The sequence below is a fragment of the Microplitis demolitor genome, chromosome 5, assembly GCF_026212275.2.
Source record: "Microplitis demolitor isolate Queensland-Clemson2020A chromosome 5, iyMicDemo2.1a, whole genome shotgun sequence".
Taxonomy (NCBI): Eukaryota; Metazoa; Arthropoda; class Insecta; order Hymenoptera; family Braconidae; genus Microplitis; species Microplitis demolitor.
Window position 1 is genome coordinate 3,929,557 of NC_068549.1, and position 144,179 is coordinate 4,073,735.

The 144,179-nt window shown below is 29.4% G+C and overlaps 8 protein-coding genes across 9 annotated transcripts in view; 1 reads left to right on the forward strand and 7 right to left on the reverse strand.

Annotated features, from left to right (window-relative positions):
• The first annotated feature begins 7,818 nt into the window (after positions 1-7,818).
• Positions 7,819-29,627, forward strand: LOC103569017 (pair-rule protein odd-paired). Its single transcript, XM_008546088.2, has 3 exons — positions 7,819-9,201; positions 27,211-27,380; positions 27,790-29,627. The coding sequence occupies exons 1-3, from the start codon at positions 8,244-8,246 to the stop codon at positions 28,132-28,134; spliced, it is 1,473 nt and encodes a 490-aa protein (XP_008544310.1). The 5' UTR covers positions 7,819-8,243; the 3' UTR covers positions 28,135-29,627.
• Positions 29,628-43,955: 14,328 nt separating this feature from the next.
• On the reverse strand, positions 43,956-56,096 carry LOC106693825 (mucin-2-like). The gene is made up of 4 exons (XM_014443141.2): positions 56,088-56,096; positions 51,289-51,456; positions 51,093-51,191; positions 43,956-51,008 (listed from the first exon to the last, which is right to left on the reverse strand). Exons 1-4 carry the CDS (start codon positions 56,094-56,096, stop codon positions 43,956-43,958), a joined length of 7,329 nt encoding a protein of 2,442 aa, XP_014298627.2.
• Positions 56,097-68,121: 12,025 nt separating this feature from the next.
• LOC103569018 (microtubule-associated protein futsch) lies at positions 68,122-75,258 on the reverse strand. Its single transcript, XM_053739409.1, has 2 exons — positions 75,073-75,258; positions 68,122-73,922 (listed from the first exon to the last, which is right to left on the reverse strand). Exons 1-2 carry the CDS (start codon positions 75,121-75,123, stop codon positions 68,409-68,411), a joined length of 5,565 nt encoding a protein of 1,854 aa, XP_053595384.1. The 5' UTR covers positions 75,124-75,258; the 3' UTR covers positions 68,122-68,408.
• Positions 75,259-77,607: 2,349 nt separating this feature from the next.
• On the reverse strand, positions 77,608-81,177 carry LOC103569019 (centrosomal protein of 112 kDa). The gene is made up of 2 exons (XM_008546091.3): positions 81,049-81,177; positions 77,608-80,012 (listed from the first exon to the last, which is right to left on the reverse strand). The coding sequence occupies exons 1-2, from the start codon at positions 81,097-81,099 to the stop codon at positions 78,234-78,236; spliced, it is 1,830 nt and encodes a 609-aa protein (XP_008544313.3). The 5' UTR covers positions 81,100-81,177; the 3' UTR covers positions 77,608-78,233.
• Positions 81,178-82,572: 1,395 nt separating this feature from the next.
• LOC103569020 (putative uncharacterized protein DDB_G0289263) lies at positions 82,573-85,411 on the reverse strand. Its single transcript, XM_053739094.1, has 2 exons — positions 85,229-85,411; positions 82,573-84,538 (listed from the first exon to the last, which is right to left on the reverse strand). Exons 1-2 carry the CDS (start codon positions 85,277-85,279, stop codon positions 82,769-82,771), a joined length of 1,821 nt encoding a protein of 606 aa, XP_053595069.1. The 5' UTR covers positions 85,280-85,411; the 3' UTR covers positions 82,573-82,768.
• A 2,930-nt stretch (positions 85,412-88,341) lies between these two features.
• On the reverse strand, positions 88,342-90,054 carry LOC103569023 (myb-like protein D). Its single transcript, XM_008546096.2, has 2 exons — positions 89,900-90,054; positions 88,342-89,371 (listed from the first exon to the last, which is right to left on the reverse strand). The coding sequence occupies exons 1-2, from the start codon at positions 89,948-89,950 to the stop codon at positions 88,529-88,531; spliced, it is 894 nt and encodes a 297-aa protein (XP_008544318.1). The 5' UTR covers positions 89,951-90,054; the 3' UTR covers positions 88,342-88,528.
• A 632-nt stretch (positions 90,055-90,686) lies between these two features.
• On the reverse strand, positions 90,687-92,701 carry LOC103569024 (uncharacterized). The gene is made up of 2 exons (XM_008546097.3): positions 92,375-92,701; positions 90,687-91,523 (listed from the first exon to the last, which is right to left on the reverse strand). The coding sequence occupies exons 1-2, from the start codon at positions 92,426-92,428 to the stop codon at positions 90,873-90,875; spliced, it is 705 nt and encodes a 234-aa protein (XP_008544319.1). The 5' UTR covers positions 92,429-92,701; the 3' UTR covers positions 90,687-90,872.
• A 7,879-nt stretch (positions 92,702-100,580) lies between these two features.
• LOC103569025 (regulating synaptic membrane exocytosis protein 2) overlaps positions 100,581-144,179 on the reverse strand; it is a 66,183-nt gene continuing 22,584 nt past the window's right edge. The window contains exons 6-24 of one of the 2 annotated variants that reach the window (XM_053738986.1): positions 140,123-140,336; positions 136,980-137,166; positions 133,774-133,963; positions 131,874-132,146; positions 129,658-129,922; positions 127,453-127,701; positions 126,000-126,188; positions 122,522-122,551; positions 120,923-121,079; positions 120,640-120,809; positions 120,369-120,541; positions 119,528-119,765; positions 116,241-119,065; positions 114,707-114,889; positions 110,282-110,489; positions 105,392-105,606; positions 104,659-104,798; positions 104,246-104,380; positions 100,581-100,869 (exon numbers count right to left, since the gene is read on the reverse strand). In XM_053738986.1, coding sequence (XP_053594961.1) covers positions 100,867-100,869; positions 104,246-104,380; positions 104,659-104,798; positions 105,392-105,606; positions 110,282-110,489; positions 114,707-114,889; positions 116,241-119,065; positions 119,528-119,765; positions 120,369-120,541; positions 120,640-120,809; positions 120,923-121,079; positions 122,522-122,551; positions 126,000-126,188; positions 127,453-127,701; positions 129,658-129,922; positions 131,874-132,146; positions 133,774-133,963; positions 136,980-137,166; positions 140,123-140,336 — 6,044 coding nt within the window. In that variant the 3' untranslated portion in view covers positions 100,581-100,866. Of the gene's footprint in view, positions 100,870-103,965; positions 104,381-104,658; positions 104,799-105,391; positions 105,607-110,281; positions 110,490-114,706; positions 114,890-116,240; positions 119,066-119,527; positions 119,766-120,368; positions 120,542-120,639; positions 120,810-120,922; positions 121,080-122,521; positions 122,552-125,999; positions 126,189-127,452; positions 127,702-129,657; positions 129,923-131,873; positions 132,147-133,773; positions 133,964-136,979; positions 137,167-140,122; positions 140,337-144,179 lie in introns of those variants that run through there. The other variant, XM_053738985.1, reaches the window with a different exon arrangement.

The window sequence follows — 144,179 nt, forward strand, 5'->3', positions numbered from 1 at the left end:
TGATACAAAATTTTTAGTCGGTAGACTTTTTGAATTTATTTTCTAACTTTAGAAATTTTTCAAAAAATAAAAATTAAATATTTCAAGCTTGTAACCGTATTTATTTTTTTGTGTTATCATAATTTGTCAAGACGTCACAATATTTTTTGATAGTTATAATTAACTCTACTATATTCAAAATTGTATGAGTGCCAGTTTCGTTCACTGCAATTTATTTATTTGTTCAAAAAATTTTATTCACAGGCTCTAAAGAAAGACGGGGCAATTCAATCACCTCGACGATGCGGCCGTTAAATAATTTTGAGCCGAGAAAATTTTTTTCCAAAGGCTCGCATTACATATGTAAAAATTTTGACAATAAAAAATATATGTGGGCTAAGTTTAGTATAAATAATAAAATTTGAACAAATGCGGGATTTATCTAAGACAAAAGATCAGTTAGATGTTAGAATATATTATATTTGTACAAATGAAAATTTATTAAGACAAGAAAAAATGAAAAAAATTAGTATAGATGTAAACAACCCCTACAATATCCTACAATTCGTAGATACTCCTCGCTTATTACAGTTTTTTTGATACTGATGAGAATGCGATAGGATGAGTAGGGTGAAAAGTTGCATCTGTTACACCGCAGGGGTTATCCGATCATTTTTTAAGAGGGTTACTATTTTAGTTTACTATAAAAACGCTTTGTCCTAAAAAGTACTTTTTTATACTTAATTATTTTTCATTTTTTATTTCGAAAAAAAAAATTGGTAACATCAATCTTCAAAATAAAATATTTGTATAATGGAAAATAAATATTTTGCCAAGTATTTTTTTTTGTTTATTGTCAGAATAGAGATTTTGAATTTTTAAAATAAGATAACAGTTTAGAGATCGGTATCTGTTAAGTTTTTAGAGCCGACAAAATTATTAAAAGTAATACATATAATATGAGACGCGCGTGTGTGTGTGTGTGTGTGTGTGTGTGTGTGTGTGTGTGCGTTGTAGTTTGTGTATAGTCATCACTTATTAATAAAAAATCTATATTGTATTTTATTTATTTTTAAGACATCCCCAAAAAATAAAATGGAGAATTGAAAAATTCAGGGAATATGATAATGTAAATTATTTATAAGTTTTAGTGAGTTGTGGATATATATAGATATAGTTAGTGAGGTTTTAATGGTGTGGTCGTTCCAATTTGAATAGAGAGAGGATATGGGTGACAATGAAATATCGGTTAGTAGAAACTATATAGTTTTTATTTTTTAAAATAATAAAAAAAGGTCAGGGAAATAAAAAATTTATGATTTATAAAACTTGTGATGATACTTTTTATTTTTTGGGTACTATAAAAATTCGATTAACTTATTTTTATTTCTCGAGCTTCTAAACAACCTTGTTTGAATACAAAAGATTTTTAAAAACAATTATATTATTTATTTATATGGCTCTAGTGACTATGAGAATGAGATTAATTTTACTAGAATGGGATTTGTTTTTTTTTTCCACAGAATAGCATAGAACGAAAAATTTGAGCATTGATAAAGTGCATAATAAAAATACAATAAGTATATATGTACGATTTGTCTTTAAAAACGAGATAAAAAAAATGTCATGTGATCTTCTGACACTGATTTTCGTTTCTCTAATGACTGCGATAAAATCTCTACACCACAAAAGATCACATCATCTTTACCGATCTCTGTATGACAAATCTACTAAAGTTTTTCGTGTCACTTTAAAAAGCGGTAGCTTTTTATGTATTTTTTTTTCAACATCAAATATATTCAAAATATTTGTTATTTTCAGAAATAACAAGAAAATAATCTGTCAAAAAAAAAATTTTTGTCATTTAGTGACTTTTTGAAATTTAATTATATATTACGTAAAAAAAAAAATTCTACTGAACAAAATTGATTGAAAAGAAAATTACTAGAAATTTTTTCAAACCCAAGAGCAAAGGACTGTATTTTTTTTGGAAAAAAAAAAATTTCGATTTTAGATTTGTCCAATTTTACTACTAGGAGATTTTTTCCAATCGATCACGGAGAGAAAAAAATAGCTCTGATTCCTATGCTAGCATAGTAAACCTTACTATGTTACATAGAAACGAAGATTTTGTGAAAATTCTGAATAAACTTGCTGGGAAAAATCTTTAGAATTGTGGCAAAAATATAAATGATAGCTCATTCGATGCGGAATGAAATTTTGAGCAAAATGTGTTTTTTATTTTTTTTATTTATCAAAATTTCAATTTTTCATTAACAAAAAACATAAACAAAATACAGCATCTTAGCTTTTGGCTAATAACTCAATAACTATAAGCAATATCAAAAATCTAAAAAAAGATTCTTGAAGAGGAGAAAATTTCTGAAAAAAATTTTCGACTCCCTGAATTCTAGCTCCATAAATAATAATTTTTATTTAATGTTGAAAATGGGGATCCGCGCGGCTGCTGTCACATGGCGTGTCGAGGTCAGAGTATGACAGCAGCCGCGCGGATCCCCATTTTCAACATTAAATAAAAATTATTATTTATGGAGCTAGAATTCAGGGAGTCGAAATTTTTTTTTAGAAATTTTCTCCTCTTCAAGAATCTTTTTTTAGATTTTCGATATTGCTTATAGTTATTGAGTTATTAGCCAAAAGCTAAGATGCTGTATTTTGTTTATGTTTTTTGTTAATAAAAAATTGAAATTTTGATAAATAAAAAAATAAAAAACACATTTTGCTCGAAATTTCATTCCGCATCGAATGAGCTATCATTTATATTTTTGCCACAATTCTAAAGATTTTTCCCAGCAAGTTCATTCAGGATTTTCACTAAAATCTTCGTTTCTATGTAACATAGTAATGGTTACTATGCTAGCATAGGAATCATAGCTATTTTTTTCTCTCCGTGATTGATCTAAACAATATTGAACATAGGGTAAAGGTACTGTTTTGGGCCAGGTTTGGATACTTGAAAAATTTAATTAAAGCAATTTGTACAAGACGCAGTGACATAATTAATTTTCAAAATATGTACAAAGATATACTTTTATCACATTGTTATAATAGAAATTTGAATTCATACTTTTTCATTAATTAAAATAAAGTATTAAATGTCAAAAAATAAAACAGTAGCCGTAACTGGTACTTCTACCCTGTATCTTTGGATAAAATTCAAAATACTACTGTTGAATTGAAATCTGTAATATATTTTTGAAAAACAAATTTGAGAATAAAAACTACATATATAATTATATAAAAAATAATTTGAATTAAATTATTAAAAATATAATAAGTAACAAATAAATTACAGTTAAGACAAAATAATTCTGTCATATAAAGTCACATTATTTAACAGTTTGCCCTCTCTTATATTTAATGAGTAAAATAAAAAAGTTTTATTCCTCAATAATAATTTACAGTATTTACATTAATATCTCTGCAGGGACTCAATAAATCACAAAAACAATATTTCGATCACGAAAAATAAAAATAAAATATGAAGTGTATATGGTTGCTTTAAAATATATATACTAGAGTACACAAAAAAAATAATAACAATAACGAAATATGTCACAAAGTAATAATAAATATACTGAATGATATTAATCATCCAACAATCGTTAGTAAAAACTATAAACTGCAATGTGTTGCATTGTAGGGTACTCTCGTAACGATAAATGAATAAGAAGGCTGTCGTTTACAAATTAAAAGCACTTCCGATGAGTAATAGCGATTGCTCAAAGTGTAATGACCATAGATTTATATAAGTGATCAAAAGGAGAGAGAATTATTCTTCAGAATATGATGAAGAAAGAACCAAATAAATAAATAATGAGCTAGTACATACTTAAATATATTCATATATATATACATATAAATACAACTGGTAATGCTTCTGAATCTAAGTATCACGATAAATTTTTTTTTTACTTATTTGCAACATCTGACGAGTAATTACGGGCTAATGTACTGGTTGATAAATTGACAGTACTTGCTGGTTATTATTTGTTATTTATGTTTTAAAAAAATTAACTTTAATAATATATTTGATTTCTGGACAAAATTTTTTCATGTTAATAAAACTACCACAGAAATATATCAAATTAAATTACGACCATATATATGTGTGCAATTTATGTATACGTTTATATAAATTTTGTGATGAATACAATTCATGTGATGGAGTACGGAATAAATCGGGCCTTTTTTCTGATGATGCTTTTATGATTAATTAAATGTAATGACAATGCTCCTGGTGAGCAATGACTGGGTTGAGACAATGAACCACCTCCTGTGTCTTGCACCCGAAATATAACCACACAAATATCTTTTGTATCTCTTTTATCTCGTTTGTATTTAAAAATAATGATAATGATAAATATTATTGGCTGCATTTTTAATGATTTATAAATATATAAGTAATGATGTCAATTAATTTTTGAAAAAAAATTTAATTTGAAAAAAAAAAAGCATAGGTCATTTTTTTAAAAATAGTTTTTTAATACATATAAATGCTTATGTTAAAAATTAATATGTTAATGTGTGTAGATCTATGGGTGTATGAAATAGATATATGTATGGCAATATAATCATGATGTTTTACAAAATAAGTGACAATTATAAAAATTTATACAAGCACACTTAATTGATAAGTTTGTCTATCAATAAAATTAGTTATCGAGATTGAATCTTGTCGAATTAGCTTTTAAACCTATGTCCGTTCAACTAAAACCCCGATTCCGATTAGAGATTACACCTCTTACAATATTATACGATGCTTGTTTACAGGTATATGGAATTCGTGGAATCCGGTTCGTTATTCGATGTAGTCATAAAAAGAGTAATGCATCTGTATTAAATGGAATCTGGAGAAATTTAAAACACTTAACTTTAGTTATAAGTTATGATAAAAAAATTATAATGAGCACCTATATCTAAAGTAATAGTCATGTGCCTAATAATCATTAATTTCAATTTTTGATAATTCGAAATTAGATGGAACTGATCATAGAAAATTTGAACTTGAAAATAAATTATTACTATTTTTTACTCTATAATGCCACGTGGAAAAAGTATATGTGTTACATATATATAACATATATGTGTAAAACACAAATATGTTCGATAACTTTCGTGTATATATTCACATTTATGTCAACAAGTGTCCAGGATTCAAATTATCAAAAACTGATATTTACAACCAAAGTCCAAATTTATAGTAAAAAAATTTTAAAGTTTATTTTTCAAAGTATCATTAAGTCGGCCAGAAAGTAACGACGTTCTTGTAACCCCCTACTTTTTTTGTCCTCGTAAAACAGGTGCTTGAGTCCTGAAAAATAATCCTCAGAGATTATGTTAAGATTATCCTGTTAATATTTATAAAAAATCAGTCGAGCAAATTACAATTATTTAAGATTTGAGCTTTAGCTGACGGTTTTAAAATCTTTCGGGTGTGTATACTAAGGTAATGATTAATGTAACCGTAATCTCGGATAAGACAATTAAATCCGTTGGCTTGCTTCGTCATCGCGTACAAATGTATACTACTCTACGTTACAAGTTACAAGTTAAACTCAGCTTTTGAATATATATATTATCAAAACTAATCCTTTTTGACCCAACCGAAAGACGATCGTCGACACTAAACTACTACTTGAAGATATACTAAACTTGTGTACTCATCTTGTTCTAAAAAGATTATATTATTATCCTTTATTATTATTCCTTTAAATTCTTAGACTTACAGAGATGGAATTTGAAAAATTGATTTATTTTATTATTTTTACATTTCAAATTATATTCACTGGAAAAATTTTTTGGAGTAAATGCAGTGATTTTGTTTCAACTCTGAAACTCTGAATGACGGAATGAATTCGGTTTGAAACAAAATCCATATTCACTCCCGATTTTTTACAGTTTACATATACGTTATACCCGCACTGTAAAACCAAGTGTGTAGTCAAAATTTACACAATTACTAAATAACATTGAAATGCCATGAGCAATCTACAGATATTTAATACACCGTGAAACGTGTTTTAAATGACTACAAAAAACTATAGTTTCGCTTATGGCCTTAAACATAGAACACATTTAATATGTGTTAAAATAATACGTTTTTAACACACTTGGTTTTAAGGTGCGTGTAAAAAAAATTATTCAAAAAGAGTTGACTGCTCCAAACTTCAAAATTTTACACAATGACGATCTTTTTTTTAAAGTTCTGGAAATACAAAAAGAAAAAAATAATAATCAACTTAATACTTTATAAATTAACGTTTTTGACTTCTTTATACATTTTTTTTGACTCTGTATTAAAAGCTCTGAATTTTATCATTTTTTTTTTTCAGACAAAATATGTTCAGAAAAAAGTGATTTTAAGATATTTGTGAAATTTTTTTCAATAGTATTTACTCGACCACTGGTTTTTCCCTTTGAAATTTCAAAAATTCAAAAAACTCAAAAAAAGTTCGTTGTTCTGTCAAATGTTTTGAAATTTAGAATAGTAAACATATTTTGAATCTTCTGTCAATGATTTTTTTTTTTATTTTACAGAGATCATGATAATGGAAAATTTTTCCATTTTCTTGATTATTTCTGCTTGAATCAAATATGCATTTAATTAAGGAAGTATTCTATTAAGTCAAAAAACTGTCCTTAAAACAAATGATTTATTTTTCAAAATTTCAAGTAATTTTTTTCCATGCATTTTTAAGAACGTCGGGCTGTAATAATTTTGAATTTGACATTAGTAGATAGAAAAATTTATTTAACAATCCAAATTACGTAATGAAACTTAAGTGTTATTATATTCAATTATTAATTACTAACACTTTACCTAATTATCAAAGAATCTATTGACGTCATAATTTAAAAATGATGGAAACTAAATGTGTTTCACATTCACATAATGCAAACGAGCTTAAATTTAAAATTAAATCTTTAAACATATTACTCCTTAATATGAACTTAAATGTACAGAAATGACTGTTCCATTCGCTAAAATCTATATATATATATATATATATATATATATATATATATATATATACATAGGTATATTGATAAATAATAAGTATGAAGCCTTGTCTAGACACTATTAACTCATGATGCCAAAGTTAGATATAGGAACTTAAGCATAAACAATATATTTGACGAAATAAAAGATTTTAAATCGTAAATAACTTCTAAGAATAATTAACAAATCAAAGCAAAAGTAATCGGCTCAACGGCGTAACCTATTGTTAGTAACAACTTGCAGTATAATCTACAGAACCTTAAGACTAAAAGACTTTACGCACGTAAATTAAAAGACATCTACTATTCGGTCCCATTAAATCTGAGCCTCGTGAAAATTTGTAAGCCTTCGATAAATACCTGCTAAATCATCAAACTGGTTAAAAAATCTCACAAATAATAAATCAATTCATATAAAAAATTATAGAGTCAACAGTATCAAAAATAATTAAAAACCAAAAATTGAATACCAAAAATAACATTGAAAAAATTGTACAACAGTTATGAAATGTACGAAGTTACACATAATTTTATAATTCCAACTTAAAAATAGGTATGTTTCAAAGATAGACACGCCAGTAGGTGGAGTAGTGTCATGCGCGTTAATACAAGATCCGCCTTCAATAAAATAATTCCACCGTGAAAACACGTTCCCCAGGAATCTCCAGCATCAATAGGCTACCAGCAAACCAATCGGTTGCTGGTACCAGCTGCACTTGCCCGCGATAGGTCTGTTTTTTATTGAAGAGTGGGGAGTGGTGGGGGAAACAGTAATTGTTTGCGAAGCTTCCAGCGCCTAGTACAAACTGAATCGAGTCCCCCTGCAGGGCAAGCTCAGAGAGTCTCTTCAGTCCCGCTGTGAACTCAGCAAGGAACGCTACGGATTTTCTACCTGTCGTTGTTACAACCCAGTGTCACTAACTTTTAAGCTTAAACTCTCTTGGATTTTATTATTGACACAACAGTTTAACTAGAGTTAGAAATAACCTCTAACTTATATTTTAAAACTCGTATTGATAGCTTGCGCCAAATGTTATCAATGAATAAAATAAAAACGTAGCCAGTGAAAATTTATGATAAACTCAGTGCTTAATTTAAGAATCTTTAGAACTTATGTAATAGCAGTGAAGTGTTAAAAGTGATTAATTGTGTTGAAAGAATGCCAGTGTATCAATAAGTAAAATAAAAAAAGTAAATAAACAAATAGATTAAAAAATAGTGTTAAGAAATATCTTGTCAAGATGATGAATACATTTTTGGACACAGTATCATCGCATCCGCATCATCTAGCAAATTTAGGAATAAAGTTGTCACCGGGTGGAACGACGACAGACTCTGGTCTAGGTGATTCTAATAATGGAGTAGTTCAGCCATCGCCAGGTGATGCGCCTTCATCGCAGCAGCATCACCACTTCCATCCACAGAGCTATGCAGCACATCACCCACCGCATCCAGCGAGCCACATGGCTCCACACATGGGACACCATATGAGCCACCATCCTGGTTACACAGCACGTGATTTTATCCTAAGACGCGAGCACGACTTCAACGCGACGGCCAATCCAACTACTCCAGAAAGTGGACTAGGGTTGTTTACACCACTGCACCATGACACGACGGGCACGGGGATGCAGCAGTTCCCACATCATCCTGGTCAGCATCCACTCGCTGCAGCAGGACACTATCCTGGACATTACGGCCAGGATGCCAGATTGCCGCACCATCACCACCAGTACTTAGGACCACCCCATCTAACGCCCGCATCCATCCACCATCAGCAGCACCCAGTCAGTCACCCAAGTCACCATCCGCATGGTGCTTTCCTGAGGTATATGCGGACTGGTGGTGGTGCTGGAGGCTGTGCTGGTGGTATCGGGCAGCGGCATGAAATGTCCTGTATGTGGGTTGATCAGGACACTCCTGGCGCTGGACGTAAACTCTGTGGGAAATTATTTAATACCCTCCAGGATATCGTAACTCATCTTACTGTTGAACACGTGGGTGGACCAGAGTGCACCACGCACGCGTGTTTCTGGCAGGGCTGCTCCAGGAATGGCAGGGCGTTCAAGGCCAAGTACAAACTCGTCAATCATATACGAGTTCACACTGGTGAAAAACCCTTTCCGTGTCCTTTTCCTGGATGCGGAAAAGTCTTTGCCAGGTCGGAAAATCTCAAGATACACAAACGTACACATACTGGTGAGTGATACTATTATTCATCGAATACAAAAAAATATACATATATACTTAACTTTTATTACTGTATTATTTATTGAGGTTTTCTTGGTTTTACACAATAACTTTTTGATATATTTTATACGGGTTTATAATTTTGTTTACCTTGAATCACATTTCATATCGAGTGGAAAAATACGCATTGGAATGTGTTCCATGTGTAATATTAATATATATGAGAAAAAGGTTTTCAGACACGCCTCCGTCGATACCTGAGGCCCGAAATCTGGGAACGGAGGGACTTGTGTATATATTATGTATATATATATTTAACTGAATGCTGGTTCATCAGAGATCGATTTATTTACTCGTACAAGTGTTCATGTGATATTCTTGTGTAATCGATATTAACAATCTCGATTATCTCAAATTGGTTATATTGTATATTTAAAGGATGTATCGCGTTTCAATCGTGTTAACAATCATACATTTATCATCGGTCATTTAGTAATTAGGGATATCTTATAATCTATTCATTATAAAAATTACTCATCATCAAATCGGTTAATCGGTTCTTCTCCTCCGCATTTAGTATTTAATTGATCTAAAGACGGTATTTTTTATTCGGCAAGTTAATTACATACATACAAATTTTTAGTTAATTATTTATCGGCGATTATTATTCAAATATTTGTCAAACATCTGAAGCTCGAGGTTTTAATTTCTTCCGGCGCCAAATATAAATACGTTTAAAGTTAATGTAATAGCGCGTGTTTATGATGACAAGAATTTTGTGGTCACAATTAAGAAATTACCGGATCATATATCGTGTCTCTTTATGTTTCACGTTGGGCTTCACTGAATATTAACATAACGTTTATATACATATACATATATATAAGGCGGATCGTATACAAACTATACAGAATCCGTCGGACCGAATCCTCAGCGTTTTCTCTTTTTTCTATACATAATATTATCATTTCTTTTTTTTCGATCTAATCGTCTGCCAGATTCTTGCGTGGAATTTCTTCATCGAATTCTTGAGATTCTCGTAAAATAAAATAATTTTTACTCCATAATTGTGATTATATAATTTTAATTTCGTAACTAAAGCCACTAAAAAGTATAATTATTATTTTTCTGAATAATCAAAATTTAGAGTTCATTATCGCTTGTGAATTTTATAATAAAATAAAAAAGTGTAATGATAATGTGTGACGGAACAGTTACAAGAGCATATATCATGCGTGATTAAATTTCATTTTCATTTCTAGCGCGCAATTTTAACGCCCACCCTAGATTATAATCCGAAGAACTACATTGAACTAGAGGTCATATATATATATATACATATATATGTTTGTAAAAGAAATAGGAGGGTGATAATTCATCTCCCCTCGGTTTAAACGCTCACACAAATAAACAACCCTTCAATACTCAAAGAAGACTTCCCATTTGTTTTTTAATATTTATATTTTATTTATTTAGTTTTCTTTTCGTTAATTCTATTATTACTTTTTTTTATTATTGTCAAACGTGTCGAGATAAATTGGCATTTTTATAAACACTAGATTTTTTTTTTTTTTTTCATTCATTTGTTCTGTATTTGGCTTTTGTTTCTCCGCTCTGCCTGCCTTTAAAGTTAAGTACTTCTATTTGTACTTGCACACATACATTTAAATATATATGTATGTGTGAGTATATGTACTTCCGATTTATATTATACACGACGGCATTCTCATATGCTTTACATTTATGACCAGCAAAAAGGACAAAGAGGGAATTTGATGTGGAGCAATATAGTTTTTTCTTTTTTTATTTTCATTATACATGCACACGTTTTATATAAATATATATATATATATATATGTATTGTAAGCTAAATATTTATACGCGATTAATATCAATTGTGAAATGGAATTCTAAATATTTAAATGCTATTTTCAGCGATACAAATTTATGTTAATGCCGCATATTACAAATTTTTTATTACAATGACAAAATCAAATCACAGAAGGCCACTAAGTTCTTAAAAAATATAAAATAAAGCGCTAAGTTGTCAATTATAAGTCTCCTGTCTAACCCGTTTCAAGTTAAAGCTAATTGTAGGTAATTACTTGCACAGTTATGTCTCAAATAAACTTTTCAATCATTTTTATCAGATGCCGTGTTAGACAACATGATTTTATATAATTAAATATTATTAAATGTTCAATATTTTCAGCTGATTCGATTTTTTCACCTGATTCTCTGGTGCACTTTATTGAGACGTATTTCAAATTTCGTTTTCTAGATCACTCTGTAGTACCGTCATTGTGATTTGAAGTTCAAAATTACCATTTATTTCAAATGGGGAAAATTTTTTGATAGACAAGTGGCTTATGGACACTGTAACTCTATGGAAATATCACTTCATATTAATTATCTTAAATTTCTGGCTGTTTTTAACGGCTCAAGAACTAAACGTTTGCATCTGAACTTTCTATAATTCCCGGGTCGAAAAATTTGATCTATTTTGAGTCAAATAAAAATTTCCAGCTATTTCTATTTATGTTTTACTTTTTATTTAATTGACAGGTGAAATTTAATTGAGTTTTATCTATACTATTCCTTATTTAGAATATTTTCAAACTTGTTTTCAATAATTTTCAGTCTGATTTTGGTCACTTCTACATCAAAATCAGACTTTTTTCTCATAATATATTGGCTCCTTTTGTTTTGATACAGACTAAGATCAAATTCTTCGACCCGGGTTGCTTATATTAATAAAATGGGTGATACAAATTATAAATACTTAACGTGTGAAGGCAGAAATATATGGGTATTAGCTTTATATTTTCTTTCCAAACACAATGATGATACGGACAGAATTTGAAGGATAGAGAATATCGATACTGCGTGGTAATTATCCTCTAGTCCTTTTAAGAAAATTGTTTCTCACTTTGGTAGACTAAATATTGACCTTTTTGCCTCATCTCTTAATAATGAATATGAAAAATATTGTTCCTAGCATTGTGATCTTTTGGCAATTTGTATTGATACATTTACAATTGATTGGAACCAATCAAATATTTTTTTGCTTCCTTTTTCATGAATTTCAAAAATCAACAAAAATTAAGTCCAGCTTCAATTTTAGTGCCTAATTAGTCACTTTAAAAGTTTTCCCATGGGTTTAAATTAAAATTTAAAAAAAATATTAGCGCTGGTGCTGAGATGGTTAACATAATTATGTTCCATAGAAAATATGATAGATATTATTTATTATTGATTTATCATGGGACTGAGATGAAACTAATCCGCAGATGGGATACAAACGCCGGCCATTAGAAGAGAATTGATATGCGTTATATATAAAGCGTCTGTAGACGTAGTCGTTGTCGTCATACAGCATCCCTTATATTCATGATGATCATCAGCGCAAGCGTGATTGGTGGAGTGTAACAATAGGATTCTCCCTTCAAAGTGTCTCTATTGGTGCCCGAATACTATCTGAGGGGTTATGGGTGTCCATATGTATGTGTAGACGTGTGTGTATATTATTAAAGCATCTAAGAATAGAGAGATGATAGGGGATGCATTTTGGTGTGTCTGTATAGGGTGTCGGAATAAGCGTTAAGTAGGCCAGGGGCTTGTCCACACAACGAAATAAAAAATATACGACAGGGTTATGGTAATGAATATTTTTCACATGTGGGGGACACAATGCCAGAGACAATTTAATTTTTTTTTAAAACTTTTTAATGAATTAAAAAATAATCTCTTTAAAATTTCGAAATTTTTAATGGAAAAAAAAAATTTTTCAGGCTAGAGCTAATGTTTTAAATTGAAATCATCGCAGAAAAAAAAACAGTCAATTTATAACCAAAGACGCATTAATTTCTGAGCGGTGCCATTTTGCCTCACCTGCTTCTTTGTATCAATAATTAAGATTTAATTTATACTTTTTGATAAAAACAAACGCACAAATAAGTCTTGCGTGTGTGCTATTACGTTTCCAATGCTCATTAATTCAACGATAATAATTATGAATAATAAATTCATAATTTTAATTAAAAAAAAAAAAAAAAAATATGGCTCTCATGGAAATAATAACAACAATTTAGTACATAAACGTTTGTTTTTAACGTAATTTATTAAACTCACATTTTCTCGTCAGCCTTCTTCAAAGTTCATGTTTTTATATTATTCCCGTCACGATTACTGAGAATGATTTCTTGTGATTTTTGCGTGGACTCCCCAGTGAGGTTTGCGCGGGTTTACCAACTTAAACACACGCGATATATACGTGCATAACACGACTAGAGAGTAGACGCCATGTTGAATATATCTACAAGCCTGCCACTTCTTTATGTCATTTAAGAGTTGGTATATATTTTCTATAAAGAAGTTCTATCATACCGACTATCTCCCTCTCTCTCTGTCTGTCTATAATACTGGTTTCAGTATATTTATTAACTGGCTGCATTAAATCTTTTAATTGCTGTCTTATTGTCATTACCGACATTCCATACAGACAATTAAAATTACAACATAAAAAATTTAATTCTTGGAGTTAAAGCTACGAAGAAAAACATTTGACGTACACAGAGACACATAGAGATAATTTTTCCTTATATTTATAATTTACAATTTTTGATAATTGCTATATAATACTGAGTCCGTTCTAATAAATTTTTAAAAATTAATTCGTTATATAGAACTTCAAAATTTGAATTTTTGAATTATGGACTTTCGATAATTTGAATCTACAGTACAATAGATTTAGAAATTTTTTCTTTAAAATTTTTGACCTCAGCGCACAAATCAGCTGACCCATGTGGACACTCTAATGAGCCTTGAAATTTTTTGAAGACAATAATTTTGAATTTAACCCGCAGTTACTCTAAAAGTGAAATTTCCTTAGGCTTTAAAGGGTTAAAAAAGTAGAAATTCTTTGGTTAAGGACTAAAATGCTCTATAAATTATTTCTTGTACATCAAATATTGATGGTTATATAATTATGGTATTAAAGAGGGTGATAAAAAAATGCCAGAAGGCAGCAATAACAAGAAACACTCAGCTTAACATATGAAACAAACTGATTTAGACGAGAGATGAGTTTAAAAATAAATAAGATTTGTTGCTAAAATACCGGCGCCCGCGGCACCACCTTTCCCATCACGGCCCAGCTACTTCTTCCTTCCTCTACTCACTTCCATTGCATCCACCATGTAACATATATGCCACATACACTGTAAGCTTGATAAGTAGTATGAAGCTACTAGCTATATACAATATATGTATATATATATATATATATATATATGTACACAATATCTTTGAGAGAAGAGATCTCTTAAGTCAAAGAGAAACCCACACAGAGGATATTAAACTTTGAGAGGGATGAGAAAGTTACGCCCACTAACTGCCAATAGTCTCACTAAAGAGGGTCGTAATTAAAGCCCAATGATTCGTAGCAATTGAGTCGTTTATTATTGAAAAATTATTAGCTCGAAATTTATTTTTATTATCAATAACACTTACACGCGATTACAACAATTTCAATTATATTAATCAACAGTAATAAATCAGATTAAAAACTTCATCATTAATAATTTAATTATTATTTTTTTTATCACAAATTATTTTTTATTTTATCATACAGTCGACTACCCGTTATAAGCCTGGTCTAGAGGACGTAGAGGAAATTTTTCTTGTAATTTCAGTCTTCCCACTACCATGCGATTAGTTTTGTTCTCGACTACCCGTTATAAGCCTGTTTTATTTTATATAATTTTAAACGTCATATTTACATTTTGTTACATACGCGACTATCCCGATTTTCCTGGTGCTTATAGCGCTAAAATAAATACTTATCTTTTTACACTAATAATAATTTAAATGCAAAAAATTGTAATGATAACAGTATTGATTACAGTAATAATTAAAATAATAATTTTATTGATCAACTTAATGCTCAATAAAATTTTTAAATTGTAACAGAAGCTTTTGATGAAATTAATGATTACAATTATGAATAATAAATTATATTTTACTTAATGATGATTAAATTATTATCCGCGAAACATAGATAGTAAATTTTCATCATTAATTTTGATATTTTTTCTTATTGTTAGTTTATAATTTAGAGAATTTTAACGGAGGCTTATAACGGGTTCTCTAGCACAGAACTCTTTAGAGTGGTTAAGTGGGGGCTGTTTGGACTCAACAACTCCTTATTGAGGGGAAGACGCTTATGACGGATAGTCGATTTTTTTATCAAATAGTCGGTGCCAAAATTTTTCTACAGGGAAAAATGAAAAAAAAAAAAAAATTCAAATACAGTTAAATTATTTATAAATTTATCAATTAACCGTATGATAAAAGAAAAAAAAAACAGACATTTAAAAATCAATGTCATTTAATAATTAAAAGTCACATTTATTGGCTTCTATGAAAATAAAGAGCCTGAGATGAGTTAATTGTTAGGCATTTGACATTTCATTGGCTTCTAACAGCTGAAAAAATAATCAAACCACGCGTTCACAGCTCGGTAAATAATCTAAAATAAAATAGGCGTTTAAAATAAAAAATTAACACAATTGCTGTATTTAATTTATAAAATAATTACTCGTCGATTTATTTAGATCTGTTTAAATTCCATGTGTTTTGAAATATTTTAAACGCGGAAATATCTATTGCACGCGGAAACCGTCTGTATTTGCGGATGCGGTTTATTTTAGAATTGGTACGCGAAAAAACTAGTGCCAGTTAAAATGGCTAATAATAATAGACATTTTTTTTAAGCAGACAGTTACGCGTATACAGTAGCTATCTTTTGATATAGATATAAATATAATGAAAAATTTTTTTTTACCGCAAAGTTACTGAACAATAACGATCATAGAGAAAATATCGTGTGTCTTTTGTAACACAATACTTTTTCTAGGACAACGTTTATGTTATATGCCACTTGAGAATTACCCTTATACAAATATCTCACACACCAAAACCACACATCAGATTTAATATATATGTATATATATAAATATATTATTTATAACCTGTAACGAATTTAATATTTTTTATTTTTATCTATTACAAATTTGACAGGAGAAAAATATTTTTAAAAAATGTATATTTATATATTTTTGACAGCTACAATCAATAAAGCTTAAGAACCTGGGGTAAAATAAGTCATTATTTAAAGAAAAAAATTTTTTAAAATTTTGAAGAGTTTTAATGATCGTGATAAAATTATGATAAAAAGTTTATTGAAAATAATTGGAAACTATAAATTAAAAATTTTTACCCCATAAAAAAAATAAATAAATTTATCTTCAAACAATAAGTTCCCATCGAACATACTCTAAACCGTAAAATCCATTTAATAAAAAATAAAAAATCAAAGTACCCGATAAAAGGGGGGCAATAAATAAATAATAATGAAAACTTACTAAAAATAAAGAGTTTAAAAAAAAATGGGTATAAAACAAAACAAAATTGCGGGCTAGTGTAGCGTTGGATGATTTAGGGAGCGAGGGTCGGGGGTCGCGGGTCGAGACCAGGCATCGGAATGTTGGACCTTCTACTTTTCTTTATATATTATCTTTCTTTCTCTTGTTCTCTTCTTTCCTTCTCTACATATATATATATATATATATATATATATATATATATACATATTCGTGAGGTTGAGATGGTCGCAGCTACTTCTCTCAGGGGCGAAAGTCAGGATTAAATGATAAGGATAAACGATTATGAATCAAACAACATTTACAAAGGTCGTTAGTAATGTTTCATGTCGACACAGTTTACTATCCATGTTTATCTATTTTTAAATAAAGTAATTATTTTAAAAATTTATTTTAAAATCATTTAATTCCAAGTATCCTTCCAAATGACTCAAGGCCGAAAATTTAAATATATGCACCGAAAAAAATTATAGGATCGAAAAAAAATAAAACATATCAGCGAACGGGTTAGTTTGTTAATATAGTCAAGAATTCCTGTCAAAATCATCAGATACCAACAGCTTGACACTTTAAAAAAAACCTTACTCCATATCTATACACAACAAACACACAGACCTTAACAGAACTACACTAGTAAAAATTTAAACTTCGACTACTTTATTCATTTCTATACATTGTAATTTAATTTTTGTAACCTGATACTTCTCCAACTTTATATTGTAGCCCACAGGGGCAACATATCAACGAATTATTAGACCAGTCAGAGAATACTGTAATTTACTTGACGGAAATTCTTCTAAACTGAATCGAAAAAAAACACGCCCCACATTTTTGAACTCAAAAAAAAAAAAAAGTAACGAAACTTCATAAATTTGAGTAACGGGATTTTTAAATTTATTTATTAGCACGGAAAAATTTTAATTAAATATCTTATTTTAGTCATTTTTACTCTCTAGATATTTATCAATTTTTATTTTTTTATTTCTTATATATATATGCAATTTTTTCGCAATGCAATTACTGAAGTACGATGATCATTTATTCATGCAAATATATAGTTATTGTAAGCTTAAATGTTATCATTGGTAGTTATCGACTGAGAGTTGTTAAATATGCAATTGCGAATTACTCTGGCGCATACAAATGGTAAAAATATTTAATGCAGTATTGAAAAAAACCACAGTAAGATATTACTGCGTGCGTAGATGTAATATATAGCACACATATATATAAAGAAAGAGATTTTTTTTTTATTTTTTTCAGTACAAGACAAAGTGACTCGTAGACTCTGCGTGTTTATAAGCTTTCATGTAAAATTGAATTTAATGTGACTGTTAGACTGCAGTTTACTCAGGTCATCATAAACTAGTGATATCTATTGAGCAAATTATATTTTTTTCTGAGTAATATAATTGAATAGACAGGAAATGTATGAAAAAATAATAATAATTTTAGTAAAAGAAATATTAATTCTAATATTGTTGATTAAACTGTAAAGTATACTTATGAGTCATATTTCAGTAAATTGAAAAAAAAAAACATTTTTTTATAAGAAATTTTTATAATTAAATTTTTTTTTAAATTTTAATGCTTGTAAAAAATAAAATGATAATTGGAATAAAAAATTAATATGTGATTGAGATAAAAGCAAAAAAAGTATATTAAAATTTATGAAATATGAGGGCTCATTAATAAAAGTATAAAAAAAAATTCTATTCTTTATTCAAACAAAAAATAATTTTTGATAGTCTGAAATTTTTGCTCCCGTTTCTTATGACCAGCGCATTAACTATTCTCTTTCTTATTATATATTTTTTTTGACATATATAATTACAGACGATTAAAATGAGTAATGACAAGGACGACGTGGGTTTTTAAAAGAGCCCGTCGATTCGTCGCGAGACTCAAGAAACACTTTTATTTTATTCCCCCCTACTCCGTCACACATATTCGCCTTCATATATGCATCTCCTGACTACAATCTAACCGAACTGCACCGTCAGAGATACAAACGACTAGCAAAGACACACATATGTCTATAAAGTCGTTTTGCTAAATTCCAATAAATAAAATTGCACCGTGAAACGCGGCCTAAGCACGCCAACGGCATATCAGCGATAAAAAACCTCGGGATCCACATCCACGTTTAGATCTTTCTCCAAATGGATTAAAAAATAATAAAAAAAAAAAAAAAAAAAAACAAATTAATAACAAATAGACTAAACAAAATCATCGAATAAATATAGATAAAAAAAAGTAGATTAAAAAAATGAAGTGTCTGTCCCTTATATTTACGAACCTAGTGGCATCTAATAGTTTGGATGCGCTTGGACTCACACACACGTCCACTAAAATAAATGATAGCATAATAACAAAAAATAAAAAACATTTAGATAAAGTACGAGAGAAATATAAGCGAGTAAAAATTCAGTCTGAGTCTGAGTCCGAGTCTGAATCTGAATATCAGGGACCACAAGATTTCAGTGCCAGAAATTCTCGGGTCGTACTTCTAACCAACCCGTACATCCAACCCTCGATGTGGATACAACACAACCAACATCCAGCAACAACTCTCTCTCTTAACTCCAAGCATTCTATTTCTCTTGTCCCTCAATACATTTTACACCCACATCGTGCGATTCACATTGGCAAACGACTCCATATCCATATCCTTACCAGCGTTCTCTCTTGTGCCCATGTTACTTGTTAGTGGCTTAGCAAAACCAATGCACACCAATGCACACCTTACCAACACAAAATCCTGTGTCGCGTACAGAGTGCAAGTGAGAGCGTGAATTATGTCTTGTGCGAGATGTCAAATTGCTCGGCATATCGTAAAATATACAACTCTCCACGCTGTGGGAAACATATTATATATTATTCTTATTTCTTTTAATATACTGATGTGATGGTATTCTTACTCCTTGTCTTATGAGACTCAATCCCTTATTTTCTACTACTTGTAATCTTTAAACATTCCAGCTAACCATCATACACCAGTATTCAGTGTAGCATATAACACTGTACTACATAACAGTCTTCAGAACCAAAAGAAACTACCAAACAAAAAACAATAAGTTATAAGTTATGATAAACGAGACGAACCACTAACAGATAATAATTAATGACCTGAGAAAAGAATCCAGGTCATTAAACTGATCTAAAATATCACACGGTGTTAAAACTATACGTTTATAAACGAGCAATGATCTAACCATTTGGGTTCAACTTTTTGTTTTTAATTTTTTTTAACCCAGCCCTGATTTAGCAATCTTACTACCACGCCCAGTGTCCAGTCATTAGATGACCCACGAGTTAGTTGTTCATTATTCATTAGTAATAAAGGAAAACTATCTTTATAAATATGTATATATATGCTGACCAAATCAGTCAGACAAACGGCGCACTGACGGACACGCAAAACATTCGACGCATATTTATATTTTCGACGGTTAGAAAATATTTTTAAATTTTTTAAACGGTGAGGGTGTTTGGTGTTGGGTGTGTGTGTGTGTGTGTTTTTTTTTATAAATATGTTTTGAATGCAAGGAAAAAGGGAGGAGATAAATAACTAAATAAAAGATGAGTTATATTTGTTAGAAATTGTCGAATCATTGTAAGTCAATAAATACAGCGATCGATCCTACAAAAGATCTATTAATGATTAAACGTCGGACTAACGAAATTAACTGTGACTAAACTCTATTAAACATTTATAATATTAACAGTTTGTAGCCTATTTTCAGAGGTACACTATGTCTGTAAAAAACTCGTTTTTAAATGTTCCAAAAGTATGAAAATTTCCAAAGCATTCATTTTTCAATTTTTTCCTCATGTAAAAAAAATAAAAGTAACAAATTTCGAATTTTTTTCATTCTGATCTGAACTTTACTGAGTCGGCCATTATTTTTAGTTTGGAATTTTCGTAAGTTCAAAAACAGTTTGATTGAAAATTTTGAATTACGTCAAATTTGAAAGTTCAAGGTAACGAACGTTTGTGAAACGAATTTTCGTTACACGAGATATTGAAAGGTTTCTTCTATTGGAAATCGAGTACAAGTTATTATTGGTGCTCTTGATTCTTTTTGGTGTTGACATGAGACAAAATGGCGGAAGGAAATAGCAATAGAGGAATTTTAAGTATTAAATAAATATAAATCCACTCGACCTATAATTCGTTCCGGCTTTGAGTGAAATATTTGTTGGTATGGTGCTAATCCTAATGTAGCCCGGGTTTTTTTTTCACAAAAGTGAATACTTTCGGAGTATTATATTCCGGTCTCACGGATGAGTTGATGTTGAGCCACGAGATCTAACCACTGTACATAGATTTATGTATGTATGTATATAAATGTGTAGAAGAGAGCGAAACTTGAAAGAGCGTTTTTGGGAAAAAATAGTGTACATCGACAATAGGATACTAACAAGCTGGATCGTGTGGTTCTCGAGGATTTCGTGGCGTTTAACACTGGTTAACAAAGCCAGTTGAAATTTTTCCGGCACGTTCTTCTATAACTTACGGTAGATTTTTTTTCTTTTTCATAAAAAAATCACTCCCTCTATTTTTCACGAGTAGCTCTCGGTTTCTTTCTCTGAAAGGGAGTGCCGTTGACGCTAAACTTTTTAAGAAAATATATATTTTTTTCTTTTAAATGTGTCATCGGCATGGAAAAGTTTAGCAAACTTAAGATTTTTTGACTCAATGCCTCTTGAAGGAAGGAAGCCTTGAAACTTTTATGTCTTTAAGGACATGATGCTCGGCCTGCCCCCATACTTACGGCACGCTTCATGTTTTTTTCAGTATTTAATAAAATGTTCAGTAGTTACGCCAGTCATCCGGTCGTTTCTCGATTTTCACAGATTGAGCCGGAAGTTTTATTTATCTCTCATTTCAACAAAAGACTTTTCCAATAAATTATCGACACGACACCAAATTTCAATCCATCACTACCATCAGACTTCTGAATCACTCCGTACGATTTATGAATTTCTTTGCTTTGACTTTTGCTTTGTAAAAATATATTTTCGTTTAAAATTCTTCATTCGCCTTTTTATTCGCTTGTCGAGATATTCAATTACCACCAGATCGGTGTTAAGATATCGTGCACTCTGACGACTATATACAAGTTCGTATTCTCAAAAAATATTCTACGAATTTCTTTACATATATATATATATATATAGTTTTTAAAAAAAATAGTTCATACACAGTTAGAAATTTTTGTGTATTTGTATTAAAAAATTATTTGGTTAAATTTTTTGTGTTGATTTTCAGCACAGAAATCTATCAATTCAACCCAAACCGTTTGTGTTATTTTACTTTAACTGATTTTTTATGATCAGGTTCAATGATTTTTATATTCTAATTTTACGGGAGGATATTTCATAGCTTTGTTTTCGGAAAAATCACAGAAAATCGAACTAATTGTTTGCTAAATTGACAAAAGTTGTACTAAGGGTAGATCAGTATATTTGAGTTGGTTAGGTTATGTCCTTATATTGATTTGAAAATTTTAACACGAAAAATCTCATAAATTTTCACAAATTTTCTGTCAAAATAACAGATTTTGTGTTCAATTATTTAACATAAAATTTGTGTTAAAGATCAACACAAACGCAATGTGTTGAATTAACACAAAATTTCTTACTGTGTATCAACCATGAGAACTTAATTTAAAGAAGAGACTTTCCATGTATAAAATATTTTTGAAAAACATAAATAAAGTCATGGATTATTTATAGTGAAACAACAAATTCAAAGAATAGCTACATAGTTCCTTGAAGATTTGCTAAGAATGTCGAGAGTCATGGTGAATAGCATTCGTGGTAATTCTAGACGTTGTCCAGGCAGCATCACCCAACATAAGCCTTCTTCTTGGGTCCATACCATGGCGCCCGTATCTCTTTTATACCTACAGTTTCTGAAAATCTCAAAGTTTGATCTCGACTTCTTGTTTTTCTCTTTATCCTTTTTCTCCTACTCTTACTACTCAAACTACTACAACTACTTGTTTCCAGTATTATAGACAATCCAAGAAACAGATACGCATACAATTCGTTTACAGAAACATAAACACGATACATATTTGACTGGAATCCAAGTAAAAGGTTGTTTATATACATATGTATACATATAAATGTTGTAGGTGAAAAAGGTCTATCTCTTTTCTCTCAAACTCATCTTGTTTAAGAATACACATGGGTATCTTGTGGCTCGCGACGGTAGCATCATGAGCTCAGATAACCAGTCAAGAGATACACGACCCTAAATTGCCCCCGCACGTTTACTCGTCTTCGCTACCGAATTTTCAGGAATCAAGATAACGCTTCTTATAATTTTTGGAACCTCAAATTCAACTGACCTTCTCCTTTGCATTTTCTTATTCTTTTTCTATTAAAACAACTATTTTTCATAACTAACAAGAAAATGAAGAGTAAAAAAAAAAAATATGTGAATAAAGAAAGAATTGAAGGGAGCATACAAACACTCGAATTACCACTTAGAAATAGGGGTGGGGAAGGAGACGAGAAAAAAATAAGAGAGAAACATCTGCCCTATGGGCATCCTCCCTTTCATACGCAACATGGCGGAATGATTGGCGCATCAACCGGTAGTTACGTTTACCCACGGATTTGCGGTTCTCTTTTTTTACTTTACCATATATATGTACATTTATACATACATACATACATACATACATACATACATACATATAGTTCTTCTTTATGAACCTCACTCACACTCAACTTTTTGGCGACGGCCACGCGAAAGCCGACTATTTGCTTCACTGAAAGTTACTAGTAAACAAGAGTACGAGTATCCTCGAAAACTACCCGATGATCCTTGAAATCCCAAACGTACTTTTATAACATTTTTCCATCCATTCTCATTTCATCACCGGTGTAAGCGCGAGCATGGAAAAGAAAAAACCCGTGTGATGTTGGTAGATTTTATTTTATTGTCAGTATGTTAAAGTGTCGTGTCAGAGTCACGAAGTTTAAATTTGCAAACTTATCTAAATCCAATATCTCAAACACAGCTAATCCCCATCGATATTATCTATCAGTTCAGTCTTGTCCATTTTTATTGTTATCTCCAGTTCCGATCATTTATCCTTGAGAAGTTATCCCAGAACCCAGATCTTGTGTCAATCCTTGATCGATTTACGCCTGGATCTTCAGAAAAAAGTTTGAAAAAAAAAATGAATGAACAGTGTTTGATCTACCACCTCATGTCCTGATGTTCATCCTTATATATGTATAAATATATATTGGTAATATCAAATGTATAACAGGAAAATTATCCACTTGAGAACGCGCTGAGAATGAGTGGTGGCAAGAGGTGGAACCAAAATTGAGTATCCCAATTCGATAGTCCTTTTTGTTGTCATTATATTTATATTTTTTGGTTCTTTGTAAAGGGGGAGACTCAAGTGAGAAGGTGTGGTAAGAAAGGTAAAGAGGGGTTGTGTTGATCGCAACAATGTCTGCTGCTTTTTTGGTTGTTGTAAACGCAGACTGTAGCAGACTAGGTATAGTAGATACAGCTAGACTGGTGTGTCCTTTACAGAACCAGCTAGCGACAGAGCTGGATGATGTACAATAGACGCGAAAAATCATCTATTATCCTGCTGGGCACAAGGCTACGATTCAGAATTCGTTTGTGTGTCTTACAATAGTCTTAGCCCATATATCACTCCTGAGTATTTTTGAGAAAAACTATTTTTTCCTTCAATGCAAGTGCCTAGACGATAGTTTCCATGGTAAATCCTGGTTTTAGTTTACGATAAACTTTATGAGAATGGGAGAAATAAATAGTTACCGAATGGCCTAGGTGTCTGATGCTAAATGAAACCTTGTTTCTTGATGCTTTCAAAACCTAGATCAGTCTTGCTTTTCAACGAATCAAATAAATGCTCGTTTGACTTTTCTTGTTTTTCTTTTTTTCTTTCATGAGTTTTCATTCAAAAAAATTTTTTTGTCATACTTATTGCCAATTTATTTGTATTTTGCACATCGCCCATATATTAACAGATGTTTTTCACATCTGACAAAAACCTTTTGTTCGAAGTTTTTTTTATTCTTTTCAATTCTATTTATACTAATCATCACATTTATCATTTATCTATTACTAGGAATTACATCTTTTTGAAGTATTTTTTTTTTTTTTTAATTGATTATCTTTTTTTTTTTTTTTTTTTTTCAAATAAATTTTTTACTATAAGTAACGAACAGGGAGAGGGATCAAGACATTTAAGGCTCGTCTAAAATTTTTTTGTTACAACTACAGAGCAGAAAAAAATGAAATGATTCAGTTTATTCGAATGTTGGTCAGTTCGCGGTCTAGCAAAATTAACACAGTTATTTTACAAAAACGTCTACAACCATGACTCATTTAATTGTGTCTGATACCGATCGCCATCATCATCTTTATATTCTTTTATCCACCTTTCCTAATCCTTATATTATAAATCCATCTGTAAGCAATCGTGATTCGATTCCCCATGAATTCACACGCACAGTAGGATCATCTTCAACACCAATAACTCGAGGACGTTTCCTAGCGCTACGTCCTAGCCAAAATACTTGACTCATATTAAAAGATTTGAAGATAGCAATCATAATAATACGATTATGATTACGATTACGATTAAAATTATAATTATGAGGACTATAAAAAAAAAAAGTTTGCACACAAGTTTATTTGAGATCCCTTTTGGTGGTTCCTTTACCGGGACGTTCGAAAACGATTATAATAACTATTTTATCCAGTTTGAGATCTAAAACCATTGTACTGCCCCATTCTGAAAGTCATAACACACGAGCTGATACACCGACTCGAAAAATTTATATCGGGGATTGCCTTTTACTTTAACTTTGGTTTCTCTTTCTCTTTTTCTGCCTACAATCCTGCTATTCTTGATCATCTGTCCCTTCTTGAACTGAATTTTGAGTCTCTTTGGACTCTGGCTATGCGCACGAGCCGACTATTCTATTTTCTTGCTTATACTTTTTTTCTATACATACATACATACACATACATATATATACATATATATGTATGTGTATGTGTGATCAGAGAACAACGTGAGCAATATTTCATAGCATATTGTTGCCATCTGCACTCTATACTGTCTCATATACCATCGCACATTCTCAGCACTAGTATATAAGCAGACCCAGTTATAACCCCGAGTCTGAGACCCACATATATATATATATATATATATATATATATATATAATATGAAATATCATTGAATTTAAAACCTACAGACGCTTATTATTTATCTTGTATTTATTTGCCAACGTGCCGCTACTGAAAGATCGACGACACCCCTCTGCCGGGGACACATTTTAAAAGTTATTAATCGTCCTTTTAGAATAGCTCAATATGTCTACTCCCCCGTTACGTATTTTCTTTTAATTTTATTTACAACGGGCGCCAGAACTCACCATATTCCCGCGTCACCGACAAGTCCTTCCAAGGACTAAACTATCTTTCTTTAATTTTTCACGGATTAGTGTGCATTCACGCGATCATTTTCAGTTTTCTTACGCTACTTATTCTACCTACTTAACTTACTTCTGGGTAAAAGTCCAGGCGCTTATGTATTAGAGAAAGTTTTCGTGGAATTTTGACTTTTTTTTTAAACCGATGCTTTGAATTCCGTCCAAGTACTTGATAAATTTCCAACTGTATTTTTTTTTCTTTAATTTTTGATATTCTAATTAATTTAAGGTATTTGAATGTTATCAGTCACGTATTAAATAAAAGTTATCATATATCTACAGGAAAAAAATAACGTGAAAAAAATTAACAATGCATAGAAAATAAAAAATAAATGGTAACATTAAAATTCTACCTTGACATTTTCTTATCCATCAGACTACTTTGTGTTATACTTATTACAGCGTGATATATTTTTATTGTTATCCAGGAAGTGAGCTTGCCGCTTTTGTCATACAAAATAATAAAAATATGAAAAAAAAAAAAAAAAAAAAAAAAAAACAATTTTATTTTTATATATACATATAAATGTATAGAAAGCATCAGTGGGGTATAATAAAATAAAAAAAGGAAAAAAAAACCGCCAAGTTTGCACTTCCGTCTTCGCGCCTTGGTAGATTCTAAGAGGGTGGCAGTGACGCAAAAAGGGGAAAGGGGTTGGAACTACTCGTCCTGCGACGGCTAAAATATATTCCCCGTCAACTTCCGCTTGAAATAAATAAAGTCACGCTATCTTTTTTTTTTCTCTTCATTCTTCTTTTCCTTCATTTTCTTTTACTTTCTATACTATATATACATTTTACTGCAGTTACAGGGTACTAGAGTGTACATAGTATACATAGTGTATAATACAAGGGCGGCCATTGCCATTCATACTAAAAACTTTATCTTGATATCTAGATAACTTTGTATAAAAGCTATATATTTAGTATTGTCAAATGTTTACTACTTATTTTTAATTTTAATTTATATATATATATATATTTTTTTTTTTTATTTAAATTTGTAGGGATTCTCTTGTCATGTCTTGATATTTTTAATTAAATATTTATTATTTTTATTTCAGGAGAAAAACCATTCAAGTGTGAATACGAGGGTTGCGAGAGGCGGTTCGCTAATAGTAGTGATCGCAAAAAACATAGTCATGTTCACACGTCTGATAAACCGTATAACTGCAGAGTTGCTGGCTGTGACAAATCATACACACATCCAAGCTCGTTGCGCAAACATATGAAGGTAAATTTATACTACCAATTTTTGAAATTCCGAGCATATGAATAGATTATACATATAAGTACATGTGCAGAAATTTTTTTTTGCTCACTATACAAGCCTTGGAGTACAAACTTAGATTTAAAAAAAATATTTGAAGAATAGAAAAAAAAAAATTAGTTATTTTGAATACTGGAATGAACTTGAAATGGATTTTACTCCACTGACAATCGCTTCAAAGTGATAAGAAGACCACTCTTAGTTAGAATTCATGCCACGGTTATGATAAATTTAATCTTTGTCACTTGGACGAAAATATTTTTTTTTAATTTTAGAATTTTACTGCAAAATAAAAAAATTTAACAAATAAATTTTGAACTACTCCTAAAAATCTCTAAATATTTGAAAATAAAAATAAAAAATTTAATTAAAGGTGCACGGAATGACACTGGGAGAAGGAAAACTCAGTAGTGGATATGAAAGTGAAGGTGAAGAAAGCAGCAGCAGTGGCGGTAGTTTATCAGTAACTGGACACACAGAATCCCCTCAACCACCGGCAATAGTATCATCAACGACAGCGTCAACCCCAGCAAATCAATCGGGCAATATAAGTAATCATCATGCGTCATCACTGAGGCCACCAGAAATAAATGATTGGTTTCACTGTCAACCGCCACCGGTCGGACCACAACACAGCCCATTATCAGCGCCACCACCGCCCCATCATCTAGGTCACCACTTTAACCCCATCATGCATCATCAAGCTGCGGCTTACTGAGTAACATAAAAATTAGATGTCAAATTTACTATCATTATTATTTTTCATTTATCGTTATTAGCTTCAAATTTTTTAGTGAACACAAAATTTAAAATTGTTCTTATTTTTAGTCACAATTGTGCCTCAATTTAATTAATAGCCAAATATATCGATATTAAATTTAATCAAATTTAAATAATTCAATGAAATTAAACAAGAAAATTATTTTTATTCCGTAAATCGAGTGCTATTACACTCGATCAATATTTTTTTATTAAAGTGTTTTTAATAAATAATTTGCAATTGATAAATTAATTAGTTAACTATCGGAAAAAGAAAAAAATATTTGAATTACTTATTTAAAAATTTTAAAATAAAAAAATTGAACAATTCTACATAGAAAAAAAGGATTTCTTGGTAGAAAAAATGTTTACTCGTCCCAAGAAAATTTTTACTTACCCGAAAAAATTTATCGCACAGTCGACTACCCGTCATAATCCTGCCCTTCATAAGCCTCTTTCCCTCAATCGGGAGTTACTGAGTCCTACCAGCTTCCCCACTTAATCACTCTAAAGAGTTTCGTACTAGAGAACCCGTTATAAGCCTCCGTTAAAATTCTCTAAATTATAAACTAACAATAAGAAAAAATATAAAAATTAATGATGAAAATTTACTATCTATGTTTCGCGGATAATAATTTAATCATTATTAAGTAAAATATAATTTATTATTCATAATTGCAATCTTAAATTACATCCAAAGTAATTTAAATATGCACGGAAAAAAAAATATTAGTAAATATTACTGAGATTCTCGTCAACTGCACGCCTAGACCAAATCTCAGTAAATATTACTGAGTAGAACGTAAGAAATTAATAACAGATGCATTTTTTTGACAAGTGTCTTGTAGTTTTTTAAGGTTTAAGTAGTGATTTTAAATACTCAAGCAACAGTATACTTCAACGATTAACTGTTAATGATAGCAGTTTAAACATTAAAATCATAATTGTACTGATTAAAACGACGTTAGTTATTGAACATAAAATAAATAATTACAAGTTGAACTACAATTACTGTCAATCATTTTTTTCCGTGTGACGTTTAAAATGATATAAAATATAACAGGCTTATAACGAGTAGTCAAGAACAGAACTGAACGCACGGTAGTGGTAAGACTGAAATTCCAAGGAAAATTTCCTCTACGTCCCCTAGACCAGGCTTATGACGGGTAGTCGACTGTATTCTAAATTTAAATATTTCTTGTGCCAAGAAATTATTTTTTTCTGTGCAATTTAAAAATTATGGTCACAAATTATTAAATGACTGCAATTAAAAAAATTTTTTTTCTTTATTGTAATAAAAATTTAATTTTTTTACGCTTATAAATTTAATTGTTATTTCAAAAGTGCACTCGTTAATTAAAAAAAAAAAAAAAAATAATAATAAAAATAAAAGAAAGAAAACGACGAATGAAAAATTATTTATAAGTAAAAATAAATTAATTTTTTGTAAAAATATTTTTAGACTGTATGATATAGGTAATATAGAATAATAATAAATACTGTAAATAATATTAATATTACGCTTGTTTTTTTTTAAGTTATATGTAATTAAGTAATTATTGAAAGTAAATGTAATAAATTAATTGAAAAAATAATTTTATGTTGTAAAATATGTGTATTACAATTTATTGTGTGATATTTTGTATATAAAAGTATGAGGTTGATTCCTCTGTTAATTATTATAACAATGATAAATAAATGAATAATTACACGATTAATAGTTATTATAAATTACTGATAAATGATAATTAATAACTATAAATATTTTACCTTGTGTATAATGCTTAAAGTAAATTTATAAAACTACTGATATGTAATAGAAAGACTTGATATAATTGAACAAAAAGTGTCGCGATTAAAATTATGTAATATACAATATTATAATATTTGTTTAAAAAAATTAAATATTTAAAAAATACAAAGATTATTAGATATTAAATATATAATCTTTTTATTTATTTACCTAGTTTTTATAAAATATATTAAATTTTGAAACACGTTAGTTTTTTTATTATTATAAAATTTTCAATATTTTCATTAGTTATTTATTTGAAATATTATTCAAAGTTAAATTTAATAGCTTCCCGCTAAAAAAATTTCAAATTTAAAAAAAAGTTATTGGTTTCATCAGATGACGACGTTTTGAGGTCCAGGGAAGATATTCTAATATCAGAAGGTCATTCGGGCCAGTGTGTGCCGTGGGTAAGTGTGCGTACAGTAACATAAGTCAAATAATAATCTATATTTTTAATTAGAACTATTGGTTTCTATCAAAACTTTCTAATGAAAAGTATAACGTTCCTTTATTCATAACCTACAATAAATAATATAGAACAAAGAGAGTAGGCGAGAGTTTTATGAGTTATATTATCAATTAATAATCTTATTGTAGCCATATCTTACAATGACTGTAGACTAAATAAAATTCTGTTATTAGTGCAACACTAAAGCAATTACTATTAAATTCAAAAAATCATTGCTCTAGCTGTTTTTTGAAGATAATATAACATACAAATAGATAGTGACTTTATCGATGATTCGAACATAACCTGCAACTAGTTATTGAAATATTGTTTTATATTTTCTAATATTTGATAAAATTTGTGTTAAGACGTAACGTAAAATTTACGTCAACTCGGCTACCATGTATGAGTTTTTTATGTTAAGCCATCTCACGGTATTTTTATGAATTAAATACAAAGAAATCAAGTTCTACTAGATGGCCGCTAGATGGCCACTGAAAAAAATCTTTTTCCAAGCAGAAATGGCATGTATTAGAAATATTTTCGAAATTTTTAAATAGTATAAACTATGAAATTTTTTATTAGAAATATTAATATATTAATTTTTATACAATATCACTAATGCTTCTAATTAACGCGACAGTCATTACTCTTGGAAGTAAATTCTGATATGATTTTATGTGAGAATAAATTATTGGCATGACTTTTTAACATTTACTCGAATAATTATATTAATTAAAATTTATAACACCAATTATTAATTAAATAAAACGAAGAAGTTTGTATTAATTATTATTATGACGATGAGATATTATTACTGTTCAAGTAATATATTTTTTACAAGCAGTAAAATTGTTATTAAGCTGGTTGGCTGGTTGACTCAAGTCTTGACGTAAAATTTAGTATAGAAATAAAGAATAAGCGACGACGAGTGTGTGTTTATAGTACATATATATATATTAGGAGAAGAGGAAAGCTAAAAAGAAGGGAAATAATATACGAAGCATTGAGAAGTTTGGCGCCAGTATGGTCTAGGGGCTTCCCTTTCTCTCTTTCTTTTGGTTAAACTCTTGTGCTCTATCTTTGTTAAACTTTTTTTAATACATTTTTTATTTTATATCTTATATTTTACTTTTTTTTACCTTCGATCTACCTTTGGGAAGGAAAAGGTTACGATACCATCTGGAAGACTTACTTTTTATTGCTCGATATTTCGATCATTCGATCAGATAAACTCTTTCTATTTTTTAATATTTATTTTTTCTTGCTTTTTATTATTTATTAATTTTTTTTTTTTACCCTTTTTTATTGTATTATTTATTTGGATTGTGAAATCAAGCTCGGACGATTTTATTAGCTAGTTCCAGACGTCGCGGAATTTTTTTGTCGTACCTTATATTCATGTATGTACTTATATAGATATAGATGTATATAAATATGTGCGCATGTAAGAGTGAGGATAAGAATGTGTGCATGTTATATGGAGACATGAAGGGCATATGTGTAATTGTAATATGTGTTTGTGAAAAAGAATGAGAGAGAATGATTGAGATGACACGCCCCCTTGACGAGATCACACGGAGATAAGATACTGCCTTATAAAGGTGTCTTTGGAGATCTTACGATTTGGGTGATCGATTGTTTTCAATAATCCGCGGCATTTCAATCACTTATGTCGTTTGTATAAACATCTAAGGATTATACAAAAAATATAATTGATTTTTTTTTTTTTTTTATTAATTCACTACTATAATTTTGGTACCGTCCAATTATCAATGGAAATATATGAAAATCACAATTTCTAGGGTAATACATTTTTTTTTTTATTTTATATATTAGAAAGATCCATACCTAAGGGTTAAGGAGCTTTTTATATTTTTTTGTTTATGGGAAATAGCTATAAGCGAATTTTTTTGGAAATTTTGATGAAATGGTAAATTTGAGTTTTTGATCATAATTATTCTTCCAAATTTATCTATTGATTGCTATCGTGAATATAAAAAAATTTTCAGATGAAACTGATAGACGATGACATGGAACTGTTGAAAATTGAGAAAATTGAAAATGATTAACAAAATTTTTGATAATTATTTATTACGGGGTTGTATTTTGAAGTAGTGAGAAAATTGGATAATGTTTGAATATATATAAAGTTACACAGAAAAAAAAGATATCTTGAGGCAAGAAATTTGTTTTTACCCCAAAAATTTTTCCTTGTTCCAAGAAAAGTTTTTCTCAAACAGGTTTTCAATTTGTAACGAAAAAATTTCTTGGGTCAAGTAAAACTTTTTTGAGGTGAGCAAAAATTTTTTTCCGTGTAGGAACAAAACATCAAATTTTGTTAAATTTGGAAACAGAATTATTGAAGATTATTTTTTCTGCCCACTACTTTGTAAATTTTAATTAAGTGAAAAACTTCATGTTCAAAAACGTCCACAGTGAAGTTATAAATTTGAGAAGTTAAATTTTTTGGAATATTTTTGAGCTCGTTCAGAAAATATAAAATTTATTAAAAAAGACGATAAAAAAAGTAGCGAAATGAATGTTTTTCTAATAAATGGGATGTATAAATAAAAATTTGAAATAATGTTATCGTTATTTGTTCTTTATTCCTGTTATTCATTTATTTGGCGTTCGACTTGTTTGAAGAAGGACAAGACAGCTCATAAAATCGCAAAAGTTATCGGGACTCGGTCTCACGGTTATTCTCATGGTGTATCTCAGATTCTCGCTGTTGGTAGCCGCAGTATACTGAGAAAAGAATAATGCGAGAGAGAAAGACAAGTAAAGGGAGGTTTTTAGCCAAGACAGGCGCATGAAAAACATAAAAAAAAAGAAAACTCACATGTAATATTAAAGTTTTTGAGGAGTAATAATGTAGTTTGTTGAATGTTGAATTATAATAACCCAAAAATTTTCTTGGACATGTTTGGCGCCACGTGATTCATCGAGTATCCGCTCGTTTGCTCGCGGGAGTGACGGATTATTGGGCATTCATGAAGAGTTGAGAGTATGTCTTAAGGCTAACAAATGAACCGAGTCAAGTTCAACCATTAATTCATTTTCAAACTCTCCTCAATAAATAATATCTTTTTGATGCTTATTATAATTATCAATTGATTCTTTTCTCATATCCAACTTATACCACATATATATATATATATATATATATATATATATATATATATATATTAAATCAATTTTGGTGGTCAATCAATCTAATATCCAGTAAAACAATATTGAATTTATTTGAAATAAAAAAAAATATACGTATATATATTTAATGTCTGACTTTTTTTTTATTATTTAGATAATTTATGATGTAGTAAGTAAATTAATTGATTTAATAATCGATTTATTAATCTTTAATTCTTATGGCAACTATATATAATTAATTCCGGAGACATTATTTCTTCACAGCCCCTATATAGAGTAGAAATTATAACAAATATATATGAAACATATATGAATTACTTCATACATGTATTTATATATTTATAGTCATAGCTCTGTATCATTTTAGAAAGTGTATTTTTTATAATACAGTATCAAGACTAATTTTCAAAAAGCAAATAATTAAATCCACTGTAATGATACTAATAGTCGATGAATTATAAATCAAAATTGACGTGAATTTTCCATAGAAAAACAGTATGATAAAATTTTTTAAATATCAGTAAATTCTAAAACCACACGAATTGAAAAATATTTTATAATTTTTTTAATGTACTTAATTATTTTTAAAAAACATTATAAAGTATTAAATCGGTTGTTATTCAGAAAAAAAAAAATTGTAAATCACAAAGAATAATTTGTATCATGAACTGAAGCAAATGAAAATCGCGGACTTACATGTATACACATTGACCAATACGTAGTGTATATAGTACACAACACTAATATACAAACATATATATGAGTACTCTGGTACGTATGATCTACAGCAGTTATTACAACAGCAGTAAGCTGGCCGCACGACGTAGTGCCGGGACTGCCACAAGAGAAAATGCACACAAGTCCTTTGAGCTCTTTGGCCCGTGAAACGATATATATTCCCTTCTTCGTATCTTATACATATCTTTCGTTCTTGTTTTTTATATATATTTTTTTTTGTTTAAACTTTACGTGTAGTATATGAAAGAAAAAGAAAAGAGACAGAGCATATATATACACATATATATATATATATATATATATATATATATATATATATATATATATATATATATATATATATATATATGCTCACCTTGTCGAGTTTAACCGGTGTGTCTTCTCCCGCGGGGTCAACCGAGTATCGCTCCGGGATACGAGCGAATTCTCATGCATCGATTCATTGTTCTTTTCAAATAGACACTAATTTTTATAACTTAACATTTTTTTTACCGTTTATTTATTTACTTAAACGTTTGTTGACGTTTCAGAAAGAAATCACGTATATATAGAGTACTCATGTTTTTTAATTTACATATTATCTATAAATGATGTATAGATAAAAAAATTACAATTTCAGGCTAATAACGAACTCCGTAAACGAAATCCAATTAATATATGGCTTACATAAAATCTTTTGAAAAATTTAGTTGTCATAAATCTGATCCATGCATCGGTTATATAGAGAATGGAAAAATTCTCACAAACAGTTTTTGAGATATAAGATTCGATCTAATGTCAAGTACTGGATTCGAACGCTAGACCTGCCGCTTTAAAGACTAAAGCCATTAAACCTTCGACCCACTCGTCTATGGCTGACTATGGTGTGCCGTAAACTGATCCCAACAATTTTATACCACAAGTGATCCCTACAAATTGATCCCATTGACATAGGTTAAAAATGGTAAAGATAAAGGTTTTGAAGATGATGATTATGAAAGTTATGGAACTGATGAATCAGAAGATCAGTTGTCAGTTGGATCTAGTCTGTGGGATCAATTGTCGTGTGATTACTTGTCTGGGATTAGTTATTATGGAGGTAATGGTTATATTACTCTATAGTTTGTATAAGCAGTCACATAAAAGCGGCGTGACTCAAACTATAGAGTCCCGGGTCAAAATATCTAGCCTCAATCTAACTTAATCGAATCCAAGTGAGCCTCAATCCAGCATTACTGAGTAAAAAAAGCATTTTGAGCCTCAAATGATGTTCAAAAAGCCTTAATGAGCCTAAAATGGTGATCAAAGAGCCTCAAATAATACTAATCGAATTTAAATTACATTGAGGCTCATTGAGGTTTTTGAACATCATCTGAGATTCAAAATGCTGTTTTTACTCAGTGAGGCTGGATTGAGGCTTACTTGGGTTCGATGAGGCTATATTGCTGCTGCATAGGCATATTTACTTGACATTTCTCTCATTAGAACAAAAAACAGTTATCTGATTTATAATTTTGGCTTGGGCTATATATTGAACAAATTTGACTCATGAGTCAGATATTTACTAGGGTAATTATTGCTAAGCCAAATTTAAGAGGATATGTTTAAAACTCAAAAAATGCAACTGAACGAAAATAATGCTGAGGTAATTTAAATAAAAGAACATAAAATCAAGTGGGAATCGTATAAAAAATTGACGAGGATCCCGGAGTGCTATGGGTTTTATATTCAGTTATACAGGTTGCGAGGTGAGCTGGGCTTGGAAACGAATAAAAAAAAGTAAATAATAATAAAAAGAAAAGGTGAAATGAAAGAGGTAAAGAGAGGGTTGAGAGTAAAATGGAAATAAGAGATAGAAAGGTGAGTGTGAGAGTGTGGTAGTAGGGCGCAGTGACAAATGAAACAGCTACAAATTGCGCTCGCTGGGTTCTCATTCTCATTCACCACTTGTTCGCTATCACGATCTTTAAATCATTTGTTAAATCTAATGCTTCATATATTTTTTTATTTTTATTAATAGAGATTTATAATTTTTACTTTTATTTTTATTCTTTGCAAATAAATTTTTTGTTAATTTTTTTTTTATATGTGGGATTATTTAGTTGAATGAGTGATCGCGAGTGAAATGATTCTCATAAATAATTTTGAGGTAAAAAATTCGAATTAATAAATTATTTTTGGTAATTTTGAGTCGGGGTGTAGGTTATGGAATAGGGACGATAATTATTAATCAGGAAATTTATGGAAGAAAAAATAAAAATATGAAATATACATTAAAAAAAAAAGTATATGTATAATTGGATAATGTCAATATTTACATTTTTATGAATCATGAGAAGAAATGACTCAATAAAAAGTATTATAAAATTCTTGGAAGTTGTCATCGACGATCTAATATAAGCTTAAGGATTAAAAGGAGGAGAATGAGAGAATAGAGAAAGAGGAAACATTAAATTGTGGCATATTAACACGTAACATATCAAGAGACTATAAATATTTTATATGTATTATATATTATACTGAAAAAAATTTGCATGGGTTAATATTTTTTTTCCACTTTATGTTTTATGGTTTTTAAAAAAAAATTTTAAAAAACTTTTGATTTATTTGAGTAAAAAAAAAATAATTCAGATTGCCAATGAGAATGAAATACTGCTTATATATATATTTTATAATTACAACAAACAAAATTTTATTTAATGCACAAATAAATGGAGCCACTCAATTACAAAAATTTTCATTCTTTTAATGACTTGGATATTTTTTAATTAATAATACTTTGATTAATTAATTGAACTATTGATTAACCATATTTTGGGTGAAACCATTGCGTAAATATTTAATGATCTCTTGCTGGAAAAATTTTATAAAACTGTGGCCCGAAATTCAAATATAAAAATTTCGTGCCAATACAGTCAGACATTAGAAAAGGAGAAAAATTATTTAAGTTAATATATTTGCACGCAAGTAGCAAGTTATGAAATTAAAAAAAAAAAAACAATTCATAAAACAAACATCCTTATTTTTGAATTTATGAGTACATAAAATTTGGATACAGCTGCCATTTAATAATGCTCTTATTATTATAATAAATAACTTATTTGTTTTTTTTAAACGATCCTTGAAAAATCATAGTATTATGCTAATGCAGTGATTAATATATATAGGGGGAGGTCCGATGTTAATATTTCAAATTTCTCACTATTCTCTTGGGACCCATCCAAAATATTCCACACTCGCCGGTTTATAAACTCGAGGCGTAAGGTCAGATTTTCGAGACACCCAGGAAAAAAAATTAAATAATTTAATACAAGTAATTTTTTTTTTTTAATTAATTGTCGTAATTTTTTATAAAATTTGCAGCCATTAATTGACAAATACTATTAAACAGGATTTGGATAAAATGTATCACAATGTCAGGGTTGTTAATAAAAAATAAATAATTTCGCGATAGATATATAGGTGATGATAAAATAATAATAAAAAGAAAAGGTTGAAATGGCCGTTGGTTGTAGGCCCTTAGGTAAGACTTAAATGTAATTAGCGTGAGCCTATCATTATGTGGTAGCGAGACCACTCCCCCGTCACATTATATGTTTATAAATCAGCCCCGTGTGGTAATAAAAAACGAGCTAGCCCGAGTAAAAAAAGCAAAAAGAAATGAAGGAACGCAGAAAAAAAAATGATAGAAATGGAAAAAAATAAAAATAAAGTTCCAGGATCAGACTCGCGCGCGCGGTTCCCGTCGAGATGCTTGTTGATCAGGTAGAGGAATTCTTATGCTAATGATTTTATGACTTGGGGAAACGAATACTCTCGTCATATTACTTTTTAATCGTTTGTTGGGATTTTCACATGGATGGATACACAAGAACTAGGCGAGAAGAGACATGGAAATTATTTCCTGGTGAGTTTATTTTACTTATATCTTTAACTATTTTATTACCCCTGTTAGTTATAACTTGTTATCATGATTATAAATGTATCATCCATTTTTATGTTCATTCATTTTTAAATTACATTTTTATAAGATCTAGTAATGATTTAATTTTTTTATTTGCCCAATAAAAATTATTTGAATTATTATTTATTCATGTGGTTTTAGATATTTAATATAAATAAATATATACATATATAACGGGTGTAAGTTACCTTCCCTCAATTATTCGTATATTACTTGTTCCACTAATTTCAATGATTTGGGTAAAAATAGTGCGTATGGCTTCCGCTAGGTGGCCTACGCCCGAAAATTATCTCGCATTTGGTATCAGCTTCGCCTTGGCCTTTATATTACATGCCCCAGGAAATTCAACTTTCTGGCCTCGGGTCGTAATATAATATATTATTCATATATATTGTCCTTCCTTACTTTTCGGCGTGAATTAATAATTATAATAATTGACAGATAATTTCTGGCTATTGTTGAATTTGTAAGAAGAGTAAAGAGGTCAGAAAAATAATAAATAAGCAATAAGACTAAATACAAACAAATATAAATAAGATAGAGGATAAAGTGTAGGTGGTTCTCAGCTGTTGCATATGGAAGATGCACCTGCTCAAACCACATGAAGCATGTATAGACATGTTGCAGAAGCGAGAGAATGTAATGTTACAAACTAAACCCACTAACAACAGAGTATAAGTAACGAAAACAGATTGTGTTAATCCATGATGTAACATTTCATTTACATACTCATATATTTCGCCAAAGTTGCAATAGTTGCCTCATGCACTATAGTTTTCCATTTATTTCTTTTCTACGCCACGACTACTTTCAATTTCAAATATGTCTTTTTAATTCCTATTGTATTGATTTATTGCCTATTAACGGAACAGAATTTCGATTAAAGATCTAGAGTTTCGATGCAAACGTTTATTAATCCGTTTTAAATTATATGGATAATGATATTTGATATATAAATTTATTTAAGAGTTGAAGTAATTTTTATTGAAGGTGTTGATACTCGAGGGAGTTTACAAACCAGCAAGGAAGTGATAACGAAGCGAATCCTGATGGCAGGTGGTCTTACGTTTGATGTTGAACGACGACATGACGTGCTCGGTACACGTGTTACGTACCATGTTAAACTGCATTGCACATGCTCATGTAAAATGTTTTTTTTTTTTAACTTTTTTACTCTTTCTATATATATGTATATATATATATATGGGTCAAAATTAACATAAAACGTTAATTGCGGGTGTAAGTGCGTGCACTCAACTGCAAGTACATATACTAAAAAGTATTATTTGTTAAGTCTTTATAACGCAGTAACAAGTTAATAAAAAATAATATAAAAATTTATTTATATCCAGTGACCTCTGGAGGTTAAATTTTATTTATCAATTATATTTTATTGCCCATTTAATTTTCTCGAATTAAAAAAAAATAACTCATCAATAAAATTTATTATTAATAAGTATTATTTAAAATAATTTTTCTTTTTTTTTTTTTTTTATTAAAAATATATGATGAAATGGTCGCCATTTTGTAAACTGCCTACCTCAGTAGTAGTTTGATATATGATCCCATTGGCTACCAAGCTGTTTAGACACTCACTCAAAGAGTACTGGAGAGACTGGAGACGCTCAAGACTCTCGACCTCAACCCTTGCATTATATTAAACATATATATAAGTATATATATACATATACCGGTAAGCGAACTGAATAAGAGTCTGAGACCTATAACCATATAAGTAAAAATTTTTTTATCTTGTTCTCTGGCAATTAAAATTCTTTACTCCCACGAATCACGCTTCTCTTTCTTCTCATTCTGCATTATATATTTATAAATATATACCTCTTTTATCTCGTATAATGCTTCCTTCATTTATATACTTTGTCTGTGTTGCCAACTATCAAATCTTTTTCTCCTTCATTTCGATGACGTTTACACGGTTCTCGACTCCTGGTGAACTTTGGGGTTAAGCTGATTGACAGACTACTTCGTTTCAGCTTCTCCAGGTGTTATTACACCTTTTTAATTTTTCCTATTTATATTTATTTTGTTTTTAATCATAAAAAAAAAAATTACCATTATTTATTTAATAATTTTTTTATTTTATTGCCGTTGTTTAACTTTTTCGAAGCACTAACTCGAAAAAGCTGTTATGAGAACCAAAGAAGTTCATAAATGTGCAAGTTTATATATATAGATATATGTTGTATGTACGAAAGTATATTCCTCGCGGGATATGGTTCTTATATATTCTCTCTCTCTCTCTTTTTTTTCTCTCTTACTTATGTATCTTTGGTACATAAATAAAAGCGCATCTCGAGAGGTATTAAATCACGTAAAATCGCGTGTATGCATCGTAACAAAAATAATACAAAAAAGTATCATAATAAGGGTATAAAAGAAAAAACTTTTGTTTCCTTGACTGACAAAATATAATTTATATATATAAATGTAATTAATGAATTATTAATCATCATTTATTGGTAATGAAAATTTCAAAAATTATCTCAATGATTCTAAGGACTTCGTTCGACTAGACCTTGATCGAGTAACAGAGCGACAGAGAATACCTAACCTCACATTTAGTGAGTGGTGATATTTTACTATGATAAATATTACTTATAAATATATAGGATAGTAAACATAATAATATTGATATATCGAATAGATTGTGGGTAAGACAAGACATTAATGTAAGAAGCTGGTAGGTGCTCGGGAATGTTGACGTGGAATATCAAAACGGTCAGTGGTGAAGGTTAGTACGCATGCGCCACCCCCCGCAGAGCCAATCACCGCCCGAGAAATGGTAGTAGCCGCGTCCGAGTCAGCTTCAGGAGTATTCAACTGTTTCTCTTCTCTTACTTGCTCTCACTTATTCTGGCTGACGAATAATAAGGACCAGAAAGAGAAGAAACGAGTTGAGCTTCTCAGCTTCTTCTCTTCTACTTTAGTACTCCCTCTGTATGAAATCATCTTCACTGTTGTATAGAGTATGGAGTAATGAAAGATGACGAAGAGAAGACGAGACAAGAGTAATAACCTAAAAAATAATAATGATGATAATAATAAGAGTAAGACGAAAAGAAGGGGTTAAAGACTGTATACGAGGATCCGGTAAAAGAGTAAAGTTGATTGCGTCGAGGCTGCGTAAATCTTGTTGATGGAAATTGTCCGCGTACCTTCAGTTTGTTCGGCAATTACATCCTGCCGTGAATGCGTTGGTCAGTAGCACTATACTCTCTTCCATATACTTATGTATAACCTCTTCCTCCTTTTATTTTTCTCGGTATGTAGTCCGTAGTTCATCGGATGCCTTTTACCTTTAGTACTTATCCAACCCCTGATCGCGCCTTTTATTCCACCCCGTCGAGTCTTCCAGAGATTAATGATCCTCTCTCTTAAAATTTTTTAATTCTAAAGACTGTGCACAAATAACTACCGTCATCTGTCTTGACCATCCAATTACCGTCTCAGTTATGTGCGGAATAACATTTTCATATTATTCATACTTTTTTTTTGGTCATTTATTCGTCATCAGTTATCATCAACCAAATTCACTGTCGAAATAACTAAAACTGCAAAAGTTCCTGGTCTTTTTGCAGAGCTTAACATAATATTGTATGTACATAATAATGGGAGGAGTAATTGTACTGTCCCTTACAAGACGCTTCTGTTAGAAATTTAAATTAACTCTTAATTTAAAATGAACAACTCTTAGTCACTGTAGTGTATCAACATCCAGCAAAGTAGCTGTAAAAAATTAATACTGTCTATCAATAATAAGATATTGATGCTTTTTTAGATGAATGTAGAAGAAATAATTGAAAAAAAAAAAAAAATAATAATACACTGGGATAGAGGACGAATATTGTAACAGTAAAATATATATGTATACATACGACAGACCGTGACAGTAGTAGTGCAGTGTACTAGATGGAGTAGTGTTGAGAAAGAGGGTGCAGAGGTGGGTTGGGTGAAAGCTGTCACAGGCAGAGACGGCCGGGGAGATGGTTCTCATCCCCTTGTACCTCGTCCTCATCTGTAATCGCGGGGGCGGCGACGTCCTGTCCTCGACAGGATCACATTGCCACTGAACTATACTACTGTATACGCAACACAGAACAGACCGACGCGGCTTAAACCCTCCTGGCATCATCCCTCTTCACCTCTCTACACCTAATACCAACGGCAAATCTCTCTCATCATTGCACACTTCTCTCTTCTGTAGGTTGCCAGTCGACACCGTGCCAATTCCATTCGCTTAACACAAAATCAACACTGAAATTGTCGATCAGCTCCATAATATAAACATAACACCAACAATATCGATAACCAATAGCATCCTTATTCCACCATTTTACTTAACAAACCATTAAACAACAAAGTTAATAAACTATTTCATTTTTAAATAATGTACTGTTCAAAAATATTATCACGTTTCTTTTATATACGTCAATCTCCAAGCAAATGCATACATCTATATCTATATATGTATATATAAATTGATTCGATCACCAGTAGCACAACATTTCGTCTCAATACGTCGAGACATTTTTTTGTTAGTATAAGCAGTAGTTTAAAGTTTCATCAAATGACAAGATCCATGGGAGAATTATATAATGAATAAGACAAAGAGAAGAGTCAAGAAAAATAAGGGACCTACACGTGTGTGTCACTCTGTTATGTTCCGTTGGATGTTGGATAGTGATCCCAGAGCTCCAGCTTGGCGGATTGCCACATACATATTGCATGCCCAAGAGCGACGACCACCGAAGACATATTTATTGGCATCTCCACGCATTGCCGCTAAAACCATGCTAAATATGTCCCTATATACCCAAGTCAATACTTGTTTATAATATAACCACATTTATCTTATACTTATATAGATGTTTATTTATTTTTTAAAAGTATTAATAAGGATACATCGATATATATGTGAACAATAAACGTATGAGGTTTTTTTGAGGACGCGTGGATGGATTGATAAAATCGATGATCGATATCGAGATATTTTTATGAGATTTTATTGGCTATTTAATTGGTTGCGAGAATTTTCGATATTCTTATAGGGGTGACGAATGGGGAGTGGAAAACAGTTTAACGTTTATTAGTAATTAGTAGACTGTATTAGTTATTAGTTATTAATTACGTTATTAGTGAAGGTGAGTAAGTGCGATAATGTAGGGTCGATAAAAAAAGGAGATAAATTGTGTAGAACAATGTTGATTGAAAGGAATTGTAAGAATATTTATGTGAGTATGGATGGATGTTAGAAGAAGGAGAAGAAGAAGCGTGGATTAACACAGGAAACGCATCGGGTGGTCGCGGATCGCGAGATGGATAGACGATCGACTCTGATGTGGAGAAGCAAAACATTAAAAAGAATCGATGGATGATTCGATTGAACGTATTAACGATCTCATCAATTAAACTCGCGTCCCCCAGGATATATGTGTATTCTCTGTAGCCATTTGCGATGAGCTCTTGAATGATACAAAGAGCCAGCAGACTAAAATTTATACATTGTTGAATACTGTAATTACGTTATTAATTTTGTTCGTAAAAAAATAATGTTTAATGCATATTTGGTCAACGCTTTTTACTTCATTTATTTACATTTTACATTTATTATTGTTTCTTATAAATTAATGAGATTAATGGATAAGGAAATAAATGGAATCGATGAATAGGATGAAAAAATTAGAGAAGAATGGATACAACTGTAGGATGAAACGATGAATTGTTCGGTGGATTGTGTGCAGAATTTAGTGATAAGTTTTCTGGGGATGTTCCAGATGATGGAAGACAATCTGTTGATAGAGGATCTGTGGAAGCTCCAGAAAGAGCAGGATTCGGTATCATGCAAGGATTAGGTTTTGGAAGATTTTGAGATAAAGTAGGTTTTGAATTGGCTGGTTTGGGGAATAGAATCGTCTCAAGTGGATGGAGAGTAAGATGAATGCCAGAATGAACTGATAAGGGCTTTGATGATGTAGTTAAGGATGGAGTTATTCCAAGAGAATCTGGATTCGAAGCAGGTGGAGGAGCTCGTGAAGGGGTTGTTGCATTAGAAGTGTTTAGGGAATGATTAGAGGAAGAAAAGGATGGAGAGACATGTGGAATTGTAGAGGTTGAATTATTGGATGGATTTATAAGCAAAGGAGGCAACTGAGGAGGCGTCATTGTTGTTGTCGTTGTAAAAGTAGAAGTTATTGATTCATCAGTTGTCGAAAATCCATGAAAGGGTTCTATTGCTGATGGTGTTATCGTATTGGAGATAAGACGCACAGTATTATGTGTTGTTGAAAAAAAACTATCCGTATGAGTCGTCCCAGACAGATCAGTTGGAGATGCTGTTGTTGAAATTACGGGCTCAAAATCAGTAAAGGTTTTATTAGACAGCATTGGAGCGACTGTTCCAGGGTTAGTTAGTGTGGTGAATTCATTTACTGTAGCATTATTTGTATCATCGATCGTATTCACATCCATCGATGGCTCTGGTGGTGATATTTCAGTGACTGGCGAAGGATTCTCGGTATGAGTCATTCCAGATGCATCAACTGGAGTCAATGTAGTTGAGATTACGGGCTTAAATTCGGTATGAGTTTTATTAGATAGTATTGGAGCGACTGTGCCAGGCCCAGTTGTGGTGGTGAATTTATTTACTGTTGCATTATTGGTATCATTGATCGTATTTACATCTATCGATGGCTCTGTTGTTGATACTTCAGTGACTGGCGAAGGATTCTCGGTATGAGTAATTCCAGATGCATCAACTGGAGTCAATGTAGTTGAGATTACGGGCTTAAATTCGGTATGAGTTTTATTAGATAGTATTGAAACAACTGTGCCAGTGCCAGTTGTTGTGGTGGATTTATTTACTGTTGCATTATTGGTATCATTGATCGTATTTACATCTATCGATGGCTCTGTTGTTGATACTTCAGTGACTGGCGAAGGATTCTCGGTATGAGTAATTCCAGATGCATCAACTGGAGTCAATGTAGTTGAGATTACGGGCTTAAATTCGGTATGAGTTTTATTAGATAGTATTGGAGCGACTGTGCCAGGCCCAGTTGTGGTGGTGAATTTATTTACTGTTGCATTATTGGTATCATTGATCGTATTTACATCTATCGATGGCTCTGTTGTTGATACTTCAGTGACTGGCGAAGGATTCTCGGTATGAGTAATTCCAGATGCATCAACTGGAGTCAATGTAGTTGAGATTACGGGCTTAAATTCGGTATGAGTTTTATTAGATAGTATTGGAGCGACTGTGCCAGGCCCAGTTGTGGTGGTGAATTCATTTACTGTTGCATTATTGGTATCATTGATCGTATCTACATCTATCGATGGCTCTGTTGTTGATACTTCAGTGACTGGCGAAGGATTCTCGGTATGAGTCATTCCAGATGCATCAACTGGAGTCAATGTAGTTGAGATTACGGGCTTAAATTCGGTATGGGTTTTATTAGATAGTATTGGAGCGACTGTGCCAGGCCCAGTTGTGGTGGTGAATTTATTTACTGTTGCATTATTGGTATCATTGATCGTATTTACATCTATCGATGGCTCTGTTGTTGATACTTCAGTGACTGGCGAAGGATTCTCGGTATGAGTCGTTCCAGACGCATCAACTGGAGTCAATGTAGTTGAGATTACGGGCTTAAATTCGGTATGAGTTTTATTAGATAGTATTGGAGCGACTGTGCCAGGCCCAGTTGTGGTGGTGAATTTATTTACTGTTGCATTATTGGTATCATTGATCGTATTTACATCTATCGATGGCTCTGTTGTTGATACTTCAGTGACTGGCGAAGGATTCTCGGTATGAGTAATTCCAGATGCATCAACTGGAGTCAATGTAGTTGAGATTACGGGCTTAAATTCGGTATGAGTTTTATTAGATAGTATTGAAACAACTGTGCCAGTGCCAGTTGTTGTGGTGGATTTATTTACTGTTGCATTATTGGTATCATTGATCGTATTTACATCTATCGATGGCTCTGTTGTTGATACTTCAGTGACTGGCGAAGGATTCTCGGTATGAGTAATTCCAGATGCATCAACTGGAGTCAATGTAGTTGAGATTACGGGCTTAAATTCGGTATGAGTTTTATTAGATAGTATTGGAGCGACTGTGCCAGGCCCAGTTGTGGTGGTGAATTCATTTACTGTTGCATTATTGGTATCATTGATCGTATCTACATCTATCGATGGCTCTGTTGTTGATACTTCAGTGACTGGCGAAGGATTCTCGGTATGAGTCATTCCAGATGCATCAACTGGAGTCAATGTAGTTGAGATTACGGGCTTAAATTCGGTATGGGTTTTATTAGATAGTATTGGAGCGACTGTGCCAGGCCCAGTTGTGGTGGTGAATTCATTTACTGTTGCATTATTGGTATCATTGATCGTATCTACATCTATCGATGGCTCTGTTGTTGATACTTCAGTGACTGGCGAAGGATTCTCGGTATGAGTCATTCCAGATGCATCAACTGGAGTCAATGTAGTTGAGATTACGGGCTTAAATTCGGTATGGGTTTTATTAGATAGTATTGGAGCGACTGTGCCAGGCCCAGTTGTGGTGGTGAATTTATTTACTGTTGCATTATTGGTATCATTGATCGTATTTACATCTATCGATGGCTCTGTTGTTGATACTTCAGTGACTGGCGAAGGATTCTCGGTATGAGTCGTTCCAGACGCATCAACTGGAGTCAATGTAGTTGAGATTACGGGCTTAAATTCGGTATGGGTTTTATTAGATAGTATTGGAGCGACTGTGCCAGGCCCAGTTGTGGTGGTGAATTCATTTACTGTTGCATTATTGGTATCATTGATCGTATCTACATCTATCGATGGCTCTGTTGTTGATACTTCAGTGACTGGCGAAGGATTCTCGGTATGAGTCATTCCAGATGCATCAACTGGAGTCAATGTAGTTGAGATTACGGGCTTAAATTCGGTATGGGTTTTATTAGATAGTATTGGAGCGACTGTACCAGGCCCAGTTGTGGTGGTGAATTCATTTACTGTTGCATTATTGGTATTATTGATCGTATCTACATCTATCGATGGCTCTGTTGTTGATACTTCAGTGACCGGCGAAGGATTCTCGGTATGAGTCGTTCCAAACGCATCAACTGGAGTCAATGTAGTTGAGATTACGGGCTTAAATTCGGTATGAGTTTTATTAGATAGTATTGAAACAACTGTGCCAGTGCCAGTTGTTGTGGTGAATTTATGTACTGTTGCATTATTGGTATCATTGATCGTATTTACATCTATCGATGGCTCTGTTGTTGATACTTCAGTGACCGACGAAGGATTCTCGGTATGAGTCGTTCCAAACGCATCAACTGGAGTCAATGTAGTTGAGATTACGGGCTTAAATTCGGTATGAGTTTTATTAGATAGTATTGAAACAACTGTGCCAGTGCCAGTTGTTGTGGTGAATTTATGTACTGTTGCATTATTGGTATCATTGATCGTATCTACATCTATCGATGGCTCTGTTGTTGATACTTCAGTGACCGGCGAAGGATTCTCGGTATGAGTCGTTCCAAACGCATCAACTGGAGTCAATGTAGTTGAGATTACGGGCTTAAATTCGGTATGGGTTTTATTAGATAGTATTGGAGCGACTGTGCCAGGCCCAGTTGTGGTGGTGAATTCATTTACTGTTGCATTATTGGTATCATTGATCGTATCTACATCTATCGATGGCTCTGTTGTTGATACTTCAGTGACTGGCGAAGGATTCTCGGTATGAGTCATTCCAGATGCATCAACTGGAGTCAATGTAGTTGAGATTACGGGCTTAGATTCGGTATGAGTTTTATTAGATAGTATTGAAACAACTGTGCCAGTGCCAGTTGTTGTGGTGAATTTATGTACTGTTGCATTATTGGTATCATTGATCGTATCTACATCTATCGATGGCTCTGTTGTTGATACTTCAGTGACCGGCGAAGGATTCTCGGTATGAGTCGTTCCAAACGCATCAACTGGAGTCAATGTAGTTGAGATTACGGGCTTAAATTCGGTATGGGTTTTATTAGATAGTATTGGAGCGACTGTGCCAGGCCCAGTTGTGGTGGTGAATTCATTTACTGTTGCATTATTGGTATCATTGATCGTATCTACATCTATCGATGGCTCTGTTGTTGATACTTCAGTGACCGACGAAGGATTCTCGGTATGAGTCGTTCCAAACGCATCAACTGGAGTCAATGTAGTTGAGATTACGGGCTTAAATTCGGTATGAGTTTTATTAGATAGTATTGAAACAACTGTGCCAGTGCCAGTTGTTGTGGTGAATTTATGTACTGTTGCATTATTGGTATCATTGATCGTATCTACATCTATCGATGGCTCTGTTGTTGATACTTCAGTTACCGGCGAAGGATTCTCGGTATGAGTCGTTCCAAACGCATCAACTGGAGTCAATGTAGTTGAGATTACGGGCTTAAATTCGGTATGGGTTTTATTAGATAGTATTGGAGCGACTGTGCCAGGCCCAGTTGTGGTGGTGAATTCATTTACTGTTGCATTATTGGTATCATTGATCGTATCTACATCTATCGATGGCTCTGTTGTTGATACTTCAGTGACTGGCGAAGGATTCTCGGTATGAGTCATTCCAGATGCATCAACTGGAGTCAATGTAGTTGAGATTACGGGCTTAGATTCGGTATGAGTTTTATTAGATAGTATTGAAACAACTGTGCCAGTGCCAGTTGTTGTGGTGAATTTATGTACTGTTGCATTATTGGTATCATTGATCGTATCTACATCTATCGATGGCTCTGTTGTTGATACTTCAGTGACCGGCGAAGGATTCTCGGTATGAGTCGTTCCAAACGCATCAACTGGAGTCAATGTAGTTGAGATTACGGGCTTAAATTCGGTATGAGTTTTATTAGATAGTATTGAAACAACTGTGCCAGTGCCAGTTGTTGTGGTGAATTTATGTACTGTTGCATTATTGGTATCATTGATCGTATCTACATCTATCGATGGCTCTGTTGTTGATACTTCAGTGACCGGCGAAGGATTCTCGGTATGAGTCGTTCCAAACGCATCAACTGGAGTCAATGTAGTTGAGATTACGGGCTTAAATTCGGTATGAGTTTTATTAGATAGTATTGAAACAACTGTGCCAGTGCCAGTTGTTGTGGTGAATTTATGTACTGTTGCATTATTGGTATCATTGATCGTATCTACATCTATCGATGGCTCTGTTGTTGATACTTCAGTGACCGGCGAAGGATTCTCGGTATGAGTCGTTCCAAACGCATCAACTGGAGTCAATGTAGTTGAGATTACGGGCTTAAATTCGGTATGAGTTTTATTAGATAGTATTGAAACAACTGTGCCAGTGCCAGTTGTTGTGGTGAATTTATGTACTGTTGCATTATTGGTATCATTGATCGTATCTACATCTATCGATGGCTCTGTTGTTGATACTTCAGTGACCGGCGAAGGATTCTCGGTATGAGTCGTTCCAAACGCATCAACTGGAGTCAATGTAGTTGAGATTACGGGCTTAAATTCGGTATGAGTTTTATTAGATAGTATTGAAACAACTGTGCCAGTGCCAGTTGTTGTGGTGAATTTATGTACTGTTGCATTATTGGTATCATTGATCGTATCTACATCTATCGATGGCTCTGTTGTTGATACTTCAGTGACCGGCGAAGGATTCTCGGTATGAGTCGTTCCAAACGCATCAACTGGAGTCAATGTAGTTGAGATTACGGGCTTAAATTCGGTATGAGTGTTATTAGATAGTATTGAAACAACTGTGCCAGTACCAGTTGTTGTGGTGGATTTATGTACTGTTGCATTATTGGTATCATTGATCGTATCTACATCTATCGATGGCTCTGTTGTTGATACTTCAGTGACAGACGATGGACTTTCGGTATGAGTCGTTTCAAGCCTATAAGGTGTAGTCATTGTTGTTGTAATTATAGGCACAGTTGTTTGATTCGTTCTTAATATTTCAGCATCCATATCAAAATCATCTCTATTTAGATTTAACAGCACATTTATTGGAGACTCGGTTGTCAATAACGAAATAGTTGAAGTTGTATTTTCTGAATTCGTTGTCATCAAAATATCAGTAGAGGATACTGTTGTGGGCATTGGCGAAGTCGATGTAAAATTGTCTGTATCATTAGTCATCGAAATATTAGTAGAAGTTTCGGTCATCGGTACTAATGTTCCAACAGACCCAAGAGTTGAAGACATTGTCAGTAAAATTGAAGTAGTGGTTGTTATTATTTCAGTATTATTATCTACAGGAATTGAATCGGAATTTTCTGTTGTCGATGTAAATACAACTTCGTTCAGAAGTGTTGTTGTTTCCGTCGTTGAATCCGTACCTGGATTCTTCTCCATTTTAGTAAATGTAGAATCAGAAGCTATTGTATCGGTTACAGATTCCATCGATAAAGTTGTCTCCCCTGGAGATGTCGTCAAATCAGTCGTGAAATTCGTAGTCTTCGTTGCTCCAGTAGTTACTGTTGTTAATGTTGATTCAGTCGTAGTAATCATTGAAGACAATGTTGTTAAACTTGGTAGAATAGAATCTTTAGTCGAAACTATTGATGAATCTGTTTCAGTCTCCGAGGACGGTTTTACAAATGAAGTCTGCGAATCATGAGAAATTTTTTCCATTATCTCTTTAAATACTCTATTACAAATTACGATCTTGCTAAATACACTCAAGTTTTCTAACTGCAAATAAAATCATATTACCACTATTATTTCTTTAATATTTATCCAATTGTGGTTTTTATAAATTATTGAACATTTACTTACATTTCTTAGTTTAAAATAAACATTACATAGATAGATCTTAAATTCTTTACTTTTAACGAAATTAGTGGGTGACTCAGTAGATCCAGTTTGACTTGTTTGCTATAAATTAAAATTTTATACACTTATTGATTATTTTAGTCATCAAATAAATGATTCCTTAAATAATTAAAAACTTATTATTCAGCCAATAACTTACATTTTTCCGTTTCGATTCCTTTCTAATGCGAATTCTTTCTAATACCAACTTTATAGTTTGTGGAGATAATTGATTTTTAATTGGAACATCTTTTATCACATTCAATTGTCTTGGCAACGATAGATCATTATTTATTTCCCAGTTCTGTGAATTGTCGTCCTCTAAAACCTGCAGATAAAATCACATATATTTCTGCTTAAACTACAGTTTATAATTTGAATAATTTAATTTTCGAGTGTTTTTTTTCGTTCTTTTGAGAGTTCTGACAGCTTTTTCTCAATACCCATTTTACTTTTAAATTTTAATACATGATTTTACCTCAAAATTTTTTGAAATCATTTTTGTTTATCAAAACTTTCTTACGAAGAATTATAAAATATATATATATGAATAATATAACTGAAAAATTAAGTCGAAAAATGTCAATGAAAAAAATTTTCTTTGTCAAATTTTCTAATGTTAAATTTATCACTGTTATCCTTTATCATTCTTCAAGGCTTGTATACTTTTCAAAATATATTCATTGTAAAAAAAAATGTTTACCTGACAATTTATCCCAGCGAGTAAAATAAATATAAGTATTCTTAATAACATTTTCATAAATTATTTCACACATGTAACGACAACTAGTTTACTATAATTCACTGCCTCAGAAAATACAGTACTGCCTTCGAAAAGGAAATTTCTTGCCCTTATATAACTTCGTTATCTTTACTACGAAATTCGGAGAAACGATTTCTTATGAAAATTTTTTTTATCATTTTCCTTGGCATTGTGAGTTATACAATAACTGAATAAAACTTAATATCAAGAAAAAAGTTTATTGTTTAATAAACAATATTTACTTATTGATATTGCCAAGTGGAACCTCAACTATCACTAGATAAATATATAAAATTTATCTGAAAACAGAACGGGTTATTTTTTATTGCTCATGTACAATTTTATTTTTAGATAACAATATTTTTTTTTTTCGTGTGGATTCAATTTACAATGTTCTATGTAATGTCATTTAAAATAAAAATATTTTTACTAATATATATGAATGAGATAAAACTCTATTAGCAGGAAACTAAAAATGTCTGTGAATGTTTTAAACGAACAAACTAATTGACATTACGCAGATGGAGATGGATAAAGTTGAGGTGTTGGTGGTATCAATTTTAGTTGCGCGTATACTAGGATAAATAAACTATGTTTTCGAGCATTCCCACACGTGGACTCAGATGTTAAAAAAAAAGAAGAAAAATTAGACAGTGTAGAGACAATATTTTTTTATTTTCAATATACATCTATTTTGTAGATCATAAATATTTTTGAATTAGTCATAATATTTATTCTTCAAAAAATAGTGAAATCCTCAATTTTTTCATCAATACTTATTAATATCACTATCTTGGAATTCAAAAAAATTTTGGGAAAAACTTCATAGGGAAATTAATATATATATGTGATAAGTCTATAGATATCAATATATTTTTTTTCTTCAGAAACCATATCCTCTTTATTTATTTTCTTCCACTATTTTTAAAAAACAAATATTTTTATCATTTATGTTTTAAAAAATCCATTAATAAAATTCATAACTCATAACAAAAAAAAACATCATTTTTTTAGATATATATGTACAGCACTTATAATCGAAACTATTAAGTGAGATTTTTGTTAGATAATTTTCTTAACTTTGAGAGTTCAACGACTTTGCTTTTGTTATCAGACATAAAGCTTATCGAAGGTTCAAGTTATTCGGTTGCATATTGTATCAGCTGCACTAAAAGATAAAAAATATGACTATTATTAATTTTTTAAAATTTCAACACTTTTTTCTTTGAGTTGGGAAGTTACTACACGTTAGTTATATAGTATATATAGATATACATATACATATAGTGTATAGTGAATCTCACACCCTCCGGTGATTCCGGTCTGTGCCAACATCCGGAAATCCGTGAATCCCCATAGAGAATCCACCAAGCATGGAACATAAGCGTAGGGTTACCACGATATTTTTTTGTATATATATATATATATATCTTACTCATACTTTACACACCCGATTATGATGAGTATAAAAAATCCCGAGGGTCTGAATTATTATATTGATAGAAAAGTGAGTGTGATAAAGATCAAAACAGTTAAAATGACTATAAAAGAAAAGAGATATTAAATATAAGTATATAATGTATGAGAGCAAAAGACATTAGGCGATGAATTCTAGACGCACGATTATGATTTAGTTCCAAGGGAACATTCGGGGGACGAAATCTTTGTCCTCTCACGCGGTGATTGCTTGCATTATTTATGATAATGTCTTTTTTGTGAATTCGACACCACAGGATTAAAATTAAAAAAATATTTTATTTACGAATTTTAATTAATTTTTTTTTTAAATTTTAAATTTTGTTGAAATAACTATTATTTAGTTAAAATGACAAAATTAAAAGCTAGAGATTTCATTGAGATAGAGAGAGTATTAGTTAAAGTCCACGTGCGTATCACAGGTTATATGGGGCATAGAGAAATATAGGGGATGAACGTGTCACGAGCAGCCCCACGAGCCTAGTTATGAGCTCGGTTGAGGGTGGTTTAGCAATCATTTCCTCTTTATTTCCTATCTCTGTCTCTTTCACTCTCTCTTGTTTTTCAGTCAGTATATAGATATAAACTTGACAAAGTATCAAATCGCCTTGTTGACCCGAGAGTATCATAATCGACTTCTCCCGCCTTTAGTTAATCGACCGAGGAATATATACAACTATAAGACTTTATTGAAATATTATTGGAAGCTACAAAAAATAATTATTTATCATAAAGAATTTAGTAACATATAAAAAATATGTTAAGCAATTAATTACGTACGTACGACAAATCGGTAATTAAAAGATAGAAGATGATAAGCAAATGTTTTTTGAAAATAATATAATTTTTTGTACTTTTGATGACCTCTATGTTGGTCGCCGAAAAATAATAGACACAAATTTCTTTGCGTAAAAATATTAGATGCGAAATTTACGCCGAATATAATTAAAATAATTTTCCTTGAAATTACCTGTAGCATTGAAATAAATTTTTTTTTTTTCGATGTTAATGTCGATGGACACATTAATATTATGCACAGAATGCACAGGATAAAAAAAAATTAGCTAGCAAAAAAAAAGCCATTCGACCCCCATCACGACCCTGAAACGACTTTACGGGAATTATACAGCGAGAAATTGGGGAGATATGTAGCCGCTAAATGCGATGTGGTCATCCGTCACTCGAGTGAGATCTTTGCAGGTGTTTCACCTACACACATTTTTATTCTGCCTTCACATCATTTCTCTACACCTTAATTTCTATAAGTGTGTTGCGAATCCATTAAATATGTGTATCAATAAAGCACCGCCCGCAACATGAAAAAGTCCGCGGAAAAATAATACTTTTTTGAATGATTGTGTGGCTCAAAAAGATATTAATAAAAATAATAAAGATAAAATATATAATGAAATTGAGCAAAAAAAAAAAACCTTGGAATGCATTGTAAAAAAAAACTCATTAAAAGCTCGCAAAGAGGACTACATAAGAATCCCAATGATCCTGATCCTAGTAGACAGGCTGGAGCCGCTTTCACAGAACCTATTCTCAGAAGTGGATCGTTCATTTCAGGCTACGCCTACCTGGACAGGTGCTCTTGCTATTGTAAATGTATATACATGAGATTTTAAAAAAACTCGACAATGTCAAAAATTCATTTGAATTATTGAACTTTTTTTCTTTCGAAAATTTTTACTTACTTTATTACCATTATATTCTTTCGATACCCGAAAATATTATTGTGTTCTTAATGACTTTTTTTTGTTCACCAAATTCCCACGAAATGAAAAATCGAATTTCGGAGTAAAAATATAATAAATCAATTCTCTTATAATTTCAAATCAAAACAAATTTGAAAAAGAAATCAGTATTAATTTATTAATTATTTAAAAAATTGACATTTTATAATTATGCATAAGTAATTTTGGATTATATAAAATTTTGGAAAAATGTTAATGCCATTAATGCTTAAGATGTATAGTTGTGAAAAAATTAGGAATTATTTATGAAGCAGTCTTAATATTTTTTTCTGAGTTCTCACGCCTGATAATTACCGGAAAATTTTTTAGCAGCTCTGGCCACCAGTCATGAGAAAATAAATCTTTTTGTTTTAATTGATTTTTAAACTACACAAATTATCGATATTCTTTTTCAATTATGTTTTTTTATTCTCACGCTCAGTAGCAGATCACTTTTTACCTTAATTATCTTAGGAAAATTATAAAAAATTAATACTTGCAATAATTGATTTTCTTCGTAAATTCTCACGTTCGACCTTATGAAAAAAAAAAAAAATTTTTTTTACTTTAATTTTTATTTTTAAAGCAACTATACTTTTGATTTTTTTGAAAAACGGCAAATTATAAAAAAATAAATATTTTGAAAAATTGCACTTATAGTTTTTTTAATTTTCTACGTGTGCATATTTGTAGTTTTTTTTTGTAATTGATTTGTTGAAATAAAACATTCGTGAATCGTCTGTTAAGTTCAAGATTATACTATGCTATATAGTATTTAAAAATTTTTGTTAAGTCGAGTAGCTTGTGAAACAATAGAATTTTTTTAATGATAAAAAAAGTCAATTAATATATAAAGAAGAAAAAAAGATTGTTAAATATATATATATAGTATAATAGAGCAATGAAACATATAACGATGGACCGTAACGGAAATGATAAACGACCACGGACTTCATAACGTAAACGACCGAATGATACACTCACCGATTTCATTGTCCTGCTAAAGTTTTCCACGCAGTTTTTTCCATTGTCATTGTATCTGTATTATTGTTATTATATATGTAGATATATGTATATGTGAATTTCAAGTGTAGGCGTAGGCGAAATAAGCCGGAGAGAATGTGTATATAAGGCGTGTGTTATATATAACTTTTCATAGTGACATTTCAAATCGAGAGTAAGGTAAAGTGCCTTTTCGCACCTTGTACCGGGGTATTATTCCTGGGGCGTGGATGAGTAGCGTTTAAAATAAAAATCATTTGAGTAGGTTAAGGTCTCTGCATCAAAAGCCAACACACATTTTATTGTATTTCTCATATACTCTCTTTCTCTCTCTTTATTCATCTTGAGTTGCGTGATGTTGTGTGATATTCTTCTTTAATACCAAAACGAATCAAAAAGGCATTCGTAGAACTTTTCCTAAAAATATGACAATGCATTAACTTTTTTTCGATTTTTTACACAATAAATACTTTAATTAATTTTTTATTTCAATTTTAAAATTTTTTTCTTTTCAAATAAAAAACTTATTGAAAAGCAATATTGGAAATCCATTTATCTTTTTTTTTTCAATGAATAAAATTTTTCGTTATTTTTTAAAAATTACCTAAATAAAAATATTTGAACATTTTTCCAATTCCACTAACATCAATACATTTTATTTAAAAAAATATTTATCGACACTTCTTCCCCATGCATACATTAAAAAAAAATATATACTGCGAATTAGATTTAGTCCTCTAACTAAAATTTTAATTTAAAATTTATGTCGATGAATTTGTACCTAGTTTAAAAACTCGTCATTAGATGGCTGACGTAACAAGTCTTCTCATTTACAGAATTACTCAATAATTTGAATATACTTGAATTGAAATATTTTTTAATCAAAATAAGCAATACCACTGGAATTGGAAATTCTCTTTGAATTTCTGATTTCGATACATGTCAAAAATTTTTATTTAAATTTTTCTAGTTTTGTGACCAAAGAATATTTTTTCAAAAATTTGCAATCAATCAAACCTTGAAATTAACCCTAAACAGAGCATATACACTCCATTTTAAGTATAAAAATCGAAGGGTCACAACATAAAATAATTATTTTCTTTAACTAAATTTGAGCATCACAAAAAAATAACGTACGTCATAAAATACATTAAGCAATAATTGATGTTACGAATTGTCTGAGTAACAATATTAAATATAACAACATCTGAATCACTTGATATAATGTCCGTTGTATTGTTGTTTTACCTATATATACATATATAGATTATTTAGCCCGTTGGTGCGTGTCCCACGAGTGTATCGATTGCTCCGCCCCCTGCTGCGTAGTCATGACGACACACCCTGTCCTATCTAACCCCTAGTCTAACCTCCAACTTCGATGTGTCCTTCGTCCTTTTTGCTCATCCTTATATATCTTCCTCTCTTAGTATACACGGTATACACTCTAGTCTATATACTTCATGTACTTTCCACTACCCGACTCTCGCTCTACACTAGTTCATCACGTCAACCAACAGCAACAGTAAAGGTACTGTTGGTTGTATAAAAAAATATACACAACGCGAAAGAAGACATTCACTCTTATGTCATCTCATCACAAGTTCTACACAGAACTGCAATATTACATCTCAAACATAACTTTTCTACTGAGATAAATTTAAAAAATTTTAAGTTTTTTTTTTTTAATTGTATAAAACATCATTAATTTTATATATACATTTTTTTCATATTTTAAACCAATAGTATTACAGTGTAACAAAATGGGGTAAGTCCAGGTGGTGTAGGTGTTAAAATTTTCGGTGTTAAATTTCAACACCGTAAGCAGTATGATAAAGTAACACCGTCGAAGGTGTAAATATCCTTTACCGGTGTTAAAAAAATTTTCCAGTGTTAAAATATTTTTCGGTATTGAAAATATATTACTTTGTATATTTTGGCTTACTCGATCACTACAGTTAGACAGTATTTTAATTAATTAGTTAAATTATTGGTGATTGAAATGCCGGGCGTAAAATTATGTAATTTTTTAATAAATTACGGATACCATAAATAATTATTTGAATAAATATGTAGCAAAAGTGAAATTTTCTCATGATAATATTCATTACATATATTTTTATACTTATAATACATTTTTTTACACCGATTTAACACCGCCAAATTACACCACCTACACCGGTGTTATTTGATTTTAACACCGTTATTTTTACAGTGTAATAATAATAATAATACTAGAAATAATAATAATAATAATAATAATAATAATAATAATAATAATAATAATAATAATAATAATAACTATAGCAACAACAACGAAAACCGATTGGATGATGAGTAAAGGTGAATTAGGAAAGAAAAAATCATCCATCACTATTCGAAGATCATATATGTATATATATATATATACAAAACGATTTGATTTTGATGGACGGATGATGTTTTAGACTTTTAAGCATTCTATAGGTTTCACATCATAGAATTGATGAACGTCTTTGACTAATTTATTATATACCAAAAATAAACGCATGAGATTTATTGTAATGATCCGATATACCTTAAGAAAAGCTTTGTTCTTTATATATAAAATAAAGAATATATATCATAAACATAGATACACAATTTGTCCGTTATAAATGTATCTTAAAAATTCCTAAATCAAATTTACGGCCGAGCATTTTAAAATAAATTATAGAATATAAATATGTGTGCTGTATATATATGTGCGTATACTTATAAGTATTTCATTATAATATTAAATTAATATATATTATATTTTCAAATAAACAATTAGATAGTATCTATAAAATTAATATCTTGTTTTATCATGTGTATTCACTTATTCAAGTTTTAAAAAATTACGTTAATTTTATCTGTCGTATCAGGAATCCGTATCTTCATTTTTTCATATTAAGATTAATATTAATATTTTTTACTTTTTTATTCACTGTCTCTGGTAGTGGCTTTGTAATGTTGTAATGTACACTATTATCACACTGGCTTTTAAATGTCTATCTAAAAATACAACACAATTTATGCTGTATGCACTGTAGTTGTTTCATTGTTGTACGGTATCATATATGTACATACACATTTGTGGACAGGTTACTTAATATATGACGTTTCGCACAATCAGTGACTGAAAAATTTTTTAATTACAAAAGTTTTTGCATTTTTTTTCTACTAGAAATAAATAATAATATACAAAGTTATTATTAAGGCCAGGATGTTTTCTTAATTAAAAAATTGACAATTAATAATTAATGATGTCAAATTTTTGATATTACGGCAAAAATCGGTCGTATAGAAAAATTTTTTAAGTAAAAGTTGTTCAAAATTTAATTTTCTAAAAACAATGTCTCATATAATTTTTCCTTAGGATTAATAAGGAAGCCGTAATTTCAAAATTAAGATTTTCATAATTAACAAAAATTTGAATCATTCATTATGAATCTCAATTTTGGAATTACGGTGAAAATATCAGTCGTATAAGAAAATTATAAGAGACATTTTTTTTACAAAATTAAATTTTGAACAACTTTTACTTCAAAAATTTTTTTATAAGACCAATGCTTTCACCGTAATTTCAAAATTAAGATTTTCATAATTAACAAAAATTTGAATCATTCATTATGACTCTTAATTTTGGAATTACGATGAAAATATTGGTCGTATCAAAAAATCATAGGAGACATTTTTTTCCGAAAATTAAATTTCCTACAACTTTTGTATAAAAACTTTTTCTATAAAACCAATATTTTCTCCGGAATATCAAACATTTGAACGATTCTTTTCAAAATTAGGCAAAATCTTGTCCCTATATATATATTAACATATGCACAGAAAAGTTTTACTTGCCCTAAGAAATTTTTTGCATTATAAATTGGATAAAAAACAAATTTGAGGCGAGAAAAAAAATCCAAATTTGTGTAGAAAAATTATTTACTTGTAAAATTTAAAAAAATATGATTATTTATAAAAAAAGTTAATTATAATGAAATATTAGGAAATTAATGCCGTTAATATTTAATTGTATATATTAGGATGTATATATGTATGTAAATATATACGTGAGTGACAAGTTTATGAAAAAGACTGATGAAAGTGAGGGCGTGCTCCGGAACATCTGGTGGTGATGTGTCCCTTGATGTCGATCAATTACATTGTCCTGTTTTCACCGCAGATACAATATATAACTAAATATCTACTGTATCTTATGCATTATAATTGGTTCGAAACATTATTATAAATAAGATAAATATCTCCAGAGTCTGAGGTTAAATGAGCACTTAAAATAATATGTAATTAAGTTTTTTTTATAAGTATGTATAAATGGTATACTATTATTTTATATGTACATATTTATTTGCTTTAGCTACTGATTTATTTGATTAAGTAGTTAAAAAAATTACATGTCGGTTGAGTTGTAAAATAATATATTAATGGTTTTTAAAAAATATTTTCATTAATTAGTAGCCATGTAAGCAGATATAGGAAACCGGGGCAGAATAGACCCCCTCAAAAATTTACTGAAAAAATTCCTTTTTTGTCATCGTCATATTTTTATGTTTCATATATTTACCAAATTCCAAAGCGATACGAGTTACCTGGGGCATGATAGACCCCCAAAAAATTTTGAAAAAAAAAATCACTTTGTAATCTCGATGCTCAAAAGCCGCAACAAACAATGAGCGGCTTAGGAGTCCGTCGTACCCCGGTCTCTGGTAAGTTATCAAATATTTAAATATTTTATTTTAATTTATATTTTATTAACTGTTAATTTCTTTTGTAGTTACTATAAATAAAAAAATAAACTAGGCGTGAAAAGAGAAGTACTGAGGTAAAAGTATTCAGAGAAATGAAGAATACAATGAATAAAGAAATGCTCATAATCTGGAAAAGCCGAGCTGACGTTCGAGATTGAACAATAATAAAGCAACAGCAAAAGCAAAGAAAGTATATACGTATATAAGATCATAGTTTTCTTGCACGTCGGCAAAGGTCTTTTATTCGCTTACTTTCTTATATTTTTTCCTGAAAGTATATATCTTAGTGAGTGTGTGTTTTCGTAAAAAATGTTGAAAAATTTAGTAAGAAATGCTAGACCAGTAGATTCAAGAATCTAGAATCTAGAAAATATATATATGTAGTGAAAAAAAACTTAAACGATGTAGTGGAGTCAAGCCAAAGCACTCGAGCGCACAATGCGGGTACAAAGGACCAACAATAGAAAACGATACACAGCTGGCTTGTAAAACACAGAGATCCTGTGAAGATACAGATAACTGAAGGCTACCGCCGTTTTATATGTTTTTTATTTTATTTATTATTTTTTCTACGTGTCCACGGGTGTGGTCCAGCTAATGTTTACCAGGAAAAGTTTACGAAAATTTATTTAGGCATTAAGGAGAAATTTATTTTTGAAAACTCTTAATTTTGTCAAAACCAAAAGGTGTCTAATTAAAGTAAAAAAAATTTTTTCAAATAAATAGTAGTAAAGAATTTGAGTTATTTTTTGTGAAATCTTCTTAAGATGAATGGTGTCGTTCTCTTTACTTGGTGTGTATAAAAAATAAAAAGTTTAAGGAATGGAACGGAATGGAATAGAAGAAGTTTCCCGCTGTGAGAAGCGGAAGTTTCCGCACTCAGGGTGAGATTAACCCTCTTGGCTTGCATCGCGATTTTTTGTTGAACCGATTTCTTACACTTGAAGACTGTACAAAACTACGGTTGTGTACTGACACAGTACTACTGTATTACTGCGACAGCTAAATGAAAGAGAGACCGTCAAAGACTTGAGTACGAGTGTTGTGAAAAAGGATGAAAGTGTAGAAATGCGATGCACTGTCTTGATCTCGAAGGATTATTGTTAAGATCTTTCGGTAGATTTAAGTGCGTCCTTGAAGCTTAAAAGAAAATATTTTTTTAAAGGATATATTTATTATAACAATACGTAGACATATAATAGTTAGTTATTCTTGTGGTAGTTATATATACACTGTAACTGTTACAGTGCAAAAAAAATAATAAGAAAGATTTTAAGAATAAAGAAAAGCTTTTGAAGATTTGTTTGTCGATTTTTACGGATTACCGGTCTTTGGATTACGGGATTTTCGTCCCCTCTTCAAAAGTGATTCCTCACACTCCAAAGGAAAAGTCGAATCATTTTTACTAAAGAAGAAAACATCAATAATTTATTTTTAATTATTATTATTGAGAAGAATAATAAATATTGTATAAATTATTTCTCATGTAAAAAGTATTTGTTTTTTTTTATGAGGTTCACTTCGCGATAGAGAATCACTATTTTTTATAGTGTTATATTTTTAACATTTTTTTTTTATAATCTCTGACATCTATTTTTAATCTAACCAACAATTATTCCGTTAGAAAAATTATTTGGATGAAATTTTCAAAATTTGAGTCGAATAAGTAAAAAAATAAAAACGACAATTCAAATAAAAAGTAAATTGGTAATAAATATATGAAAATGATTGAAAGAAACTTTTTTTCCAGGAAAAAAAAAAGTGACTGATAATGGAATTTTGTGCCGAATTACTAAAATTTTGACAGAAAAATATATATGACTAAAGATAACGTTTTTTAATTTTATGTCTAAAATTTAAAAGTCGATTTTAGGTATAAAATCTATACATATTATGTATATACACGTGCGTGTGTGGGTATTGGTGATGGTCTATAGAGATTATTATTTAGATCTGTTTGACTTGCCACGCCTACAATCAAACGATTCATCTGAGAAATATAATAATAGATCTAAACATGAGATAACGAAAATATTCTGTCATTTCTTCGGAGAATTATCGTAAGAATTTGCAAAATTAATTTTTAAATTTGAATATTCATTTTTTTATATTTTATATTCCGTTTAAATTTATATACATTTTTCGGACAGCAAATATAATAAATTAATAAAAAACATATATATGTATAAAATTCAAATATATATAATTTTTTATAACACTTTTAGTAAGAAATTTTTTCATTTATTTGAATCACTTTTTTTTTTTATAGAAATTTTAACAAAAAACATTTATATTTAGTAGTACATTTATATTATATATAAATATATGTATCCCTAAGACATAAATTTAAAATTTTTCGGGAAAAAAATATTGAGAAAATTTAAAGATGACCTTATTTTAACACACCTGTTTTTTTTTTTTTTAATTGACATGATACTATACCTGAAGTGTGATGAAAACGTTCAAAGAAAAAAAAAAAAGGAGGAAAAACTATTCTAGCTTGTTAGACTCTATTGTATATCCTCATATATATTTTATGACTTAAATACTACAATCCAAGGCCTATTATTTTTTTTTAATAATAAAAATCTTACAAGGACTATGAAAATTTGAAGAAATGATTTTGAAAATAGAAATATCAAAAATAAATTTTTTTTTTTTGTTTGAATATGCTAACCGATGTAAATGAAGTATAAATAAAAATATATACATATATATATATATTGAATAAGTAAACAAAAACACGTGCCAAGAGTCCTAAGCAAACAGAATAGCAAAGCCAATGAAAAGCATTTACGTCAACTTATAATGTCATTAAATGCTGATCCTGAGTAAAGAGAGTAAAATGTGTAATATGTGAACGAGTCAAAACGTTCATTTAGGATTAAATGTAAAAATTAAACCCCCGTTCTCTTATTGACGTCTTTGGTTTTTATAAGCTCACAGATTATCAAATGATCTTTCAAGCATTTTCAGCCTCACCATTGCACGTGTTCAATCTTTCTGCATATTATATATTAACAGGATTGAATATTAAAACTATAAGGCTACACTGCTATGGGGCTTGTCCCTGATTCATTCATATATATTTATAACTTGAATAAGTATGATACCCCTTAATGTCTTCGCAACGAATTTTTAATTAGATTATGAATGATTGGTGGTTGGTTCTCTCTGTATCTGCACAACCCTTAATGTTTTACTAAGGGCGAATGTGGGGTGAAATGAAGACGATAAAAAAATAATGAGAATATTGTGTGGATTTAAATGAGTTGTTACTATTTTTTTTTCATGACGCAAAATTATTTTTTTACTTTCGAAAATATTCAAACCTCGTGTAAAAAAAAAATTATTGAAGGAAAAAATAATGAAAGTTAAATTAAAAATTGTTCTATCATCGTTCTTATAAAATATATTTATAAATCGTCTGTACTCTATACTTTTTTTATTATTATGAGCATATTTAGTAGTATAACGATCCGCTAGATGGCTTTTGATCATTAAATCTTTTCGTGCGTGGTAAGAAATCTGTACTGACCACCTCTTATTGACACAACTAAATGGTTAGCTTGCAATCTATAGAGAACATAATCAACAAATGACAAGATCGTAACATAAAAATAAAAAATTATTATAACTAGAACATGAAATTAGTTTTTTTGAATGCTGAAAAATATTTCATGTACGCTAGATATTTTTTTATTGACTATAAATTTACTTTTTCCTAGTAATGAGTTTTGACTCCAAACTTTCTTTACTAAAATGAATTTTCAGAAAAATAATTTTTAATTTTATTACTAAGGTAAGAAACCCAGTACCCGATCAGGAAACTAGTACCCGATCACTCATGTATTTGTATAACTATATTTATTGAATTTTACTAAATATAGATATACAAATATATGAAGTGATCGAGTACTGGGTCTTTTACCTTATGGTTCTGAAAAAAATAGCTAGGATAAAATTAGATAGTATCCTTTTTTGCTCATTATTATGTTGTATTACTATCAATATATGTATCTGTGTTCGATAACGAGCATTAATTATTGAGTAGGTTACGCAATAGTTACAATTTATTACAAATACAAATGTAAAAAAAAAAATATGTTACGAGTATAAGAATACATAAAACAAATAAATAATAATGAAAATTTTTATTCAAAGATAAGGATCTTGAGTATGTGAATACAGAGGTTGAAAAAGGCGGAGCAGGAACCCACGAAAGCCTCGAGGGCACCACGCCCCTCGAACATGAACCTGTTGTGTGGATAAAAAATCGAAGAAAAGAATTAAGACTCTCAAGAACGTCACACATGATACACAAGAAGGAGAGAAAGACAATTACAAAGACGCTGAAAATATCAGCATAAAATAAAAAAAAAAAATCAAGATCGATTAACGAATCTGTTGAAACCTTGCAAATAAAAACTTGTAATTAAATTAAAACTTGACGTAATTAAATTTTCATTAACTTCATCACATTATAGTTGAATGTATTTTTTAAATTGTCAACTAAATTACAATAGATGTTAAATTGATACAAAGTGATGTCTATTTAACTTCACTAGTCAAAATGTTTATTCCTATTGTTTACAAATGTATGACAATTTATTTTATAAATAATAAAAAATAGTGCGGCCATGTGGGTCTTATGTGTAAGGATAAAATATATCTTTAAGGATAATTTATCAGATCAAAAGTACATAGGGTAAAGGATCGTGTAAATCAGTTAGGATCACATGGAAATCAGATTCATTAGTGTTAAACCAACGTGGGGGTGGAAGTCTGACGTTCGCGGCAACCCTCGACGTAAACACAAAAACGGGGGTGTGTCAACCTACGACTCTATATACTCTGCTCTGCCACTGTACAATGTGGGGTTCGTTATTGCGCGGTCACACGCCCTTATACTTTTTTTTCTTTTTCCTATATTCATATATATATATATATATATATATATTTATTTATATATGTTGGTATGAATGCACCTATCTAATACCTCTTTTGATCTATAGATTGGGTTGTTAGGAATTCACGAGATTTATTCTTGTCAAGCTTCAAAGGTTTGTCGAAATAGTTGCTTATTATTTGTGCTGAACAGACATGCTTTACAAAACAAATTAAAATATATGAGATATTTATTTATGTTTTTATTAGTTGTGTATATTTCCTATATAGGAGTTTGTATTATTTATTTTTTTAAAGTACTCATGTAGTGTGATGTGAGAATACATCCTTCGGGTCTTTAAAAGGACACGACAGCGTTAATATAAAATCATGAAAATTTTTTGATATTGTTTGAGTCTACGCTGATAATTTACTGGCAGAATTCACGGCTGCCCAATTTCAAGTCACAGTAAGGGACAAATTTTTCAAAATTGATTTTTTAGTACTTTTAGGTCTTGTGACCTCAATATTTCAAAAATTATTAATTAAAAAAAAAAAATGTCTTGCAGTCAACACTCAATAAAATAACTATAAAAAAAATCCGGTGTAAGTCCACACTATCCCGGTGTTAAGAGAAGTAGTTTAATTGTTGAAGTATCAGAAGTTAAATTCTATTTCAAATACAAAAAAATAATTTTTGATTAAAACTCTTACTCACACCTTCATACTCCGATAAGAGTTAAATTACTCCGTATGTACACCATTTTAACACCGTTACACCGATGTAAAATCACTTTAACACCACGCCGGTGTTATAACAAGTCCATTTTAACACTGCATTTTTTACAGTGTATCAGTATTTGTAAAAAATCAGACAGAATTTATCGGAAGTATTGTTAATACATAAGTAATTAAAATAATTATTACTGATTCAGTTTACTTAACAGTTGACAGGAGTAAACATTAGATATATACCCTCGTGTATCACAAACAAGCCCTCGGGGACTGTAAAAGACGAGGGTTCGTTGACATCTAAAGAGCAATACCTTCAGGATTACAAGGATTAAACAGAAATTGAATCACTTGTCACCCACCCTTGCTTTTACGCAGATATTTAAATTATTCTGTCTGTGTCCTTTAATCATCATGTCTTTACAGTAAAATTTATTAACCGTTCATCAATTCTAAACTATCGAATATAAATAATGAATGCCAATATCTATGATACTATTAGTAATTTTTAGTATGATCAACAACATTTAAATTAAATTAGTTATTTACGAAATTGTTAAATTTTGTTCGCCTAAATAATAGAGCTAAATGTAAAGTTAAATATGCGTGGGGATAGATGATTAAATAAATTAAAAAATAAACTTTGAACAGGATATTTTCACCCTAATGAAGTCGTGTTTAATATAAAACTCGTGGAAAATCCCAGAGACTCGTTCAACGCGTTTCTCTTCACCTCTGCCACCCTTAGACTATTCTCGCTTGCACCCCGCAAGCTAATCTGACTTTGATTAAACTTTTAGCGACACGTACGGGGGATGAGTGAGAAAGAAAGTAGCTAATAGAATTGCCAGTTGTTGTTGGTAGTGTTGTTGTAGTTGTTAGATGTAGAATGTTGATGAGTAAGTCGATTTTTATTACATTCCAGTGCATGAATTAACTTTACCCTTGTTCACGAATGAACTACTAATCTCAAAAGACGTCACAGGATTATCAGCTACTAAAATTTTTTATGCTTAAAACAATTTTCTATTTTTAGTATCTAATATTTATGGTTGTTTAGTAATTGGTTACTAGCTGCAAATAAAAGAATGAACATCTGTCAGTAAAAAAACCATATTAGGAGCTGATTAATAAAATCGATGATGATAGTAATATTTTTTTTTTATAATGATTATAAAAGCTAAAGAACTAACATATTCAGCTACATGCGCAATTTCTTATGAAAGACAAAAATATATTAGTAGTGCCATCTAGCGACATGCTTTGGTATTTAGTTGAATGCAAGCCGTAGTAAAAGAGAGAAAAGTGATTCCCGAAGATAACTGGGTACAAAATATACCCACATAGCCATATTATCCGGAACTTGACGTTAACATTCCGGCAACTTGTTGGCGGACAGTTGATGGCAACTTACCGTCAAGTTGAATGCAATAAATGAAAGTTGCCAATAACTTGACGGAAACGTTCTCTGTAGACTTGCCTTCATATCACAGCTTCAGATTGTCGTCTACTTTCTGAAAATACCTATAAATGTATATTCAGCCGCAATAGAAATTATTAAAGGATAAATTACAATCAGGAAATTGAAGTGTAATTATTTATGAAATGGATAAACAAAACACAAGTAGGAATAGTAGGGATTTAAATAAACAAATTTATTTGGAACGTCTCTTTTGATAATAGATTTAATTCAAAAGTGCTTGCAAATTATAAGAATTTGCTGGGCAATAAGATTCAATGAAATCACGAAAGTAATGATTATAATTATAGCAACGACAAAATTAAATTGAAGGACAAACGATAACTCGGTATAATAAAATAATTTTATGTCTTAGATATTTATGTAGCTATCTACTCAATTTCACCACTTCCTGAGGCTTCTCAGTAACACCTCCCTGTATATTCTCGGAAAGGCCATTTAGACCGATTTCACGCTATCTAACACATTGTCAATGACGCCTTCTGCTTTTTCAGTTACGCCGTCTGCCTTATCAGTTACACCTTCTGGCTTGTCAGTAACACCTGCTTTATCAGTAACACTTTCTGCTTTTTCAGATACGCCTTCTGCTTTTTCAGTTACGCCGTCTGCCTTATCAGTTACACCTTCTGGCTTGTCAGTAACACCTTCTGATTTTTTAGTTACAACATCAGCCTTGTCAGTTACGCCTTCTGGCTTTTCAGTAACACCTGCTTTGCCAGTAACACCTTCTGATTTTTCAGTTACACCATCAGCCTTGTCAGTTACACCTGCTTTGTCAGTAACACTTTCTGCTTTTTCAGATACGCCTCCTGCTTTTTCAGTTACGCCGTCTGCCTTATCAGTTACACCTTCTGGCTTGTCAGTAACACCTTCTGATTTTTTAGTTACAACATCAGCCTTGTCAGTTACGCCTTCTGGCTTTTCAGTAACACCTGCTTTGCCAGTAACACCTTCTGATTTTTCAGTTACACCAGCAGCCTTGTCAGTTACACCTGCTTTGTCAGTAACACTTTCTGCTTTTTCAGATACGCCTCCTGCTTTTTCAGTTACGCCGTCTGCCTTATCAGTTACACCTTCTGGCTTGTCAGTAACACCTTCTGATTTTTTAGTTACAACATCAGTCTTGTCAGTTACGCCTTCTGGCTTGTCAGTAACACCTGCTTTGCCAGTAACACCTTCTGATTTTTCAGATACGCTTTCTGCTTTTTCAGTTACGCTGGCTGCCTTATCAGATACACTTTCTGGCTTGTCAGTAACACCTTCTGATTTTTCAGTTACACCATCAGCCTTGTCAGTTACACCATCAGCCTTGTCAGTTACACCTTCTGGCTTGTCAGTAACACCTGCTTTATCAGTAACACTTACTGCTTTTTCAGTTACGCCGTCTGCCTTATCAGTTACACCTTCTGGCTTGTCAGTAACACCTGCTTTGTCAGTAACACTTTCTGCTTTTTCAGATACGCCTTCTGCTTTTTCAGTTACGCCGTCTGCCTTATCAGTTACACCTGCTGGCTTGTAAGCAACACCTTCTGCTTTTTCAGTTACACCATTAGCCTTGTCAGTTACGCCTTCTGGCTTGTCAGTAACACCTGCTTTGTCAGTAACACCTTCTGATTTTTCAGTTACACCATCAGCCTTGTCAGTTACACCTTCTGGCTTGTCAGTAACATCTGCTTTGTCAGTAACACTTTCTGCTTTTTCAGATACGCTTTCTGCTTTTTCAGTTACGCTGGCTGCCTTATCAGATACACTTTCTGGCTTGTCAGTAACACCTTCTGATTTTTCAGTTACACCATCAGCCTTGTCAGTTACACCTTCTGGCTTGTCAGTAACACCTGCTTTATCAGTAACACTTACTGCTTTTTCAGTTACGCCGTCTGCCTTATCAGTTACACCTTCTGGCTTGTCAGTAACATCTGCTTTGTCAGTAACATCTGCTTTGTCAGTAACACTTTCTGCTTTTTCAGTTACATCATCAGCCTTGTCAGTTACACCATCAGCCTTGTTAGTTACACCACCAGCCTTGTCAGTTACACCTTCTGGCTTGTCAGTAACATCTGCTTTGTCAGTAACACTTTCTGCTTTTTCAGTTACATCATCAGCCTTGTCAGTTACACCTTCTGGCTTGTCAGTAACATCTGCTTTGTCAGTAACATCTGCTTTGTCAGTAACACTTTCTGCTTTTTCAGTTACATCATCAGCCTTGTCAGTTACACCATCAGCCTTGTTAGTTACACCACCAGCCTTGTCAGTTACACCTTCTGGCTTGTCAGTAACATCTGCTTTGTCAGTAACACTTTCTGCTTTTTCAGTTACATCATCAGCCTTGTCAGTTACACCATCAGCCTTGTTAGTTACACCACCAGCCTTGTCAGTTACACCATCAGCCTTGTCAGTTACACCTTCTGGCTTGTCAGTAACATCTGCTTTGTCAGTAACACTTTCTGCTTTTTCAGATACGCCTTCTGCTTTTTCAGTTACGCCGTCTGCCTTATCAGTTACACCTGCTGGCTTGTAAGCAACACCTTCTGCTTTTTCAGTTACACCATTAGCCTTGTCAGTTACGCCTTCTGGCTTGTCAGTAACACCTGCTTTGTCAGTAACACCTTCTGATTTTTCAGTTACACCATCAGCCTTGTCAGTTACACCTTCTGGCTTGTCAGTAACATCTGCTTTGTCAGTAACACTTTCTGCTTTTTCAGATACGCTTTCTGCTTTTTCAGTTACGCTGGCTGCCTTATCAAATACACTTTCTGGCTTGTCAGTAACACCTTCTGATTTTTCAGTTACACCATCAGCCTTGTCAGTTACACCTTCTGGCTTGTCAGTAACACCTGCTTTATCAGTAACACTTACTGCTTTTTCAGTTACGCCGTCTGCCTTATCAGTTACACCTTCTGGCTTGTCAGTAACATCTGCTTTGTCAGTAACATCTGCTTTGTCAGTAACACTTTCTGCTTTTTCAGTTACATCATCAGCCTTGTCAGTTACACCATCAGCCTTGTTAGTTACACCACCAGCCTTGTCAGTTACACCTTCTGGCTTGTCAGTAACATCTGCTTTGTCAGTAACACTTTCTGCTTTTTCAGTTACATCATCAGCCTTGTCAGTTACACCATCAGCCTTGTTAGTTACACCACCAGCCTTGTCAGTTACACCATCAGCCTTGTCAGTTACACCTTCTGGCTTGTCAGTAACATCTGCTTTGTCAGTAACACTTTCTGCTTTTTCAGATACGCCTTCTGCTTTTTCAGTTACGCCGTCTGCCTTATCAGATACACTTTCTGGCTTGTCAGTAACACCTTCTGATTTTTCAGTTACACCATTAGCCTTGTCAGTTACGCCTTCTGGCTTGTCAGTAACACCTGCTTTGTCAGTAACACTTTCTGCTTTTTCAGATACGCCTTCTGCTTTTTCAGTTACACCGTCTGCCTTATCAGTTACACCTTCTGGCTTGTCAGCAACACCTTCTGATTTTTTAGTTACACCATCAGCCTTGTCAGTTACACCTTCTGGCTTGTCAGTAACATCTGCTTTGTCAGTAACACTTTCTGCTTTTTCAGTTACATCATCAGCCTTGTCAGTTACACCATCAGCCTTGTTAGTTACACCACCAGCCTTGTCAGTTACACCTTCTGGCTTGTCAGTAACATCTGCTTTGTCAGTAACACTTTCTGCTTTTTCAGTTACATCATCAGCCTTGTCAGTTACACCATCAGCCTTGTTAGTTACACCACCAGCCTTGTCAGTTACACCATCAGCCTTGTCAGTTACACCTTCTGGCTTGTCAGTAACATCTGCTTTGTCAGTAACACTTTCTGCTTTTTCAGATACGCCTTCTGCTTTTTCAGTTACGCCGTCTGCCTTATCAGATACACTTTCTGGCTTGTCAGTAACATCTGCTTTGTCAGTAACACTTTCTGCTTTTTCAGTTACATCATCAGCCTTGTCAGTTACACCATCAGCCTTGTTAGTTACACCACCAGCCTTGTCAGTTACACCTTCTGGCTTGTCAGTAACATCTGCTTTGTCAGTAACACTTTCTGCTTTTTCAGTTACATCATCAGCCTTGTCAGTTACACCATCAGCCTTGTTAGTTACACCACCAGCCTTGTCAGTTACACCATCAGCCTTGTCAGTTACACCTTCTGGCTTGTCAGTAACATCTGCTTTGTCAGTAACACTTTCTGCTTTTTCAGATACGCCTTCTGCTTTTTCAGTTACGCCGTCTGCCTTGTCAGTTACACCTTCTGGCTTGTCAGTAACATCTGCTTTGTCAGTAACACTTTCTGCTTTTTCAGTTACATCATCAGCCTTGTCAGTTACACCATCAGCCTTGTTAGTTACACCATCAGCCTTGTCAGTTACACCTTCTGGCTTGTCAGTAACATCTGCTTTGTCAGTAACACTTTCTGCTTTTTCAGATACGCCTTCTGCTTTTTCAGTTACGCCGTCTGCCTTGTCAAGTACGCCTTCTGCTTTGTCAGTAACACTTTCTGGTTTGTCAGTAACACTTTCTGGTTTGTCAGTAACACTTTCTGCCTTGTCAGTTACTCCTTCTGGAGTCGTCTCTGTATCAGGATGCGTGACAAAGTCAGTAGCGACATCTACTGGCGTTTTAGATTTGGGCGACGTAATCGGTATCGTGACATTTCGTGCCGATACTCCAGAAGTGATTTTTGTACGAATGTCACCATAAACAGCTTTTAGTTCTTTTGTTATCTCATTTTTCATTTCATCTAATTTTATTGTATATAATTCCGTTTTATTCTTTAAAATTTGGTTGTATCTAATTATTTCACTATCAATAGTACTTTTGATACTACGCACTTGCATATCAGATTCTTCCGCAATTCTGTCTTTAAATTCATTGAAGTACGTCGCTCTTGTTTTTTCTAACTCTACATTTAAATCGCTCACACATGAATTTTTCATTTTTTTAAATTTTTCATTGAAATCAGTGAGATTATCATGTTTTTCTAATTCTCCTAAAATCTCTTTTTTTTTCGAATCTATTTGTCTTACTAATTCATGATTATACAATTCAAGGTGAGTTGTCACATTTTGTGTTTTCTTCTCTAGATCACTATATAGTTTTATTTTCTTTTCATGCAAATCAATGTCAAACTGCTGTTCCATAGTTTTTATCGAATGTTTCAATTTATTTTCAATATCGTCCGCTTTATTTTCAAGTTTTTGAGTAGCCAATCCACTTAACTTTTCTATCTTTTTGACTATTGTATTATTAACCGTTTTAAAAACAAGCTTCATTTCTTTCATTGTTTTATCAACAGTACTATAAAACTCAGAAGTAACATTTTTTGATTGTAATTGCAAATCATTGATTGTTTTTTCTTTTATAGAATTACTTTCATTGCTCGCTTTTGTGACTAAATTCGAAATAATCCCTTTTGCCGTCTTTGTCATAAGTTTAACATTTTCAAGTGCTTTATTGATATTTTTAGAATATGTCGATGTTAGATTTTTAGAAGCTATTCGTATCTCATCAATTGTCTCATTCTTTATAGAACTTCCCTTAGTTTGCATAGTTGTGATCTTAGTTGAGATGATTTCATTTGCTTTCTTGGTCATAAGTTTAACTTTATTAATTGCTTCATTAATATTTTTATAATACACCGATGTCAGATTTTTAGATGCCATCTGTATCTCAGTAATTGTCGCGTTTTTTATATCATTTCCTTCATGTTCCATCTTTCGAGCCGAATTTGTAATGATTTTAGTAGCTTTTTTAGTCATAAGTTTAACGTTTTTAAGAGCACCATTAATGGTTGCATGTGCTATTCTAATTATGTCCTTCGATTTCGAAGATAATTCTTCAATATTTTGTTGCTTTATATTAGCTGCTTCAATTCGTAAAGATTCAACCAAATTGGAATCGATTGGTTGTTCTTCCGAACTCCTGGACGGTTGCGAAGTTCGTGCCCAACATTCCTATAATACAACAATTAAAATAATCCCATAAAAATATTATCTAAAAATAAATTATATTAATAATAAATAATAATAACATAATTCGTAAATTGATCGTTTTTAACATTTTGAACATATCGAACATTCAAAATGAATGTTCAACGTTTTTATTGTACTCAAAATGTATCTTTGTCTCACGAATCTAATAAAATGTAAATAAAACTTAGAGAAAAAACGTTACACAATGGTGAGAAATTTTTTTTTTATTTTTCAAAGTGACCTTGGATGATCCGATTACGACTCATGTATTTCTAAGACCATATTTTGAACATACACAGAGGTCAAAATTTTATTTGTCTCCCAAACTCAACTCGCATAGTCATGATTCCATATATTTTTTTTTTAGGACCAATTAAAGATTGCACAAGGTCAGCAAAGTTTTTATTCTCGGTCAAAGTAATTTTGCATAGTTTTATAAGATCATATATGTTATTCTATAACCAATAAATAGGCATACGAAGATCGAAAAACGTTCAATTTACGTCTAATATTTTGACTCGGGTTAGATTGAAATGAAATAAAGCAACATATTTTCTTAAATGATATTTGTATTTTTTAATGTTTCGCAATTTATAATTCAATAGTTAATCATCAATTATATGAATTTTGATACTCGACGATCAACGCAATAAAGTGCATTATTTTCTAAAAATTGTTGATCAAATTATTGTAATTTAACAAAAACATTAAATTTTCAAATGCTAGAATACATTCTAAAACTAGATCACCCCAGCAGAGAATACGATTATACAATATTACTGAGACTATCGAATCAAATTATGCCAGTATTTATCGCAATTTGTTAAAATTTACTTTGTAAATTTCTTTAAAAACTAATTAAATTGAAAGAACGAAAAAATGAATGTATAATTTTGAAAAAGGTTTGAAAACAATGAGAATTTGATTATTATTATATAACTCATATTTAATCAATTCTACAAATATTTTGTGAAATACATCTTAATTGATATTTAAGAAAATACTCTTGATGGGAGAATGACACCAAATTATTTCACAAGATGATTTTTTAATGTTTTTTAAAAAAAAAGAACTAATTAAAAATTTTATCATAAGCGCTTTAAAAAAAAAATGAACAATATTGTTGACTTACTTGAGACTTCCAAGCAACGAGAATAATAAGACAGAATATTAGACCCTTCATTGTGACTGATCCTTTCAGCTTTCTCAAAAGAACTAAACTTTCTGAACAACAATTGACATAAATCTCCCGACTAAATGCACTGACATTGTATCTAACAGATTTTCTCTATAATTTTTCGTCATTACTATTGAGGCCACTTTTTAAAAGGCATATTAATTAAATGATAAAAGCCTAATTAGATCGATAATAAATGATCATTAAATAAATAGGCCGCTCAGCATAGCCTAAGGGAAAAAGTTATTTTTTCTTTATTCTGATACTAAACATGAAAATATCAAGACTATATTTATTATTTTTTAATGATTTAGAAAAATCTTGATAAAAGAGGATTTTTTACTCGTGCAACGAATAATGAAAATACATAAATAAAGAGGTTTTTGATTTTGGTCTAAATTTACAAAATTGACTTCTTAGGTCATAGAAAATTATTCCGATTATTCAATTTTTGTATGGTGTCTAAACTTTTATACGGACATAAATAATTTGAATAAGTATATTTGTATATGTATGTAAATTTTCTGCATTTCTCGAACAAATATCCAATTTTTAAATTTGACAGTTCTTACGTCGATTAAAAAGTCCATTACAATTTACTTTTGTAAAAATTTAAAAATCTATTAGTTAAAAATTTAAAGTTAATTAAAAAATGAAATTGGAAAATAAAATAATTATTTTGAATAACTCGAAAACTATACCTTCTTATTTTTAAATCTACACTGATAGAAGGATTTCTTAGTATTAAAAAAGATTTGTTAATATTTAACAAATTATTTCTTAACGGAGCTTTATTTAAGAAATATTTATTAATATTTAACAAATCATTTCTTAAACATCATTTTTTTGTATTTAATAAATATTTCTTAGCATCTAATAAACGATTTGTTAATATTTAATAAACGATTTCTTTCCATTTAAAAAATGATTTATTAGTATTTAATAAATCACTTTTTAACATTTAATGAATCACTTTTTAATAATTAATAAATGAATATTTTATATTTAATATATTTTTTATTATTTGAACAAATTTTTTTTTTATATTTAAGAAATTATCTATTAACTTATTTATTAAAATTTAATTCATAAAATCACACAGTTCAAGAATATATATCTATATATGTTTTTGCATGCAGCTACACACATTCATTAATATTTGTATTTATAAACAAAAATAACTAAAACAACCATCGTATAAAATTTTCTGTTCTTTTAATTTCAAAATACAATTTCATAGTAATTAACACTATAACTAGAATAAACAAATTAAAATTTCTTATATTAAACTACGCTGAGAAATAACATAAAATCCGTTTGATAGTACATGTGTTTTTAATGGTTTTATATTTGATTAAAATTGAACTGAATAAAATTAACAAGGCTTCCATATTTTCATAGTTATAATATGGATGACAATTTACAAAACACTTCTGATATAAATATTATTTAAGTATATGAGAGCTTCAGTTGTAGGTTACGTTTAACCAACAATGCAAGCTAGAACGGAGTAAACAATATGACGTCGCAACGACACACACATATAGCTTTTTTAATACTTGTACACCACTACAGGCTCGTGTGTAGCCCTCTACCGACAAATTCGTCTAAGAAATATTTATTAAATATTAACAAGCCTTGTTTGGTGCTAACAAATATTTCTTTTATGTTAATAAGGCTTTGTTAGCATTAAAAATATTTCTTAATAATAAAGAAGTTACTTATTTCATTATAATAAATATTGTTAATAATTACTAAATATTTGTTAAATCCAAAAAAGTCAGTTGAGAAAAATTTAATAAATCAATTTATTACTCCTAAACAAATCCTTCTATCAGTGTAATCAAAAATACTTTTCAAAACACTTTTCTAATCAGAACACTTTTCGATGTACTTTCAGATACTTTCGGATGCTTTCGGATACTTTCGGATGCTTTCGGATACTTTCGGATGCTTTCGGATACTTTCGGATGCTTTCGGATACTTTCGGATGCTTTCGGATACTTTCGGATACTTTCGGAACATTCGACACATTCGAGCACATTCGAACAGATAGATACCTGTCAAAAAAATTGTCAAAAACACAAATTTCACATGATAAAAAATTTCAAATAATAATAATATAATTTTTTTTTTTTTGTCTCTTGATGTCTTTTCTAAAACCATTCAAATCTGTCTATTTTATTAAGAATTGTCATCAACAGAATTTACAAAAAAAAAAAAAAAATATTTTTTACCTCATCAAAAATTGTAAAAAATTACGAAATATTTTACAGCTATATTATTATGATAAAGATATTAAGTGTAGCATTAGGTACAAATAATTATTGCTGATTAATTAAACTTTATTGGCATTTAAAAAAAGTTACAAATTTTGGTATTAACATAAATACTCATTTGATTGATATTTATTCACAGGGTTAATATTAAAAAAAAGAATACAGTAATTACTAACTAATGAGAAATCAATCAGAATTATAATCTTTAAAACATAAGGTACTATATTCTAAAATAAAATTTCTTTGTTTATTCTCTTGCATTTAATATTATACATAAATTATAACATACATATGTTTTTATAAGTTTATGATTGAATGCTTTATTCTGTTCGCTGTGATTATTATTAATGTATCTACTTAATCATATTTATTTTTCTATCAGCTCTCTGACAAATGCTGATAAAAACTTGGCGTGATGATGTGATTTCGGACAATGTAATATCTGAGAGACGTCAAGAGTTAAGATACACGAAAAAAAAAATTATAGCTGTTACGACATTAGATGTAGATGAGGTTACTATAAGTTGGAGTAAATAAATGCCAACTCCTACTTGGAATAACCTTAACCGCACGTGTGACAGTGCCAACTACAGTCCTCGATACTTAATACAATATTTAGTCGTCAGTACTATATATGCAGTACCCTTTACTACATATTGGGCTACTCACTACAACAATGTTTCACAACATTATTGCTGTTGAAAGAACCATAATTTTTTTTCCGGGACAGTATAAAAATATGGGAATTAAAAATAAAAATTCGTAGTTTTTGGGCGTTTAAGTTATGCAGCGAATTTTCTTAACTTTTGGCTTACTTCAGAGGATGTTTAGTTTACTTTACTTAGAGACCTCTGGTAGAAAAAAATCATCAAAAGCATCATCAATATCATCATTTTCTAGCTCCACAGTTGTACCGGTTGAAATCTCTTCAGTTTCAACTTCTAAAGCCTTCTTAGTTGTACCGGTTGGAGTCTCCACAGTTGTACCGGTTGAAGTCTCCTCAGTTTCACCTTCTAAAGCCTTCTTAGTTGTACCGGCTGGAGTCTCCACAGTTGTACCGGTTGAAATCTCTTCAGTTTCAACTTCTAAAGCCTTCTTAGTTGTACCGGCTGGAGTCTCCACAGTTGTACCGGTTGAAATCTCTTCAGTTTCAACTTCTAAAGCCTTCTTAGTTGTACCGGTTGGAGTCTCCACAGTTGTACCGGTTGAAATCTCTTCAGTTTCAACTTCTAAAGCCTTCTTAGTTGTACCGGTTGGAGTCTCCACAGTTGTACCGGTTGAAGTCTCCTCAGTTTCAACTTCTAAAGCCTTCTTAGTTGTACCGGTTGGAGTCTCCACAGTTGTACCGGTTGAAGTCTCCTCAGTTTCAACTTCTAAAGCCTTCTTAGTTGTACCGGTTGGAGTCTCCACAGTTGTACCGGTTGAAGTCTCCTCAGTTTCAACTTCTAAAGCCGTCTTAGTTGTACCGGTTGGAGTCTCCACAGTTGTACCGCTTGGAGCCTTCTCAGTCATAGTGTCGTTATTTGAGTTACAACATGTAATTGTCTTTAGCTCTTTCTCGATTACATTTTTCAAATCTTTCAATTCATTCACATATGTTTCTTTTTCTCCTCTCAAGAGTATGCTGTACTTTTCCTTTTCAGTTTTAAAGCTTTCTTTAGCACTATTCACTTGCGCAGCAGTTTCGTCCGTTACTGTTTCTTTTAATTCCTGCAAATATGATTTCTTTGTTTCTTCTAGCTCAGCATCCAGCTTTTCTATAAATTCCTTTTTTATTTCACTTAACTCTTCTTTGAATTTAGTGCTATTATTGTTTTTTATTATTTCATTAATAATTTCATTTTTCTTAGAATCCAGTTGACCTATTAATTCGTTATTGTGAGAATCAAGTTCAATCTTTGCGGTCTTTACTTTTTTTACTACATCATCATAAACTTTATTTTTTTTTTGTAATAAGTCAGAATCTAAGCCCTGTTTCATATCATCAATACGATTTTGCACATCAAGTTTTGCAGCATTCGCTTTTCCTTGGATTTTTTCAATTGTTAATTTACCTAATTCGTTTATATTATTTACAACAGTGTTATTTGCTGCTTTAATCGCAAGCTTTGCTCTTTGTATTGAGTTTCTAATGTTATCATTAAATATAGAAGTAAGATTTGTTGATTGTAGTCTCAAATCATTGATTGTTTTTTCTTTTATAGAATTACCTTCAGTATCTACGTTTGTGACTAACTTTTCAATGATCCCTTTCGCTTTCTTAGTCATAAGTTTAACTTTATTAACTGCGTCATTAATATTTGTAGAATACGTCGATGTCATATTTTTAGATGCCATCTGTATCTCAGTAATTGTCTCGTTTTTTATAGCATTTCCTTTATGTTCCATCTTTCGAGTCGAATTTGTAATGATTTCAGTAGCTTTTTTAGTCATAAGTTTAACGTTTTTAAGAACATTATTGATGTTTGTATATGTTGCTCTAACTATATCCTTCGATTTCGAAGATAATTCTTCAATATTTTGTTGCTTTATATTAGCTGCTTCAATTCGTAAAGATTCAATCGAATTCAAATCGGTCTGCTTTCCCAACGGGTTGATAGATTTTGCCCAACATTCCTACAATCATAAATATAAAAATAATTAGATTATAATACAATTAAGTACTTTCTTATTTATACTGGAATAGATATACGTTGATCAAAGTTGAAAATCCAAAATTAAACCACTTGTATCCGAGTAAAATCTACTTAGGGCAAAGATACCGATATTGTCAACTTTGAATCTAGTTTTGTACAAGTAATAAGTTTGCATAAAATAATTTGAAAAGTACGCAATGACATAATTTATTTTCTGAATGAGTTCAAAGATACTTATATCACACTATTAAAATGGAACTTTTTTTTATTTCTTTTTATTAATTAAAATAAAGTTGTAAACGTCCAAAAATGGAGCAGTGGCCACAAGTGGTGCTTTTATCCTAGATATATTGAGATCAATGTTGTATACACGGAGAGAAAATTATAGTGAACGTTCTTAGTACGTTTATAAAATATCAACCCATAACATTATGGTCGTAATTACTCGGAATTATAGATTTGAGCTTATGATTTGTAAGAAATAGTTCCCACAATTGCATAGGAATAGATCATATGTTTACATTGTAATGGTTACGAAAGAATGCATATGGTAATAAATCCTGTACATCAAGATAACTGTTACCATGATACTATGGTAATAATTCTATGCTCTTAAGGTAAACATTACCTTATATTGTGGTAATAGTTCCCATAAAGTATGGGAATCATTTCTATAATATATGAGGTGCCGTTCCTATAATCGATATTTCAAAAAAACTGGTTACCATCCGTTATGGGAACCATTGTCATAATATATTTTAATTGCTATCATAAATTTATCTCCGTGTATTAAAGTTTGAAAAAATTATGTGATTATATAGATCTGGTTATATCCAAATTATTTTCACAATAAATATTTTATATACTACGTATTAATTCATTAGTCATAAAATTATTTTATTGTGCTATGACACAAAGTTAGACTATATCATAATTTTTTAATATTTTTTAAATAAATTATACATTGATTTGAAAGTTTATTCTAAACGCTTTTTATATAAATAATGTTGACTTACTGAAGAGTTCCATGTGACGAGAACAATTAAACAAAGTATTGAAATCTTCATTATGACCGATTCTTTCAAATTCTTCAGAAGAACTAAACTTTTTAAATCACAATATAACTAAACACTTGATTCTGTTCTTTATATAACAGGATGCTTTCAATTCGTACGTCACTGAAATGGAGGTCGCATCAAACGTCTAGAAACCCAATTAAAATGATAAGAACTTTTAATTAAAAAAAAAAATGATGCTCAGCAGTAGCCGGAGGGAAAAATTATTTTTGTTCACCAGTAATGAGCTTACATATCAACACATATATAAAGAATATATGCGTTATCTATTAAAAATGTGTGAAATATATGTCACACTAAAAAGCAAAGATGTCAATCCATACTTCAAAATATTTTTACACATTTAGACTATTATATATATATATATATATATATATATATATATATATATATATATATATATATATATATAACGTAATCTTAACAAAGTAAATTAATTTATTGAGAATTTGAGAGTATTTGACAATTAATTAAATAATTCTGGGGCAAAATGGGACAGTATTTCTGTGGAAAAAAAATTTTTTGTCAAAATGATTAATTACTTCTTATAAGTTTTTTTTTTTGAAGTTGTGTTATCTAAAGTATTGTATTGAGAACTGGAAAAAGATGGCTAAAGTAAAATAACCCACAATTGTAAGAAAAACTTTTTTTTTTTATGAATTTTAATTTGCTGTACTGTCCGGACTGATCAACTTACCCCAAATTTTTTTACAAACCATAACTGAGCATTTTTTGAAAGGCAAGGGAAGATACTGTGCATTCTCTCGGCCAAGGGATGTGTCGACCAATACATAGAATTGATGTGATGGGCGAATCCTTTCTAAGACAGCATAAAAGAAACCGAATACTTTAGATTCAATGGACATGGATTCGTAGTGGCTGCTGGATCGACACTCACAAGCAAAAAGGATTCTTGATCTGATTGTAGATCCTACGATCACGCCAATAATGAACTTATGCTCGATATTTTGCTTTAATTATATTATAGTAGAAGATAAGGATGTACGAAGCGCTCGAATGCCCAAACGAGCGAGGGAACGGTCTTTTGTAAAAAGGAAGCAGACTTCGATCACGTTAATCAATTTGTTTCGAAAATGGTGTCTTATTTTGCTCGGGAATTCCCCTATATTTAATATTTTTTAAATTCTTAATGTATATACTCAAATTAAATTGATTTGTGCCGGCTTTATTGTTTCTAACAGAAAAATACCTGTACAGTCATCGTAAAAGCAATTAAATTAATTAAATTGAAATCGTGTTTTTGCTTGAGTCAATAACAACTCGATTAAAAATTATTATTATATTGTTCATATTTATTTTATAATTTTATGATCATGTGTATTCAATTTCAAAAATATTTTGTCGGGTCAAATTATAATTTTTTTTTTTATTAAAACAGCCTTAAAATAATTTTCTATGTATATTTCTATGTATATATTCTATGTATATATTAGTATAAGGTAGTATCATTGAATAAAGTTTTATTAACATACTTGATTAATATAAATTTTTTTTTTATTTACTTTTGATGCAAACATTCAACTCGTTAAAAAAAAAAAAATCAGCAAATAAAAATGAAAGAAAAAAAATATCAATCGCTTGTTAATAAAAAAATCTAAATGTCATATTCATGTTCATTTATCTGGGTACTCAGAAATTTTCAAACCTTTACATCTGGCAAGCGGTATTCATCAAAAATTTTATCCAAATCTTCTGAACTTAAGTCATTTTCATTATCCTTCAAACCACCATCATTATTGACATGGGGCAGATTATTTACAAAATCAAGATTAACGGCAGGTTGTTCAGGAATTCCATATCCGATGTCTCTATTAGAATTTTCATAAGGATTATTTACAAAATCAGGATTAACGTCAGGTTGTTCAGAAGTTCCATGTCCGATGTCTCTATTGGTATTTTCATAAGGATTATTTACAAAATCAGGATTAACGTCAGGTCGTCTAAAAGTTCCAAGTCCGATGTCTCTATTAGAATTTTCGTAAGGATTATTTACAAAATCAGGATTAACGTCAGGTTGTTCAGAAGTTCCATGTCCGATGTCTCTATTAGTATTTTCATGAGAATTATTTACAAAATCAGGATTAACGTCAGGTCGTCTAAAAGTTCCAAGTCCGATGTCTCTATTAGAATTTTCGTAAGGATTATTTACAAAATCAGGATTAACGTCAGGTTGTTCAGAAGTTCCATGTCCGATGTCTCTATTAGTATTTTCATGAGAATTATTTACAAAATCAGGATTAACGTCAGGTCGTCTAAAAGTTCCAAGTCCGATGTCTCTATTAGAATTTTCGTAAGGATTATTTACAAAATCAGGATTAACGTCAGGTTGTTCAGAAGTTCCATGTCCGATGTCTCTATTAGTATTTTCATGAGAATTATTTACAAAATCAGGATTAACGTCAGGTCGTCTAAAAGTTCCATGTCGGATGTCTCTATTAGAATTTTCATAAGGATTATTTACAAAATCAGGATTAACGTCAGGTTGTTCAGAAGTTCCATGTCCGATGTCTCTGTTGGTATTTTCACGAGAATTATTTATAAGATCAGGATTAATATGAGAATTATCGGGAATCATCTGTTTATGATCATCATTATTATTTTTTGATTGCAACCTAGGGTTAATATTAGTCACATCAGCAATCAAATGATCAAGATTAATTCTTAAACCTTGTATTTTATTGGAATATTCATTCAATTTGTGGTCTATTTCCGCGGTGGCTTCTTGTATTTTTGCTTCAAATTTTTTTTTTAGCTGATCATCGAAATTACGAAAATTATTTGCTGCCACATCCCACAACTGTTGTCTGTAATTAGGCAGTTCAACTGCAAATTGTTGATTGTAGAAACTTCTTACTTGTAACTTGACTTCTTGATCAACTTTCGATTTTATTTCTTCCATAAAAGACGACGTTATTGCATTCCACTTGTTGTCAGACTCTACTCTATACGTATCCTTTATTGCTTGTCTTAATTTTTGATTAATGTTATTACTTTTTCGATCTAATAAACTCATTAGATTCGTCGTTTTATTGTCGAGTTTATCATACGATGTTTGGACCACTTCGTTCAATTCTCTTACAGATTTGTCTTTTAGAGAATCCATGAGATTTCCAAATTCAACTTCTTTAGCTCTTTTTGCTTCTTGTAATTTCGATTCCGTCGATTCTTTTATTTTGTCTGCATTAGTTTGAACTAAAGCAATTGCCTTTCGGGACAGGCCTTTCATTTGACCATGGACTTGTCTCAGTTTATCATACACTTGATGAACAATATCTTTTGATATTGAAGATACATTAGTTATCGTTTCATCTCTCAAGAAATTAGCTTTGTCACGAAAATTTTCAAGTAAATTTATAAGTAACGGTTGTCCGTAAACTTCAAATTCCTGCTGATTTTGACCCAAACATCCCTGCAATTATAAATTTATATATATATATTATATACATATATTATTTATATATATATAGAATTTATAGAATTCATATATTACTCAAAAAAAATTTAATCTAGAATTTTCTTTCTATTGTTCACCTTTTTTAGGGGGTACTCCGATTGCCCACGAAAATGAAATTTTTTTTAACGGCCACAGAAAATTTTTTCTATTCACCTTGAATGTCATTAAAAAAGAAAAATTTAACGTATTCGAGTTCTCGAAAATAAATTTCCTAAAGTACCCCATTCCCCCCTCCTCCTCCTTTACTTCTGATAAAAAATTTACAAAAATAAATTTTATACTTATAAAAATTTTCTTCATCATCCAAGAATTAGAATAAATTAAGTTTTGAATTCTACACTATATTTTTATTTTTATTCTATTTCCTGGACCATTAAATTTTTTTTTTTCCATTAATTACATTTATCATTCTTTTTTTAAATTGTTCTAAAAAACTCTTGTATAAAACACACCGTATATTGATAAGATAGAATGAGACAAAAAATAAAAAAAAAATAGATACCTTATTTTTTTTATTTTCTTATAAAATCAATTTTTAAAATAAGTAAAAAAAAAATATTATTTAGCGTAACAAATTACTTATGTTTGTAATTTATCGACTCAAAATAATTATATTCCGAATGATAATAAATAATAATTACTCACTTGAGACGTCAAAGTGGCAACAATAATTAAGCAGAATATCGAAGTATGCATTTTCAATGATTCAGTTCCAGTGATTACTTCGCAGTAACAAACCTTTATAAATCACGAAATATTTATAGCTACTTATTCCGTATCTGGTTTTTTATTTCCACGTTCTTTATTTCTTATTGGCCACATCTACCTAGACCATTATTGAGAAGTCGATTAAAGAGCTTCAAAAACAAGAACATATATATATCGATGACACACTATTATTAAAAAGTGTACTTAGCAATAAATCACCAGTAAAAAAAAATGTGAGATAAGACATTTATTTTCATTTTTGTCGTTTAATAACAAAATAATTATGAAATAATGACAAATTGTTTAGTATGAAATCGTATAGATTAAAATTCTTATAATTTGCCTTTTCCACTGATTTTTCTACTCAGCATTTTTTTCCAGTTATTCAGTTACTAATACGGTACTGCAACTACCAATCTGCAAACAAAATAACCGCGACGAAATATCCCGGACCAAATAACTGCATGGCAAAATATCCTCAAGAAAAATTGAATAAGGAAATTTTACACTTTTTTTTAGGAATCACTTGATTATTCGAGCCGATCACAAAAATTTTCTTTCATAATACGAAAGTGTGGAACGCTTCACGCATATATTCCGGTATGTGTGTAAGTGTGCATGAAAACATGCTTTCCTGAAAAATGCATTCCAAAGTTTACATCATTAGATCATAATATTTAAAAATAATTATTAATATTGTCGTGCGGATAATTTGTCATGAGGATATTTTGTCGCGGTTATTTTGTCTTCGGATATGTTGTTACGGAACCTACAAATACGTATTTATATATCAGTCGACAAAATGGAGATACTAAAAAAAATCATGAAATTTTTTTAACTTTAATTATGCATAAAAAAAATTCAGGTTAAATGGAGCAATGCTCAAAAAAAGTTTCCACTTTTTGGAGAATATTTCATTTTGCCAACTGAAACAATGAATTTCATGGCAACTAAAAATTTTTTTTATCCACATGAAATAAAAGTAAACGGAAAATAATAATGCGTATCTATATAATGTCAATTCAAATAAATTTATTACTTTTTTCAATTAGTGCTTTAATTTTTTATTTTAGTTAATTAATAAAATTTTAATGCGGTTATTTAGTTCAAGGTCATTGGATATATTGAAAAAGTGAAGACACCGCCTAATAATGCCTTTAGATAAAAATGATAATTCTAGGTTACTGATAAATTGAACTATCGACAAAAAATCATATTCTCTATACATGAATTGTTAAAAATTATTTATTGTATTTTAAATTAATTACAATTTATAATACGTGTAACAATCATAAATACGATATCTTAAATACCTCTATTAAGAATGAATAAATGATTAGAGTAGAAAAAAATTATACTTATAGGTAATACTTAAATAGCAGACAATAGAGAAAAAAAAGTAAGCGAGGAGCAACCTCATAATTTTTATCGGTATCACTAGCTTTTACATAATGTGGATACTGATTATCATAAAAATTATATTCGATCGCCAGATCATCATCACTTTCTGCAGCGGTGTCACCAAAACTATTAATGGGGATTTTTTCTTCATATCTTTCATCTCCGTGATGCCTAATTTTATTAGCATCTAGCTGAGGTACATCTAACATAATCCCTGCTTCAGGAAACTCATTATCATCATCATCAATCTCATGGTTTTTAGTAAGAGTATTGTTGGTTGAGTTACAAGGAGTGTTAGTAAAGATATGATTGTTGTCATGATCCATATTCGCAAGTGTGGTATTCAAAATATTTATATGATTCTCATAATCGACCTTATTAAATTTGTCATCAGTATTGTTATTATTATGTATAGGTTTTAAAGTATTGTCGTCTAAATCATAATATTGATAATCATAAATGTCATCATCATCATGGGTATGTAAACTACTTATATCAAATATTGACAATGATAATTTACTGTTGCTAATTTTGTTCAATAGATTTATTTCATTTGATAGATTTACTTCTGCATTATTTGATGTCAAATCCGTGTTTTATGTATTTGTTGCAATTGTAAGTTCAGAATTATTTTCTAATTTTGATGTAACAAATCGTTGACTTGAATAATTAGTATGGTTTACATTTATCCAGATGAAAAATGACGGTTGAGGCCCCTATCAATCAAAATTTTATAATTTAATTTTTTAATGAAAATCCATCAATATCATGATAATATTTCTTAATAATTTTATTATTACTATAATTTAAACTTACCTGGATCTTCCGACTGACAAAGAATATCAGATAAATAAATAAGATAATCATTTTAATTTTTCCATTAAAAACTGTACAGTTACACACTTGCCATCGATATTTATTCTATTTTATTAACTAAATTAATTTATGGGTAGTGATAAAATCATTCATTGAAGTATAAGTTCTAAATGTTCAGATAAAAGTTGTCAAAAACATAATAGTTTATTATAATTAACGATAAAAATATTTTGAAACTACTACCGATGTTTTATTTATAACATAAACCTTCGGGTATAAGTTTAAAATATATTATTAGTATATAAATATATATATATATATATATATATATATATATATATATATATATATATATTCTTCATTAATGAGTTTATCGTCGATAAAAAAGTAACATACATTCAATAAAGCATTCATAAAATCAATTATAGTTGACCATAGTAACATATAGAGTCGTTACATAACAAACAATAGAGACAAAAGTGTAAAAAGACTCTACGGAAATGTACACTGGAAACTAATTAATAATATTTAATAACTATATTTATAATACTAGAAGGTTTTGCGTGGTAACATGACCAACCATCTTGATAGCAACCGTTACCATGACAATAGTCAATTCCAGAATGAGCCGACAGATTGCGCTGTGTCACGAGAGAACGAGGATCTTAGCGCCCAAGCGAAGTGAGTTTAGAAGTTTAGAATTTCCCTAGCCGAATTTTTTTAAAATTTTAAGGACTAATTAACACTATGTAAATTAACATCCAGTTATCAATTAATAATAAAGTGGATCACAGAAATTTGGGAAAATTGAAGTCAATAAAATTAAACGATCATTAACATGTGAGCTTTCGTCTCTATATTTATTGATAATTTTCCAAGTAAGTAGAAAGTACAAATGAAAATCAACAAATATTCATTACAAAAAAATAAAAATTTTCAGTCAAACTAACCTTAATTAGTTAAATTATACATCAGCATTTCATTATAATACATGTATGTCGATAAAGTTTTTTTAACGGCTTAGAAATGAGGATTACTTTTTTGGTCAAACCATCCAAGATACGCTCGAGTCCTAGCCTTTTCGAACTCTTTTTGGAAAAAAGACTTAAGACGATTCTCGTTATTAGGGATACTAGGAGCTTGAGTACTGACGTTGCTTACAATATTATTATCCTTACTGATAGTCCTTGTAGTAGGATTGACAGAACTATAATTATCAGTAGTACTTATTCTGGGAAAAGGTATCCAATGTAGTCTACGATTTTCACCATCAGTGTTATTGTCTTTATTATTATTATTAGGGTCCACCGTTCTCGAAATGGAATTAAATTTATTATTTGTTTCAGCGTTATGAGTACGGTTTAAGTTAATGAAATTGTTGTTTGGTTTAGCATTGCGAGTAAAAGAAGTTATTCTCTTCGATTCTTGGGTAATGAAACTATCAGATGTCGTGGTGTTATGAACTATTTGGTCATCGTTGGAAAAAGTCTTTTTTTTTAGAATTAGACGTCTCCTATTCGTAGATGTACCGTTGGTTTTCTTTGAAATTTTACGGCGAAAATTGGTAAGAGTTTTCGGAAAAAATTCAGATGAATCATTATTAACAAACTTTGATGGATTATTCAATGGTCGGGTTTTATCATCTTTTGAAACCAAACGAGCTTTTGTTACCAAAGTATTTGCAGTAGAAATTGTCTTTTGAACACTGTGATTAATTATGAGAGCTTCGGTAATAGAGTTTTTGTCATCATATACAACAGGATTGAACGTAGTTTTATTATTTTTATTATCTGTGAGTTGAGTGTTTAATTCAGAATTGGAAACTAAATCAACACTTGATGGTGTAGCCCACGCAGTAAAATCCTGTAATTTATTAGTTATTTAAATAAAATTTATTTGAATTTTTGTAAAAAACGAATGCCTAATTAAAATTTAATGCTCGATCAATTTTTTATAATTTATTTACTAAAATTCTTACGTAAGAAATATTCGGTCTAAGTGTGATTCTAGTGTGTGTAAGAAATGTAAGAAATATTTTTTTTGTTTTAAATAAAAATTTACATAAAAACAGTTAGTCGTCAGTAACTTTTCGTAATTTGTCTGTAAAAATTTTCAAAATAACAAACAGACAAAATGTAAAAAATGAAAACTCGATTTTCAAAAATTTAATTATGATTATACTTAAAAAAAAAAAAAATTGGTATCCGCAAATTCAAATTATCTCGGTTATCTGAATATTAATAATTTCTAAAAACTTTCGAGCATTAAATCTTTGACTGACAAATGTTAAGAAATTTTGAAAATATATGTTTCAAAAAATTTTAAAATTAGAATAATAACATGTAAATTTATTTATTCTATCATAAAAATAAATTATAAAAAATTACATACTTGAAAGTTCAGGGTGCAAACAATAACGAGACACAATGTGGCAGTATTCATTGTAACACAGCCGTTTGAAACTCAAACCACTTGAAAATATTAAAATTTATATTGTCGTAAAACTAATTAGTCAGAATATATACCTCATCGATAAGTATCTTATTTTTAAAACTACTTTAAAATAATCATCATTATTAATATTTGTTTTTGTTTTTCGATAAAAAATAGTTTTAAAATATTAATTAGAAAATCATTAAATTGAAAAAAAAAAAAAAAAAAAAACAAGTACTTAAGAGAGAACAGTATGACGTACAATAAGATTTAATTGCTATTTTTTATTTAAAAAAATGATTCAAGGCAAAATGGTCACATGGGAAAAACATAAAATTTTTTTTTCTTTAGCTGTTGGTTGATTTTTTTCATATATTCACAAAATAAATATATCACTGTTTTTACTTAAAAGTTATATATGAAATGAATTATTAATTAAAGAACAGAACTAAAGATAATAATTTCTGGTATCGCTTCAAATTGATAAAAAATAAGTACGCTGCGTAAACTCAGACACTACATGTATACATATACACTCAACTGCACATTCATTAGTTTAGACTATAGGTATGACATCATTTCTACTTATCAAGTAAAGTTTAATTTTTATATTTATATCTTTATTCTTCCCAAAAATATCGACAGCACACTATTTTTTTCATTAAAAATATTTGTAATAAAGTGATTCATAATCGAGTTGTTTTTGAAAAAAATATATAGAAAATTTCCAAATTCAATCTTAGCATTAAATTTTCAGAAATCACTTTTATTGATTATTACATTAATCATAAGCACATGTTAGTAAAAATTTCTTAAAAATACATCATGGTAAAATATAGCATTTAATATATTATATAAAATAAAACGAAATTATATAAACTGTGAATAAGATTTAAAAAAATATTAGTAATAGAATGATAATAAACGAAATTTAAGATTCCGATATTTTAGGTAAAATTAAACCCTCATCATCATCGTCGAACAAATTTATTTTTTTCCCATCAAGATCCGTCAAAATTGATTTTTCATCATAAATTGAAGTATTCACGTCATTCGTATCACCTTTGTTCTCAACAACTGCTTTAATTTTTTTCTCCGCTTCATTAATTTTAACGTTTAAATCTCTTATTTTACTATCCAATCTTTTGGAAACAAGAGATGCGTTATCGTTATAATTTTCGACGGCTTGATTAGTAGCCATCATCAAACTTGAAACAAATGAATTTAATTTGTTTTTGATTTCTCCGTCCAATACTTGTAGTGTTGAATTGCCTTTTTCTTCATAATTTTTAGCGATGTACTTGCCGAGGTTCTGTACATACTCCCATGCATTATTTTCAAATTTTTCAACCATAGAGCTCAAACGTTGTTCAACTGTTTGATATAATTTTTCTCTTACAGTATCAACGTCTCTTTTAATATTCTCCAATATTATTTTTGGATCAGGTCCCGGCTCACTTGAAATTTGGTCAGGACTGTAATTTGGTACTGGTTTTAATCGATGTGCACTTAGATATCTTTTAAATTGAAGAGTATCAATTAATCTTGAGTTTAGAAGATCATTGTCTGATGAGTCTGATACCTAAAAAAATAAAAATGAATAATTAGTTAGTATTTAAAAATAATTATAATAGAATAATTAACGAAACCGATTATTAGAATTCATAAAAAATATGTTTATATACATATCAACTCTGGGTTTTGAGTTGACCATTTTTGGAACTTTGAAAACATTCAAGAGTACAAAGAATTTTGAACTGAGTACTTTTTAGGAATGTTTTTCTGAATTATTTATAAGGTAGAAGACCTAGTACCCGATTAAGAAACGAATACTTGATCACTTTATATATTTTTATATCTATATTTAGTAAATATAGATATACAAATACATGAGTGATAGGGTACTAGTTCCTTAATGGGGTACTCGGTCTCTTACCTTGAGCAAAAATAATTCGACTTTAAAATTTTGCCGCTTTGAAGATCATTAAAAAAAAAAATCTTTGAATAAGTTATGAACATTTTTTGACGTTTTATAAGGATCTTTCAAAATCGAGGTCTGTAGATTGAAAATTTTTCTACTCTTGAATTTTTTAAAGTTTCAAAAATGATCGACTTAAAGTTCGAAATCGTTTCAAATTTGAAAATTCATTGTTATGCACTTTTTTGAAAAAAAAAAATATATATATATAAATAAACAGTATTCAGATGAAATCATATTAAATAAATAAAAATTTCGAATAATTAAAAAAATGTGCACACCCTTAAAATACTTAACAATTTTAAAATAATATTTTATACAATTTTAATTCTTTAATTAAAATTTTTTTGTTATTAATTACTAAAAGTACAACGCGTTTAAAAATAAATTACTCATAATTTTTTTATGGCCAATAAGTTCATAGTAAAAAAATTAAAAAAAATGTAATTTCTTACCTGACAAGATCCACTGGCAATAAACGTAAAACAAATTAACGCAACGACAATCATTTCAGAAAAATATTTTTCAATAAGTTCTGTTAGATTAATAATTATCTTTTAACCCCAAAAAATTGTATCAACTTGCTTTTATATACAACACTTCTACGTCGTAGATGTAGAAAAAATACTTGGTATGGCTCACACTTGTGTAACCTTTATTTAAATATTTTTCTCGTATTTCTATTTATGCTAATGCGTATAATATTTATTATCAATTAAATATTCATAAAAGATATAATTTAATCGACGGTTGCTGTTATCAAAATCTTCCAAGCATTAATTTTATTATAGTTATAATATTTGTCTTGTCATCTTTGAAACCTTCGATTTTTATCGATCTACGTCTAATGAGTACTTATATATCTTATCTTTATTATACTATAATCATTATTACATTTGAACTAATTAATGTATGCATATTTTTTTTTTTGATAAGCGTAATAAACACCTATATTTTTTTTTAATTATAAATGAATATTTTATCATTTTTAAATAGACTGGTAATTTTTCATCTTTGAAATTTTGTAATAACCAGTAATTTGTAATTAATAAATCAATTATATTAAAATAATAAGACACGTAAACTATAAATTACAACGCGATTTACAGTACTAAAAAAAAAGGCAAGGAATTAGTACATTACACACCAAGGGAGAAAAATAGGACATTCCAACCCACGTGTGTAATTGCCTACAAAAGCCGACGGCGAGGGTGGGAAATGCGCGGATTTGGACGTCTTACATTTCTCCGTGATGTATATACTATTTTTCACCAGACCTGTACCGGAAGTTTGAATTCTTACCCTGTTTAGAGGGTAGAAAGTCATTCTTTTATTTTATAAGAAAATAAATACAGCCGGGTCACGTCATAAGTCCATCGAATTATACTTTATTGAAGACATTCCCCCTCCATAACTATGAAAACAGTTATACACACGAATTTTTATCAAGATTTAATCGTAATTTATGGTATTTGTTTTCTGGATATTCAAATGGGTAAAATAAGTTTCCATTTCATTCATGTGTAAAATCGGATTGTCGTAAACGTATATGTAAATATTCAAAATTATCGGTACGATGTTCAAATAGTTACTTATACTCAATAATAAACTGTCAAAATATTATTAATTACCTATCGACAGTTAATTAAAAGTAGAAAAACAACTGCGATAAAATTTATAATAAAGCTTTCTTTTATATTAACGCACCTTTAAATCGAAATCGTTAATTATCACAGTGACAAGCCATGAATTGATTAACGACCTAAAAATTAATCCTTTCCAGCGTATCGAAGCAAAAATATTACATATGTCCTCTAGTCACAGAGAGAAGCTCTGTGACAAGCACCCCAAGGTGCAGCACGGCCCAAATAAGCATTGATAACTGCAATGTGAGAAATGAGGCTGATAATAATCGCGTCACAACGAGTTGGACTAAAATAATTATCAAAAGGGAATAAAAACAATGAATAGCGAGTTATGAGCAGTTGTTGCGCTCTTCCAACTAAGAACGCTCGGTATTACCGTGCGCTGCCTAGCGGCCAGCGTGAAACTAACCGTACCCCTTTTTGTCGCGCTCATTATGTCACTTGCCTATCAATCGGATTTATATGCTCGTCATATTTAATGTTGTTAAAAAAAATAAGAAAGTAATAGGAATAGTATGAATAAAATAGATAAAAACAAATAATTTGAATCACTTTATTGTCACACGCCATTTTCTGGCATTGGGGGTGTCCTTTATCTGGTGTATTTTATAGTTGGATACAGTCACTAACGCATTATTATAATAATAATTATTATTATTATTTTACAATGAGTCATCATAAATCTATGTATACATACACATTATATATATCAATATATTTTAATATTATTATATTTATATATAAATCAACACATATATTCAACAACAATAAATTTATGATTCTCAGTTGGTCGGATCACTCATACAATCTCATATGTACAGTCTCGACAAACGTCTTGTTCCCTGTATTTTTAAAATTTTAATAACGACCACTTAATTTACATTTTTTTAACCATTTATTATAAATTATAAATTATTAATCAATTTTATAAGCAAATAAATTTATTGTTAACTCAACATAAAACTCATAAAAGACAACTTATTATGTATCATTATGATTATTATTATTATTATTATTATAATAATTAATTTTTTTTTAATACATAGTTTTACGATGACTCGTCGTTAATACAATTTTCTAATCGTACAGCTTAGATTTGTTCATTTTTTTGTGATTTATCATTTAGTATCAATCGAAAAAATTATTACTATTTTTATTATTAATGGTATTATTATTATTAACACAACATGTTCACGTTCACGCATTATTTCTCAATGAGATACAATAATAATTATTAACACGCTCATATTTTATTATTTTTTATCATAATCATGTATCTATATCACCATTGACAAATTAGAAATGTACGAAGCATTTTTATTTATTATTATTATTATTATTATTTTTTTTTTTTTTCGATTATCACTTGTCTAAACTCGAGTAACTCTTGCATTTAATTATACTGTTGTTTTTTTTTTTTATCACTAATAGAATCACTTTTTATTATATTTTAATTTCTGCAATCGACTCATGTTGAATTTGTTTATTTTTGAATTATTAATAATTTATAATATTTTTACAATTCGAAGACGAGTGAATATTTTATGATTTATCGCTGAAATCGAGGGCGATGTTTAAATTAAAGATACAATCAAGTATCGTTTTCTGATAATTTATTTTTAAATTCGACTCTAAAAGATAATCGATTATTTGATAGATAATTAATTGTTGGCATCAATTTTATTGTTTGTTTTTTTTACCATTTTTAGTTGCTGTTGTCTATTGATATTTTACAGATCTAAACATTCTAGTTGACAAAATTATTTCATATTTAATATGATAGCTTTCATGTTTCGAGTGAAGTTCAAAAAAAAATTTCCGGGTCAGTGTATTTTAAATCTGATGAAAAAATATAAGAAGTATCTTGTAGTACATTACAGCAGTAAGAGATTATATGAATTTTTGGAACCAAAAATATTTAAATTTTTCGTGTCGTAAGAATTATAATACAGCAGAAAAAATAAAAACAAGCATAAATTAATGATTTATATCATACTCAGACGGTATATGATTCATATAAAGTCATATCTGACTCATATAGGATCATATGTAGTTTTAATATAAAATTATATCGACGTACGAATTTTATATGAATCTAATAATTTTTATATTTCGCAGATTTATTATATTACTCACGTTCAAACAGTATCTGATTCATATAAAGCCATATCTGACACGTAGGAACATATATAGTTTTAAAAAAAATTATATCAACTTACGAATATCAATCGAACAATTTGAATTATTGGCCAGTATATGATGAAAATCATGCTTAAACAGTATCTGATTCATATAGAGCCATATGTGCTTTTTATAATCACATATAGTTTAAATATGAAGACTTATTTTAAACCTATTCACGATATAAATTATACTTAAACCATATCTGACTCATGTAAAGTCATATCTGACATATATGATCACATATAGTTTGAATATAAAATTATAGTAGTTTACTAATCCTACATAAACCAGACAGTTTATATTCTTAGCCAACCTGATATTAATCATACTTAAACCATATCTGATTCATATACAGTCGTATCTGACTCTTATAGTCACATAGTTTGAATATGAATCTTTATTAGCTTACGGATCCTATATAAATCAGATATTTTTTATTTTTGACCCATTCACAATATAAAATGGACTTAAACCAAATCTGACTCATATAACGCTATATCTGACATATAGGATCATGTAAAGTTCAAATAAGAAGTGCCCCAAATTAAAAATTTTTTTTAAAATTCGGATACAGTTCAAGTGAATTACGTATACTTTTCCGAAACCGTATATGCGCCAAATATCAATTATATATATATATATATATATATATATATATATATATATATATATATATATATATATATTATTGTACATTATACTCAATTTTTTGACCAAAAAATTCATACTTTCAAAACATGGGGTTATTTTTCGATCGGTTTAACCCAGTAAAGAATTTTTCCCATCACATATATGCATAATTTATATTTTTAATACTTAATTATAATAAATATTGACATCGTAAAAATAATAATAATAATTATGCGTAACAAAATTCATATAATCTACTGTAATGCATTAAATATTTTTTCTCTTAAAAAATTGCAGATTATTTGTCATTCATGTACGGTAACCAACAACTCATATTCAAGCAGTCCATATTTATTATTATGTATATGATTATTATTATTATGTTTTTATTTTAATTATATAAGTACAAAGTCAAACATTTATTTCACTTGATTAATTAATTAAATCAATAATTGTTATCATTTTTTTATTTTATTTATTATTTATTTTTTTCAATTCTTTGTTTCTTAGTAAAGATTTAATGTATCCATGATTCACCAGCGTTAATTGAATTGAGCATGCATATATTTACAAACCGTCAAGGCAAGGGTAAAAATATTTAATATTTTTTTTACTCTCATTTTATTTAAATAATTAAAAATTTTTTTTCAAATTATATTTAAACTTTTATCGATTTTTTAAAATCTATTAATTAATTATTATTATAAAAGTGGGCAGTCTTTAAATTTTTAAGTGACTTTTATTTCAATTTACTTTTTAAAGCCAATAGTTAAAAAAAAAAAGAAATTATAAAGTTTCATTTTTTAACAAAAAAAAAATATGACAAATGGAATTTTTGATACATACACTAATTTTTTTTTTTTAAATATTTATAGTTTTTTTTATTTGCCGGTGATTATAGTCACGGATACAAACACATTTCTTCGTAGAAAAGTCTAAAAAAATTTTATTTTTAATTTTATTTCTTTCAATCACTTTTTATTTAATTTATCGCATCTACTAAGTGTTGCAGTTTTTATTTATATTTATATATCAAAGATCTACTTTTCAATAGGATATGCAATATTTTATGTTTTTCAAGCATTGTAGCCAATTCACGTTTTTATACTTTTACTTAATCAATTATCATTTAAACAATTAATTTTTTTTATTTTTCTAACATTAATTAAAAAAAAAAAAAAAAAAAAAAACAGATTATTCAGTGCTGAACTAATTTCATGAAAAAAATAAATTTAATCACTTTATGAAACATCAAAAAAATAATATTTAAATAAGTATGACTTTTGTTTGCATAAAAGTTTTTGAAATTTTCCTTAACGAAATTTAAATAGAGACCCAGATTTTTTGAAAAACATCAAAATAATTAATTAAGTTCAATCAGCCGTAAAGTAATAGGGGGCAAGTATGCTCAGTAAATAAAAGTGCGTAAACCCATGCATTTCAGTCCGAAATGAATGGGTTTGCGCACACTTACCCATAGAGATTTCTATGGGTTTCCACGCCATCCCACATGGATTTTTTTATAGGAAATTTGACCCGTTTTTAATTAGGGATATCCAAAATATAACCTGATAAGAATTTAACGTATAGCCAATTTAATATTTGTTAAAGTGATTAAATATTTTTTTATCGAGTAATCATCTAATGAATTTAAAAAAATAAAAAAAAAGTAGAACAATTTTGGTGAATAATGAAAAACGTGAAAATTGGCAGATTAATTAACCATTTAATTATTATTATATTAATTAATAGTCTCATGTATTTATGATCAATTTCTTTATAATATTACATTATGTATTTTTTACTTTATTATTTTATACGTTCATTATTTTCATATTTATAACCCCCTTGTGACTATATTTATACTCCCACGCGTTCCTTTTGCAAAAAAATTTTTTTAATTAGAAAGTCAGCTTAATTATAGATTGTTATTTATTTTACGTAATAATTAAAATTATTAATTATAATTTTTCTACGTACTTATTATGTCTTTTCACAATACTTACAAATGGTTCCTTTAATGTTTTTTATTATTTATATTATTTCAATTTTTTTTTTTACGATTCTACATTCAGTATTTGTTTAACGAGTAAAAAATCCTCCGTGTTTATGGTTTTAATCATTTTTTTATAATTATTTTCAAGCACATTTAGATATGATAGCATACTTTTTTTAATCGGGCACATTAATAATCGATAATTATTTTTAAAATTTGAATTTATAAAATAATTTTTTTTTTTTTTTTGAAAATCAGAAAATTTGATAAAATAAATTAGTAAAAATGAAAAAAAAATTTAAGATGTAAAAGGATATCCCTTTATCTAAAGATCAAAAAATCATTTTTTTCAGGCATTATTTTGTAATCTTGTAATAACTAGTACGTGAACAGACTCATAAAAAATTTGACGTTATAAAGGTTTAAAGTTAAGTACGCGTCATTTAATACGTGATCTGACTTAAATTTAAAGAAAAATTTTATAGAAACCGTGTTTTTATAATCGCTCATCAGGATACGATGACAGGATGATCCTAAAGTTAACAGACAATTAACAACTTTTTAATTAATTTTCACTAAATCAATTACAAAAAAAATTTGTTTCAAAAAAACTTTTATTCAGAATTTTCTTAAAGCGATATCCTCTCAATAAATATAAGAAATTAAATTGATTATAAGTTTTTATAATATAACCACAGTAATAATTAATATTTAGCGTTTTTTCAAACCATTAATTTTAAGATTCAATTATTTATTGTCATAATTTTCTTTTTTATCGGAAATTATTAAAATTTTGATTCAATTTTGCTTACTCGAATTTTTTATGCAACTCAAATTAAAAAAAAAAGAAGATAATAGATATTTATATATCTAAATTGGTATCACTAAAATTTTTTTTCGATAATTTGAAAATTTAAATAAAAAAATTATTTTGAAATTCAAATTTTTTTCTTTATTTTAATAATTTATGTTTTGCAATAAATTTTTTTCCAACATAATTATCATCATCATCATCATCACTGTTATTATTATGATTATTATTATTATTATACTTCTCATTAATATTATATTGATGTCACTCGTACAATCTGTTATCCACGCGAATCTATGTAGTTGGTACAATTATTTACAACAGATACACAAATTAACGATGACGAATTTGTTATTCATTAAAAAAAAACATTTGTAAATACAGTCGACTACCCGTCATAAGTCTCTTCCTTTCAATTGGGAGTTACTGAGTCCAAACAGCTTCCCCACTTAACCACTCTAAAGACTTTCGTACTAGAGAACCCGTTATAAGCCTCCATTAAAATTCCCTAAATTATAAACTAACAATAGGAAAAAATATCAAAATTAATGATGAAAATTTACTATCTATGTTTTGCGGATAATAATTTTATCATTATTAAGTAAAATATAATTTATTATTCATAATTGTAATCATGGATTACATCCAAAGCTTCTGTTACAATTTAAAAGTTTTATTGAGCATTAAGTTGATCAATAAAATTATTATTTTAATTATTACTGTAATCAATACCGTTATCATTACAATTTTTTGCATTTAAATTATTATTAGTGTGAGAAGATAATTATTTATTTTAGCGCGATAAGCGTCAGGAAAATCGGGATAGTCGCGTATGTAACAAAATGTAAATATGACGTTTAAAATGATATAAAATAAAACAGGCCTTTAACGGGTAGTCGAGAACAAAACTAATCGCATGGTAGTGGGAAGACTGAAATTCCAAGAAAAATTTCCCATACATCCCCTAGACTTTTGACGGGTAGTCGACTGTAAATCAATATCGTTAATTTAAAAAAAAAAAACACAAATTCATTATCAATAAAAAAAATTTTTCGACTCGCCTTTAAAATATAAAAATTATTCATTCATAAAAATGATTATTATTTAAGCTAAGTAATGATTTTATAGAATTTAAAATTTTTACTGGACATATTTAATTATTATATACAATTACATTAACTAAAAATCTTACATATATATTAAATATATGTAGTCTGGATTTTATTTCCTTTCATAATTCGTAAATGGATTTATTTTCGTTATAATATTATTATTATTATTATTATTATTATTAATATTTCTAATAGTATATCAAGTAATAATACACTTTTATATTTAATAAAAGTCTAATTGCGTAAAAGTTTATTATTACCTTAGCAATTAAAAAATAAACCTAATTAATTCTTAATGATTATATTTTAATTTAATAATTATTTAAATTTTTGTCACTTATTTTGTGATAACATATTTTACTTGGATTAAATGCATTTAATTTAGTGCACTAATCACTTTTACATTAAATTTTATTCAGTAAATCACTCACTTTTATTTTTATTTATTTTTAAGTTTATCAGTTCTAATTTTTTTATTTATTTTCTTTTATTTAACAGGCGTTAATTTTTATAAGTACACCTTGTTTGCATTTATATCGATGTGATGTACACTCGAGTTCCATTGATTTCACTGTAATTAAAAATATATTTATTGTTAATGCATTCATTTATTATTCATAATTATAAGGTAGTTATGAAAATTTAGTTAATTGAAAAAGAGGTGAAAAGTAAATATTTATATTAATGAAGTACGAAAAAATTAATGGGGATTTTTGAGGACTCCGAATACGGTTTCAACTTACCTCGTTTTTATTCTATTTTTTTTTTTTTTTTTTATTGTAATTTAAAATTTTGAATTTCAAAAACTACGAGGAATAAAAATGCATACGAATTATCAAATATTTGTGCAATGATCTATCGAAAAATATGATAAATTAAGGGAGTAATTACGTTATTTTTTATTTTTAAATTACAAGGCACAAAAATAACAAAGGGAATTTTGGTAATTAAGTGGCTTTAATAATTTTTATAACCATGCAATTTTTATTTACTAGGACAGAGTGAGTTTTAACTTGAAAAATAAATCGTCGTACATTACAAGTATATTTAAATGGTACATTGTGTGGCAAGAGTGAAAACAAGGCGATTTCAGGCGAGCGAGAAGTTGACTGCCTGAATTGAAAGTGAGGACACACCGAAAAAAATTTGAAATCGTGTTTTATCCCGTGCCACGGGCTATAATTTTTATATGACCAGCATTGATACTGAAAGTATTAATGTCTGGAATTAGTAAAAATAGGCTAATTTCTGACCAAAAGTGCGCCAGAAAATGAATTCTGGATTTCGAATGTATAATTTTAAGTAATTTTACAAGGAAAACAATTTATTCTTCACCATACCTGCAGTGGAAGTTTAAATTCCTGCCCTGCTTAGAGAGAAGAAATTCGTCCTTTTCTTTTATGAGAAAACACATGATCAAAATTAGCGCATGCGTCAAACGCAAACAGGGACAAAAATTCAAACTTTCAGGTGCAGATCTGGTGACAAATAATTAATTAATGTAACGAGATTGAAGTCCATTTCCGTTTTACAGGAGGTCGTTTCCGTGCCCTTTTGGGCATACACACGTTGTAGGGCCATCTCTACCCGAACTCTTACCCGAAAAATATAATCAATTGACGCCTACGGTGGACATTAACCGAAGTCATAATAAAAAATCCTCATTGCGTGTGGTATCTAACCAAAGACACCACGAGTTCATACTTCTTTTGGGCCGAACACTACTACCATCTCAGGAAATAAAGAGACTTTGGTCGAAGTAGGCTTGGAAAGGTCTCCCGGGGTACGAATATCTGGTGACAAATAATAAACACACCACGAAAGAAGGAAAGATGTCCCAATCGGTTATGATGTCCTACTTTCCTCCCTAGGTATATAATATACTACAGCGGGTAGAAACTGATGAATTTTTTTTCTAGAGAACAACCTGATCAGTTTATGCCCATTAATCGCATTCAGTTTCAATGCTGGTAATATGAAAATATATAAAAAATAAAAATTTAAGTATCGATAATTAAATACTTTAATGAAATTCTAATCTAAGTAAAAATAAACACTTGTTACTAATTCAACATCTGCTACAATGCGTATAACAATGGTGTCAACCAACTGTTCCAATAATAAATGGACTTTTATAAACTCTTACACGTGTAATCTCCATAATATTTATACTGTCTACGGTCTATTTCTCGACACATCTCATGTTCTTAATTAAAATCAACTCAATACTCTAAAAAAAAATAGCTCACTCCGTCCCAAAACCATCAATTAGTTCAAAGAAATTTTTAAAAATCTACTTTAATAAAAAAAAAAAAAGTAATTAAGTAAATAAATATAATTGATATTTTTTACACATTTTTCAGGTGGTTAAGCGTTTAAAATTAAACACAAATTATTAAATGCGTAGGAAATAATTTTACACTAGTCCATTAATTTATAATAATTTTCATTTCTGTCATAAATTATTCATCATAAATTGAATCTTTAAATTAATTATTATAAATTAATATAAACATCTAGTGTAAAATTAAAAATTGAATACACACTACGAACGATGCCAACGATCTCAGTGCGTACCTAAAGCTAGATCTGGCGTTCATCCTGATACATGGCCGCTACGTCTACGTTATTTATTTAAAAACTTGATGTCTAGTCTATATTAGTTTCGACATGATATGTGATGTGCTTTAGTGTTGAATCTGTTTATTTATTTATTTATTATTATTATTATTAATATTAATAAAAAAATGAAACTGTTATTTTTTAAACGATTACCTAATCCTTAGATACCATCAATTAACATTCAATTCAACATTTCATTACAAAATAATTTCATTTAACCGTATTCAGAGCCGCCAGTTTACGCTTTAATATTTATTATTTTTTTTTAATAAACTTTTTTTTATTTACTTTAATTATTAAAAATTAACTTTTAATAGTCCGTGTAAAAAAAAAGTTCATTACAAAAATATTCAAAAAAAGTTCGACATCTGGACTTCTAAACTGAAAATATATTTGAATTTTGAGTGAAACTTTTTTTGAGTCATAATTTTTATAGTACACGTTTTTAAAACATATTTCTCAAAACGTATTTTTACTATATTTTACCTTTCCTCCGAAAAGATTCTATTAGAAACCCATAATCCCATAAGAATGAAAAAATCTATCTTTTCTAAAGAAGTTGGGGTTATGTCACTTCTTATAGTCGTCATGGCAACTGTTGCTATGAAGACTGTTGTCATGGCAACGGTTGCTAGGGAGATGTTTAGTCATGTTTGCGGCTAATAGAGACAATAGGCATCCATGAATATTTTTGATAGTTACTTTTTCATGAGGAGAGCATGAAAGATAGTTTTCAAAACATTACAATTTTTTTTTTTTTTTTACTCAAGATAAAAAAAGTTCCATTTAAAGTTCTAATCTGTCTCAAGTTTAAAAGATCCACATGTCGAACTTCTTTGGAATATTTTTGGAACGAATTTTTTTTACAGGAGAGTAACATTCAACAATTATTTAAGCAGCCTAAGGCAAGTATATATATATATACATATGTATACATATATATATATATATATATATATATATATATATATGTATATATATATATATATATATATATATATATATATATATATATATATGTATTTTTTTTTAATTATCTGTAAACTTCAACTTAACATTTGTAAAAAGCTTTCACTAATATATTTATATTTAAGTTATTATAATTATAATTTTTGCTTGTTAGAAAAGTTAATTATTTAATGATGGTGTTTGAGTTTTAGTTTTAATTTGTTTTTCATATAGAATGTGAGTGTGAGTGTGTGAGTGAATGTATGTATGTGATATATATATAGGTATAGATGAAAGTATGGTAATTATAGTTTGAGTGAATCCAAAGAGGTGGCTGAAGATCGACGGGACAAAACTACTGATGGAGGGCCACTGACCAGGGACGTGGTGCCGAAGAGTTTGTACCATCCGAATACCATTTCATTGAGATTTAAATCGTCCAGCATTATTTGTGCGACACCCATGAATACTTTTCTACCTTCTAATCGTCCATAATCACCCCACACTGTCACCTATAATTTATAATTATAAAGCAGGATAAAAAAAAATATATACGTCCTCAGTACAAAACATTCATTAAATCATATTTATCAAATAATTTACATTTTTTTTATATTTATATATTTAGTAATTGTAGTGAAACTTTCGTGTTAAAATTAATAAAAAATCTCAAAATTTTTAACACACTTTTTTTCACACAATTATAAAATTTATTACTGAGTAATGACTCAAAAAATATGCCAACATAAGGAGCTTCAAAATTTACTTGAATTATGAGTAATAAAATTACCTGCAAAATGCAACCTTGAAAATTTTCACGAAAAGCCAAAGGCTGCTGATAAAAAGGCTCCAGTGTTTTTCTCGCTGTTGTCGTTTTGGCTTTAGCTATACATTTTTTACCGTTAACCAGATAAACTTTAACGTAAGGAGCTGAAATAATTTATAAAAAGAAACAATTTTTTTTTTATATTGTTTTTACAAGCTATCATATTTTTATACTTAAAAATCCTACTGATTTACTATATCCGAGATAAAATGCTCATATATGATCATATATGAATACTTAGATCTGATTAGAGTCAGAATCTCAGTCTAAGAAATTCAATCGAAAATCTCAGGGTCTCGGTTTTGAGAAATAAATTTTTTCCTCCACTTCTAAGTGCTGGCGTTCTTCCAGAAGACTTCTTCGAAACTCCAGAGGCCTCCCAACCTCCAACAGACGTCTTAATTTTGGTCATGTATGTTTCCCTTGCTCGGCTATAAATATGACCATACGTGATCACATATGACCTCATACATGAACAGATATAATCATATCTGAGCATTTTTTCCCGGGTATATAATTAATTTAGTATAAGAGTAAATAAAAATAAAGAAATATATGATAATTTTTATAACATATTAATATTAAAAGTAACAAAAAAAAAAAAAAATTCAGTATGAAGTAAAAAAATTAAAAGATTAAAAATGTAAAAGTTCATTATTTGAGAGGATTTCAAATATAAAAAGAATTTAAAATATACCTGGAAGTATTTTGCTGCCTGGTTTTGGTTGAAGATCTCTTGCCCTAACAACTTCGACTTCTAAATAGCCCTTAGTATAATTCAGGGCCAACTGTATGTCACCAAGTGAAGATCCTCCAAGTACTTGTCTACCAACTAATTGACCTGGTCCAAGGCCGTCGATAAATTCACTGAGTTGTCCTCCTTCACCCGTCGATCTCAAACACGGAGACCAGCTATTGTGTTTTTTTTTATTTAAAAAAAAAAAAAAAAAAAAAAAACGTTTTTTTATGTTAGTAAAATTTAATAAAATTTTGTGTTTTATTTTATTTAATATCAATAGGAAAATTCGCTTAAACTACTTAAGGTTTTACTTTTAAAACTAATTAATTAATCAATTAATTAGTTAATTAATTAATTAATTAATTGAAGATAAGTAAAAAAAATTACTCATCAAGATAAAAGACGAGAAATCAGAATTTACAAAAGAGGAAAAATAAAAAAAATTTGCTAAGACTTTTTTTTGGACCTTCGACGAAAGCTTTTGAAAGTGTTTTAGGATAATAATAAATATAATTACATTGGATTCAATATAAGAATTAGTTGAGTTGAGGTATTAGTAAATAGTGTTGTAGATTTCTTAAGCAGGTTGTTTTTTTTTGTTAATTATTAGAGAAGTGACACACAATAATTAGTACGGTAATTAAGTAGAAATACATGAAGACTGGAATTAGCCGACGGCTAACAATTTTTTGATTCGTTTTCAAACGATAAATTATGAAAAAAAAAAATGTTTTGAAAAATTGCACCTGTAGTTTTTAAAATTCTCTACAGGTGCATATTTTTATTTTTTATTTTCTTGTAATTGATTTGTTGAAAAAAAAAAATTTGAAAATTGTTAATTGTTAGCTAACTTCAGGATCATAGAAATACAAGTAAAAAAAAGGATGTAGATAAATATTTATTTATAAAAAACATACCAAGCTTCGTAATCATGCAGAAAAATCATTCCCACGCATTAAGGTAATTAACAAAATTACATAAAGAAAAATTTTAAAAAATAAAAAATAAAAATCAGATTTAGAAATTTATAAAAATTTTATTTTTAAATGAATTATTTTCTGATTTTTATTCTTCAAATTTTCAACATGCTAGTAATTATTGATCAGTATATTTTTTTAAGAAAATCAATAAATTACTAAACTTACTCATTAGTTTTTTTCCACTTAATTTAAATACACAATTTTGCACAACTGACAGTTAATAAAAAAAAATTTTTTATTTATCGAAAAAACTACCCCTTCTATATTTAATATCGCGTGCTTAAAGGTAAAAGGGCTTATAACAATTTATGCGCCCTTTTACCTTTGCAAAGGTAAAAGGGCGCATATTTTTTTTTATTGCCAATCGAGTAGTAAACACATTCTACGCTTAAAATTAAAAAAAAAAAAAATTGAATGGTAAAAGGGCGTATGTCTTGAATTATACGCCCTTTTACTTTTAAGAATTCGAAGTTTTGGTGTTCTAAAGGTAAAAAGGCGTATCATTTTTTTTTCGGCCAGCTCACAAAAGAACATATTCGTAGTTTAAACAAACACTCGCTTTTTATTTTAAGAAATAGTTATTATAAAATTTAAAAACATAAACAATTATCATAAAATTATAATGTGTAATTAAAAAAAACATCGGGCTCATTTTGGTACAGTACACGGAAAAATTAAAACCCGACTGGCGGGAAATTTCAAAATATTTTAATGTTATCTGTCATTGTGATTTTTTTTATTACTTAATTTTTACATAATTTGGTTGTAATTGATTCATTTTCTATTTGTTTATATCGAGCTTTGTACATGAGGCTATTACTTTAGTATAACTTGTCTTGTGAAACTATTATTTAACATTTGGTATAAAAAATCCAATTTTTTTTTTGCATCTTTTTACCTTTAACTAGTACTTTTCTGAAAGGTGAAAGGGCGTATGTCTTGAGATACGCCCTTTCAACTTTAGGATACCAACTTTTTTTTTTTTTTACAGATTTTTTACGTTTCAGACAATTTCAAACCGAATGGCAAAAAAAAAATTTTTTATACGCCTTTTCACCACAAATCCCTATTAACCCTTAGCTATAAGCCCTTTTACTTTTAAGCACGCGATATATTAATTATTCAAAAATATACAGTGGAAATAAATATTTAAAATACAAGTACAATATTTTGTTACACAAAGTATAAAAACTTATTTTTAATCGCTATTTTTTTTTTTTTTTGTTATATAGTTATTTATTGTCGTAACGACACACAAACCACACAACTATTCTATGTGATATTGATGATAGATATGTATTAATATAATATATATTTCATACGCAGAAGAGTCTGGTCTAATAAACAAAACTTTTGTTTTTATCTAAGCTATATTAAATTTTTTTAATGCTACTTTGTGAGATGACATTAAGTCATTTTTTTTATTTTAATGTTTTTTTTTTTTTTTTTCTTTTTTGTTGAATTAATTAAATTAGTTTACAGAAACTAAAAATTAGAAATGTGTCATGTGTTTAGTACAAATAATATAAAGTGCACCACTTACTAAATAAATTTTTGTTGGTGTCATATTTTTAATAGTGTAGATAAAAAAAGTAATTGAATTTTTTTTATGTGTTCTTTTATTGAAATTATTTAATTGGATGTTTGTTAAAGATGTAAATATATATATTTATGTACACAGAAAAAAAAGTTATCGAGTCAAGAAAATTGGGGTTTTCAAAAAATTTACTTTCAGTCAAAAACTTTTTTTTCTGTATATATATGGATATTAGGGTAGCCCGAAAAATCGGACTAATTTTTTTTTCTTGATTATGTATAAAAATTTTCAAATTTATGAATTTTTTAAAAGTCACTGAAGAATTATTAAAAATAGTACATTACACACCAGATGTCCCAAGGAAATTACACGCACGGGTGGGACTTCCCTACTTTCCTTCTTCGGTTTGTAATGTACTAATTTCAAAAATTTATTTGTTTTTTTTTTTTTTTTTTTTTTTCAAGATTTCAAAATTTTCAACCGACTTTCAAAAATCTATTCTAAAGTTATCAAAAACCATGAAACTGCAAAATTTTGACAAGTAAATAGAAAAGAGGAATTGAGTCAATTTTTTGGATCACCCTAATAAATATATGTAGGCATATATATTCATACGTAAATGTATACGAGGTTGTATAACGCATTAATTAATTTATTGGATTATCATTAATATTTTAATTTTTGATCATAAGAGTATTTCAATTAAAACTCGACCCCGTATATACATATGCATATATATATATATATATATATATATATATATATATATATATATATATATATACATATTCATAACGAGAGGGTGCGTGACATAAAATAATATTTGTGCATTTAAAGATACATAATAATAAGTGCAAGTCTCAACATTTGCGTTAAAAACAAGCATTAAAGCCAAACGACATTAACATTTATTATATTAATAAATTGTTCATTTAGTAATCATGTTTTTGTTGTTGTAAATAATAATAATAATAATAATAATAATAATAATAATAATAATAACGTAGATAATTTAAAATAATACAACAATCAGGCATCGATAAATAATAATTATTGTTTATGTACAAATAAATGTATATTTTTTTTTCTTTCAAATTTGGGATTCTAATTGTTTTAGTGATTTTTAAAAATTGTAGTTTGAGTAGAAATTTTTTTCATTATTGTAATACACAATTATTTTGTATTGTATCTAAATATTGTCCATTGGCAAATGAAGATATTTTTTTGAGTATGTTCTCAATGAAAACCCTGGCAGATTCGAATTGCAACGAATTACCGTAATTTGCCGTAATTTCATTGTTAAATACCGCAATTTACGGTGTTTTACGGTAAAAATGCCGAGAATTGCGATAAATTGCCGCAATTTTACCGTATGCCGACGTAAAATATTATAAATTACTGTACATTGCATATTTTATGGTAAATTACGATAAACTTCGGTAATTTACCGTAATTCGAATCTGCCAGGGAATTAATTACGTCAAATTTTCATGTCGTCGATAGTTAAAAATATAATCTTTAGATCATTGAAAAATAATTTCTACCCATACTTAAAATATATCACTTTCGAAAATAAATAATTAAAAATTCCGAAATAAACAGCGATAATTTTTTATTTTATCACCAAGAATTATAAAAGAGAACGCGCATGAATCAGAGTTTGTTAAAATTCATTCCACAGTCATGATCGTCAGCCACCATTTTTTTTAAACGTCATGTGATCTACCATTTTCTAGAACCGCCATCTTGTCTAACCTCTCCTACACTTCAAATTGTTCTAATTTTCGAATTTCAATGTTAATAATAGAATTAAAGTTGATATATTAGTATATTATGATGAGAACAAGATCGAATCACATTTCTGAAGAGCCCCAGCTGTAGATAATCAATAAGATATCAAAAAATATTAAAAAAAAAAAAATTTCAAAATATCGCCATTTATTTCTAATCAACAAAAATAAATAAGGAATCACACAAATGCACACACACTCACATAATTACGCATTTGATACAATGTATATATTACACAATGAAAAAATAAAAAAAAAATAAAATCATTGTCAGGAATTATAAACATGTCAACAATTAAAAAAAACACACAACAAACGAATAATTAATAACGATAATAATAATTAAGTATCAATAAGTGAGTAGATGAAAAAAGAGATAGAGAATGAGAGGGGCGCGTTCGTTTTGTCGAACAGTCGTATATATAAAAATTATTACATATACATTTATGTACTCATAATTAGTCATAGATAATATATGCATGTAAACATGTATATATATATTTATAAACTCGCCTCAAGGATTTGTTTAGGCATTACTTACGAACTTGCTTCGGAACTAGAAATCGAGTTGAGTGATCCCGCGGTGTCACTGGTAACCGAACCCGGCTGTTTAGTGGCACCAAGACGTTGATACATGGGTACAACCTCCTGGGAACGTTGAAAGCTGCTGGGTGTGCTGTTCCGCTTACGGGTAACTGGTATACCAGTACTCCTTGAATCGGCGTTGACACCAACCACGCTGATGCACTCTGCGTTTTTAAACCAAACAAGAAATACCGCTAACTATTTCATGAGACTATTGTGCAGTTTTTTTTTTTTTTAAATCTTTACTGCCGTTATTTAGATTTTTATTCTTTCGTAAATTCATAAATATTGTTCTTGTATTTTATTTTTGTTTTTTATTAAATATATATATCATCCCCTCCCATTCTCTATCACACACGCCAGTCATACGGGGCAATACAATGTTGATATGGAGTTAATTATCTCATCATTGGCCTGAACTTCCGCTGGATATCATTGTTGCATTTTTTTTACCTGTTAATATAAACACACACTAATCATTCTCACGCGCATTATTATTTTAGGTTTGCCTTCATTATTTTCTGTTTATACGGTGGAAATTTTGTCAGTGCTTCAGGTTTTTTTTTAGTGCTAATTAGTTGACAACTTTTTTCATCTCAAACATCAGTATTACAGTCAACTACCCGTCATAAGCCTGGTCTAGGGGACGTATGGGAAATTTTTCTTGGAATTTCAGTCTTCCCACTACCATGCGATTAGTTTTGTTCTCGACTACCCGTTATAAGCCTGTTTTATTTTATATAATTTTAAACGTCATATTTACATTTTGTTACATACGCGACTATTCCGATTTTCCTGACGCTTATCGCGCTAAAATAAATAATTATCTTCTCACACTAATAATAATTTATATGCAAAAAATTATAATGATAACGGTATTGATTACAGTAATAATTAAAATAATAATTTTATTGATCAACTTAATGCTCAATAAAGCTTTTAAATTGTAACAGAAGCTTTGGATGTAATCCATGATTACAATTATGAATAATAAATTATATTTTACTTAATAATGATAAAATTATTGTCCGCGAAACATAGATAGTAAATTTTCATCATTAATTTTGATATTTTTTCCTATTGTTAGTTTATAATTTAGGGAATTTTAATGGAGGCTTATAACGGGTTCTCTAGTACGAAACTCTTTAGAATGGTTAAGTGGGGAAGCTGTTTGGACTCAGTAAATCCCGATTGAAAGGAAGAGACTTATAACGGGTAGTCGACTGCACATTAAACATAGAGTGTATTTATAAAGGGTTATATATATATATATATATATATATATATATATTTTTTTTTTTTTTTTAATGACATATACAAAGTGAAATTTTTACACGATGAATCTATTGATGATTAAAAAAAATTTTGTTAAGTAATTTTATATTTTTTAAAGAGTGCCTAATTCGTTAGTTTTTAAAAAAAAGTCATTTAATTCTAATCGAAAAAGAAATTTTTTTTTTTTTTTTTTCAAAAAAAAAACTATTCACAAAAATTAAGAGTACCGAAAAATTTTATGAATTTTTTTTGGTTATGAATTCAAGTAATAGAAAAAAATTCAAATATACTGAGTTTTGAAATATTCAAATTTATTAATTACTAAAATCAAAACCTCAATTTTTATTTAATAATTTATGATCGGGAAAAATTTTAGTCAATTAGAAAAAAAAATTCTAATTTTGAAATATCATAGAAAAAAATTAACTAATTTTTTTTTTTGCTACTATTTACTACTATTTTACATAATAATGACGATCAGTGTAATTAAAAAAAATCCAAACGTCGTGTTTCAATGCACATGTAGACAAATAATAACATTAAAAAAAAAAATTAACAGTTATTTTTTTTTTTTTTTTTTTTTTTTCTTTTGATAAAAACTTAATGAAACAATTCTGTATTGTACATATAATATTAATATTAAATAAAGTTTAGTATAAATAAAATAATAATAATAATAATGAGCATGTATGTACATATTTAAAAGCTCGCAAGAACTAAGCTACGGCTAATATTATTAATTGCACTCTAATTACACTCTATCAGACGCAAATTCAATCAGCTATCAGCTAATTTACTATACCAATTAAAAAAAATTTTTGTAAGATCAATGTCTACACTAACTCACGTTAAGATAAATTATTTATTTATTAGCAATTACTTTTATTATTTAAAAAAAATTAATTACTATTCAAAAAAAATTTTTTTTTTATTTAATTAAAAATAGTTGAAGCTTTGACTAACTAATTTTTGCCATTTTATCAAAATTTTATGAGAAAAAAAAATAAGTTTAGATATTTTACTGTAGTCTATTTCTATTTATTTGATAACGAAATCTCACCTTACTCTAGGTCTAATTTTCAAATTTTTAAATTTCAAAGAGTCAATTTTACCTACCGTGAATGATAAAAAAATCTTGTTGATAAATTTTATCTAATTCTCTTTATGTTAAATTAAAAATAAAAAATAAAAATCTATAATCAATAAAAAAAAAGCACAATTAACATTCTTTCGTACGAGCGTTTACATAATATATAATAAATATAAAACTATATAAATATATATTTAATTTAAAAATTTAACATCTAATAAATAAATTAATTAATTAATAAAAATAATATAAAATTAATTAATTATTTAATCAACGTCATCTAATTAACACACTAAATCACGCGCATCTACGAGTAAATATTATGCACTAAAAAAAAAATTACTAATGTAATTTCTGTAATTAAATATTAGACATTTTAAACAAAATAAAAATTATTTTTAAAACTAATCGTGCTTTTATTAATTTTATGATAAATATTTTAACTTCGTAATTTTCTTCATTATTTTTAATATAAATATTATCCAGTACTAATTCCCGCACATTCGTCGAAGGTTTAAAAAATATATAATAAAAAAAATCCTGTAAAAATTAAAAATAAATTTTGTAATTTGTCACTATAATTTTGTCGAAAAAAAACCAGCGATTTTTCCTGCAGATGAAAAAATAAAATAAACTTCATTTTTTTTTTTTTTTTTTATTTAAATATCGGACCTGTCGCCATCGCCACTTCCTTCGCCATCGCTGCTTGCCGAGCTCGGTTGTCTTCCACTCCGGCCACCGGTCGTGTCGTCAGGTAAAACTTCTTCACTTCTATGTACAGTAAATGAGGACTTGCCCTTTTTCCCGAAACCAAGTCTCCTTTTTCGGCCTTCCTCGCCCACGCATGTATCACCAATAGGCACATTATCGTTTTTCATATTTTTATTTTTTTATTATTATATTAAAATTTTTTTAATTTTTTCATTCAATCAATAGAATCATTAATTAAATTATTTGTTTTTATGTCGATGATTTTTAAAATAAAATGACATCCGTCAATCGATTTTTTTTTTTATTTTAATTCAAATTTATTTTTATCATTAATAATAGTAATTAATAGATCATTCGTTCATTTTTATTTATTATCATTATTTATTGTACGGATGATATATTGGTAGGTACAGTTATCGGTTGTCGATCGAATTCCAACGGTGATAAATATCGAATTGTGTTTTGTGCCGAATTTTTTTTATTATTTAATTTTTTTTGTCGATTAACGATAAATGAGTAGGTTGCAATAAAAAAAAAATAATAGTAATAATTTGACTGATTAAAAAGCGATTGATTCTATGACAATGCACTCAACTTTATATTTTTTCATATTAACTGTACGTTTCATATTAACTGAGACCTCAAAGTTTAAATTTTGTGCTTGGTTATGGAAAGAATCGCGGATATGCAAATTTTTATTATTTTTCTCATTAAAGAAAAGTGAGCTTTCTTCCCTTGAAACAGGGCAGGAATTTATTTTTTCGTTTCAGGTATGGTGAAAAAAAACAATAAGAGTTGCGATAAAATAAGAAAAATATTAAATTAATAAAACGTCATTTTTTACTCCAGACATTAAAAGATTAAAACTTCCAGTATCATTGTAGCCAATATGAAAAATATTGTGCGTAGCATAAAATAAAACACGATTTTAGACTTCAGATGTCAGCGTGTCTTCGGTTCGGGCAGAACCACTCTCACCTGAAATCGTCTTGTTTTATCCCTTGCCACACAATATACTATTATAATGATAAATATAAAAAAAGTGCATTGTAATTTTAATAACTACGTATCTAAATCTGATCTATCTGTATATTATGATTATATTATTATATAAGTGAAATACAATGTGACAGTTAATGATTAAAAAAATATTAAAGCTACTGAAAGTGATACGACAATGACTAATTTCAAAAAGATAATATTATATATAAAAAAAAAAAAAAAAAAAAAAAAACAATGAATGTATATGTATGTGTAGTAATTTAGAGATGTATAGTGTGAATAATAAATTATTTAAATGGTTACCTGTCGCCGAGAGCTGACTGGTGCTGTTACTCTTCTTGCCTAATCCGGCTTGATATTGCGAAGCACTTCCGCCGCCGCTGCTGCTACCGCTTCCGCTTTTACTACCTGGTGAACTTTTTCGCGCTCTGCGGGCCGCTTCTTCCACGTGAAGACCCACTGCGGTGTCACTCAAACTTCCGTCAGCTTTAAGGGATCATATTTTTCATTTTTTTGATACTAATGTTATTATAAAACAGGTACTATATTATGTGATGATTTATTATCTAAAAGTCATGAACTTGACCCGCGATATCATGGACGTAGCTACTCAAATCGATTCGCTGATGAGAGGTGATGATGATAACAAAAAAAAGGCGGCTCATTTAGAAATATTTTAGACATTGTGTTAACTTCAGTTTTACTCTACTTACGCTCAGTTCTTTTAAAATTTAGTCTTTTCACACCGTTTTTTACTAATACTAATATTTATTGTATACTTTTGGGGTGTGCGTCTATATGTGAGTGTGTGTCTTTTAACTAGAACCCAATTTACCTTCAAGGTCAGTTTTTTGTTGTTATCTTTATCTTTTAAATAAAAAGAGTTCATCGATAGTTTTGCGCGACGCTAAAACTCTTCTATACTAATGAAATTGCAGAATGTCCTATTTCATGTTGAATTTCAAAAATTATTGACAAGTAGTAACACAGAAAAAGATGGATTGCTTATTAGCGCGGGACATTTCTGCTCAGCCAGAAAATTTTTGCATTTTCAATGAAAAAATAAAAATTTTTTGGTGCGAAAAAGTATTTTCGAGCTCGAAGAGCTGAGAAATGTATTCAGAACATTATATTCGAGCTCAAGAAGATCGAAAACAGCGGGAAGTTTTAGTGCTGGCCCGCAGGGTCAACCGATAGACCGATTTTTTTTAGTGGATTTTAATCTTTCCATGTAAATTTTCCTAAACGAGTACTTTATCATCGGTTTTCACTTCTTATTCTTTGAAACTAGCCTGTTTTCATTGGACGTCAACATTACAAGCCGAAAATTCCTATGTACCTGAAGATCGGAACTTTTTTCGCAGAACGAAAATAAAAAGAACGAAATGAAAAGCAAAAATCTACAAGATCTTGATTTTTAAAATGTTTCACACTTTAGCCGAAAATTGCAGACCAAATTCCCCTTCAGTCACCTGTAGACTCAAATTACATAAATTACGTCCATTTTCGTTACGTAAAATACGTTCCGATCTTCAGGCACATAAATTTTCGACGATTCCTGACTATCATTTACCGACTATTTTCATATTATGTAATACCCATATTTTCCAATTGAAATGCAGTTGTATCTAACGATCTAAATAAAACCAATTTTCATAAAGGGTAGGAATTAAAATTTTTACTTAATCTCCGATTGAATGCTATAGCAATAGGACATCAAATTTTAATTTTGAATACTCGTTATAATTTTACTAATTAAAGTCTTCAAATTAATAAATTGGATTTTGAAGTAGGACATGAATTATACTTATGAATTAAAAATGAAATGAGTACTCACCAACTTTTTCATCAGGTGGTCCATCGGCATTGCTAAGACTCCTGCTGAATTGTCCCCTCTTGGTGTGTCCATTGTGGCCATTACCCGTCACCTGATGTCTCGTGTTTTTTTCATATGAACCACCAGGACTATTGTAATCACCACTACTCCGTTTACGTTGAAAATTATCAGCGTCAGGATTATTATCAGCATTGTTATTGATTCGGACGGAATCAACGGACGTTTTAGTAGAATTAGAGTCAGTGGTAATTTTGTAAGCAGTTTTAGAGGACGAACCAGTGTCATCATTGGCAGCATCATTGATCATGGATGGATCACGTCGTTTACGTCGTGGAATGGTATCATTGTGATGATCGTTGACCCGTGGGTGATTTTTAGCAGTGTCGGAGGTAGCGGTTTGGGAATCAAAGATATTTGAATTAGCGTTACCGGGGCGGGGTGCTCGGTTTCGGGGCCTAAGTGATAAATCATACGGGCCAAATCCGCAATTTTCGCTGCACTGGCTTTCACTTTCCATCGAATATTCATAATATTCTAGCGTATCACTTATCGCAACATTTCTTTTGCTGCCACTTTGTTCGCGTTCGTCAGCAGCTAAACGTCTCTCATTGCTTTTTTTACCAAACAAATCTTTACGTTCTTGCGACTGTAACTTCTTCGGCCGCGAATCTTGCGGATATTTATCGTGATAAATTTCTTGCGACCGATTAATAGACACACGTGATGATGACTTTCTAGTATCTGGATATGTATAATGATAATTACTATCACGTCTATTGCTATACAATTCACGGCACTCAGGGCAACTTGTTTTTCGACTACGTGAGTAATCTAAATCATCATTTAAGTCACGTCTTGCTGGTCCTGGATACGAACCAGACCGGTCCGTACGTATTTGAGCTTTAAAATTATCATCATCACAATCACGTGGTACAACAGATGAACTAAACCTATCACTTTTAACATCTTTTACTGAATTTTTACGATAATCTGGACCAACGACTGTTTCCGTAGATCCAAAGTCATCATCAGAACCCATAAAAAAATTAATACTAACAGTTTCATTTAATGGACTCTCTAAATTACGTATATCACGTGCTTCTGGACAGCTACTGTTACGACGTCTACGTGACATTTGCCGCGTAGATTCCCAGGTATCACAAATATCATCATCTTCAGGATGAAGAGTCGGCGAGGATTCAGCTTTTTCCAAAATTTTAATACTTTTACGGTCTGATTTTGGACACGTGTCATCATAAGCTGCTTCAAATGATATAAATGGCTCGGTTCTACCACCAAAACTACGCGATCTACCCCGAGAATCTTCGTAATTATCTCTACCATGATTACTATAGTTATCATAATATTTAGTATCATAATTATCTTCTAAATATGAATCAGTACTTTTAGTTCTTTTTGTTAAACACAATGATCTGCTATCACAACTATAATTATTTTGATCATTGCTTGCTAATTTATCATCACAATATTTTTTTGGCACTTTATTATCTAAACTACTACTATCATAAGTGTCATGAGCACTCGAGTAACGACAGTCACCTCGATTATCATCAATACTACAATAAATATGATCGTTATCAATAAATCCGTACGGATGATGATTATCACCATCATCATTACTTTTATTATATTTACTATTTAAACGTTTACTAGAATTTATTTTAAATAAATGTCTGTCATACTCATTGCTTGCCTCGACAGCGTCGATGATATTATCTATTTCATTATCATCATTTAAATTTTCATCACTATTGCCACCATCATTAACGTACAAAGAGTAATACTTTTTACGATAATTACTGCGGCATTCATTATTAAATTCATCAGAATCATCGACAATACTTTCGGAATTTTTTGAACTATCACCAGTTGAATCGTAGTATGACTTACTCTGGTCATTTAAATACGGCAATTTATCACCAGTTACTGTTAAATTACGCTTTACTTTACGTCTAGCTGTTCTGAGACTGTCATCACTAAATATATTACTCGACACTGATTCATATTCAACACTTTTAGCACGTCTAGGCACTTGGATTCTCTTTATTCTATCACGTAGATCGACAAAAAAGTCATCAACAATATTGTAATTTAAATAATTAACTTTGCTATTCAATGACAACTTGCTCTTACGATCACTCGAGGTACCATAGCGACAAGATGACGCATCACGTAATGATTTATTGCTGTATCTTCTGTCAATGTCAAGACATTGGTCTCTATTATTGTCATCATAAACGTAATAGTTATAAATCCTCGTTGAATCATCGGTTATATTTGAAGAGTCCCGATATTTATTAAGACAAAAGTCTTTTATAAAGTTACTGCTACTGTTGCTCGTGTTGCTGTTGCTCAAATTACTCAAGTTGGTGTAACGGAAGAGGTTGTCATCAACAGTCTGCGATCTCACGATAGGCACACGCGGTTTTCTGTGCATCGAGCGTACAACTGCGGATTTGCTCCGTACGAGGAGATGATTTGGGCTTGAGGTATTGGTTATTTTGGGTTTAGGTTTTTTAATTGTTGGGGTTATTGTGGTGGGATTATGATACTTATTTGATGGGGTTTTCCAGGTCTTAATACTATTACTAATTGGGTTATAATGACTACATTCTTTACTTATGCTTATGCTTTTATTGTTTATATTATTGTTGATATTATTACTTATGGTGTTGCTGTTGTTGTTGTTGTTGTTAATGGGTAATTTTATTTTGTGCTTGCGCCTAGTGCGCCTAATAAATAAGGGTGGTAAAGAAGGCAAATAGGATATGACACTGGGTACCAATATGTTTTTAACTGTCGGTCTGCAAACAATTTTTTTTTTTCGTTCAGTCATCATTTTTTATAAACGTTTAAAATGACTTTTTTTAGTTGATTGTAATTTTGCAGCTACTTGGAGACATTAAATGGACATTGGTGTGTAAAATTTAATAATCTACTGATAATACTAATAAATAAGTATTTTTAGTAATGGACTGATAACTAGAGGGTCGCTAGTGTAGTGTAGTGTAGTGTAATGGTTAATGATTAATGTAATTAAGCGGGGCGATTTGGATAGTGCACTACGGGGTACATTCCTCAGAACAATTAACAAAACAATGTCCATTTAATTTGAGGATTAATTTAGCTCATTATTTAAATAATTATTAGTCAAATGTTTTGGGGTTATTACTGATTTGTAGTACCGATCATCATAATTGTAATTATGATTGTTTGTATTAATTGAAAGCTTGATTTTATTTATTAGTAGTGCTTGTAATACTCACATTAATGCCCGAGATCCGCGAGGTCGCTCTGATTGAGTACTAAAAGCGCTACTCGCAACAGAAATAATGCTTTCCATGTCGGAATCACCAAAATCACCGAGGACATCTTTGTCGGGACTCAGGTGACCGCGACGAGGTCGGTGATGCAGGCGGTGAGCGTGTGGTAGTAGTGGGGGGTCGTGACCCATTGATGATAATAGGTCTGAGTCCGATCGGCCACTGTAATGTCGTTCCCAACCTATAATAATAAATATTCTAGAAATTTTTCCCACGTCCCTTCATGAGACTTATGACAGGTAGTCGGCTGTATGTGAAATTCAAACTACAGTCAAGCTATGGTCTATTTTGTCCCGTCTCTAAACTATAAACTGATGACCAGTTTTTGGATACTGATTTTTAAAACCAAAACAAAAATGGCGCCCACTCGCCGTAAACAAATAAAAAAAAACGAGAGAATTCAGGTTTAAGTCCAGGAGTCGCTGGGATTTTTTCACAAATAAAATAAAAAATAACATTAAAAGGGCATAGTTATTACCTTAAATAAATATACAGCATAAGTACTAAAGTCCCAAAGAATAAGTCGTCGTCGGGAATAGTCGGAAATTTTCGGTTTATGATACTTATGTATAGTAACGGCGTGAAATTCGACTCGTTTTTTAAGAGTGGGGGTAAAAACCGAAGACGACTTACTTTCTGAAAGGACTTTAGCCGACTAACCCGATTCGCGGGTTAAAAGTATACCTTTGAAGTATAATTAATTTTTGGCGCCCTGACGTCTTTCTTATATTCATTTATTAAATTAACTTTTTATAGGTACTTTAGTAAATTTATGGATAATTACCACCGATCCCCGTACTTCGATAAGTTGTATGAACAAGTCTGTGTGGATATCTCATTAATCGATGTCTTTCGTCATCTTGAGTCATCATTCGTTCTTTCAGTAATGGCGTTTGTGGCAATTGTCGTTTTTTAGGTGATCCCGTGGGCGTTGCAGTAGCTGATCTCGATCCAAATCTACACAAATTAATATAAATACCAAGAAAGAAATTTCTGCAGTAAACTTGATGACCTAAAATGGCCACATAAAATTTAAAAAATGATAATTAATTTACCTTGCGGGCATATAACCATGAGAATAAGGTATTGATCTATGGTCAGGTGGTGATAATGAACGATGACCAGTTGGACTTTGTGATCTGCCGCGATAACGTAAATAAGGTGAGTCCATCGGAGCTGCACTGTGAGATCTATAACCCATCATACTGCGAGCTGTTGGTTCGTCCTGATTTGGAATAAAAATTTTTTTACAATTATTAATAAAAATTATGGATTATTGTGTTATATATTTGAGTATTTATGTAATATTAATAGTGATAAATTTATATATAAACTCACTTTTCTCCACTGTGGGTAACCAGATATAGACACTGGTTGATCACGTGAAATCATCAATGCGGCTCTCTTGCTGCCCGTTGACGACATGTCCCGCCGACTGCGGTGTTCATTGTCCAGACTTCCGTACTCTCTCTCCGGTGGCGGGCTAGAATAGTGGCTGTACCAGCATGCGTTCGTTTTTATGCATTTATTAGTGTACAGCGTGAGGGGGAATATTATTTATGAAGCGTGTGCTTTTGTGATATACCTTTAATAACTAAGCTTTTTTTTAACTTTTTATATTGATGACCTTTTATTTGATACAGTTTTAGTTATTACTAAATTAGGTTTCATAAACCGAATTTATTTATTAATTTATGATTATCATTTTTTACGATTATCGCATTAATTATTATATTTTGGGGAATATTTACTTTATCGAGCTATTAAATATTAATATTAATATAAATTTAAATTGATACAGAGAATATTTTTTTTTAGTATAATCAAAAGATTGATTTTATCTACAATCTGTTTCGGTAATTCCTCACGACAAATAATTTCATTAAAATTGGGATTATTCCATTTTTTTTTTTTAATCGAAACGCGATACACTAGAAGATTTTATTTTCATTACTATATTAATTGTGGAAACTGCATCAAATTTTAGTATTCAAAGCAAAATATAATCACTGTTTCTACAAAAAAAAAAATTAAATTATAGGGGCCGGAGGAGGGAGGGGTCTAGCTCCAAAATTTTAAAAAAAAAAAAACTTTTGGAAATATAATAGAGCATTATTTTTAATTTTTCAAAAATCAAGTGATAGTCGAAAAATATTATTGACTTTTGTTTTATGATAAAAACTGTTAAAAATTTTTTTTTCTTACTTGGTATCTAATAATTATGTAAAATATAATTTTTTTTATGAAAATCACTTATAAAAAAATTTAATTAATATCCAAAAATTTTTTTTTCACCTTTTTTAGGAGGTACCCATTTTGCCCGCAATAATGAATTGATTTTTTTAACGGCAACTGAAAATTTTTTCTATTTACTCAAAAACAGTATTTTCTTAAAAACTCCGTTTTCTCCCCCCCCCCCCCTCCTAGTCCTAAAATATTTTATTTTGCTTTGAAATAATTCTATTAAATATATTTATTTTTAAATGTATGTTTAATTTATGTAAATAGCTATTCAGTTTACTAAAAGCAGCATGTAATACTGTGATGATTATTATATTAATATGCAAAGAAGCTAACGAACATAAAACTTTTTTTTAAGCTTCGAAAAAAAAAGTTTTTCTTTTTGTATACAAAGTATACTTTCAAGATCGAACACTAATCATACCAATGACCTTCGACCTAATTTTTATTGCTCAAATGAACTTTTAATTCTCAAATCAAATTAAAAAAAAAATGTATATATATTTATGTACAAATAAATTTATATTTATAGTTAAATCATAATCTCACTTTCTGTAGTTAATTCGTAAGAATAAAAAAAAGAATTTAAGACAAAAAAAAAATAAATAGTGTAAAGTGTATTATTAAGTGAAAATATGCAATAGTAGTAGTAGTGAATGAGTTAAGGATTTTAAATAGAATAAAAAAGAGCCGTACCGCTTATAATTTGACGGCATATTATGAAACCTAAAAAATAATAACAAAAAACACACAAGATTAAAAAATTAAATTATGTAGTGACGTTAGTAGATAAATTGAAAAAAGAAATTATAATTATAAGACTATAATATAATATGAGTGGAGCGTAATAATGATATTTTATGGTAAGTGATATATTAGTATAAAAATAAAATATATATAGATTCATGCATGCTCAAATAATATATATATTTAGATATAAATATATTTTTAAATATATATATATAGACGTATTTAATATGTAGGCGTGCATAATTATTGATTGAAAAATATATATACATGATATTATTAATAAGTATGTATAAAAATAGTATACGATGAAAAGAAAAGATAAGTCGAGTAGTATAATATAATTTTAACTTGTTATTTATAATTGTTCTATTTATATATTATTTAATGATTTTGCAATATTAATTTTAGTTAAATTTTACTGGGTCCATTTTCTCGATTGAAGTATAACATTTATTTTATTGTTATTTGTAAGCACAGAAAAATTAAATTTATTTAATTTTTAATTGATGTAAATAAGGGTTCCTACTGTTAAAAATGCATAAGGGTGATTGTTTTTTAAAATTTTTTCATTTATCAATTAACTAAAATAGAAATCATAGTAATGGTCTTGTGATTAAACGGTAAAAAAACACAACACTATAATTAAACGATGTCCCGGTGGTCGGACAGATTATTTCGATGTATAGAAATGAAATTATATTATTTTTAAAATTAAATTTTAGTATAAATATCAGTTAGATCTTTAACATTATCTATTTATCGTACCGAAACTCAATAAATTATTATTTAATGTCATTAACAATCACTGCGGTCCAGAGAATGGAACATTAAAAAACAATCCAGTATAATGACGTTAAAATACTACTGACAATTATGAGCTAATGAGTGTTTAATAACTGATGGCAACTACAAGACTATCGGTACCAGTAAATAAACACTTTATTTATTATATTTAAATAGGTTTATCTAATAAAATTAATTTTCTTATCAGCCGACATATTTCATAAATGATTTTCAAAAAATTATATTTTGCTGCAACAGCTTAATTAACTTTATAAACACGAGCTTAAGAAGTGAGCCGCGTATTTAGAGTTAATAATTAATAATGTAGTAATTCGGCTGCAAGTATACAGGCGTTGATATATTCAAATGTTTATTTCATGTATAATTAAAAAAAATTTAATTCCCGTAAGTGATGCACTATTAAACTGAACAGTAGTCTCTAACAATACAAATCGCACTTTAAATATTTTTATAAATCACAAAAAATTATTTATATCAAAAAAATTATTATATTTTATCAATTATGATTAATCGATTATTATTATTATAGTTGTAGTCACAGAATTGACAAAAAATAAAAATCCAACATTAATTAATCCGTTTATAAATATGAATGAGAATGTCTACACAAAAAAATATTAAATGTAAACAAAAAATAAAATTAAATTGAGACAGATGAACTAAAAAATAGATAGATAGAAAAAGTACATGAACTTTTTCTGTATTGAGCACTCACTAGTAACGATCGGTCGTCATTGTTTTCAATATTCAAATTTCAACAAAACGATTATAAAAAAAAAAAAAAAATTGAAACTAAAAAAAGGAAGAGAATAAAAACGAAAAAAGAATTACGGAAAATAAAAGAAGACAGTTCCGCATCTAACGGCGCTCCCAGGCCAACTGGCATGTCAATTGGCTTGTTGCCCAGTTTTATAACTCTCGGTACCGTACCCCCTTCCCCTAGATCCGTTACGAGTCTTATACATGTATTCATATTCATATACATATATATATTCGTATAACTACATCTACATGTGGCCCTTTAAATACTCTCACCCTTGCAATTCTTCGCAACTGTCTTCTTCATTCATTAAAAAATATAAACCTTCATTAACTAAATTATGAGTATAATTAAGAGATAAATCTTATTAAATTTTTTATTCGTCGGCAAAATTTTTTTTATTGATTCGTTACACTTTTTTATGAATTTACTCGTTTATGATTCACCGTTTTTATTTTGGTGAATTTAATGAACGCAAATATGCGTCAGTTTTCTACGAAGCCGTGGATGGAAATTTTATTTTTATTAGTAATTTATGAATGATTATTCCAAGTATCCATATATTTTGAATTAAACAATGTTGAGAAATTATTATATTAATGAGGTAAAAGATTATTGATTAAATAAAGCTGGGGAATTTTTTTTTAAACGAAAATAGGAGAAAAAATGTTTTTAAGTAGTATGAAATCACATATAGTCAGACATCGAAAAAAACAATTGTGACAGATAAATTAATAGACTTCACCAAAGATGGAATGACATATATATTTATATATCTACACAGTTAGAAATTTTGTGTATTTGTGTTAAAAAATTATTTGGTTCAACACAGAAATCTGTTAATTCAACGCAAACCATTTGTGATATTTTACTTTAACAGATTTTTTATGTTAAACGATTAGAAAATCTGGAATGTAACAGATTTATTGTGTTATTCGGAAATCAACACAGAATTTGTGTTGTTCAGCTAAACACTCCCGCACGTTTCTCCATTGCTATAACCAAGCAAAGCATTGTAGCAGCATTGTCTGCAAGAAAACTTGGATTATAATTTATTCACAATTAAATATAATCATCGATAACTTTAATATTTTTATGATCAGGTTCAATGATTTTTTATTCTCATTTTACGGTACTTGAGTTGGTTAGGTCATGTGCTTATATTTATTAGTTAATTTTAACCCGAAAAGTCTGTTAAATTTTTATAAATTTTCCGTCAAAATAACAGATTTTGTGTTTAACTATTTAACATAAAATTTGTGTCAAAGATCAACACAAACGCAATGTGTTCAATACATAAAAATTTGTGTGGATCATTTGCAACACACGATTTGGATTTGAATTTAACACAAAATTTTAACTGTGTTTAAAAAAAAAAAGGAAGTGGATTATTGAAATAAATTTCTGAGGTATAGGAAAATGAACCTGATAAATAATAATGAAAAATTATAATTAATTCATTGGATTAAATTTATATAATAATTTGTAGTAATTATTTGTATGGCAATGTAATAAAAAAAAAAGTAGACTGCGGTATTATTGCAGTGAACCTGAATTAAACATCGCAGGTATAATTTTAAAAAAAGTAGTTGTTGATAAATAAAAAAAAATAAAATTGTCGAATTAAAGCGAAAGTCATGCAATGTCATGTAAAATATAATAAAACAAATGAAATTTATTAGATCAATTAACACGCGATTTAAGCAACGATTATTTATTGGTGGGGATTTTTAAAGCACGTTTTAATAAAAAGGTCTATTTCTATTATTTTAATTAATAAATTTATATATATATATATATGTGTCTACATACATATATTTTAATTATTCTATTGCAATGAATGAATTAAAAATGACTTACCTAGATGAACTGCCGAGGCTGCTGATGCTGGCACCATCTGCGGTTCGTCTCTGATCTCGCGGTATATCGCAATCAGTGATGTCATACTCCGACGTATCTGAATCACTTAGACGAGATGTCGTCGAGGGTGGACTGAGATGATAATCAACTGGAGTTATGGCTATGTCATCGTATGGTTCGTGATATTGTCTGTAATTTATCATAAAAAATAACAACAATTTTGACGTGTACCCAAATATACATACATACAAATATTAATATATATTTATATAGATTTTGGTATTTTGAATAGAGTAAATGGCTCAATTAATAACTGAAAGTAGTTTGATGATTTCTAACTTTTCTGTGATTTTAACAATACATTTTTTTCATAATTAATCAAATAGGGCAGAACCATTTATGGCCACTGTTTCATTCTTGGACATTTAATACTTTATTTTAATTAATCAAAAGGTATAATATAAAATTTCCATTATCACAGTGTGATAAAAGTATCCTCTGTAAAAAAAAACTACGTGGGATTGAATGGGAACTCATAGGAATCCATACAGGAATGTATAGATTTATGTAAGAATCCATAGGAATTGATATAGGAGTGTCTGGATTTATATAAGAATCCATGGGTACCTGTATTCTTGTATGGGAAATCGACATAATAAACTGTTGGTATCTGAATTCCCATTTTTACATGGTGCAGATTCCCATGGAAAATCGAGGTAGAAATTCACATGAGAATCCATACTAGATTCCCATATCAAAATCTGTATCAGAATCTATGCTGGATTCCTATAAGAAACCGTATGGGAATCTATCCGAAAACGCCATGTGAGAACCCATAGAAATTTAGACCGGATTCCCATATAGAATTTTTTGCTAAGGACAAATTTCTTTGTAAAAAGTTTTTGTTAATTTTTCTAATTCCTAATCCATACGATTTCCATATGAATTTCAACATGGTGAAGATTTCCATGGGAAATTATCGTGAAAATCGACACGGGAATCCATACTAGATTCCCATATGGATTCGGCATGATACGGATTTTCATAGAAACCCATATTAGAATCTATGTCAGAATCTATGCTAGATTCCTACAGGAAACCGTATGGGAATCCATCCGAAAACGCCATGTGGAAACTTACATAGGAATCTAGATTACATTCCCACATAGATTCTTTTAATAGGGTAGCCAATAATTTACAATATTATATAAAATTTTTGTAAAATAATTACGTGTTAATTCAGTAAAAAAATTTAGTTAAATAATTATTTAATAAAACTTATCTCTCAGTATTTAACACTTTACAGTTGTAGAGATAAGTGTGAATTCTTAATAAGTTATAAATTCCACCAAGTATATGTTCAATAAAACTTAAAAAACGTTTCACGTTTATTTACAAAGTATAGATTACTTTTTTTTCTGAGTGAATATAAAAATATGTAAGAATCACGTACCCAATAGGTCGACGTTCTTCGTGAGCAACCAAATTTTGCCACTGCCATTGTGCCTTTTCGCTTAAATTCGAAAGCTCTAAAACAGCCTCGCCGAGAAAGTCGTTAGCCTCATGAATTGTAAAATCCCACACTGACACTTCTAACCATCTGCGTTTTAGTTCAGACTTTCTTATATTATAATCAAATGTTTCATTCCATCTGGGATCGTTTGTGTTTGCCAGAGTTTTCGTTCGTCTTTTAGACATTTCGCTGAAAACAATTGACAATTAAATAAAAATTCAAAACAGCAAATAAATTAGCGATTATTTTAATCACAAAAAAAATTACTTTTCCGCCCATTAATGAATTTTTTTATGAAAAAATTTAAAGATGTTAAGAAGATTTATTTCTTAAAAAGTTTGCTATTTAACAAACCGCGTGGGTTACTTGAAAACTTTGAACTTAAAAATTTTTTCATAAAGTTTTTGGTTAAAATGTAAACTTAATGATGACTTTATTGAAAAATGTGTCGAATAAAAAACGTATTTTTTAGTGATATTTATTAAAATTATAAATAAATTGTGATATAAAATTAACTCTTACATTATAAAAGTTATTATGAATTAATTGAAGTTGTTAAAGTTTTGTGACTGGCAGGTAAATCCGTTCGGGTTTATATTAAATGCACGATAGGTTTCGATATACTGACGGTGACATATGTTAATCAATCTGTTTAATCATTCGACAACTCAAATATACTGTCAGCAAACATGAAAACTTTGGTAAAAGCTTATTAAAACTCTATTTTATTGAATTAAAAACCATTTTAATTGAGAAAAATTTGAAAATCTGTTTCTTTATTGAAATCTATTTTGGAAAAAATTCTTTTTTAATTTAAATTGATTTAAAAACCTTTAAAAAAATTTTTTTGAGTTTAAAATTTGCTACATTTCAAATTAAACCCGATTTATCTCAAATTTAGAAGTTTCTCTTACGGAAGATTTGAATTTTTTTTTTTTCACGTGTATAGTTTAATGTTTACTTCAAAAAATCTATTAATTTAGTGGCATAGAAATAAATTGACAAATTTATTGAATAAATTTAAAAGTTTTACATCAATTTTCTATTAAAAAATTGTCTAATTAAATAAAATGAACTTCGAAAACTTGAAACCTATAATTAATATTAATATTTAACTAATTATCGCGAGCTCATCGCTATTTATTACATAATTTAACATCAGGTTTATGGAAGAAATATTCGTAATAAAGTTTCGAAAAGCCCATAAATTTTATCGTGTGACGCCATTAGTAATATTCCATTGAGATGCATGTACCAACACAGCTACACTAAATAGTGACAATAAATTTTGGCACTGTGGCCAAAGATGGTCACACATATAAGACCCCGTATACTGATTATAATGTAAAGCTTCTTTCTTAAAATATATATACAGGGTGTTCCAAAAGTACCACGTAAATAAAAGGGTAGTTACAGAATGCGACACTAAAACGGAACGCCCTCTTGCGTTTTTCCAATCTGATCCACAAGTAATTAGTTATTAATTAAAGAAAACAATTTAAATTAAAAAAAAAAACTAAAAATATGCACATGTAGAAAATTAAAAAAACTATTGGTGCAATTTTCTGAAATATTTTTTCTTTTTAAACTTATCGTTTTTAAAAACATCCAAAAATTATTAGATGTCGGCTGATTTCAGTATCGAAATTTTCTTGTCCCAAAAAGTTTTCATTTTCAATTCATAATGAAAAAAATTTTCTCGCACCACGAAATCCTTTTTTTCTGTATAGCTGATCAAAAGAGCTTTTGGTGCAGTGGTTACCCCCCTCTATTTCTTCCGCTAAATGATTCTTCTGATTGCTTACTTTGTTTAATTAATAACTAATTACCGGTGCATCAGATTGAAAACCGCTAGATTTTTCGTCTAGGAACTACACCCTCTATCTGCTTCTTAATTTATGTACGATATTTTTGGAACACCCTGTATATCCTTCAGAAACTTCAGAAATTTTAAACTCCTGCTCTCCACAGGAAATGATCAATGTAACTTTAAATGTCGTGTATGTGTGTTTACACAGCAATGGACGTGTGCCAAAGTAACCAAAAAAAAGTACATTCATACGATATAATATATTGGAATCAATAAAAAGATAAGAAATGTATAAAAATAAAGGTCAAGTGTGTAATAATTTAAATGTGACTTACTTCCTGTCAGGAAGAAGATAAACTTTGGCATAGGGATTACGAAGTTGGCCATTGCTTCTTGGTGTTAATTCAGTGGCACGAAAAACAGTAACACTCAGTCTATTACATGCTGGATTGAAATCTAATTTAACTTGTAACTTTCCACCGACATTTGCGTTTGTCGTTGGATAACGTGGATGTCTATTACGTCCTTGCCCATGTAAGTCTGGTGAACCAGGTGATGTTACGAGTACTGATGGTTTTTCTCTCCTTACATCATATAATTCTATAAATACATAATTTCATTTATTAAAAACTTCAATTATTTTTTAGCAGTAAATTTGTTTAAATTTTTTATAAATCGTTTTTAAGATTTTTGCATTAATATTTATTATCAATGGGATTTTAATAAATTTTATATAATAGATTAAGTAATTTTTTTTTGTTATAAGAATTAAAATAAGGTATCAAGTGTCACGTTTGCTGCGTAAGCCAAAGGCTAGTGCGCACAACACTTGAGTATTTTACAATAATTCATATTAAATACGGAAATTATTTTACAAAAATATAGAAGGAAAATTATATGCTTACAGATTATATCATAAAATATTTAAATTTCTTAAAGAAGAGTTATATTACTCTAATGTTTACAGGTTAGAAATTATAATAGATCCCTTGGCGGATCCGAATTATGGTAATTTACGACAAAATTCCGAAACGTACAGTAAAATACGGCATCTTACGGTAAAATACGGGATTCTGCGGTAAAAATACGGAATTTTAGGTGAAGTGCAGATGTTTTACTGCAAGAGTGCGGTATTTCATGTCAAAAGTACGGTATTTTTACCATAAATTTGCAGTGGGAGAACGGCAATTTACCATAAGATTGTGTAAAAAATAAAGAAGAATGCAATGCTTACGGTAAAAATGCCGCAAATTACAGTAAATTACCGTAATTCGGCTCCACCAGGGCCAGGACACAAATTTTTTTGTTCGAAATTTGTATCAGATTTTTTTTTATATTTTGCTATCAAAAATTAAAATTTAATTATTTTGATTTATAGTGTTCAGTAAATTTCCAGCCAATTATTTTAATTAATAATTAATTTTTACTTAAATAAGCCCTTTTTAGTTAGACTCCATTTTGTATTTAAATTTCTACCTTATCGGCAGGTTCAGTTAATATTCCGTTAGAGGGCGTGACAGTTCTCTAAAATTAATAATTAAAATACAAATTAACGTAAGTAATATATTTTATGCCGCTTTCTGTAAGCATTTATACGAATGCTCAAACATTCGCGGGTTATTTTTTATAAAAAAAAAAAGAGAAGACTTAAAAGTAACATTCAAATAAAACGGTCGATCACATATTGTACCTGTGAATAGATTTAAAAAAGAACAAAGTGAACACTTGTTTCTTAACTCAAGTTTTTTAGCTTACGAGAAACGAATAAACACGGGAATCGATCGTTACGACGTAAGACAGTGAATTGAATGTATAAATAAAGTAAAAAAAAAGCGACTGTCTAAAGATTTAAGAGAAGAAACACCCAAGGAAGACGTGGTAAGTGAAACTGTATTGAAAAAAAGGTGTAAGAGATACTTGCAATGGAAATGGAATAACACGTTTTAAAAAAAATATTGAAGATAGTATTTCTTTAGGTGGTTGTTATTTATTTTTATATTTATTTTTTAAAGCAAGAGTTGTTGCTCCCATAAGACTAGATTAAAGATTGTGATTTAGCGAGGGTGCATTTGCGCTACTGTCTACACTACGAACATTCATTTTAATATTTATTATTTTTTATTATCAATACTACCTATTCTTAAGTATTTCATTTATAAATATATTTCCTTAATATATATATGTATATATTTCATATCGCAAACCACAAATAACAGGGGGAGGGGGAGGGTCGTAATTGCAAATGGAAAAACATTAAATTTATTTTTAGGGTAAAAAGGGGAAACATTAAAATTTTTATATAAATCGCCTACCCCATAATATACATTTCTTAAGACCTGGAATACGAAAATGATATAATCTGAGTTTTTGAAAAAAAAAAATTGTTTTTTGAAATGGAAAAAAAAAACTTATTACTGAATTTTGAAAAGTTTATAAATTTATATAGATAAAGACGATTAGATGATTAAATATAGAAATTTGATAGTGTGAATTATATATATATATATATGAATAAAAGTATGTACTGGGAGAGGGATAGATTGATATTTACCTCTGTGATGAGGCTGCTGTAAAATAGGCATGGTTTCGTGTGTCTGTCGCCACTGGGCTTGCGCAGTTATACGTCTTTGTGGTTTCATCGACGTCGTAGTAGTTCCAGAAGGTAAATTACTACAGGTTATTGAATTATTTGTTGAGTCGGGATGATTTTTAGCAACAATTAGTTCCACTTGATTCTCATCTCGCGATTCAGCGATTATGTTGGCTACTTCTTGGGAATTTTTACCTTGGAGGCAATGTCCATTCCACTCGATAACTTCATCCCCTGTGAGGAAATTAAGTTTTTATTATTATTACTATTATTATTCATTTACTTTACTAATTAAATATAGTTTAGATTTTTTTTATTACTTGAAGTGACCGGTACGGTCAAGTCTCAATGGTTAAATAGTATAATTTTTTTGATATAAATAATTTTTTGTGATTTATAAAAATATTTAAAGTGCGATTTGTATTGTTAGAGACTACTGTTCAGTTAATAGTGCATCACTTACGGGAATTAAATTTTTTTAAATTATACATGAAATAAATATTTGAATATATCAACGCCTGTATACTTGCAGCCGAATTACTACATTATTAATTATTAACTCTAAATACGCGGCTCACTTCTTAAGCTCGTGTTAATTAAGCTGTTGCAGCAAAATATAATTTTTTGAAAATCATTTATAAAATATGCCGACTGATAAGAAAATTAATTTTATTAGATAAATCTATTTAAATATAATAAATAAAGTGTTTATTTACTGGCACCGATAGTCTTGTAGTTGCCATCAGTTATTAAACACTCATTAGCTCATAATTGTCAGTAGTATTTTAACGTCATTATACTGGATTGTTTTTTAATGTTCCATTCTCTGGACCGCAGTGATTGTTAATGACATTAAATAATAATTTATTGAGTTTCGGTACGATAAATAAATAATGTTAAAGATCTAACTGATATTTATACTAAAATTTAATTTTAAAAATAATATAATTTCATTTCTATACATCGAAATAATCTGTCCGACCACCGGGACATCGTTTAATTATAGTGTTGTGTTTTTTTACCGTTTAATCACAAGACCATTACTATGATTTCTATTTTAGTTAATTGATAAATGAAAAAATTTTAAAAAACAATCACCCTTATGCATTTTTAACAGTAGGAACCCTTATTTAAATCAGTAAAAAATTAAGTGAATGTAGTCTTTCTTTTTTTACAAATAATCATTATGTAAATTTTAAACTTATAATTCTGCGTGAGTCAGTAGCCACACATGTCTCATAGCAAGTCCAAAGTTCGAGTCTACCGTGCGGTCTTCTTACTGTGAAATTTCATTCAATTTACCGTAAATTCTTATGCAATAAATTTAACCACTAATCCAAATTATATTTTTCATACGTATTTTAAATCCCGAATTACATGTTTTATTAAAATTATTTCAAACCTCATAATCAGAAGACTTATCTACTACGGTGTTATGATATTTAAATAGTTAATTAAATAAATACTCTGTCTTCTTATCGTAGCATGATATTCGTTAGCAAGTGGAATGTCAACCAATTCCAATAATTAGCATCACCAGAATTAATTTGTTTCCTGATTATCTCTATTAATTGTTTTGATTTATCTTATTTTTGCTTAGTATTAACAATCATAGATTATTTAAAAAATGGCGGAAAAAAATGAAAAAAATTTTTTTTTTACTAAAATATCAAAATTCGTTTCGCAAAAAACAAAATTTTAAATAAAGTATCAACATCTTTTAAAACTCCTATGCTAGATTAAATATTAAGGTTTTATCTGATAAATATTTTTTTTTTATAATTAGTTTTTACAGATCAACTTTAAAAAAAAAAAAAATCAATAATAATAATAAATAATTAAAATAAATAATTGAATTTACCTGGTCTTAATTGACCATCAACAGCTGCAGGTGTACCTTCTTTAACTTTTTCAATTAAAGCACCTATTCTACCGTCGTCCAATAATTGTCCGCCAGCAACTTTAAGGCCCAATATACTTCCTGGTCCAGCTGATTTACGTAGTATCATATGGACTATTATTTTTTGACCATCACTGCTCGCTTGCGATTGCTAAGGACGCCCGTAAAAAATTTCATTAGCACAGTATACATTTGTTTTTTATAATAAAAAAATTAATTTAATTTTTTTTTTAACATCAACCCACGTGCTTGCAATCGCACTACATTTAAGTGACACAATAATTCAATAAAATTACTTTATTTACACTATTTACACAGTAATTAAAATTATTTTATTAGCTGTATATGTGTATATTATTTCACTGAATATATTGTGGTGAATTTTATTGATAGTAAAAAGGCTATAAGCATAAAAGCAGTTTAAACAACACACACAAGCGGTTACGTTGTAGAATCACGAGTAGTAAATTTAAAAGAAGGTAGTAAATGATAGATTTAAAGAAAAAGAGTAAGAAATTTTAACATGCGACAATTAATGTTCAGAATTATTTTTTTTTGTGTGTAATTACAAGTATTGGTTTATTTTTCTTTATTAATTTTAAAATGAATGTGTAAATTTTAGAAAATTAACTTGTTTGATGATGAAAAATAAAATTTTTAGTTGTTTGATTAAATTTAAAAAATTTTTCGCTGAAAGGTGGATCTACTTTAGGGATAGGGGCCGCTAAATTTAATTTCCTCTAAATTATTTATTAATTTTTCTCTTTCTCACAGTAGCACCCAGACGTTCATTCTTTTCCTCACTCTCTCGGCTATGGAATAGAATTTTTTAAAAATTTTATTATAAGTTAATCAATTTTTTTTTTTTGGAAAATAGGGAGAGTCAAATAATTTTTTTTGGACTCCGTCACCTGAAATTTTTGATTGATCTATCAATCGATTACAATATTTGGCGAAATTGGAATAAGTATGTTGATATGTTGATGAGAATAACTGCGTACTTCAGTAAAATGTAAAAAAAAAGTTATTGGAATGTGAGAAAATGTAAAAAAACATAAAATAAAAAAATATAGTTTTAGTTTTTTTTCTTTTTTTTATAAAAATTTTATTACACTGCAGTGGTTTTTTGTTGGAACGCGTTTATTCTTAGCTCTCAAGTTTTAAAGAAAGTGTGTCTACGTGCAAATGTATGTGTATGAGCAGTTTTCAAATCACTTTTTGGTTCTTGCCAAAAAGCTTAAAAAGTTTAACAGGGTCAGCAATAAAACTAACTTCAATAAAATGAAATAAGTAAAAAGTATACTCTTCTCATAATACAATTTCTCTTTTTTAACATTGCGTATAATAATATTATACCTAAAAAATATTATCAATTGCAGTAATTAAGTAGTCTCGTACGCTATCCTATACGAGTATTAAAAATCCTATAACCATTAAAACCCAATAAATTTTTTTTTCTTTCATAAAAATACATAAATATTGTTATACATTTATAACAAAATTAATTCAATAATTTCCTAGCTTTGATGTTTTTTTACCAGCTCTATTATTTATTTAATTATCAGCAAGTATCAAATCAATTTAACAATAAAAAAGCTCACTTCAGTTTTATTTTTTCAATACGGCGTTTAATTAAAATAATAAATAAATTTAATTAATATTTCGTAAAAAAAAAAAATAGCAATCTAAGTAGCACTACTTCAATAATCTAATTGAATTACTAATATAAATCAATAAATAATAATAATAATAATAAAACAAAATAATTTTTTATTTTATTTAAAAAGTTGCACCATTAAAATAAAAATTATTTCATGAATATATATATATATATATATATATATATATATATATGTGCATATACAATTGACTACCCGTCATACGCCTACTCGTAATAAGCTTCTTCTTTCAAACAGCAGTTACAGAGTCCAAAACTACTTCCCCCACAACAATTTTTTTTTAAATTTGGATCAGACAACCCCTTATACTGCCGTTCTTACGAAAAGGGCAGTAACTTACTGCTTTCATATTTAATTAATATTAAATTAACATAGGTAAGATAGAAAAGCAGTAAGTGAACTTACTGCCCATTTTTTAAGAACAGCAGTATCAGCCTCCCTTAAAATTATTAAAATTATAAACTAAGAGAAGGAAAAAATAGACAAATTAATGAGGAAAATTTACTATATATATTTCATGATTTTAGCACTATAAGCACTAGAATAATAGAGATGTTAGCGTGACGTTCAAAATTATACAAAATAAAAGTATCTTATATCGGGTAGTCGAGGACAAAACTAATCGAATGCTAGTGGAAACAAATTCATAGAGAAATTTTTCCTACGTCTCCTAGACCAGGCTTATGATGGGTAATCGATTATATATAAATAGATATATATATAATGATGCATTTATCTGTTAATTTTAAACGGAGTATGTTGATAAAAAAACTTAATCCGTTAAAAAAAAAAAACAAGTTATGATATTGGATCATTCAAGTCTTTTTATATATTTAATATCATAGACCGTTAAAAAAGTTATAACTGAAACGTGATTCAGATACAAATAATTTTAACCTGTTGAAAAAATATAATTCTATATATATCATTTAATTATAAACTTTTTTATATATCAGATTGTCCTCCACGCGTTTCTTGTTCTCACTCTTTACCGTCATATTGATAGAACTTTGAACTAACAAATATAATAATGTCTGATCACAACCGACTCATTCTACTTGTTTGTCGATCATAAAAACTAACACGATATTATTAATGAAAAATGATAGTATTTATTCATGAATTTTTTTTTTGCTCATGATTTATATTCTAATCATAATAATCTAAATGATGCAACTTTGTAATTATCTTATTTTTTATTAATAAATACCAACGAACTACTATTTTAATTTTTAACTGAAATATTTAGTTGAATATTTGCTCACTAACATTCTCATACATATATCTCGTTACTAATTCTGAAGAGTCTTAGATTTGAATTCACCCTTTTAGCTTTAGGGAGCTTCCTCAAGCCAAAAGGACGTAACAAATCCGTCTTTTTGGAATTAGTAAGGCGATATATTTATATATTTATATACATATATAAATATATATACAAGAAAACTGGAGTTATATAAAATATGTAACCGGCTTGCGAAGCAGCCGTACCTTGGGTAAATCACCGCGGTTGCTGTCTTCACTGCTCGTGAAAGTACTCGAGGTGTCTATACCAGAGTCTTTGGTTGCACTGTCTTGACTACCTTGACGATCAGCCTCCCAAGACCAATCCTCTTCACCAGCAACATTGGTCCCACCATCAAACCGCACTGTCTTTTTCCCCCTTCTTTCAGTGAACCTAATGGGTGTTGTTGTGATGATACAGTAAATTATTTTGTGTTTCAATTTTATTTTTTTACTTATAGTTTAAATTTCCATGACACAACCATCGAGTTACAAAAATTATCTCAACAAATTTCCTTTACAGTCACGTATTATTTGATTTTTTTTTTTTTATACTAATAATTTAATAAAAATATTTTCAAACGCATGCATCAAATTTTGATTTAGGGGAAGGGAGGGGGGAATGGCCCCCAAATCATTCGAGGCACTCAAAATTTTAAGTGGCCCATTTCCACCTCTTCCATTATTAGGGAAGAGTGAAACAAAATGGACCCCTAAGGGTAAAATGGGCTGACATTTATATTATAAATAAGCTCTCATTTCTTAAAGGGCCCATTTTGCCCCCGTTTCTCTATAAAAAATTTTAATTAATAAATGTCTTATATTTTTCATAAAACTAATTGTCTCATTAGTATAGTCAATGATATTTAATTATGCAGAAATGTTATTATTCAAAGATTACATAATCGTTAATTATCAATTATCATCAATAATTAATTGTTAGAAATCATAATTATTACCCTTCCTATCATTAAAATAAAATGTCCTAATTAATAATTAATTAAAAATTATTATTGTATTTTGTGTCATGAAATTTTATCATTAGATATTTAATATGAGTGTGGTTTAATTGAAACACAAAATTTTTCACTGTTTTTGATGCATTTGTATCGTATGCTGCTTAAAAATTCCATTTATTCTCATTCAGTCTCATAAAATTTATATGAAAATTGATGAGATGAAAGATGGACAAGTCAGATGACTAAAAATATCATCAGAAATCAAAAGAAGTTTTAAGCAGAAACGATGATTGACAATGAAATTTTATGATTTATTTCGCTATCTAACGATCTATCAGATTTTTTTATGCATGAGTAAATTTTCCATCCATATATAATTTTTCCCCTTTATTATTATTATATTTATGAATATTCTTGCATCTTAAATACCACTTGTGATATTTTTCTACATTGATTTTTCTCAGGACATCATTCTCTTTTTTTCTTCACCAGTTTATTCAATTTTTTTTTTTGTCATTTACTCAGTTGAGGGCAGACAGGATTCTTTTTACCTCTACTTCTGTACAAGTCGATTCGATTCCACAACTTGAGTGTATGACCTCAAATTCCTCACTCCATCTACATTTATAGATTCCACAGTCCTCTCAATTTAACTCACTATTTTCGTTCTCTCATTCTCTCGTTCTCAAAGTACTTGTACACAATTAAAAAAAATAAAAAAATTGTTTTTGTCGTGGTAATGAGCTTCAAGCAAAACTTTGAATCCATAAACAGTAATAATCTTTACTTTTTTTTTTTTTTAACGTTTACTTTAAATTAATTTTGTCAAAGAGACACTCAGTTTATTTATGATACAGAGAATGAGTTTATATATTTTATTTAAATTAAATATTTAAAGATGTTTATAAATGTATCAAGAATAACGACGTTATTTAAATATTCATAATATTGAATTGAGAGTCATTTAATTGATAACGTAAATAAATGATTGGAGGAAATAAGCAAAATGGGTCACTCGAAAAATATATACGCTGATAAATTTAAAATTATGACAATATGTTATAAAGTTGGTTTATTTAAAACTAATGGAATAAAATTTGATTATTCAATATTTTAATGATGAGACTTTTTAGTGACATAAGAGCCTATGGATAATTATACGCCATTATGAAATTTGGAAATCACAAGAGCGTATACAGAAAAAAAAAATTCTCGACTGAAAGTAAATATTCTTGATTCAAGAAAATTTTTTTGGAGACCTAAACTTTCTCAGATAAAGCAGAAATCTTCAAGACAAATTCTCTTGGATCAAAAAAATCTTGACTTGGTTCCCGAAAACGTTTGTCTTCAAAAATATTTTCTTTACTTAAAATAACTTTTTTTTTCTGTGTAAAAAAGATTTTTTTTTTGCTAATTGTACTTTTCATGCAGAAGTAAAAAAATAAATAAATAAAAAATTTTGAAATTTTTGTAGACATTCTTAAAGTTCCAGGGAAAAGTACCAGGGGCTATACAGGCATTAAAAGTTTTTTTTATTTGATAATTGATATATTTTTTACTTAAAAGTATTAATTAAAAAAAATTTGGACGTCCTGATATTTTTTTTGGAAATAGTAACAGAAACCACAAAGAGGTACAAAATTAAAAATTTGTATTTTTTTATTTTCGTACTTTTAAATTAAAATTCCACCGGTAATAGATAAAAAAAATTATATTCTTATGGTTCCTGATATTATTCTGAGAATCATAAGGGCGTGAAAAAAATTCGAAATTTGTATTTTTTTTATTTTAAAATTTTTAAATGAAAAGTACGTCAAGCACAAAAAAAATGAAAAGCCCTTATGGTTCGCGGAATAGATACTGGAAACCATAAGGGCGTAGAAAAAAATTAAAAATACATCGATAAGTAAAAAAAAATTTTATCATGGCCTTATATCTATTCAATAGTACATTTCACTAGGATACGCCCTAGTGGGATCTATAACGGAATAATACGAGCTTTGAATATTTCAAAAAAATTTTATAACGACAAAACATCGTTATTTTCACTTGAATGTTCAATAAAACGGAAACGAATCATCGTCAGAAAAATGAAACTAATAAAATAACGCTTTTAAATGAATGCATGGAAATGGAGTTTAAAAAACTTTTTCTATTCATATCGATCATTAAAAATTTTTCTCTAAATTTCTACCATTATTTTCCCAATGGACCCACTTTGCTTAGAAATTTAGTCACTTTTAAATTATTATCTATAAAAAAATATTTGAGAATGATGTCCGTGTCTATTTTCACACTTTTTCATTCTTATAAAAGTTTTCAATATAAAGTATAAATAATAAAAAAAAAAAACGAATGGAAATTAAAATAATAAAACAAAAAAAAACGCACCTCCGGCTGTCGGCGCGCCATTCATCGCTTCTCCGGAAACTCCGTCTTACAAGAGTGTTTTCTTCTTTTCGGGGTTCTCGCGGTGGATGATGACCATTATATTCAGTGGTAATTATGCCGGTTCCGGTGATATGATGTCCATTATGAGGGCCATGTCTACGGGAGCCACCAGATATCGAAGCTGAACCTCCGACATGATGATAGTACCCCTTCCCTATAGTAGATCCAAAAATCTTTCCTTTCTTTTTTGTCTCTAATTTATTTTTTCATTTACTTTACTTTTAAATGATCAAATAACTAAGCCCTAAATATCACTAGTCCTGTTTACTGAAATATCCTATTTACATAAGGCAGTTTTCATGGTCATGGGGATTAAAAATTATTGTTTATGTTAATTAATTAATTTTAGTTGCAAAAATATTGGGTTAATGTTTGTAATAAATTAATTATAAAACATACAATGTGCTGTTATCTGTGCCGATGAAGTTTTACTGGAAGTGTGTTGAGCTGTGTATAAATTTATCATATATTTAAAAAAAAAAGCATAAATTATTATATAAGACAAAAATTTTCATAGTTAAATTCGTATAAATAAAATTTATTATAATTTTTTTTTAATTTGTAACTCCCATGAAAAACTCAAATTTTTTTTTTCTTAACTAAAAAAAAATTTCGGTTACAATAGAGTTTTTTTTATTTGTTTCAAATTTGGAAGTTAGAATTTTGAATCATACTTTTTTTGCGATAGAGTTTTCCATGAGAATTAATTTAAAAAAAAAAATTGAATGTTATGTATCGCATATATGTGTACGTGTGCCAAAAAAAATTGATGTGACTTTATCTATTTTCTGTGTGAAATTTAAAATATTGTCTCGTCATTAGCATTGATTTTTTGTCATTAAATCGATTAAAACGAATATTCAAATAACTGCTGACAGAATTTTTTTTATGATATAAAAATTAATTTTTAATTATGATAATTTAGTAGAGTGATTTCGGAAAAAAATCCAATGACTAAGAGAACCCAATGACTGATAAACAAGATTCAATTAGCTTTAGCTTCACTTATTCAAACATTGACGTCAAAGAATCAAATTTATTTTATAATTTTCGTGCTGTCGGTAAATTTGGTCGTTCGTTCGTTCGCATGTACGCAAACACAATAGAACTCCAAATAATCAACCAATCATCTCAATAACTTCAGCATTAGCTTCAGATCATCTTAGAATAGAACCCTATAAGAAATCGATACTCAGATCGTTGCCGATCAATATTATTATCAATAAATTAAAAAAAAGTTCGGCAACTAAACTCAGTTTCTTGGCATCTTAGTCTACTCTGTCAAGAATAAGCGACACCGCGCGTCTGCCAGACTAATTAAAATTTTTTTCAGTACTAATCATTATTTTGACGATCAATTTTTTAATTTTAATTGTTTTCTAGTGTATAGCCGCAATTACGGCCTTTTACACTTTTTGCCTTTATATCGCAAACTGCTTAACTTCTCCTCCTCTGCAGGGCATCATTCCGGTGATGCCCTGCAACCTCCTTTGTGCAATGGAGGTGCAGTGGCTAGGGAAACTACAGAGAAAACCTAGCCAGTACAGTTCGGTTTGGGTGAAGCTCCAGTGATCGACAAAATTCCCATTTGACCGATCACTGGATCTTCATCCCGCGCTTAGCGATCAGAGACCTTCGTTCGAACCCGACGTGTGGCTAAACGGTCACCCAGCCAAGTAGTGATCATGCTCGATGCTACTTAACTTCGGTGATCGCCCGAGCCACGCGCGTGCCGAACGGCTGCCTCAGCCACCTCTATTTCGACGATCAATAAAATATAAATTTCCTCTTTAGTTAGTTTTTAATAAATATCATCCGTCTAATTAAAATAAAAATCAAAAAATTAATTACTGCAATTTATCATATATTTAATTATCATTGTGTTATACTTAGTCTTGTGTGTTATCAGTTTTTTAAAAGTATCAAATAGTCAAATTGTTAATAATAAAAATTTATCTACACAAAGATAATAAAACATTTTTAAATAATAGTATAAAAAATGTGTTCAAGTTTCGATGTTTGTTTTTTATTCTATTAAATTCAAAAATTCAAAAAAAAGTATGCGTTCAAAAAAATATTAATGAGCACATAGGACACACATGCACTCGCACACACAGACGTACACATAATATTCAAATAATGTATGTATAGATCATTGGTTTAAATATGTATATATATAAAAAAAAAAAATTAAGAAAGGCTTTCTTTTAAGTTCAGCGAGCGATAGTAAACGATTACGACGATATAGACATATAATAATGAATATATATGTATATTTGTGACATTTATAAAATAATCATTTATTCATATAAATGGTACCGCGAGAAACTTCTTCATCTTGTCGTCCAGCATCGCTTGCCGGTAATTTCTGTCACCAGCTTTATTCCTTGGGCTCCTCGGACTCGCCACTATTGGCGCTCGTTTTTCACCTAAAATTCCATTTTACTTAAACTAAGTAATAAAACTAATTTCTGATATTTTTTATAATTCCTTAGTAATAAAGACAATCAACTTTTTATTTTTTAATTCAAATAAATATTCAATAAATAACTTTTTATTATTCTCATAATCTTTTATACGAAATTTTTATTAAAAGTCATTGGATTACTAAACTACCAGAACTGCGACTACGATAAGAGCCAATAAAAATGACAAATTGAAAGTACGATCATGGCACACGAAAATTTTTTTATGCATCGCGTGTTTACTTGCTTTTTTTTATTCTCTTTCATTCGCTATTTTAATTTTTTTTTTTTTTTACTATATATATATGTAGATATATTTATCAATCGATGAATATTTAAATAGCCCAGATGACCCCACGTAAAACAGCTGGAAATAATTGCGAAAAAATATTGTTTTACGTTTTTAATGAACTTGGTACTCTAACAATTGATATTTAGAAAAAAACAAATATGTAACATCATAAATATCAATAAAAAAAATTTGATTATAAATATTGAGGTAGCAATTATCCTTTTTTTTTTAATTTATATCTCGATTAAAATTTTAAAAATATTTAATAATCGTAATAAAGAACCGCGAAAATTTGAATCCTATAAAATAACTTTTCTAAGTGACGTTAAAGTTTTAGTTTAATGAAATTTATTTAATTAAACAAAAAATAATTTGACACATTAAAATTTCATTAAATTTTCCCGTAGTAATTTTCTGGTTTTAAAGAGTTGAATTTATAATTTTTCACTTTACGTTCCGTTTATTTGAGGTGTCACTGTAACCTACCCTTCATATATATCTATATTTTACGCCGGTAATACTAGATTAATTTCCATTAACGTAAAATATAGGTTAATGCACTCGAAAAATCAGCTGACGCTATTTTAATTCCCAGTTCTAATTAAAAATTCAAGTTAAATGTATCCTCTTATTTTTTCTTGTACTCGAAAGATGAAGTAAAAATTTTTTTCTAATAAAAATGCGCTTTTAACATTAATTTTGTAATAATACGCAACAGAATTCTTTTATTTTCTATAAAAATTTTTTCTATAATTTTATTCCGTATAAATAAATTTTTTAAAAATATTTTCTACTCTCAGATTTTTTTTTCCGTTTTCTTCAATTTTATTAAAAAAAAAAATTGTTCTAACCACTTTTCAAGATTTTTTTTTTTGTAGACTAGTTTTTTAATATCGTTAGAAAAATAAAAAAGCTATTTAACTATGATAATAATAACGAATTAATTCAAAATTGTTTTATCTATTTACAGAGATAATTACATCAGTTATAAATCCCATTTTAACGAATTAAATTACCAGTGAATAAGTACACTAGGTGGTGAATCTCCATAGATTTTGAAAGAGAAAAGTATGAAACCACTGATCCTAGTCTCCGAGGTCTTAATTTAAAAGTTAGATGACACCGGCTTACCACATATAAATCACCATGACTTTTCTATTCTATAAACACCCCCTTACCCCCTTACCCCTTATTTCTTTCCCACCCTTTAGATTTTCCAACTCTTACCCTACCCGTGTCG

Coding starts and splice junctions, on each gene's coding strand:
- LOC103569017 (XM_008546088.2), top strand. CDS start 8,244: ATGATGAATACATTTTTGGACACAGTATCATCGCATCCGCATCATCTA. Junction 9,202..27,210: donor ACACAAACGTACACATACTG/GTGAGTGATACT, acceptor TTTTTATTTCAG/GAGAAAAACCATTCAAGTGT. Junction 27,381..27,789: donor CGTTGCGCAAACATATGAAG/GTAAATTTATAC, acceptor ATTTAATTAAAG/GTGCACGGAATGACACTGGG.
- LOC106693825 (XM_014443141.2), bottom strand. Junction 51,192..51,288: donor AGGAATCGAAACGGAAAAAT/GTAAGTTATTGG, acceptor TTTAATTTATAG/CAAACAAGTCAAACTGGATC. Junction 51,009..51,092: donor TTTATTTTAAACTAAGAAAT/GTAAGTAAATGT, acceptor TTTTATTTGCAG/TTAGAAAACTTGAGTGTATT.
- LOC103569018 (XM_053739409.1), bottom strand. CDS start 75,123: ATGAAGGGTCTAATATTCTGTCTTATTATTCTCGTTGCTTGGAAGTCT. Junction 73,923..75,072: donor TCGTTGCTTGGAAGTCTCAA/GTAAGTCAACAA, acceptor GTTGTATTATAG/GAATGTTGGGCACGAACTTC.
- LOC103569019 (XM_008546091.3), bottom strand. CDS start 81,099: ATGAAGATTTCAATACTTTGTTTAATTGTTCTCGTCACATGGAACTCT. Junction 80,013..81,048: donor TCGTCACATGGAACTCTTCA/GTAAGTCAACAT, acceptor TTATGATTGTAG/GAATGTTGGGCAAAATCTAT.
- LOC103569020 (XM_053739094.1), bottom strand. CDS start 85,279: ATGCATACTTCGATATTCTGCTTAATTATTGTTGCCACTTTGACGTCT. Junction 84,539..85,228: donor TTGCCACTTTGACGTCTCAA/GTGAGTAATTAT, acceptor TTATAATTGCAG/GGATGTTTGGGTCAAAATCA.
- LOC103569023 (XM_008546096.2), bottom strand. CDS start 89,950: ATGAATACTGCCACATTGTGTCTCGTTATTGTTTGCACCCTGAACTTT. Junction 89,372..89,899: donor TTTGCACCCTGAACTTTCAA/GTATGTAATTTT, acceptor AATAAATTACAG/GATTTTACTGCGTGGGCTAC.
- LOC103569024 (XM_008546097.3), bottom strand. CDS start 92,428: ATGATTGTCGTTGCGTTAATTTGTTTTACGTTTATTGCCAGTGGATCT. Junction 91,524..92,374: donor TTGCCAGTGGATCTTGTCAG/GTAAGAAATTAC, acceptor TTATTTTTTTAG/GTATCAGACTCATCAGACAA.